This window comes from Oncorhynchus nerka, linkage group LG22, assembly GCF_034236695.1.
Source record: "Oncorhynchus nerka isolate Pitt River linkage group LG22, Oner_Uvic_2.0, whole genome shotgun sequence".
Classification (NCBI taxonomy): domain Eukaryota; kingdom Metazoa; phylum Chordata; class Actinopteri; order Salmoniformes; family Salmonidae; genus Oncorhynchus; species Oncorhynchus nerka.
In genome coordinates this window covers 69,248,221-69,364,162 of record NC_088417.1, presented here as the reverse complement: position 1 = coordinate 69,364,162, position 115,942 = coordinate 69,248,221, and the positions used below count along the sequence as shown (strand labels likewise).

At 43.0% G+C, this 115,942-nt stretch overlaps 6 protein-coding genes across 10 annotated transcripts; 4 read left to right on the top strand and 2 right to left on the bottom strand.

The window, feature by feature from the left end:
• Positions 1-8,650: 8,650 nt before the first annotated feature.
• LOC115105561 (uromodulin-like 1) lies at positions 8,651-18,865 on the bottom strand. 4 transcript variants are annotated; one of them, XM_029627737.2, is made up of 17 exons: positions 18,726-18,865; positions 18,076-18,318; positions 17,361-17,525; positions 16,913-17,022; positions 16,613-16,799; positions 16,139-16,279; positions 15,542-16,036; positions 14,998-15,252; positions 14,535-14,647; positions 14,111-14,330; positions 13,711-13,848; positions 13,022-13,566; positions 12,568-12,710; positions 12,231-12,467; positions 11,879-12,038; positions 9,995-10,079; positions 8,651-9,484 (listed from the first exon to the last, which is right to left on the bottom strand). In XM_029627737.2, the coding sequence occupies exons 1-17, from the start codon at positions 18,826-18,828 to the stop codon at positions 9,297-9,299; spliced, it is 3,528 nt and encodes a 1,175-aa protein (XP_029483597.2). In that variant the 5' UTR covers positions 18,829-18,865; the 3' UTR covers positions 8,651-9,296. The 4 variants fall into 4 exon arrangements, with proteins under 4 accessions (XP_029483597.2, XP_029483598.2, XP_029483600.2 ...); XM_029627738.2 differs by lacking the exons at positions 8,651-9,484; positions 9,995-10,079 and having other exon boundaries at positions 11,953-12,038; positions 12,231-12,379; XM_029627740.2 differs by lacking the exons at positions 8,651-9,484; positions 9,995-10,079; positions 11,879-12,038 and having other exon boundaries at positions 12,175-12,379.
• A 2,323-nt stretch (positions 18,866-21,188) lies between these two features.
• On the top strand, positions 21,189-27,677 carry LOC115105560 (zinc finger and BTB domain-containing protein 21). Its single transcript, XM_029627736.2, is given in 3 exon segments — positions 21,189-21,257; positions 21,260-21,296; positions 22,542-27,677. Coding segments are annotated over 3 exon segments (3,180 nt in total). The 3' UTR covers positions 25,616-27,677.
• A 3,594-nt stretch (positions 27,678-31,271) lies between these two features.
• Positions 31,272-32,978, bottom strand: LOC115105559 (autophagy-related protein 101). Its single transcript, XM_029627735.2, has 2 exons — positions 32,375-32,978; positions 31,272-32,250 (listed from the first exon to the last, which is right to left on the bottom strand). Exons 1-2 carry the CDS (start codon positions 32,624-32,626, stop codon positions 31,849-31,851), a joined length of 654 nt encoding a protein of 217 aa, XP_029483595.1. The 5' UTR covers positions 32,627-32,978; the 3' UTR covers positions 31,272-31,848.
• Positions 32,979-33,215: 237 nt separating this feature from the next.
• Positions 33,216-56,495, top strand: LOC115105557 (C2 domain-containing protein 2-like). Its single transcript, XM_029627734.2, has 13 exons — positions 33,216-34,482; positions 35,248-35,343; positions 36,828-36,947; positions 46,861-46,962; positions 47,170-47,286; positions 47,567-47,678; positions 48,640-48,748; positions 48,956-49,020; positions 49,266-49,381; positions 49,540-49,714; positions 50,500-50,744; positions 50,868-51,171; positions 52,295-56,495. Exons 1-13 carry the CDS (start codon positions 34,165-34,167, stop codon positions 52,552-52,554), a joined length of 2,139 nt encoding a protein of 712 aa, XP_029483594.2. The 5' UTR covers positions 33,216-34,164; the 3' UTR covers positions 52,555-56,495.
• Positions 56,496-56,781: 286 nt separating this feature from the next.
• prdm15 (PR domain containing 15) lies at positions 56,782-73,950 on the top strand. 2 transcript variants are annotated; one of them, XM_029627733.2, is made up of 25 exons: positions 56,782-56,851; positions 58,114-58,150; positions 58,565-58,658; positions 58,837-58,990; positions 59,103-59,255; positions 59,473-59,575; positions 59,754-59,840; positions 60,960-61,187; positions 61,314-61,461; positions 62,861-62,982; positions 63,166-63,260; positions 63,391-63,478; positions 63,693-63,860; positions 64,373-64,470; positions 64,569-64,700; positions 64,842-64,982; positions 65,090-65,253; positions 65,887-65,966; positions 66,180-66,299; positions 66,578-66,709; positions 66,926-67,009; positions 67,117-67,292; positions 68,083-68,163; positions 68,263-68,466; positions 72,671-73,950. In XM_029627733.2, exons 2-25 carry the CDS (start codon positions 58,123-58,125, stop codon positions 73,199-73,201), a joined length of 3,411 nt encoding a protein of 1,136 aa, XP_029483593.1. In that variant the 5' UTR covers positions 56,782-56,851; positions 58,114-58,122; the 3' UTR covers positions 73,202-73,950. The 2 variants fall into 2 exon arrangements, with proteins under 2 accessions (XP_029483593.1, XP_029483592.1); XM_029627732.2 differs by having other exon boundaries at positions 61,308-61,461.
• A 3,789-nt stretch (positions 73,951-77,739) lies between these two features.
• On the top strand, positions 77,740-95,562 carry LOC115105555 (receptor-interacting serine/threonine-protein kinase 4-like). Its single transcript, XM_029627731.2, has 8 exons — positions 77,740-78,070; positions 88,409-88,700; positions 89,522-89,670; positions 89,939-89,988; positions 90,960-91,118; positions 91,331-91,437; positions 92,234-92,474; positions 92,681-95,562. The coding sequence occupies exons 1-8, from the start codon at positions 77,889-77,891 to the stop codon at positions 93,985-93,987; spliced, it is 2,487 nt and encodes an 828-aa protein (XP_029483591.1). The 5' UTR covers positions 77,740-77,888; the 3' UTR covers positions 93,988-95,562.
• Positions 95,563-115,942: the final 20,380 nt, after the last annotated feature.

The window sequence follows — 115,942 nt, the reverse complement described above, 5'->3', positions numbered from 1 at the left end:
CATATTCCTTTTTCATTTACTGTATGATTCATTCTAGTCTAGTGAATATTTGTGTGAGAGTGCTTGTATGCTCTGTTTACTCTGGATAAGCACTTGTGTGAAAGGGGTTTAAGGGCTTGGCTAAAGCAGCTATTTCTCTGTTGACCTTCATATTGCTTTTCATTACCCCTCTCCCTTTTCTTTGATTATGAAGTGAAAGATGAGAATGAATTTGTATTGGATGATAAAATGATAAGTATGCACATTCGTTATCTGATTGTACAGATGTGCTCTGCTGACTCATTCTCCTCAATGTGCCTACCCCAGAGGAGTAAACACACATACACACACACACACACCCACACACACAACACTTTTATGTGAAGCCTTCACATCTTCACGATGCCACATAGACTTGAGCTGCTCATCGGGATTGGAGGACTCGTATCTCTAAGTTTGATTCTCCTCCTATAGACTGTGTCTCATGACTACATGGAGGACTCGTATCTCTAAGGATGAGTCATGGAAGGATGATTCTCCTCCTATAGACTGTGTCTCATGACTACATGGAGGACTCGTATCTCTAAGGATGAGTCATGGAAGGATGATTCTCCTCCTATAGACTGTGTTTCATTACTACATGGAGGACTTGTATCTCTAAGGATGAGTCATGGAAGGATGAGTCTCCTCCCATAGACTGTATCTCATGACTACATGGAGGACTCGTATCTCTAAGGATGAGTCATGGAAGGATGAGTCTCCTCCTATAGGCTGTGTCTCATGACTACATGGAGAACTCGTATCTCTAAAGATGAGTCATGGAAGGATGAGTCTCCTCCTATAGGCTGTGTCTCACTCTCATCACTATTCCACATCAAGTAACTCATGCCAGCAGTAAAATTATTTTAAAAAACAGATACAAATACACCTTATGGAACAGCAGGGACTGTGAAGCAACACAAACATAGACACATGCATACAAACACACGATAACATGCGCACTATACACACATATACACATGGATTTTGTGTTGTAGATATGTGGTAGTAGAGTAGATGCCTGAGGGTACACACTTAATATTTTGTGAAATCTATTGTGAATGTATTGTAATGTTTTTGAAACGTAGAACTGCCTTAATTTTACTGGACCCCTGGAAGAGTACTGGGGATCCATAATAAATATAAATACAACACACATAAGTCTCCTCCTACTACCAGTAAACATTTCGCTATCTACAGTACTTACAATGTTCAAAAGCAATGAATAGGAAATCATAGCCTACAAACCAAACCTTACAGCTAGAATTTTTTTGTACAGTTATTGTCGGTGATAATGATTAGATGAGATTTTCAGCAATTGTCCACATAAACTGTTGTCTATGACAGGAACAGGGTAGAGGGGAGGGGCACCAATGAATCCTCCCCAGTATTGGAGAGCACAGTGTTGACCCGTATTGACCTTTGACCTAGTGACTGTATGGCAATCACCATCTTCCCTTAAGCTTACCGTATGCTTCCCAGTCGAAACAGTTCGCACATATATTATGCAGAAATGTTTTGTTTGTTTTGGTGTTCGGCAGCATTCGGCAGGGTTATTTTCAGCCGTCGGTGAATGATCCACAGTAGGAATTCTTCATTGAAGTGTTTGTTGTCATTCAACTACAGACGACTAGTTTTCTTGCACATTATTTAACTTGAGAAATACTGGACCAAATATATGTAAAAGTGCATCACTTCGGCTGGCCGAACTCGCATACTCGCATAAAAGACCTTCGCTTGAAAAACGAGAAAATAACGTCAATAGTATTGTTCACCAATTTTGAGACGCCGTAGCCAGTATAAACTTCCTCAAATAGTCAGAATTCATCTAAAATAACTCAAGAAATCTGTCATTAATTTAGAAGTTTTTGCAGAGATTTTAGTCGCACAATTTTACATCTAACTAAGATGCTTGGTGCAGTATTTCTCAAAGAAATGTTTTGCAAGAATTGAGTTGAATGGCAAAAAGACTTTATTGAATAATCCCTACTGTTGACCAATCACCGACGAAGGGGCACAGACTTCAACTACCGACTTCAGAAAAAAATGTACTGTGCCCGAACAGCCGGGGAAAAGTCCAAACAAAACGTCCAGTGGTGTAGTGGTGCCTGGAAAAGTGGGTATACTCAAATTTTGCCAAAACATTTCCAAATGGCCCGCCCGGCGAAGGAAAGGCACCCTGTGTGATTTTTTTTTTTGATGAGAAACAGGGACATTCACTCTGAATGACCTAAAATCATAAATCTCATATTGGTCTTTCACAGTCAGACCAACCCAAGCTGCACTGTGCAAGAAGGCTAATAGTAAGTCCTACTATTGAAACAAAGTAATTAGGCTGTCAACTGTTTTCGCTCTCGAAGTCACACTTTTACAACAGAAATACAACAAAATTGCATGTTCTAAGTCCATAACAATATTTGAACAACATCCGGAGGTATTGGAAAAAATCTAAGAAATGTAGTGAGTGTAGTTTCCCTTTAATTCAAATGTGCAGGCACCTAGCACTGTTGTTTGGTTAGCAGTGTTTGTTGTACATGAGATGGAGTTTGCAAAAGAAATGGCCACTGGATTAATGCAAATAATCATGAAATTCTGACAGGTATACTCAAATTACATAATTTACATATTTCTTAAATTACATTTAAATTATAATTGAGACGATTATGAGGATGCTTACTGGCTATTGTGTTAAGGGCTACTTTGAAGCTAGCTAGTTAACATTTAATAGAGAAGGTTTTGGGAAAGCCTTTCCATCTACCAGAAGACTGCAGGCCTATCATTAGCATCACTAGATGGGTCGTTCGCGAATGAGTTGGGTCTAAGAGCCGGCTCTTGTAGGTGAACGTTGGGAGCAGTCTCGCATATCAGAAGAGCCGAATCTATTTATAAAAAATATAAAACATTTAGATATGAATAATCAAAAGATTTAATTGAATAGAATAAAACTAATTCAAAGAACAAAAAATAAAATAAATAATATAGGCCTAAATGCTCAAGTGCACGCATTTGTTCTGACTGTCTGCTCAGACTAACAGCCTCACCTGTTGTTCCTGTCAATCAGACACGCAGTGTCAATCAATGAACCAAAGATGCGTGAGGGAGGGCCGAGCCAACTCACAGTCACACATTTAGCAGCGAGGAGAGAGAGGAAGGACAGCTGTGAAAACAACAGCTGGAAAATGAGTCGGAAGCACAGTAGCATTTGTATGCATTTTAATAATGTAGACAATGTTAGAGCACAGTGTAGAATTTGCCAAAACAAAATCTTATATACAGCCGGTTCTACGCACAACATATGGGAAGTGTGCACCCAACTGTGAAGCTAGCTGTAGCAGAGCTTCGAGAAACTAGCGGGCCTGCTAGTGATAGTGGTGGAGCCAGCACCTCCAGACATGGAGATGTATCCACTCGGTCAAGTAGGTCTACTCCGCGGCCCACAGCAACGCATTCTTCTATAGACCAGTTTATGCCAAAGTCTATGTCTGTAGCAAAACAAGGCCATATTGAGATTGCATTGGCTAAAATGATTGCCACCAATTTCTAGCCATTTTCGATCGTGGAGGACAGAGGTTTCAGAAATTATAGCAATAGTCTAAATCCAATGTACACAATTCCAAGCAGGAAAACCCTTTCAAAATCACTTATTCCACAACTGTACGAGAGGACACAGGCTTCAGTGCGGGAAAGAGTCCAAAAAGCTACTGCAGTTTGCCTTACCACTGACTGCTGGACATAAAGGGTAACCACTTCTTACATGTCGGTTACATGTCAATTCATTGAATTTTTTTTATGTCTAGCTGTCTTCTGGACTGCTTTGAGTTCAGCGACAGACACACCTCAGAGAACTTGGCAGAGGAACTGTTGAGAGTGGCCAGAGAATGGCAAGTAGATGGAAAAGTGGTCTGTTGTGTTCGCAACAATGCAGCTAACATAACCAACGCCATGAAAATGTAAAAATGTACCCATCATCCATGTCTTGCCCACACAATACACCTGATTGTAAGAGAGGCTCTGAAGGTGATGAAGCCCACTGGATAAAGTGAAATCAGCTGGGGAATACTTCCACAGGAGCACAGTAGTTGCTGAAAAACTAAAGTCTACACAACGCCAAATGGGGATGCCTGAGCTGAGGCCTAAACAAGACTGCACTACAAGGTGGAATTCAACATTGTATATGTTGAAGCGGTTTATTGAGTCAAAGGATGCCATCATCTCAACCTTGGCCATTGTCAATGTGTCACGAACCGGCTCAAAGCCCGTAACAAAGGGAGACAACGTGGAGATAAGGAGTAGCAAAATATCTATTTATTAACTAAAGCAACTAAGTATAATATACAATGGTGTGTGTAATCAGTAATCAGTAGTGTAAGTGAGTGTTTTGCATGCATGAATGTGATAATGCAGGGTGATGAAAGGTGCCAAAGCAAGCAAACAAAAGGCCACCAAGAACCACAACACAATCTACAAAAGTGTCTGCATGGAGAGAGTCTCTTCCATGAATGTGGAAGAGGTCTATTTATCCTGGGAGACACCTGGCCCAGGTGTTTCCCATGTAGCTGACGACCCTCTCAACTCCGCCCACCGGCATCCTAATAAGGAAACAAGAACAAAGACAGAATACGGCAGACAGAGTGGGAGGGTCGTCACACAATGCACCTGTTGATGCTCTGACCCTAGAGGAATGGGAGGTGGTGGTGGAGGTGTGCAGAGTCCTGGAACCCTTTGAGCAGGTCACTGTGGAGATCAGTGGAGAGAGGTACGGTAAGCAGTTATTACTACATCATTAGTTAATCCAGTATTATATACGTATATGAGCAGTAGATGAGAATGTAGTATCAGTAGACAAAACATGAACCTGAACTAATAAGTTACTGTTCTCTCTTTTCAGCTATGTGACAGCCTCAAAAATGATACTCCTGTGTAAGGGTCTGCAAGGGTCTGCAGCGAATCACAGAGAGAAGCAAATGTAACCACAGGACATGTGACAGAGTTGATGGACACCCTATGTTCATCAATGGACAGAAAGTTACACAGAATGGAATATAATCACGTGCTATCAGAAACTGTTGCACTTGACCCCAGGTTTAAGAAGTTAGCCTTCAGTGATGCCAGAGCGATTGATGAGGCTCTTCAAAGAATAACCTCAGCAGCAGGGAGGGACAGCCCCAGCAGTCAGCTGGCTCAGGCACCAGGAAGAAGAGGGATCAGATGGAGCAGAAGCACCAGCAGTAGCAGTAGTGCCATAAACGTCTGCTGTTTGGATGCTGTTTGACAAGAGAGCAACTGGGGATGCAGCACGAAGGAATCGCTCAGTAGATGCCATAATGGAGGTCTGACCCCCCCCCTCCCCACACACACCAAATGCGATCACAACAAGCAGGATAAAATATCAAAACAAACTCTGAAACAATGACATTAATTTGGGGACAGGTCGAAAAGCATTAAACATGTATGGCAATTTAGCTAGTTAGCTTGCACTTGCTAGCTAACGTTAATTTGTCCTATTTAGCTAGCTTGCTGTTGCTAGCTAATTTGTCCTGGGATATAAACATTGAGTTGTTATTTTACCTGAAATGCACAAGGTCCTCTACTCCGACAATTAATCCACACATAAAATGGCAAACCGAATCGTTTCCAGTCATCTCTCCTCCTTCAAGGCTTTTTCATAATTGAACTTATATGGTGATGCATCTAAACTGTCATGGCAACAAAGTTCCATCTTTCAATCACCCACGTGGGTATAACCAATGAGTGCCCAATGAGGAGATGGTACGTGTGTACCTGCTTCTATAAACCAATGAGGAGATGGAAGAGGCAGGACTTGCAGCAGAAATAGGAAGGAGTCAGAAATAGGAAGGAGTTCTGTTTTTGGCCTTGGGTACGCAGACGCTCGTTGGTGCGCGAGCAGTGTGGGTGCAATAATTGAATAACATGGATTTCTCCATTTATTTTGGGACGCTCGTGCACGCGACGTGTCCGGTCTGGTCAGCATGTAAAATAATAGTCCTTTCTATTTCTGACGCAGATCGCGCTGCAAGTCCTGTCTCTCCCATCTCCTCATTGGTTTATAGAAGCAGGTACACATGTGCCATCTCCTCATTGGTTATACCCACGTGTGTGATTGAAAGACGAACTGCTGCCGGTTGTCGTGGTAATACTATGAAAGTTTAGATGCCAATCACCATATAAGTTAAACAATGAAAAGGCCTGGAAGGAGGAGAGATGACTAGAAACAATTCGGTTGACGTTTTTTATGTGTGGATTAATTGTCGGAGTAAAGGACCTTGTGCATTTCAGGTAAGATAACAACCTAATGTTTATATCCAGGACAAATTAGCTAGCAACAGCAAGCTAGCTAAATAGGATAAATAAGCAAGCAAGTGCAAGCTAACTAGCTAAATTACCAAAAATGTTTAATGCTTTTCGAACTGTCCCCAAATTTATATCATTGGTTCAGAGTTTGTTTTGATATTTTAACCTGTGTGCCATGATCGCATTTGGTGTAGGGGGACAAAATAAATGTATGCACGATGGCGCATGCGTGTGGTGAATATCCTCACCACCAGCAGTAATTATGTAGTTGAGGTGCTTAGATTCGGCCCTGGCTGTTAATGGCAAATGAACAGACAATGGGCTGAAAGTAAGAGGAAGAGAGAACATGAATTAGTAATGGTCTGAAAGCCCAGGGAGATGACAGACAGACAGACCAGCAGTTTGGGTGATAAATGCTGTCTGTGCCTCCTGCCTGCCAAATGGACTGAGGATGGAAGAGAGGAGGAGGAGGGGAAGGATGTAGGAAAAAAGGACAGAAAGATCAATTTTCCGCCATTACATGGATGTTTGGCTCAGCTGCCTCTTAGAATACTGTTTATTGGGATGTTAAAAAGAAAGACATTAGTCTTCTGTGGCCCTGCCTAGTCCCCAGATTCGATGTAATATGTTTGGAAAAGACTCCCAGACACTCATAGTGGTATTTAACAATTGGGGTTCTTTGGAAATTCAGTGCAGTGTTTTCTTATTCACTCTGTGAATATTATGGATGATCCAACACATCTGCACACCACAGGGGTGAACAAAAACCCTGGCTAATGTTCTTAAAGCCAGATTCATTGCTAAAGGAATCCTTAATTAGGTCATTAGATCAGGGGAAAAACACCTACTTGTTCATTTTTGGAGTGAAATGAAATCAACAAAATTGCAGAAGTGGATCATTGGGAATCAAACCTATGGTGCTGAAAATCATTGGATGAATTTGATTGAAGGAGGATGTTATATCATACTGGTGGGTACTGGTATGGCAACTTCCGGTTCCATCGCCGCCTGGTATGGCAACTGCTCGGCATCCGACCGTAAGGCGATTCAGAGGGTACTGCATAAGGCCCAGTACATCACTGTGGCCAAGCTTCCTGCCATCCAGGACCTATATACTAGGCGGTGTCAGAGGCTGGCCCAAAAAATTGTCGATGACTCCAGTCACCCAAGTCATAGACTGTTCTCTCTGCTACGCATGTCAAGCGGTACCAGAGCAAGAAGTCTAGGACTAAAAGGCTCCTTAACAGCTTCTACCCCCAAGCCATAAGACTGCTGAACAATTAATCAGATGGCCACCTGGACTATTACATTGACCCCCCCCAACTTTACCCCTACCTACATGTACAAATGACCTCGACTAACCTGTACGCCCGCACATTGATTAGGTACCGGAATCCCCTGTACATATCCTCATTGTTATTTTATTGTGTTACTTTACATTTTTTACTTTAGTTTATTTGTAAATATTTTCTTAACTTAATTTCTTGAACTTCATTGTTGGTTAAGGGCTTGTAAGTAAGCATTTCACGGTAATGTCTACACCTGTTATATTCGGTGCATGTGACAAATACAATTTGATTAGATTTTGAATCTACAGTTCACTCAGCTTTACAATGTGGGTATTTTTTAAACATTTTATTTAACCTTTATTTAACTAGGCAAGTTCTTATTTACAATGATGGCCTACCCCGGCCAAACCCTAACCCGAACGACGCTGGGCCAACTGTGCGACGCTCTATAACTGTAACAATCTACTATTTTTGTTTTCTTTTGATGGAGGTTTGTTCCTTTGATACTTTGCCTCAGATCACCGTTTCACCCTCCCTTCCTCCATCCCCCCTCACATCCTCCTCCCTACTTCTACCCCCCCCCCCCATGTTTCCATAGAAATGGGTTGCCAGTAAGAAGGTGGGTTGGGGTTGTATGGGTTAATTGGGGTTAGGGTTTATCAGTCCTCGTCCACACAGATTGTACCCCCCATCCCACCACCCTCCTGGTCTCCAGGGTACGCCTCTGAAAGAAACCAGCCTCCTGCTGTTTACCATGTATCCCTCCACAGGGCTCGCCTCTCAGAGAGAGAAAGGTGTGTGTGTCACAAAGGTGTGTGTGAAGTGGTGGTGTGAAGTCATCATACACATGATGGGCCCGGCCTGCACATTTACACATGCACGCAGCACAGACATATAGACCACCAAGTCTCTGATGTATTTGGTAAATGTGCAATACCTCATGTAATGTTAATTAATGTCAATCATCCAAAATGTTTATAGTGTGACCATATCTTATTCATGATATCATAACACTGTGAAATCACAACATCTGTTGTCCGACCTATGTTTATTTTTTTATGCAATGACCCAACAGTGTCCTCTAGTGTATGGATTATTACAGTAGTTCTTAGATTGTATCACAAATTCAGCATTTCACCTCATAAATAAAGATTGGGGGAATATTCTCTCCCTCTGCTACAAATGTTCCAATATACAAATAATTCCTTTTTATTTCTAGTTGTTCGTTTATGAACATATTTCACATATTTTAGCAGGTCAATATTTCAGGATGTTTCTGCTATTGACTTTAGAAGACTTCAGGATATACTTATAAAATACATGCATTTTCCATATTTATAAATGGTAGATTTTCTCAGTTATAGAAAAATATCAGTTTAAAAGAAGATTAAGGGATTGCAGAATATATGATATTTTTTAAATAAGATTCACTATACAAATCCTAACAAGACAACATTAATTTCCAAGGCAAACAGTGCTTTGTATACAGTATTTATTTAAGTGTATCAATGTTGAAAAAATTGAAAAGACCCTGATGTCATCCAAATGAATAGTTTAATCATAATTATCTGTATTGACCTCTTCATTTCTGACTACTAGGCAACAGCTTGAAGAAATGAAATACCAACTTTACTATGTCTTTGAGTTCACTAAAACTAGCCTAAAAGTGTTCCAGCACTAAGTATTGAAAACATGATAGGTATAGTTATCTTGTTTGGCTTTGAGGCTGAAGCTGTAGGTTCCAATTCGCTTCCTGTGGCTGAAGAACAAGGAAGAGAGACTCCCGATAAAGAGGAGGAATAGTCCTATTCCCAGTAAACTGTAGCCCACCAGACGAAGAGTATCAGATCTCTCTTCGACGGACACTGCCAGAAAACACGTCAGAATATATTAACTCCACTATATGTACAGTTGATCATCCTATACATCATGTAGCCTCGTACAAACCATCCTGAGCCTTTTTCTAAAATGTGTTATTAGATTGGAGAACACATTAGGAGGGATCTTAGACCATTCCTCCATACAGAATCTTTCCAGATCCTTGATATCCTTCGTCTACCCTTATGGATTGCCCTCTTCATTTCAAACCACAGGTTTTCAATGGGGTTCAAGTTTGGATATGAGATGGCCATTGCAAAATGTTGATTTTTTGGGGGGTCAATGAACAATTTCTTGATGTGTGCTTGGGGTCATTGTCTTACTGGAAGATCCTGTATTTGCATGATTTATTTTATATATTCTTTTTGCTCATCTTTATCAAGGGTGCCAATAATTTTGGACTTGGCTGTCTATGAAATTATCAGTAGCCTAGTCATCACATTGTCACAGTATAGCTTATTTTGATGCAGTCACACTTTGAAATGTATTTACTGTACCTTTGTGTGATCTAAGCAATGGTCCACAGGATGCTTTTGCTGTTCCAATTAGATTGGAGAATCTTTCTGTCCGCCCAAAGCAATCCTGACAAAGGAAAAGATTATGGAAAGAGAACAGCATTGAACTACACTGAACAAAAATATAAACGCAACATGCAAATATTTAAAAGATTTTACAGAGTTACAGTTCAAATAAGGAAATCAGTCAATTGAAATAAATAAATGAGGTCCTAATCTATAGATTTTACATGACTGGGAATACAGATATGAATCTGTTGGTCACAGATACCTTTAAAAAATTTAGGGGCGGGGATCAGAAAACCAGTCAGTTTCTGGTGTGACCACCATTTGCCTCATGAAGCGCAACACTTCTCCATCGCATAAAGTTACTCCATATTGGCGGGAACTGGAACATGCTATTGTACATGTAGATCCAGAGCATCCCAAACCTGCTTAATGAGCAACATGTCTGGTGGGTATGCAGGCCATGGAAGAACTGGGACATTTTCAGCTTCCAGAAGTTGTGTACAGACCCTTGCGACATCATGCTGAAATATGAGGGGATGGCAGCGGATAAATGACACAGCAATGGGCCTCAGGATCTGGTCAAGGTATCTCTGTGCATTCAAATTGCCATCGAATTTTTTAAAATTGTGTTCGTTGTCCGAAGCTTATGCCTGCCATAACTCCACCATGGGGCACTGTTCACAACGTTGACATTTACCATCTGCCCCGTACTGTTGAAACCGGGATTCACACGTGAAGAGCACACTTCTCCAGCATGCCAGTAGCCATTGAAGGTGAGATTAGCCCACTGAAGTTGATTACGAAGCCGATCTGCAGTCAGGTCAAGACCCTAGTGAGGATGACGAGCACGCAGATGAGCTTCCCTGAGGTGGTTTCTGACAGTTTGTGCAGAAATTCTTCGGTTGTACAAATCCACAGTTTCATCAGCTCTCCAGGTGGCTGGTCTCAGACAATCCCGCAGGTGAAAAAGCCGGATGTGGAGGTCCAGGGCTGGCGTGGTTGCACGTGGTCTGCGGTTGTGCGCCGGTTGATGTACTGCCAAATTCTCTAAAACGACGTTGGAGACGACTTATGGTAGAGAAATGAACATTAAAATCTCTCACAACAGCTCTGGTGGACATTCCTGCAGTCAGCATGCCAATTGCACGTTCCCCCAAAACTTGAGACATCTGTGGCATTGTGTTGTGTGACACAACTGCACATTTTAGAGTGGCATTGTATTGTCCCCAGAACAAGGTGCACCTGTGTAATGATCATGCTGTTTAAGCTTCTTGATATGCCACACTTGTCAGGTGGATGGATTATTTGGGCAAAGGAGAAATGCTCACTAACAGGAATGTAAACACATTTGTGCACAACATTTGAGAGGGAAAGCTTTTTGTACGTATGGAACATTTCTGGGATCTTTCATTTCAGCTCATGAAACATGGGATCAACACTTTACATGTTTTGTTTACACTTTTGTTCAGTATAATTAAACATTCTCCAAGTAGAGCATTTTTCAAGAGCCTCTAGGTAGTCATATCAAAAGGGGTTGAACACAGTGGTTAAATTGAACTGGAGATACCCGGATCAAAGCGAGAGCCAGGCAGAGCCGGGCTCTAGCACCTTATGGGAGTAGGATAAAAAGTAGTAACCCTAACCCAAACCCTAGAATAGTAATACATTGTACTTACTGCAGTAACACTAACCCTAATTCTAACCCTAATCTTGGCATAATCCTTTTATTCAACCTGCCAGAGCTTCCCCACCTCCAAATACCCCATTTAACCCCTGGTTGGACAGTAAATCTAGACATCAAAGTAAATACTGTATATTTGAGTAGTACAGTATGAATAAATCTGGACAGATGCTCACAGGCTGGCAGGTGGCCGAGCCAGTCTCGATACAGATCTGAATCTGGCAGTGCAAGTAGATGACATTTAGGTTGATGTAGGAGAAGATGCGAAGAGACAGGCGAGACTTGCTGGAGTTGCCGTTCTCCACGACTGTGGTGTATGTGTTTGGGAGGGGACAGCTGATAAGAAAGAGAGAGAGATTACCGGCACAAAGCTTAGAAAGTTCCCAAACACATCTGAATCTTCAAGCAAATGTCCATCCTCGGTTGGACAATACATATAAATGTTATTCTATTATATGCCACGGAATGAAAACCTAGCATCTAAGCTAACTATAATAGGGCACCTTCAAAAGCATTTGTAGAACAGACCTGTTTTCCAGAAAAACATAGGTTGTTGGTTCTAAGGGGTTGCTGGTCTGGGTGGCCCAGCACTTGTTGATGACCACTTTGATCTGGGAGACCGTGGAGTCAACGCTGACCTCGACCACAACGTCCTCCTCAGGAGACAGGCTGTAGTTCTGGGGTAGGGATGACATTCCATTCAGGAGCTGAAATGTCACGTAGAACGGCCCTGAGCCCATGACAGCATCATTGATCATATCATACCTGTCAATACACCATAAGATATGATGTAAATAAATAGCTAAATATATCATGTGACCATAGTGACATAGATAAGGTAACCATGGCGCCTGGCAGAGCGTACCCTGCGGTGCTGTAACCAGAGGAGATGATGATGCTCCTCCTGAAGGTACACATGATGGGGACCTTCAGCCATACTGTGGGAACCCTTGTAGTGTCATCAGGCAAGTTGTACAGATTCACCTGAGCAGTGTAGTGAGTGCTGTTCTGAAGGTCAAAAGTTAAAATGGGAAATTAGTTATTTTATTTTCTAACAGACCATGAGGACAGTTCAATCTAGTTTGGTCATCCAATACCTGCACCTACAAGATACCATGGTCACAGGCTTCATGTTTTTAATGTATAGAATAAATGGTACATAAATAATGACATTTTAACCTGTTAAATCCAGGTCTGTTTTGTGCATTATAGAATAACCTTTTATTTAGCCAAAACACACCAGAGACTATGCTCTTTGTGACACAAGGGGGCAGTAGGTAGCACCCTCTAGCCACTGACTGACAAGTTTACCGACTCACATATAAGAGCTGTGTGTTACACTCGTCCCAAGCCACCGTCAGCTGGACGTGGCTACTGTTCCCTCCGTTCACGCCACACTCCTGTCTCCCTAGGAACAGGGAAGAGTCCCCAATGTTCCCCGACCACAGGAAGTCCCTGGCCACTGTCACCGTGATGGCACTGGCCCTGCACTCCACTGAGATGGCTTCCGTATAAGAGACCAGAGGAGCCAGAGATGTAGGAGTCTCAGGCTGCAGACTGGTTTTGATGAGACCGCTGGTCAGTTTTGTAGGAACTTCAGTGATGGTTGAGGTTGTAACTGGCGCCATGGTTGTGATTGTGACTGGAGTTTTGGTTGAAACTGTGTTGTTGATTCTAACTGTATTGTTGACAGTGGTTGTAACGGGTGCGTTCATTGTAGCTGCATCTGTATTGTTGGATGTAATTGAGGTTGTATTATAGGTGGTAGTGGTTGACACTGTATTGCTGGTTGTAACCGGAGTGTTTGTTGTGGTTGCGGACATAGGTGTGGTTGTGGACATAGGTGTGGTTGTGGTCAAAGGAGCTGTATGGAAACAAAAAAAAAGACAATTACAGTTTGAACTGTAGTGAACTGATTAGGCAGTGTGAGACGAATACTCTAGTAACCATATCCAGATCTGAATTTAGACTATCAAAAAAGTGAAAGCGATTACTCCATTTTGTCTACCTGAACAGACCCGTCCCGGCCTAGAGGGGTTAGAGTCCGTGAATCCATCCAGACAGAGACAGCTGTAGGAGCCCCAGGTGTTAGTGCACTGGGCCCATGGGGAGCAGTCCATGTCCCCTGTACTGCACTCATCAACATCTGTTGAAACAGCAACAACAATCTACCATTGAATATCAGGTTAACAGTTTATGCAGATTGGTATCACTAAATGTGCTCTCCATATAATGCTAACAGAGTTATCTTATTTCATATTCAACCTATATTTAAGCAGGAAGTCACATTAATTCAAATAATAATTTTCAAGAAAGGCCCATTGGAGAACCTGGCACATTATCTTGTACACATCCTTTTATCAAAGTCTACGTATTCTTACAACTGTACAAGGTTAAGACAGCGTTACCATCTATGCTGGTGTTGTTGCTGTCAACAGTGTATCTGGAGCTGTTCTGTAGGGCCTGCATCAGAGCAGAGGACACCTTCAGGATGTCCAAGGACTGACTGGGTGTGAAGATGATGGTGAAGTTCACTACTACACTGCCGGGGGCCAGGCCTGTGATCTGAACCCTCACATCTCCTGAGTTTACCAGGGCCAGAATATCAGGAGGGAGAGACTGGAGGATCTGTGGGACAGTTAGAGGAGACAGTGTGTTCGTGTCTGTCATTTGATAGAAACAACAACATGTAACAACTACAAAACATGTTTAAGTGTCTTTCATTCATTCCACGTTCTATAAGTGAGGACAATGACAACATTCAAACATTCAACATTTGTAAAAATTCAAAAAAACATTTGTCAAAGCAGCCGTTGTGTGGAAGTCTCCTACCTCTTCCATAATACTACGACTAAGATTCTGATACATCTGGCTAGTAGGGTCCAGCAGGGCATCAGTGAACTGCACATTGGTCAGGTGAGCTGTTGCTCCAAGTGTCTGTGCAGCTGTGAATTGGATACACACATCCAGCCAAAGCACTGTAGTCACTAGAACAGTTTCATATCTGCTATAAGAGTCAGCATAACGTGAAAGTGCTTTCGTAAGTGAAACCAAATCATATTGCTGTGTCAGTGTGTAATGAATAATAGAGGGCTTTCCTCTTGTCCTTGTTCAGATGGCTTTGGCTAGCAGCATAGGGCACACCATATCAGCCTCCTTATGCATAAAGCACATATCGCTAAAATGTACTGCATCAGTTTAAGTACGCACACATTTTAAGTGATATTGACATAACAAAACTGAAAAAGATGACAGAAAGTTTACATTTTAAACACATTCTTTACATGGAACTTACCAGTCTTAACCAGCAGGCTGGCCCCCTGACTCCCATAGGGACAGGAAATGACAGTAACGTTGTGGAGAACCCCAGGCTTCAACAATGTCACCTCCCAGACTGACAGCCCCGTCTCCCAGCGTCCCCTGACCTTTGACCCCTCCATCAGCACCACCAGAAAGCTAAACCCGCTCTGGGATTGGCCAGTCATCCAGGACACGTAGAAGGATGAGCCAGTGACTCTGGAAGCCTGCAGGTTGGTGATGGGGGCGGGGTCTGGGGGAGAAGGGAGACAGTAATCAATCTCAACTTCTATGAAATATAATTGTATCAATTATCAATGACTTTGTGAGTAAAAATTTTTTAAATTATGATTATTAAAGATGTATGTGGAGCACTTTGGAGAATATTATGCAAACAGCCTCAGGGGTTCTTAGAAACAGCAGGGGAGTCATTGGGGGAATTTCTATCAACAAAATATTAGAAGTGATATTTAAAAAAGTCCATATGCTTAAAACTGTTGCCGTTGTACAATGTATAATCGGTGTGTTATTGATTTCCATACAGCATGTGGATGGAGATGGTGGTGATACACTCAGGGACACCACCAGAGTGGGCTCCAGGCTGGTTTGTGGCATAGTGCTGATCTGCTGGTGATGTGTCTGCCATGCCGGTACAGAGGGGGCCGAGGTGGAGAGGGTTGGGGTTGGAGAGTTGGGGTTAGTGGTATGCTGGAGTGAGGTGGAACTACTCCAGGATGTGAGAGCTGTACTGATTTCAGGCCTGCTGGAGGTCAATACAGTACTCGAGGGTGTCACTGCGGTACTGGTCTCAGACCTGTTGGAGCTGGCATTAACTGGGTTATGTGTGGTAGCATCTATATGGGTCGAGCTCAGCATCATGCTCCTGTTTGTGGTTGTAGCTATGGCTGTTGGGGTATCAGTAAAGCTGGAGACCCAGGACTGATAGCTGGTACTGTTGGGTGGCAACTCTGTAGCATTGGCCCACCAGAACATATGAGTGGCATTACTGGGCACTAGTGAGGTCACAGGGTCAGCAGCTGAAAAGAGAATGAACAGTTTGAGTGTTAGCTACAAACTTTTACATCTTTCCATGAATTTCATATAACCCAGAGTAAGTACACACCACTCCCTGTCCTTACCTTGGCAGTGTACCCCTTTGTTGTTGGGGTTGAGATCAATTAATCCTGGATGGCAGGTGCAGCTGTAGGAGCCCTCTGTGTTGGTACAGTCTGCCTGACGTGAGCAGCTGCTGAGAGCGGCATGGCTACACTCATTCATGTCTGAAAGGACAGCAGCATAATGTGTAGTAGATACTGTGTACAGGATATACATTATTCAGTGTGTGTCTATTCGTTTTGTGTGTGTGTGTTCGCACTGGTGTGTGTTTTTGTGAGTGTGTGTCAACGGCCAGTTTTCCATTTCCAGAGGAAACATGTCACAGATGAGTGTAAAGAGGAAGTGGAGGCAGAGTGGGACACCGTGGTGTTACTGAGTCAGCTTTTCCTGAGCAGGGTTTTCAGTAACAAGAGAACAACTCTAACACACACATCATTATATCCACCAGAAAACCCTGTGTGTTTTACGCCCCACAGTACAGTACAGTATCCCCTTACCTTCAACTGACACTGAGGTGACTTCCTCAATGTGTATGAGAAGAAGGTGCAGCTTTGTGGTCGTGTTGGACAGGGACAGAATTTCAGGGGATCTAATCAGCAGAGAGGAGGAGGTTCTAAATGGCCATATAGGCCAGGATCTGATATAGTATACAGAGACGTCATAAGAGTCCAGCGCTCCAGTCACCTGTAAGCCAATACAGAATGGTCATGGCCTATACTGGGCACATACAGTGAGAAATATAGGGACCATTTAATGGACCATCATTGAGAAGAACATAGGGAGATACAGGAACCTACCACAGAGTGCAGCAGCCTTGTGTGGTTCAGGATTCCCCCGTCCATGGATATCAGCCACTGGTAATCTATCTTCGCTGTCACAGTGACGTGAAAGCACCAGCTTCTACTGCCTGAGTGAAATAATTAAGAATACTAGTATGTTTACAATATAATTTTCTGTGACTGTACTATACAATGAATATACATATGAGGAGCGGCACCCGAGAAAGCATTTTCCACCACCATTAAATAAACACCAAATTATGGAATTTCTCATGGAAGAATGGTGTCTCATTCATCCAATGGACTTCCAGACACTTATAGAATCCATGCCAAAGAGCATTGAAGCTGTTCTGGTTCGTGGTGGCCCAACACCCTATTAAGACATTTTATGTTGGTGTTTCCTTTATTTTGGCATTTACCTGTATATCTTTGATCACTATGAAGTTGATCTGGGATCTGTACTTACCTGCAGACTGAGGGTCAGTACAGAGAGAAAGGCCTTCTCTCTGGCAGCACTTTTTCCAGCCTGGGCAGTCTAAGTCCCATTCACACCCTCCACTCCTGGGTGCCTCCACAACACCCTCAGGACAGGACCCTGGCTTAGCAGTGAACTCTCCACTTCTGTTCATAGCTTAATCAATGAGAGAGAGAGAGAGAGAGAGAGAGAGAGAGAGAGAGAGAGAGAGAGAGAGAGAGAGAGAGAGAGAGAGAGAGAGAGAGAGAGTATCCGATTAAATGTTTACAAAGAGCACTGTAAATAGCAAACTATAACTGTGTTCTTGGTCCACAGCCCCATCTAGTGTTCTTTGTTAGCTGCTCCATATAAACAAGTCTCCATGACGACTGGTCCTGATAGTATTAGGGCAGGCCCATAGTACTGATGAACATTTCTTACACTTTTTAGATACTTCTGTGCTCTCCTAAACATATTTTCTCTTCATGTTGAACAACATGAGGAGGCGGCAGGGTAGCCTAGTGGTTAGAGCGTTGGACTAGTGACCGGAAGGTTGCAAGTTCAAAACCCTGAGCAGATAAGGTACAAATCTGTCGTTCTTCCCCTGAACAGGCGGTTATAACCCACTGTTCCTAGGCCGTCTTAACTGACTTGCCTAGTTAAATAAAGGTGAAATTATATATATATATATTTTTAATAATCCTAAAATACAAGCTAGAATACTCACGTAAAGCACAGTAGCTGCCCACTTGTTCATAGCCATCACAACACCTCAAAACGTCTTTGATGACATTCATGTACTCAGTCCGATATGCCTTTTTGTAAACTGTGACCTCACACATCTTCCAGGGTAGCCAGCCACCACATGACCTCCTGACCGTGTAAGAGATCTTATAGGACAACACTTTACTCACCACCGTGCTCTCATGTCGAGTACACAGGTGGTAGCTGGACATAGACAGGTCATATCCTGAAATACAGGAATAGTTATATTATATATCTAATGGAGACTATCCATGTTTTTATGTTTGCAGAATCTAAGACAAATGGGCAGGGTATTCCAAAAAAACAGTCACAAAAACATAATATTGGAAAATAAGTATTTGCAGATCAATGTTGCATAAATAACAGAATATATGAACTCAAACAAATAACAGGTTTTCATTTCCACAACTGCGAGCATTCATAGGAGTGCCCACAGCCAAGGAGTGCCCACAGTATCAATGCAGGTACAGTAAATGCAGGTACAGTAAATAATTTGCATAGGGCTTCTTGTACATATTTACAAAGATATATAATGGAACATGGTAATAAACAGTAGAGCATACACATTATCATATTGATTGTGTCATAATTTAATTTGGCTTATTTTCCTACCTTCAAACAAAGTGTTGTGTCCCCTACAGAGGTCCAGAAAGGCCGTGGCCAGACAGAGAAAGGACATCCAACTCATCTTGAATACATAAAATATGGCATGCATTCAAGGACCTTGCTGCACGTCCATTTTCAGAGCTGAGTTGTTGGTAACGGTTCTGAGTTTCTTTCCCCTCATCATCCACACCCCTTGATCACCTTCTCCCTTGCTCCCACAGTCCCAAGTGTAACACACTGCATGGCAATATGTAGAATCTAGATGGAGAGATTATACAACTACATGGAGAGGGTGTATTCATTCACATTTGGTTCAAGTGCCATTTCTGGAGTCAAATTGATTCCTTTGTATGTTCCTATGTTTCTGTATGTTTTGACAGAGTATTTCAGGGATTTAAAACTACTGTTAATCCCTAACTGTGGCAAATTATCACCCCAAAAAGTTATAATATATAACCATACAAGCATTTGTACACATTTGTAGTTTTGCTTTTGTGTACTGGTTGTGTTATGACCTGCCATGGTACTGTCAGTGCCAGCAAACAACATGGTGGCTGTGAGATGAGAGCAGCAGTGTCTGTCCCAGGTGACTTGGTTTCTACTCAGGTCCCCATGGCAGTGTTTACTCTCATATCCTCACTCATCTCCTCACCCACAGCCTCCGACAGGGAGGCAGGCAGGAGGGGTATTGATTTTGTCACATTTCCCTCAAAGACTGTAATAAAAAATAAAAAATGTTCCACCCCTTCAGAAAAAGATCTCTATATCCTCTGGAATTTAAAAGGTTTACTCATCACAGCACATTCCTTACTGGCTTGGGGATGTTCTACATCTTGTAATTCTAATGTGATTTGAAATTTAACCATCAGTAATAGGAATGTGGTGGCTCAACCTGAGTGGCACAATAACCATTTGAAGGTGTCGGCATCACATTATTTAGTTCCACAGATGATGGTACTGGCCATCATCTGCAGCACCACAATCACAGTGCCTCACCCTCAGTTTCAGGTTGTTCTATCCAGTGTATGCACATGCACTACATATGCAGAAATATGTGGAAACCCATTCAAATTTGTGGATTTGGCTAGTTCAGCCACACCCGTTAGTGACAGGTGTCTAAAACCCGAGCACAACCTCCATAGACAAACATTGGCAGTAGAATGGCGTTAATGAAGAGCTCAGTGACTTTCAACGTGGCACAGTCATAGGATGCAACAATTCCAACAAGTCAGTTCGTCAAATTTCTTCCCTGCTAGAGCTGCCTAAGATCACCATGTGCAATGCCAAGCGTCTGCTGGAGTGGTGTAAAGCTCGCCACCATTGGACTCTGGAGCAGTGGATACGCGTTCTCTGGTGCGATGAATCACACTTCACCATCTGTCAGTCCGGCGGGCAAATCTGGGTTTGGCAGATGCCAGGAGAACGGTACCTGCCCAAATGCATAGTTCCAACTGTAAAGTTTGGTGGAGGAGGAATAATGGCCTGGGGCTGTTTTTCATGGTTCGGACTAGGCCCATTAGTTCCAGTGAAGGGAAATCTTAATGCTACAGCATACAATGACATTCTAGACGATTATGTTCTTCCAACTTTGTGGCAACAGTTTGGGGAAGGCCCTTTCCTGTTTCAGCATGACAATGCTCCAGTGCACAAAGCAAGGTCCATACAGAAATGGTTTGTTGAGATCGGTGTGGAAGAACTTGACTGGCCTGCACAGAGCCCTGACCTCAACCCCATTGAACACGTTTGGGGTGAATTGGAACGCAGACTGCAAGCCAGGCCTAATCGCCCAACATCAGTGTTCAAGCTCACTAATGCTCTTGTGGCTGAATGGAAGCAAGACCCTGCAGCAATGTTCCAACATCTAGTGGAAAGCCTTCCCAGAAGAGTGGAGGCTGTTAAAGCAGCAAAGGGGGAACCAACTCCATATTAATACTCATGATTTTGGAATAAGGAAGTTTGACGAGCAGGTGTCCACATACTTGTGGTCAAGTAGCTTACCTTAAAGTATTCACATATACACACAGATTGTACATACATGTCAAAATGAGGCAATAGCAGTGCCACACCTTCCATGATTGTTGTCATTCATTAGATATATAAAAATAAATTAACATAACTAGTAATAAGAGCAAAATACATTATGCATTTCCATTCAGTAATTCCACATAAATCAATAGTAGGCTATCTGTCTATGGTTTTAGAGAATCACATTCTCGCCTACAGAATATTGATACTTTGCCACTGAGACAGCAATGTTGATCTGATAGGAATATGTTTTTTTTTATGTTAATTCCTATTGCTTCCCAATGAAATGTTTAAGTCTCAAAGAACGAAAATATGACCTGCCACTTTAAGAGGTTTAAATTAGCCTGTCACGTCCTACATTCCCGCCTACGGGTATAAAGCAGCCTATCAGAACGCAGCACACGTGACGAGCGCTGTATTTGATGACCTCATCCCTGGAGTGGGATGACGTCAAGTTCAAGATGGATGGAATCACGACTACCACACACTCAACAGAATTCTGATATAAATTCTTGTTCGTGTGCTCCGTGGGAACAGAACGAAGACATAGGGGTAAGTTTAGAAAACCATAAAACTACTTTGTTTAGACTATCTGGCGGTAGTGCCTTATATTGAAGTCTTCTTTGGAGAAAATGTTTTTTTCCTGACGTAACTCAGAGGGGGTTGTTTCTTATTTTTATAAGCCTCACGAGCAACTGCCCTATGTGTGCTGTAGATGCTGCGTCTGCGCTGTAAATGAGGGCGAAAATACAGTAGCGGGTGTGTGCGCGCACACACTCACTGACCACGCACTCGTTTCTCGAGGACTGGGGTTTGATTGTGTTTGATTGAAAGTCCTGAATCATTCTCAGAATGCGAATTTCGGATGCAACTTTACTCTTTCGGAAACATTGTAACACCAAGTGATCATGTGATATCACTGCCAGCAACAGTAACAAACAGACCACGCAATGCGTTATTTGTTTACATTTTCATTCACCAATGTATACCATAACGAGGAAGATACTTGCCAGAGCGATAAAACCAGTTTCATGTTTAACGTACGTGTCATCAGGAATTTAAGCCACGTCTCGCATATGATCTAATGCTTGCTCCCCTGACTTCCCATCAGACACATTCTATGGGCGCGCAGCGTTATAAACTTTTCTGATATGGAACGTGTCAGACACGTTTATTTATCATGTGAAATTGATATCCGTGTCCACAGTTATGTGTGTGTGGAACGGAATGAACGCTGCCTGCGTCCCTGCAAAATATGACCCCATGGCATGCCATGTCTTCTGATTTAAAGACATGATGTAATCGAAATAGAACCTATAAATGCGCATGCGTCATGTTATTTGCGTTTTACCACAGATGGGCCTAGATACATTAACTCCTACCAGTAGCTGATTGATCTAAACTACTCAATTACATTTAACTTACTTTTATTCAAAATTATATGTGTTTTGGTATTCTAAAATGAAGGATTTATATAACGAGAAATAATAGTATTTTCACTAATATATTCATAGCAATCAGTTGGCACAGACTGCATAGCAAAATAAATACATGCTTTCATCTGTATCTCATTCATACTTTTCTGAAACATGGTGAAATATGAATTTGCCATAATGCTATTAGATTCTTATACTTATCGCAACTTTTCTGCTGTTATATATTTCTTCAGATTCGATTTATTTGTTTGATTTTATGTATAGGCCTATACATTTTTTGGTAACTTTTTTACTGAAAACATGTGAATCAAAATGCGGGTCTTGAAATAAAAAGGATCTCCTTTTTGTTCTTGCCTTTCAGCCAGAATGGAGAGTCTGGTGCACTACAGTAATCCATCCCATGGCCTCTCTGTGCTGGGGGTGCTCAATGAGCAGCGCCTGAGGGGGCAGCTCTGTGACACAGTCTTGGTTGTGGGGGATCAGCGGTACCAGGCCCACAGGAGTGTGCTCGCCGCTAGCAGTGAGTATTTCCAATCACTGTTCACACGAAGGGAGTCTGAGCCCCACAAAGTGATACAGCTGGACTTCTGTGAGCCTGACGCCTTTGAGATAGTACTGAATTACATATACTCATCCTCCCTCTTCGTGGACAGAGGCAGCCTGGCAGCCATCCAGGAGCTGGGCTACAGTCTAGGAATCCCTTTTCTAACCAACATTATGTCAACAAGGCCGCATGTGTCCTACTGCATCTCCAGAAAAAGGCTGTCCTTCTCAGAGGACGATAACGACATCCAGCTGAGGAGTGTCATTGTGCGCCAGAGCCGAAGGGGTGATGCTCCCGGGGCCGGACGCTATGGTTCAAATGATCAAGGAGAACAGACTCAAGCTTCAGGACACAGGAAACCAAACGAATCAGCCAGGAACACTGCATCCAATCCCAGAAAATCAGCTGAAGCAACTGGTGAGGGTTCTGATAGCAAGCCCATCAGTTCATATGCCTCCATCTTAAAGGGGAAGACATCACACACAGGGTCATCAGTAAGGCCACAGCTCACCTCCTCAGTCTCCTTCAGTGAATCTCCAACAGTCATGTTACAGTCTGATCTAAGCACTAAAGAAGAGGAGGAGGAGCAGAGGCTCTACAGATCCAAACCACAATTTCAGGGCCAGGTAGGGGAGCCTAGTCAGACCATTGACAGGAGTGGCCCACTCATAAAAAGCCTGCTGCGCAGGTCCTTATCCATGGACAGTCCCATCCCAGTCTTCTCCCCCACACTGGAGCTCAATAAACTGCAAGGCCGAGAACAGTCTGTTGTTAAGATGGTGGCAAATACAGAGGAAGAGATTCAGACAGAGCACAAACAAAGTGTGAAAGTAGTTCCGTCGCTTCTTCTCAAGTCAAGGCACCACAGTAGGCATGATAAAGATGAAACTCCAGGAAAGGAGTTCCATGTGAAGACTGAGCCTAGCAGCCCACTGTCTGACCCCTCTGAGATCATTAGGATCACAGTTGGGGATTCTCTACCAGTTAACCTCAAAAACAATGAAATTAATTTTGACCAAGACCCTACTAAGCCATTTTCTAAACTCCCTGGAAAGAGAAGGGTGAGGAGAGACAATCGAAGGTACCCATTCAAAAAGTCTAAAGGGGTGAACGAACATGATTTCCCATGTGAAGATGACGATGACAATATGTCAGAATTTGTACCTCACAACTCCAACATGGATGACAATGATGATGACTGGACTGATGATCCCAGGAAGAGCAAGATGTTTAAATGCTGGATCTGTTTGAAAGTGTTCAGATCCAATGCTGGATTGCACCGTCATGTTAACATGTATCACAACCCAGATAAGCCATATGCTTGTGACATCTGCCACAAACGCTTCCACACCAACTTCAAAGTCTGGACCCACTGCCAAACCCAGCACGGAGTGGTACAAAACCCTGCATCATCCTCCAGCTCATTCGAGCTGGATGAGAAGTTTCAGAGGAAGCTGATTGATATTGTGCGGGAGAGAGAAATAAAGAAAGCCTTGCTCATAAAGCTGAGGAGGAATAAGCAGGGTTCGCAGTCTCAGGTATTTGCCAAAAAAGGTGGCCTGAGGTCCAAGTCAAATTTGATATGCCCTTACTGTGGGAAATTGTTTGTGTTTCTCTATCAATTCAAGCAGCATTTGAAGACACACCCTGCGGAGAGAGACAACCAAGAGACTGAGAGAGAGAGCGGTCTCTGCCAAAAGGACCAGCCCAGTCAGAGAGAGAACACGGACACAGAGGTTTACTCCTGCAGGCTGTGCAATGAGAAGCTGTCCTCTCTCTTTGAGCAGGGAGACCACGAGAGGGGCTGTCGACACGCAACCGTGTGCCCTTATTGTGGCCTCCGATTCTCCAGCCCAGCGGTTAAAAAAGAGCATGAAGCACACTGCAAGTACAAGAAACTGACCTGCCTGGAGTGCATGAGGACCTTCAAGTCTTCCTTCAGCATATGGAGACACCAGGTGGAGGTTCACAACCACAACATTATGACTGTTAAGGAGCAGCTGAGCCATCAAGAGGAGAACAATGGAGAGGTATCTGACCACCTCGGAAGGCCTCTCCATACCCAGGAGTCTGTGGGAGTGGGGAGCTCCAGAGAGGACATCATCGACAGTGACTCCTCAGGTCCGCCTATGTTGGACTCTGAGGATTCTTCATCATTCGTGCCCGAGGACCTGAATGCTAGCCAGTGTCACAACGAACATCACGGCGAGCTGACCGTGAAGGATGAGCCCATTGAGGAGGCTGTGAGCGAGAGGGAGGACATGACGTCCGGGGCCTCCGTCGAGCCTGAGGAGCCAGGCGTGTGGCCATGCGAAAAATGTGGCAAGCTCTTTGGTGGCCACAAAGACCTGGAGCGTCACCAGGAGCTGCTGTGCCACATCAAACCCTTCATCTGTCACATCTGCAACAAGGCCTTCAGGACCAACTTCCGCCTTTGGAGCCACTTCCAGTCCCACATGTCAACCTCCGACGAACCTGGAACGAGAGAGGTTGATGACAGGCGCCCTTTGTCTCCCTCCCCCTCACCACCACCAGCGTTCACACATGCAACTGGATGTCCTGCCCCACAAGTTTTTCCACCTAAACCAATGGAGGCAGATACAGTGGTAGCTAAAGCTGTGGTAGCAAAAGAGAAGGAGAACCCTGGAAGCTCATCGTCAATGCCCAGGACCAAGAGGCCAGAGATGGACAGATCACACAGTAGCCCCCTACCCAAGATGGATAGTGTGGATAATTCCCTCACCCCTCAGGAATCAGAAACCCTTTTTTACCATGCCCCCACTCTCTCTGCCCTCACATTTAAGAGGCAGTACATGTGTAAGCTCTGCCACAGAACATTCAAGACTGCCTTTAGTCTTTGGAGCCACGAGAAGAGCCATAGTCACATTTAAATGTGTCTCACTCAAACACCTGTACTCTGTTTTGAGCCTCTGAGATGATACTTTATGCTCACAGCATCGTAAGAGATCAACTACAACTCAGCCGGCACAAGAAAGATTTTGAATGTATCTATTGCTGTTGGTAGTTGGCTTTCCTTCATGTTATCTTTTCCAGTGGCCATGTGTCATAGAGGTGAGAAAGTGAATGTCTGCAATGAACTGCTATTTGACTCATCAGCTCCTTACAATAGTTGCTTTGTCTTTGATATTGGATTTACACAGTACTGACCTATTTCAGATAACTCCCTTTCAGTTTGCTTTACCTATATAACTATTTTTGGGGGATTCAAGAAAGTGCTTTATTTAGGAATTGCTGTACTGTACAATTCAAGAACAGTTACGTGCTTTTGCATGTTGTGAATTTGTGTTGATTGATGTGTGAAGATGACATTATGAAGATGATATTAGTGGCCTCAGGCATCATGTTTATTGATATGCACTTTGCAATTCTGTTCAATATTTACATTACATATAATGGTCAAATTACATTGATTTAATTTCAGTTATGTGAATCTTTATTTTGGATCATCTGCATTCCATTAACATTTCAGCTGTAATCTGTTTTGTACCATAAAAGTATGGTTTTCATATTGACTATTTGTGTTAATTCTTCATTCTGATTTTGTCATTGCCCCAATGATATTTCATGTAGATTATACAAGTTAACAAGACCAAAGACCAGTTAGATTAGCAGGGGGATAAGAACTGGAAACGCATGCATTATTTCAACTGACACTTTTTTTAGTTATTGTAAATCCTGAGTAAAATAAATCATTTCTTGTTCAATTTTAGCTATCACTCATTAAATTACAGATTATCATTAGTGGATTATTGTGTAAAGAATATGGAAAATATGTACTTTTGGGAAAGGAGTTTTGTTTACGTTCTGCCCACTGGGTGTGGTGTATGGTAGATTTTGTTTTTAACTATTAATTTGGTACACAACAGCACACAAGCGACTTGTAGAGTGAATTTGAATGGATAAGAGCATGCGTATTTTACTCTCTGTCGGCTCAATACTAGTATGATTAACTGTGAAATAGTTTGAGGTTGATAAATACACAAGTAATCCTATGAATTGATTGCATGGCCTTAGCATATGCATCGAGACAATTTTACAATAGATCTGTTAAAATGAAGCACAGTCAGTGTTTTTGCATATTAACTTTTTTTACATGGATATTTAGAATGGTTTTACAACCAAGAGCCAATAAATGTGTGTGTGTGTGTGTGTATATATATATATATATATATATATATATACACATACAGTACCAGTTAAAAGTTTGGACACTTACTCATTCCAGGGTTTTTATTTTTACTATTTCCATATTGTAGAATAATAGTGAAGACATCAAAACTATGAAATAACACATGGAATCATGTAGTAACCAAAAAAGTGTTCAAAAAATATATTTTACATTCTTCAAAGTAGCCACCCTTTGAATTTGTTAACACTTTTGCACACTCTAGTCACCTGGAATGTATTTCAATTAACAGGTGTGCCGTGTTCAAAGTTAATTATATATATATGTATATAATAATTAAGAACATGTGAAAGCAAGACTGTTGCCCCTTGGGGGGGGGATTTGGAAAATAATTCCCTGTCCTATAACAGAGTCAGAATTTAAAGTGTGTATTTTGGTTGTTTAAGTGTATACTTTTTGCTGTGGTGGTGATGGCTTCTTAATTACACATGGAAAAGGGATTTTGAAATTCGGTGGTTAGGTTCAAACAAAGTATATATTTATATTTGTGCTCTGGATTTTATGCAAGATCATTAAAAAAATAAATTGAGTGCAAAGAAATTAAATATAATTTTGTGTATATGGCAGCGTTTGTATAATTGTGTACCTATAATTTGTTTGTTTATGAAAATACATACTTTTAGTATTACTGTGCTATTTCTGCAATGATTAATATTTGTATGGTTGCTCTACATGAACAGCAGTTTAGTTTTTTTCTACAGTTTTTGTGCTTGAATTTTTTTCTGTAATAAAGAGTTGATAATTCAGTAGCTGCCTTGATATTGAGTGTGTATATTGTTTGTATTGTGCTTATAAGAAACAAACACCCTTTAATTAGGGCTGGGAATTGCCAGGGACCTCGCGATACGATATTATCACGATACTTAGGTGCCGATACGATATATATTGCGATTCAATACTGTGATTTTATTGCCATTAGATATATTAAACATAATGCTCACCATATGTCTGCTGCAGAGGGACAAGAGAGAGACATGAAAATCAGGCATGGAAATAAGTGCTGAAAACAAATTGGCTCCCTATTTAAAAAGATGAAGTTTTGGTGCAGGTACACCCAATTAACGCCAAAAATATATTGTTCTATTGTCCAAACTATACGATATATCGTCAAAAATAATATCCCTAAATATAACTGTAACGATTCCCCCCCATCACTACCTGGAATCATGATTGTTTTCAGGAGAAGTTGGTATGTGTTTAAATTAGTCATGTCTCTAGTTGGCTTTCGTTTCCACTATGGAACGGTTGAAACTGCTGTCATGTTTGCACTAGTTGCACCATTATTAAGGCATTACCAAAGCTGTTACAGATAACAATGCAAAATAGATTAAAATGAACTAATATGACAAAGAGAAATGGTGCCAAAGTTTTTCCTTGGACAAATGGTCACTACTGTGGGTCACAGATATGTTTTTCAAACTGTTTAGCCACTTGGACAGTGGTGACTCATTTTTTGGCTGTAACTCTGGAAGTGAATTTGCTGTCTGCTCTGTGGCCCTTGAGAATATAGAGACTGGAAATGCTTTGCTCTCCATTATTGTACAAGGTCATCCTGTGAATGAAAAATACATGATTGGAGAGGAAACCTTTGCAACTTAGATGAGGAAAAACATCCACACAGCTGCATGGCAAATACTGCTTTTGAATATAGCATCTGGCCTCTCAACCTAAAAAATGCCTTGACTGTTTAGTGACTAATTCTTTATTTGAAGATTTCCTCAACATCCTTACAACTTCACCTGTCTGAAGCTGCATGTTTGGTATACAGTATACCACAGTTTCTAAATGATGTATATTATATATATACTGGGTGTGGTGTATGGTAGCAATACTAGTATGATTAAGTCTGAAATAGTTTGTATGAGGTTGATAATTATCCCAGAGAGGCAAAATGGCGAGACTTCCCGGAATACTTGCGAAATAGACCTTACAGACCAGGTTTATATCGAAGGAGTGCCTATGAATTGAAGGCCTGCACATGTGCAGTTCGGCACGAGATTACCTTTATACCTGATGACGCATTTCTGTGCATGAACTAGCTAACATCGCCATGACATTGCCTATAAGTGTGATCTGGGATTTCTATTGTCAGTAGCGACACATCATTCAGGGCCAGAGCCCCACGTGTTTTGAACCCCACCTGTTTAGCTATGATTTTGGCTGTTTTGCATGTTGTTTTGGCATTAATATGTGTCACATATCAGTTTGCAAACAATGTAAAAAATATATAAAAAATAATAATTGAGTTAATAAAGCCGCATACAAACATGGTCTCTTTTTGGCTTTCTTGAGTTTGGCAGCTCCAAAATGCAGATGTTTCAGCCCAGCTCAATGCTTTCTGCGTAGGGGTGGTAATGTTCTCTAGTTGCGTCGTAATTGGCTCAGTGTTCTGTCACTCATAGGGATGCCACGTTATTGCAAAATCTATGGGGAGAGCTCAAAAATTCAAGCCCAAGGGGTGCTGTCATAGAGTTACATTAGAAGTGCCCATGCAAGAAGGCTCAAAGTCATTGGCAACAGATAAAATGATGTCAAATCACAGTAGCTTTGATTGGACTGATCATGTCAACATCAACTTTCAAAATCTTAGTTAGCAATCTACTTAGCAGTCATCATCATGAATCAAGTCGACAATCTACTGGCAAATCCTTTTAAATCCTTGTCATATGATGATAAATTATAGATAAAACGTATCGGTGCTCATCGACCATTGGACATTAACATTACACAACAAGTTGGAAATGGCAAATTCAACAATGAGTGGTTTGGAAAAATCAGTGGCTAACTGCAAGCATTGCAAAGCAATCACTAGCCTGCTATTCAGTGGAGTGGATGTGTGGTCCAAGTCTTTAAGAATCTCTTTTAAGGGTTTATTTTCCAAGCTTAAAAGGATAAACATTGGCCATGCTGTCAATCCAGCATGACTTCTGCCACTTTCAAAACAACTAGAAACTCAGAACTGGAAAATCTCAGACTTCAGTGAGTTCAAGACAACTGGGAATTCGGAAAAAAAACATGCTCTGACTGGGAAAATACGTTTTGAACAGTCATGCAACTCTGAATTCCAAGTCGGAAATTCGGGCCTCTTTCGAGAGCTCCGACCTGAAGATCACTAACGTCTTGATTCTACCTTGTTTTTTCCGAATTCCCAGTTTTCTTTGAAAGCACCATAAATCCAGAGAATGCCAGACTTTTATGACAAAATTTGCTCACGAAAGACCGCCGCACCACCTTCCTGTTCAAGTGAGCATAGCACAATAAGGCAAGTACAAAAATGTATTGTATGCTGCTGCATAAATTATGTAATATGCCAGGGAGATATGTATACTGTAGATAAGAAAGTAATACTAAGTGTATGTTGTGTAGTAAGCTGTTAGTAGCCCATGTGCCCCACCCTAATAATTTGGGCCATTTCCCCTCATAATTTAGCCTACTGTTCTGACTTGGTGGTGCACATGTAACCTATAGCCTGTTTTAGAGAAATGTCATCATTGAATATTGTAAGAATTTCAGTGTCTGCTTATATGCCCCCTTTATTTACCCTATGGTTCTGACTCTGTGTACAGGGAGAATACTGTAAGAACGGCCCATGTTCTGAATTTTGTCATCGTACGTTTAAAAAGTGCTGAACAACTAGTTATATTGACTATGTCCGTCTTAACTCGCCCATTGTCTTAATCGAAATTACGATTGCCATTTACCCTCTCGCCGTCCCCTTATGCCATAGTTTGTACATCTCAATTGTCAGTAGAAACCACATTTGTTTAAGCCAGTCAGCCATATGTTTTTTTAAGGCAGTAAATGAGGCTGAATGAACTGTTTCACTGCCAGACAAGGCTCCGCTGATAGCCAGGAGTAAAATTGGTAAGGTGTTGGGGCAGCAGTCCCAACACCGTGTGTAACCGTTATAGTCCAATGAATGTATTGTTTAGTGTTGTGTAGTGGCTTTAATGACATGCATCTAAAACAAAATGTGGGGAGTTTGCCCCAACATTTACATGCTAAAATCGCCACTGTCTATTGTAGAAGCAGTTTCTGCCTATCTTCATACTGTACTGTCTTTGAATATACTGCACAAATCTGAACCTGTAAAGGAGAAGACAGACTAACACGAATGTCAGTCATCTGCAGTAAATCACCTGCTTGGTGTGGAAGAAGCGCGGCAATTCAACGTGTAGTCAGGAAATGAACAGAAAATGACGACCAATGTTCTGTGGTCAGACGCAATAGGACGGCCACCCACTGCGCAAGGCCGAAGTTCGCGTTGGTCTGTCTTTTCATTAATTAACATCAGTAAGCACAGAACCAGGTGGTTTTCTAGAATAACAAAGTGAAGTCAATTAGGATTATCAATTTTATTTTCAAAAGTGAAACACCTTTCTGCACATTATTTTCTAATGACAAAAGCTAATGTCATAAACATAAATAAGATAGTTACTTTACAATTACTTAAAGCAGTTATTAAATGAAAACCTGTTTCAGACAGACATGCTACTTTTGCAGCACTTTCTTCATACAAAAACATAAAAGCTCAAATTGTACTATTGGATGTGAAAGGTCATGTTTCAGTGTTGACAAAGGCATTTTGTGAAAGAATAGGGATAGATAAGTAGAATCCTAAAATGACTGCTTACAAATGTGAATAAAGCGGATTAGACATTTGATGGTGGTACTTCTAGCGTACTACCAGTGTTTATAACTAATACTTAAGACACTCACAGGCCTGCAAATGCCGATGTCAATGAAGCAATTACATCCCATCGTCAATAAAGTACATAGCCTAGCCCCTGATCCATTTGTGTTGTCTAGATAACATCCTATGGTCACAATCATAGGAGTTGGCAAGACAGCACAAACAGATCTGGAACCAGGCTACCCACAGCCATGTTTTACGATGCAAATCATCTTGAGGCTCCCTCACAGTGCTAAGGTGTCTTTTATCAGCCTTCTCATGGTGGTGCTTACTGAGGTGCCCAGCGTATCAGTGATCTGAAAAGTGATTTTGTACAGGTAAGGCTGTACGTCTTTGAGGCTGGTGTCGAACACATTGTCCACTTCCGACTGTGTGGGCATTTTGGGTAGGTACTCGTGCTGGTTGATCACCTCCACAATGTTGATCACCTTCTCGCCCAGCTTCTCGCCCACTTTCTCCCGGCAGATCTGTCTCTCCTGCTCGTTGGCCAGGTTGACGACGTTGACCTTAATGCTCCAGACCTCCCATGGAATACACTCATCAGAGAAAGGCCAGCGAGACTTCTTTTTCTGGTAGAACTCCAGTGAGATTTGTCCCATTCCATCAGTCCCGTTGCCCATGGCATCCTGTAAAGAACAACATAGATCCAGAGGTCAATGGATGCCAGTTTAAAAAAAAAAATACAGCTAGCTACATGTTTTAATGTATAATTTCAATAGCCAAACAATCAAAATAATCACACAGGCCTACCTTGAATTCGACCACTGCTTTCCTGATGACCCTGTCAAGCTCATCTGAAGAAACACGAACAAAACTGAAATCAATATAGTCGCAGTCAATGTCCTGTGTGCCAACAGTGCCAATGGAGTAGGTGCCCTCTTTCTTGTAGTGAAATTTTCCAGTGCTGCGATGCAATAGGATAGTGTGCAACAGAGCCAGCATAGCCTCGTCGACCTGTCTTCCCTCCACCGACACCTCCAGAACCTCCGAACGGCAGTTCATGATGATCTGCTTCCCCACAGTGGCAGGTTGAATATATGGGGAAACTAGCAAGCTATTGAAACACACCCTTCAATGGTTGTTTACGTTCCATAAAACAGGGCTAAACATCAAAATGAGCTAGCTAGCGGACGTTAGATGCTACTGCTAGATAGCTTTCGTGAGTAGTTAGCTATAACGCGCAGCAAACGTTATTTCCCTCGACCAAGTTCGAAGGTTATCAAGAGAAGGCGCAACTTTCAGATTCACTTGATGAATATAGCTACATATGTTGTTGCTTGCTATCTATGTTCTTTAAATGTATTTATTCATAATAACTTGCTGACACAAAGTGTAATGTCGTCGTTCTTACTAGAGAGGAGGAGCCATTTCTGTAAACACAACACTGGAAAATCTACGGAATGTAGTTTGGTCCAATCCGAGCCTTGTATCTCTGCAAGGTAACAAAACGTGTATCGATAATAGCTATGTAATTGCAGTTATTCCCGCATCAGAAAGCTGCTTTTCTTATATAAGAAAATGTATTTGAAGATATAATTGATAGTTTCGAAAGACCCGCTAGAGGTTAAAACAGGGCGCACTTGGGGTGCTTTAAGATATCGCTATGCACTCTGGGAATAACAGTTCATGTCACATATATCGCATTGGCAAGTTTGCGATTTCGGTCATCGTTGGTATCGGAGAAGCTCTGCAAGTTTGAGATGAGGCTTTATAAGAACCTCACGAAATTATCATTTTCCCCTCCGCCGTTTAAAGCTAGCCACACATTAGTTTCACTTTGTTTTACACCATGGACGCCAGAAATGATTCATGGACATTACATTTTGGAATACGTGTTACTGGGTAGCAGCTAGCTAACTTGCTTGTTAGCTACCTACTGCAATTTACTAGAATACACGTTAGCTAGCAATCGAATGAAAGAAAGGTCTGAAGTTAGCTAACTTTTATGAAAAGCTAGTAACCATGTGTAGCTAACTTACTGTTGTTGGCTAGCTGGCCAAAGACAGACATTTGATACAATGTTGTTCAGCTAGAGCTGTGGAACTTACTTAGAAGCTTGGTAAAACTTAACGTTACTCAGAATAACACTCACGTTATTTTAGCTAGCTACTTGCAATAAAGGAAACCATGTATTTTACTTGCTTGTTTTTAGCTACCTAGCTAGCATTCTTCTGACTGCAGTTTTCAAACCAGATAACGTTAGATAGCAAGATTACATCCTTGAGAAGTCTGTCGCCAGCCAAGTTACTCGTCTTGGGTATTTTATTTTCGTTTAAAGTTGCGCCTCAGTCAGGAGCCAGGATATTATTGACAAGAGGCTAACATTAGCTTTCATACTGGTTCAGTGGTTGAACTTGTGGTGGCAAGGCTAGCTCCCATTGCTATAATAGTTGGATCTCGTCCTCTGTTAGCTAGTTGTCTTGAATGACAGGGACTTTCTTGCAAAGATCATCGGACCATGTTTTTGTACTGGTCTTACTTTTAAGGGACCATTGTTATTAGCTAAATACATAGCTAGCTAACCAGGTAAATTGCTGAGGATGCCTGGCTCAGAAATTAATCTTTCAAATGCTGATTTGGGAGAATATGACGCAGAAAGTCTCCCTACAAACTCTGGGTTGGGAGACTTGCCATGGCTTTGCATGGTTACGCTGTTTATTGCCTCCATCATTACATTGATACTGTATCTAGTACAGTATTTTTACAGCGTTCTACGGATACAGATGCCTGAGCAAAACAATGCTGGTTCGGGGGAAGCGGACGTTCTGTTGGGTTGGGCGCTTTCACTGAACAGTTGGAAAAGTCAGTGGAGAGGGGCTTGGTGCAGAGCTTTGAATGACGAATCGACGAAGTCTGGGGTAAGTCTAACTACGGTTTGTACGACATATATGTGATACGTATGTTTCCATTACTGGGCGTTACAGGTTAGCTTATACTTAACGCCACTGGAATTTTCAAATAACCTGCTCTTGGTGCTACTGTGGATTTAATATATTTCTAAGCTTTCTGTGTTTTTTGTAGAATCACCTGCAACTGTACACGAACATTTACAATATACCCTTTCCCCCGAAACGAAAACAAATACAGTATCGCTAATAGCAGGTTAGTTGAAAAATTCAAGTCCCATGTCGACCAATAGATTGTTTCACTTAACAGATTACTATTGGGAAACTACAGAGCTGACTGTAGCTACGCATATATATATATATATATATATATTTTTTTTTTAAATAGTCCCTGGTAGACATGATAAAGAATCCACTGTAGCCAAACAAACAATATATGAATACAGGATCTGTATGAACCTAACAAGACTTGAGCACACATGTGAGCAGCACAGGCTCCCCGTCACGGAATACAGTGTCAACAATCTTGATTCCCATACATTGACACTGCCTTGTTAAAACCTAATTTCTCAAGCTACTGTCAAGAGTTGAAGCTCCTGTAGCCGCAAACTGTAAGCGTGATCCAAATTGTAAAGGTGGCCCATTTCTTCCATGTTCTCAAACTCTTTGACTGAAACTGTCAAAATGAAGTGTTATGTTGAGATAATGACAGTTGTTGGGGCATAGCCTATTGCTGATCACCTCCTGACCTGACCGGTGTACTCCTAACTCACACAGTGCCCAGTGCAACTAATATTAGAAGAGGACGGCCTCGAGTCATCAGAACTGGTGGTTGGCCAAGTGTCCAGCTTCAAGAAGTCTGCTAGTCAGAAGGTAAGATAGTCTGATACACAGGGACGGGCTCTCATCCAATGGTTCTCAATAAATTGCGCACACAATGAAAAGCTCAGTACATTAATGCATTATAGCCCAGACATGGTTTTATCATTGTTTTTGAATGCTTCTTTTCCTGATAAAATCAAGATCGAGTTAAGAGAAATCTGGATCAATGTTGTCATTGTTGAACCCAGTGCAGCGTCCTCATTCTCCTATAGCCAATGAAATAATTTTTATTTTGGCAGTGTTGGCCTCTTTGACATTCATTACAGCTAGAAAAGCAAGCATTTATGCTGTTGCCATTTCCTAATCAACATGCCCTAATGTCATAACCCAGCTCTGTAGTCAATCCACTCTTCCACTGTAATTCAATGTAGAGGGGCTGATCTACTGGTGCTACAGCCATTTAACTTAATTTCAGGTCTGCAGTGGCCAATATCCTGAGTTACACAATGTCCATTAACTTCACTGGCACTTCCAGACATTTCCCCCTCCCCTTAAATTGTCTGGCTGGAGCCAATAGCAGCCTCTTTACAGTTTTCATGCTGTAAGCACACTTTTACTACCCCCTCTCCAGCTCTAAGTTTATGGGATCCTCATATAACCAGCCCTCTTCTAAAAGGAAGATGAACAACAAGTTATCAATAAGATTTTCAGCAATAGCATTGGCAGATTTTGTATGGAGAAACAAAGCAAAGCAACGATTTAAACTAGTCTGTGTTATTAAATGCCTGCTCAGTTTTTTAGGGGCTTTTCTATAATATGCAAGATCCAGATGCTGCTTCATTGTTTTCTGCTCCCAGAGACTTTGGTGAACAAAGGTGTGTCCTTGCCCTGCCTCCATTGGTATGTGTATGCAGTAAGAAGCTTATGTAGCTGTCCCCTTATAGCCAGCCCAGTACAGACCAGCACTGTAAAACAACTCAGAACTCGAGTTCTCCAACTTCCGACTCCAGTGTGTTCAGGACAACCGGGAACTCTGGAGTGGCGAAAAACTAGCTCCCACTAGGAAAAATCATTAGAACGGTCATCTAACTCAGATTTCCAAGTGGAAAACTCTGGCATCTTTCTAGCGTTCCAACCTGAAGATCAATGATGTCATGATTTTACCTAGTCCCCCCCCCCCCCCCAGAGTTACCAGTTGTCTTGAAAGCACCATAAGGAGACTAGGGAACCAATGACAAGGAGGGTCAAGCAGGGAGAACTGGGCAGTACCCTCCTTTAATGAGATGCTTCATGTTTGAGCTTTCAAGTTGATTGTTGTCACACTCTGAAATAAGCAAAACACATAGTTCCTATTAAGGAAAAACTACAGGTTAACCAATTGTAATGTGAGCCACGTATGCAGTTTGCAAGAATACCACAATCATAGTTAGGCATGTTTAGCACCAAGCACCTTTTTACCTCAAATACATTTTTGAGTGTTCCCTCGCTTATTGTATGGTACTATTGTAACTATTAGCTGTATTGTCTTCCTATAGGCTGCACGATGCAAGGTGGTCGGGGACAAGCTTCAGTTCTCCCTCAGTGCTTCACCATCAGCCATGTCTCCAGGAGATCCCTGTAGGTACAGCGTAAAGATATCTCCACTTGAACTGCAGGTAAATGAACACAACCGTTGTGCTCACTACATCTGCAGCTATAATATATCCCTTCCCATTTCAATTGGAGCTATGCTTAATACGAACAAAGGGAGAGCGAGTCAGAGGTGGCAGGGTTCCTGGTTGTCTTAATGGAGGAAGCTCTGATTTATTGAACATGACGCACTTCAGCAGAGCTTCGCTTCTGCTACGAGAATCAGATTAAATGTTGAGGACTCAGAGGTTGATAAATGCCCTCGAGACCTTGTTTAAATTACTGTCAGTGTTATGTAAAATACTGGAGGGGATGAGTTCCCAGCTCCCTCATTTTTTGGTAAAGGTGCCCCACTTTCCCTACTACCTCCACTTTTATTGTTGGAGTATAATCACAGACACAATCACATACTAATGGAATTAAGAATTTTCCACCCAAAAACAATGGTCTTGATGTTGAGTGATGGTTTTGCATGAAAGAGAGCCTAAGTAGAGATGGCTTGATTCATCTATTTTAGTAGCACGGCCCATAACTGACTGGGCACGATTTACAGTCAAGTCTCAGGTTTACCCACAATGTTTACGCAATCTAGCCTTTTTCTCTCTGCTTGAATTAAAGTTATTTCGAAATATGGTGCTTTGCTTTTTGCCTCATTGTGGGCCTGATCTGAATCTGCCATAAATACAAATCCAGTGAGAGGTTTAATAGGACACTTTTAGGATTTTGGCAATGACGCCCTGTATCTACTTTCCCAGAGTCAGATGGACTCGTGGATACCATTTTTATATCTCTGTGTCCAGCATGAAGGAAGTTACAGGTAGTTTTGCGATCCATTGCTAACTAGCGTTAGCACAATGACTGGACATCTATGGGAATCTACTAACATGCTAGCAGTTACCTATAGACTTCCAGTCATTGCGCTAATGCTAGTTAGCAATCCCTTTTAATAAACTGAAGCCTGGATTAAGTTCGGTCAGGACACCTTTGTTATTGTTTTGGATATGCTGTTGTTTTTGGGTGGTGTAGAAGGAGACTATTTGTTTTTTACAGGTCTCTTCGGTTTGGTCTGGAAAAGTCCTAGGAACAGGCCTTTCGAAATATTTTCATCCTTTTTTAAGTTGCGACGAATGACTGACTAACCAACACTAGAATGGTTCTTGTTCTTGTCATGAGGTATTGTGAACAGATATACACTGAGTGTACAAAACGTTGTGAATTCCATGACATAGACTGACCAGGAGAATCCAGATTAAATCTATGATCCCTTATTAATGTCACTTGTTAAATCAACTTCAATCAGTGTAGATGATGGGGGTGGGGGGAGATGTTAAAGAAGGATTTTTAAGCCTTGCGATATGAATTTTGTATGTGTGCCATTCAGAGGGTGAATGGGCAAGACTAAGTATTTAAGTGCCTTTGAACGGGGTATGATGGTACGTGCTTGACACAACTGTGGGAAGTATTGGAGTCAACATGGACCAGCATCCCTGTGGATCGCTTTCGACATCTTGTAGAGTCCATGCCCCAACAAATTGGTGCAACTCAATATTAGGAAGGTGTTCTTAATGTTTTTTGTACACAGTGTATTTATACAGTATATTGAGACAGTGCGTGTTTCTCTTTCTGCCTCACACACTCTGTGGTTGCGCTGCTCAGTGCACTTTGACTATGTAAACCACACAGTTCTAACATTACTGTAGTATGATTGCAGTGGAGGCATATCACGTGAGTCATAAATCAAATACAATTTTATCGGTCACGTGCGCCAAATACAACCGGTGTAGACCTCACAGTGAAATGCTTACTTACTAGCCCCAAACCGACAATGCAGTTAAGAAAAATATGGATAAGAAATAAAAGTAACAAGTAATTAAAGAGCATCAGTAAAATAACAATAGCAAGACTATATACAGGGGGGTACCGGTGCAGAGTCAATGTGCGGGGGCACCGGTTAGTTGAGGTAATATATACATGAAGGGAGAGTTATTAAAGTGACTATACATAGATGATAACAACAGAGTAGCAGCGGTGTAAAAGAGGGGGAGTGGAGGGGGGTGCAATGCAAATAGTCTGGGTAGCCATTTGATTAGGTGTTCAGGATTCTTAAGGCTTGGGGTAGAAGCTGTTTAGAAGCCTCTTGGACCTAGACTTGGTGCTCCGGTACCGCTTGCCGTGCGGTAGCAGAGAGAGCAGTCTATGACTAGGGTGGCTGGAGTCTTTGACAATTTTTAGGGCCTTCCCCTGACACCGCCTAGTACAGAGGTCCTGGATGGCAGTGATGTACTGGGCCGTTCGCACTACCCTCTGTATTGCCTTGCGGTCGGAGGCTGGGCAGTTCTCATACCAGGCAGTGATTCAACCAGTCAGAATGCTCTCTATGGTGCAGCTGTAGAACTTTTTGAGGATCTGAGGACCCATGCTAAATCTTTTCAGTCTCCTGTGGGGAAATAGGTTTTGTCCTGCCCTCTTCACAACTATCTTGGTGTGCTTGGACCATGTTAGTTTGTTGATGATGTGGACACCAAGGAACTTGAAGCTATCAACCTGCCCCACTGCAGCTCCGTCAATGAGAATAGGGGAGTGCTTGGTCCTCTTTTCTTATAGTCCACAATCATCTCCTTTGTCTTATCACGTTGAGGGAGAGGTTGTTGTCCTGGCACCACATGGCCAGGTCTCTGACCTCCTCCCTATAGGTTGTCTTGTCGATGATCAGGCCTATCACTGTTGTGTCATCTGCAAACTTTATGGTGGTGTTGGAGTTGTTCCTGGACGTGCAGTCATGAGTGAATAGGGAGTACAAGAGGGGACTGAGCACGCACCCCTGAGGGGCCCCTGTGTTGAGGATCAGCGTGGCGAATGTGTTGTTACCTACCCTTAACACCTGGAGGTGGCCCATCAGGAAGCCCAGGATCTTGTTGCATAAGGTGTTTAGTCCCAAAGTCCTTATCTTATTGATAAGCTTTGAGGGTACTATGGTGTTGAACGCTGAGCTTTAGTCAATGAAGAGCATTCTCACATAGGTGTTCACATAGGTGAAGTCCTCAATGCCATTGGAGGAATCCCGGAACATATTCCGGTCTAAGCTAGCAAAACAGTCTTGTAGCTTAGCATCTGCTTCATCTGACCACTTTATTATTGATCTAGTCACTGGTGCTTCCTGCTTTACAAGTTCTCATTTGCAACTGCGACCTGGCCAAGATAAAGCATAGCAGTGTGTACAGACAACAACACAGAGTTACACATGGAGTAAACAATAAACAAGTCAATAACATAGCAGAAAAAATAAAATCTATATACATTGTGTGCAAAAGGCATGAGGAGGTAGGCAATAAATAGGCCATAGGAGTGAATAATTACAATTTAGCAGATTAACACTGGAGTGATAAATGATCAAATGAACATGTGCAGGTAGAGATACTGGTGTGCAAAAGAGCAGAAAAGTAAATAAAGTAAAAACAGTATGGGGATGTGGTAGGTAAATTGGGTGGGCTATATACCGATGGGACTATGTACAGCTGCAGCGATCGGTTAGCTGCTCAGATAGCAGATGTTTAAAGTTGGTGATGGAGATAACTGTCTCCAAATGCTTGTGCTTCTAGTTCTGACAATGCAGTCATAACCAACGAGTAATCTAACCTAACAATTCCACAACTACTACCTTATACACACAAGCGTAAAGGGATAAAGAATATGTACATACAGATATATGAATGAGTGATGGTACAGAACGGCATAGGCAAGATGCAGTAGATGGTATAGAGTACAGTATATCCATATGAGATGAGTAATGTAGGGTATATAAACTTAAAGTGGCTAATGATACATGTATTACATAAGATGGCAAGATGCAGTAGATGATATAGAGTACAGTATATACATATACATATAAGATGAGTAATGTAGGGTATGTAAACATTATATAAAGTGGCTAGTGATATATTTTACATACATTTCCATCAATTCCCATTATTAAAGTGGTTGGAGTTGAGTCAGTGTGTTGGCAGCAGCCACTCAATGTTAGTGGTGGCTGTTTAACAGTCTGATGGCCTTGAGATAGAAGCTGTTTTTCAGTCTCTCGGTCCCAGCTTTGATGCACCTGTACTGACCTCGCCTTCTGGATGATAGCGGGGTGAACAGGCAGTGGCTCGGGTGGTTGTTGTCCTTGATGATCTTTATGGCCTTCCTGTGACATCGGGTGGTGTAGGTGTCCTGGAGGGCAGGTAGTTTGCCCCCGGTGATGCGTTTTGCAGACCTCACTACCCTCTGGAGAGCCTTACGGTTGTGGGCGGAGCAGTTGCCGTACCAGGCGGTGATACAGCCTGACAGGATGCTCTTGGTTGTGCATCTATAGAAGTTTGTGAGTGCTTTTGGTGACAAGCCGAATTTCTTCAGCCTCCTGAGGTTGAAGAGGCGCTACTGCGCCTTCTTCACAACGCTGTCTGTGTGGGTGGACCAATTCAGTTTGTCCGTGATGTGTATGCCGAGGAACTTGAAACTTACTACCCTCTACTACTGTCCTGTCGATGTGTATAGGGGGGTGCTCCCTCTGCTGTTTCCTGAAGTCTACAATCATCTCCTTTGTTTTGTTGACATTGAGTGTGAGGTTATTTTCCTGACACCACACTCCGAGGGCCCTCACCTCCTCCCTGTAGGCCGTCACATCGTTGTTGGTAATCAAGCCTACCACTGTAGTGTCGTCCGCAAACTTGATGATTGAGTTGGAGGCGTGCATGGCCACGCAGTCGTGGGTGAACAGGGAGTACAGGAGAGGGCTCAGAACACACCCTTGTGGGGCCCCAGTGTTGAGGATCAGCGGGGTGGAGATGTTGTTACCTACCCTCACCACCTGGGGGGCGGCCCGTCAGGAACTCCAGTAACCAGTTGCACAGGGCGGGGTCGGGTCTCGAGCTTGATGACGAGTTTGGAGGGTACAATGGTGTTAAATGCTGAGCTGTAGTCGATGAACAGCATTCTCACATAGGTATTCCTCTTGTCCAGGTGGGTTAGGGCAGTGTGATTGCGATTGCGTCGTCTGTGGACCTATTGGGGCGGTAAGCAAGTTGGAGTGGGTCTAGGGTGTCAGGTAGGGTGGAGGTGATATGGTCCTTGACTAGTCTCTCAGAGCACTTCATGATGACGGAAGTGAGTGCTACGGGGCGGTCGTCGTTTAGCTCAGTTACCTTCGCTTTCTTGGGAACAGGAACTAATATAGCTGTTACATTGCACAACCTTCAGTGTTATGTCATAATTACGTAAAATTCTGGCAAATTAGGCGGCCCATATACACTGACTCTGCGTGCAATGAACGCAAGAGAAGTGACACAATTTCACCTGGTTAATATTGCCTGCTAACCTGGATTTCTTTTAGCTAAATATGCAGGTTTAAAAATATATAATTCTGTGTTTTTGTTTTAAGAAAGGCATTGGTGTTTATGGTTAGGTACACATTGGAGCAACGATACTCACCGCATCGATTATATGTAACGCAGGACACGCTAGATAAACTAGTAATATCATCAACCATGTGTAGTTAACTAGTGATTATGATTGATTGATTTGTTTTTTATAAGATAAGTTTAATGCTAGCTAGCAACTTACCTTGGCTTACTGCATTCGCGTAACAGGCAAGCTCCTCCTGGAGTGCAATGAGAGGCAGGTGGTTAGAGCGTTGGACTAGTTAACTGTAAGGTTGCAAGATTGAATCCCTGAGCTGACGAGGTAAAAATCTGTCATTCTGCCCCTGAACAAGGCAGTTAACCCATCGTTCCTAGGCCGTCATTGAAAATAAGAATGCGCTCTTAATTGACTGCCTAGTTAAATAAAGGTGTAAAAAAAAGATATATATTTTTTAAATCGGCCAAAAAAAATAATAATCACACCTTTTATTTGTTATGAAAACTTGAAATCTGACCTAATTAATCGGCTATTCCGATTAATTGGTCGACCTCTAGTATTGACTGACCTTCATGTCTTAAAATAATGATGGATTGTAATTTCTCTTTGATTTTTTTACTTGGTATTTTACCAAATAGGGCATCTGTATTCTACCCCTACCTTGTCACAACACAACTGATTCACTCAAATGCATTAAGAAGGAAAGAAATTCCACAAATGAACTTTTAACCAGGCACACTTGTTAATTGAAATGCATTCCAGGTGACTACCTCATGAAGCTGGTTAAGAGAATGCCAAGCGTGTGCAAAGCTGTCAAAGCATAGAGTGTCTACTTTGAAGAATCTCAAATATAAAATATATTTTCATTTGTTAAACACTTTTTTTGGTTACTACATAATTACATATGTTATTTCATAGTTTTGATGTCTTCACTATTATTCTACAACAACAAAAAATAAAGAAAAACCCTTGAATGAGTAGGTGTGTCAACTTTTGACTGGTACTGTAAGTGTTCAGACCCTCTACTCAGTACTTTGTTGAAGCACTTTTGGCATCGATTACAGCCTCAAGTCTTCTTTGGTATGACGCTACAAGCTTGGCGAATCTGTTTTATCAGACTAGAGAATCTTGTTTCTTATGGTCAGAGTCCTTTAGGTGCCTTTAGGCAAATTCCAATCGGACTGTCATGTGCCTTTTACTGAGGAGTGGCTTCTGTCTGGTGACTCTACCGCCAAAGGCCTGATTGGTGGAGTGCTGCAGAGATGGTTGTCCTTCTGGAATGTTTTCCCATCTCCTTAGAGGAACTCTAGAGCTCTGTCAGAGTGACCATCGGGTTCCTGGTCGCCTCCCTAACCAAGGCCCTTCTCCCCCTGATTGCTCAGTTTGGCAGGGTGGCCAGCTTTAGGAAGAGTTTTTGTGTTTCCAAACTTCTTCCATTTAAGAATGATGGAGGCCACTGTGTTCTTCGGCCCTTCAATGCTGCAAAAATTGTTAGGTACCCTTCCCCAGATCTGTGCCTTGACACAAACCTCTACGGGACAATTCGTTCAACCTCATGGCTTGGTTTTTACTTTGACATGTACTGCCAACTGTGGGACCTTGATAGACAGGTGTGTGCCTTTCCAAATCACATCAAATCAATTGAATTTACCACAGGTGGACTCCAATCAAGTTGTATAAACATCTCAAGGATGATCAATGGATGCACCTGAGATCAATTTCGAGTCATAGCAAAGTGTCTGAATACTTAAGGTCTTTCTGATTTTAAAAAAATAAATAAAAATACAATTAATTAGCAATAATTTCTAAACCTTTTCGCTTTGTCGTTATAGGGTATTGTTTGTAGATTGAGGATTTTTTTTAAAAATTTAATCCATTTTAGAATAAGGCTGTCAAATAACAAAATGTGGAAAAGGTCAAGGGTTCAGAATACTTTTCCCGAATGCACTGTATGTTTGTTGTGCTCTCCATTACTTAGAGCACAGTACAAGCAAACTTAAGTAACCCTTAGGCCTACACTGTTTCCAGTCTGACCGAAATCTACTTTTACTGACCAAACTTTTTGTTTTACTTAATCCAGGAATTTTACCTGGGTATTTCAGTGCTATCAGAAAAAGCCTTTGTTTGGTAACACAGATTTGTCTGTACAGCCAGAGCAGAATCTAGGCATTTTGGGACAGGATGGCCCAGGGCTGTGGCGGTTAGGATTGCACATTTTGGGGGATATTCAGAGGTGGAAACTTTCCATGGGAATTAACGGGAATATATGCAAATGAATATTAATACCATTTAAATGGAGATGTTTTTTGTATTGAATGTTTTTACCATATCATACGGAGACAGAAACATAAACCTTTTACCTCATCATAAGTAGACATGGCAAATTATTAAATCCTTCCAATAGAAATAAAAAATAACTATTTAGGTAAGAATTGAACTTTAACTAAATGAGTTGACTCTTCACATGGGATGATTTCAATGAACAACAAAAGGGAATAATGATCCATCGCATCTGTAAAATGATAGTCTAGAAACTAAAGCTTTGGTTGTCTTCCTCTCAGGCTTCCATGTCTTCTGCCTGGACCTCTTCAATGTCCACCTCTTGAACATCAGACTCCGTGGCCTCATCTTCACTGTCACTTTCCAACCTTGTTGAGGATGGCTTGTTGACAGGCTCAAAAAGCCTCAAATTTGCCCGGATGGCCACCAATTTTTCAACCCTTGTATTGGTCAGCCTGTTGCGTGCTTTGGTGTGTGTGTTCCCAAACAAGGACCAGTTGCGCTCTGAGGCGGCTAATGTTGGTGGGATTTGGAGGATGATGGAGGCAACAGGGGAAAGAGCCTCAGATCCACAAAGTCCCTTCCACCAGGTGGCTGATGGAATATGTTGACCAAATGCCATATTGCAACTCCATCCCAAAGCCTTTTCTTGGAAGTGTACTTCGCCAGACTGCCAAGAACCTTGCCCTCATCCAGGCCAAGGTGGCGAGACACAGTTGTAAAGATCTCTGCACCAGACAGGATGCTCTTGCCAGCATAGTTGGGGTCCAACATGTACGCTGAGGCAGAAGTCTGATGTATTTCAGAACTGCAGTTTCCTCTGCTTGGAGCAAAAGTGAAGTGGGCAGGGCAGTAAAGATTAGAAAAGAATGAGTAAAAAAAACATACAATTCCATGTACAGAACTTTTTTGATTAATCTAAGCCAAATTCTCCAATTCCAGTGAAACATAGTATGGGACAGTTGTGTGATGCGATAGATCCCAAATTAATACAACCACTCGCAACAATTTTTCTTTTTAAAGCACTGAGTCTGATGCAACAGATCAGAATGTTTAGCTTAAAATGTTGGTAAACTATTAGGCTGTTTCTTTAGATTATAAGTGCAGCACACGGCAGTAGGTGCGAATGTTCCAAAATGCAATCAATTTGCGGGATAACACACAAGTGACTGCAAATCTGATTTATGCATGTAATTTTTAATATAAAGGTGCATTTTTATGGTTTAAATCATCTTCGCCGAACTTGAAGCTCAAGCGCCGACTATGTAATGCGGATTAATGTGCTTTATTTTAACAAGTTATTTGGCCACTTTAGTTGTGATACAATCCTTATCAAAACATATAGGATTATGGGCTAGGCGACATGAGGTGTGCGACTAGGATTTGAAAAAGTGCAACAACAAAAAAGGGATGCGCTGTTTCTTGCCTTACTGCACATGCTGGGTGTCATTCACAAGTGATAATACATCATTCACAAGTGATAATATTGTCACACATCAGACTTCTTAATTTAATGTTGTCTTCACATATACTAAATATATGTGTGAAATTACTTTTGATTTATGATGGACCGTTATCATGCACCGGTCTCAGAACAAAAAAATCTCTGCACTTAAATTGCGAATGGAGGATGTTTTTCCTGTGGTTAATTTTTATGCTAGCCAATTAGGCTACCGGTATACTCCTGTTGTAAAGAAAAGCAATGGGTTTAATATTAGTAAAGTGGATAAATAAATATAGTAGGCTTAACCTATAGAAAGCTGACCCTCTTTTTAGTAGAGGCCATAAAAACTCATGCAATTCTCATGCAATTACACAGCCTATAGAAATGTTGCACAACATGAGCTCATGGGCTCTCATCAAGTGTTTGATTAGATTTCCGATACATTTGCATTGATGTCAGAGTGATTAGAGGGACAATAGAGTGCTGAATACCAGGCAGTTTGCAAGTTAGGTAGTCTACTAATGACCATCAGCAGCATCAGAGCTTGGAGAAGCCTAGTTACTGGAATTTGACTGCAGTCATGACTCGTGACTGCCGGTGTGCCGGTTATACAGTCACCGTAACAGCCCTAGGATGGCCCAGTCACTAGTACAGTCCTACCTTTGACGATCACCTCCACTCTCCTCACTCACTCTCTCTCACTTACTCTCTCTGTGCTGGACTGCTCAATTACGGCTGATTGTGTTGGCTTGCACTCTGAGCTGTGTGTGTGTGAAATGGTGTTGTTGCTTATGGTGGTTCTGTTGCCCTCTGTTCCCCAGTTGGACTTGCAGATGAGGGAGGCTGAAGGGCAGGTCCAGGTGGTCTGGGGGGTGTGCCATCTCGAGACTTGGGACCTGCAGCTCAGCCCCAGCTTCACACAGGTACAGCCCACCGTCTCAGTTGTAGTGTTAAAGGCAATACACATTTGAGCGCTTCAATACTTCTTGAGTGTAAACTGCAAACCTGAACATGTTCCTTTAGGATGTATCCCAACACCATCAGTCCAGACAAGTCAAAGTGTAATGGCGATGATTGCTAGTGATATGATGGGATAGTTGATCGGTTTGTTTGTTGTACGTCTCTGTCAGGACCATGCCACAGGCCCCAGTGTGGCTGCAGTAAAGGACAGGCTGAGACAGCTGCTGTGTGCGGTGCGTCCCTCCATTATGCTGAGTTGCAGGCCTGCTCAGGCCACAGAGGTCAAGGTGAGAGGAAGACATACGACAACAAAAACACAGCGTCAGCACATCGTGCTCCTGTCACCCCGTGGCCATCTCTATACCTCTCCATTGATTGATGTGCTGAAGCGCTTACATAGCAACATTGATAGGTTGCTTAGTCTCTACACCCCACGTTCTTGAGTCAGATGTGTTAGTGCTGAGCTGGAACAATAGCCTGCACACCCTCTAGCTCTACATTTCTACTCTGCACTACATGGCATATGGAAGTGCCTAGTATCGCCATGTTCTCTGTCACCTTTTCTAGGAGGCCCGTAACAAGGTGACATCACCGCCCAAGCCCCCCCGTGCTCACGACTGGAAGCTGCTGGTCAAGAATATCCGGGTAACGTGTAAGGAGCAGGAGGACGGTGCTGCAGGTGAGGGACACCACTGGCTCACAATCTGGTTCGACTATGGAAACATGATCAAAACACTGAAGTTTTGTTACAGCTCCAAATGTGCCTCATCTTAAGGTGGCTGCCAGAAGAGATCACTGCATCATGGAACCCAAGGAGCCACTGAGACTTGTTATTTTCTGACCTCTGTTGAACCCTAATCATTGTGGCTCTAAACTCTCCTACAGTAGCAGGGCTGGCATAGCTGCAGCTCATCACCCCACAGCAGGGGCAGAGCGTATCTCCCTGAATAGATTACCATTGATAAATTAATTTGTGGCGGTCACCACTTCTCACCCCCATGGCTTCTTTTTCATTAAAGCAAAGTGGACAATTATGCTGCTAGGATTTTTGAAATTGGCTGCAACCCAAAGCTAAGGAGGCAGCAGCTTTTTGGTGTGTGCTGTCTGAAAGGCTCTACATAACTGCAGATATTTAATGAATTAAAGCAATCCAGGTCCATTTCATTGAGTTTCAGCCTGGCTTGCCAATCACTAGTGAAGTTTCCTGTTATCTTGTAATGGCTCCATTCCCCTTAGCTTAGCCTCAGTCCGGCCTGAAGCTGAGTGTTTAGTTGGCCAATGGCCAGGGCAACTTGTGTCTCTACTAGTTGATGCATTATTTATTCTGTTACAAGCCTGATAGCCAGCGCTGCTTTATCTCAGTCATTGACATGTAAAGATACTGGTCACAAAATCACTCAAAGTTATTAGCATGCTATTAAACTAAAGTGTTCAGACCATAGAAGTAGAATGAATTCATTCTAGTTCTGTGGTTCAGACATCTAAAGTCAATTTGATCTAATGTTCAAAAATCATAATGCTCATAAATTGAGTTGTCAGTATACTGTATTGACTGGTGTTTCATTATCCCCAACCCTAATTGATTTGTATGTGAACATGCATTTCTGTTAAACTCATCTTCTGTTGTTTGCACTTTGCAGGCAGTCTGAATCCCCTGTGTGTGCTGCAGCTAGATGACCCTCCACAGAAACTCTCCACTTCAGTCTTACAGAACACAGCCAGTCCAGCCTGGGACCAGCCCTTCATCTTGTGAGTCCAGCTCCAATGCTGCCAGAAACCGTCTTTACAGACCCCGGTCTATAGGGAAAGCAAAAATTAATTTGTAGCCTGTGAGCTCAATCGCTTAGTAAACACTTGCCACCGGTTGCGTAATATCCAACCCACAGTTCTCCTCTCTCCCTCATTGTCTTTGTTACTCATTTTCAGTTTAGTGAATGTTTCTCTTTCTCTCATCAGTGAGCTGAATGGACGATCAAAAGAGCTGAAAATTCAGCTGCTGGATGATGGGAAACCGCAGGAGAGTAAGTGTATCTTTGTTTTGAATCACTGTCTTTAGGTACAGGGAGAGGGAATGATGCTAATAATCTGTCCCATACGCACCCAAAATAGTTTTACTTTGAAATAGTTTATAATAACAATGAAAGCGTTGTCTGACAGTTAAAATGTCCTCTGTATCATGTTGTCTGCCATTTTACTCATTTATTTGTCCTGTAGGTAAGAAGTCTTGTAATCGCAAACTGATTGGGATGTGTTGTCTTCCTGACAGACTCCTTACTGGGTCAAGTGTCTTTGCCTTTTGATCTGGTGAAGAAGCAGCCCAAAGGACAGCAAACATTTACACTCATGACCGAAGATCAAGTGACAGGGTCACTTACTGCTGAGGTAAGAACTAGCTTTTTAACTACTTAATGCATATCATATTCAAGTCTATCCAACACATTGTTTCACACAATGTTTTTGAGGTTTTATTGAAATTCCAATCAGTTATACTTGAACACGTGTGATAATCATGTCTTTACCTTCTTTCTTTTGTATCACAGTTGACCTACCTGAAACCCAGTGAGGTGCGGTCATGGCAGTCCCCTACTCCAGCCCCCACTAAGAGAGTGGAGATGGACCGCACGGTCATGCCCTGCGGTACTGTGGTCACCACAATCACTGCAGTGAAGAGTAAACCAGGTCGACCACTACTGCCTGGACTAAATATAACCCAGCGTACGTATTGAAGTAACATTTTAATCTGGAACACTAAAAATATGTCAATAAGAGACTCATTTGAAGGTCCTTATCCACATACTGCAGACAACCATTCTCTGGAGCTTTGAGGTTCAGGCATTTTTTTATTTGTTTTAATTTATTTGTTTTTTATACATTTTTATCCCCTTTTCTCCCCAATTTCGTGGTATCCAATTGTTAGTAATTACTAACTTGTCTCATCGCTACAACTCCCGTACGGGCTCGGGAGAGACAAAGGTCGAAAGCCATGCGTCCTCCGAAACACAACCCAATCAAGCCGCACTACTTCTTAACACAGCGCGCCTCCAACCCTGAAGCCAGCCGCACCAATGTGTCGGAGGAAACACCGTGAACCTGGCTACCTTGGTTAGCGGGCACTGCGCCCGGCCCGCCACAGGAGTCGCTGGTGCGTGATGAGACAAGGATATCCCTACCGGCCAAACCCTCCCTAGCCCAGACGACGCTAGGCCAATTGTGCGTCGCCCCACGGACCTCCCGGTCTCGGCCGGCTGCGACAGAGCCTGGGCACGAACTCAGAGTCTCTGATGGCACAGCTAGTGCTGCGATGCAGTGCCCTAGACCAGATGTTTGGGCATTTTGACACAAATTACTGTCACTAGTCTAGGCTAAGCCTTACTATGAGATGTTGCTTACAGAAGATGGGCTCAGATTATTTTAAATCAAATGTATCAAAATATATATATATATTTGTATAAGTTATTAGTTGATAAGCCACTTATCCAAGTGACCTTGTATGTTTTCAGAGACCCCCTCCAATCCTCCCAGCGGCACCAAGTCCAAGGTGTCAGGACGAAGGGTGTCGGCGCAGCTGTCCGTGCTGGGGATCATGGGGAGCAAGGCCTTGTCCTCCTCCGACACAGAGCTACTCATGCTCAACGGGACCGACCCTGTGGCCGAGGCCGCCATCCGCCAACTCCACGAGTCCGCCAAGCAGAAGCTCAAGTCCCCGGTCAAGAAGAGCACCATCATCATCTCAGGAGTGACCAAGGTACCATAATACATAGGATTTATATAGGGCTTTTCTGAAAGCCAAATATGTACCTTACAGAGCAGGTAGGCAGTACACTCTACCTCTAATAGTGGGTTTTCTGTTCTGTACTCCATTTCCCAGACTCCTCTGTCTCAGGATGATGAGATGGCTCTGATGGCGGGCTATGCTGCTGCGATGGACGCCTCTATGTCGGAGGGGGGATCTCAGGAAATCGCTGTGGCAACTGCATCAGTAGTAAAAGCCAGTAGCAAACCCCTGGAGGTGTCGTCAGACCCCCAGGAGGGCCCCAGTGGAGTTGTCCAGGCTCAAGCCCAGCAGGCCCCGGAGGACTTGGAGTGCCAAGCAGGACAGGGCACAGACCAAGATCCAGACAAAACCTCCATGTCACTATGCATCGCAGAGTCTGGATCCAAAAAGAGCAGAGGTGAGATTTGATGGAATGTGCCCTGTGCAGACAGATCTCATTGCTGGGTTTATTTTTGGCCTTATTATTTCCTACAATATTCTACTGGGCATATATCTCTTTCTCTCTCTTTCCATGTCATGTATCTAATTTCTCATCGTTCCTTCCTCCTGACACAATGTATCATGTCTTCCCTTGTCACTTTCTTCTTTGCCTTCTTAGAGGAAACTAATCACAAATGATTTCCAGAAGAGTAAGTCACCTCCCGAACAGCTGTTGGTAGCTTGACTAGATTAGAATGCTCTCCATCTGTGAAATGTGACATTCACATTTGCTTTCAGATGGTATAACATCCATTCAATTGTAGGCTGGAGCAGTGCCTAGTTTGGTTGTAAGGAGCAGTTATAGGCGCATTCTGTCATGGTTGGTTCTATTTTTCAAGTCCAGATTTATTAGTTAATCCACTTTCTCTTTTTGACCTTGTCTTTGTCCGTGTTTGATTGTCCTTGTTTTCAGCTTGTCTTTGTCCTTGTTCAATGGTGTTTGTGTGTGTTTGTTGTTTACCCACTTACCCTAATTTACTCCCATTCATCAATATGTGGTTTGCATAAAGGTGTGGTTCACCTTTCTTCTCCTCCCAAGATAAAATGATAGGTATCTAGATGTATCTGGCAAAGTTTTGTATTGAAGCGTGTGTCAAGTTTCCTAAACTAAGGGTGAACGTTGGCCCACATATTCACAGTATCTCTTGCATATAACTTGGCTCCAATTTATGAGGTGCATTGTGCAAACAAGAATTCATGTTTTTTCCCCTATTGTATTAGTGAAAATAGACTGGGATTATGAGGGTAGAGGACACTATCTGACAGTTACTATCAGCTAGAACAGCAGTCCCTGGCCATCTTCTGAAAACATTGTAAACAGTATCTTAAATAATACCCCCCCAAAAACAATTTACAAAAACTTCACCTGCACTTAACCCCCCCTTCTACCTTGACTGATAGAAAGTACATTTGTGATACGTGGTTGCCTTAAGATGAATGCACTAACTGTAAGTCGAGCGTCTGCTAAATTACTTAAATGTCAAATTAATTATATTAATTTAGGACAACCTCCTCTGGTTTCCCTTTCTCCCTCCCACCAGGAGGCAGCTTCATGCACAGGAGTGCCAAGCTGTTCTTCCGCCGGCGCCGCCAGTGCAAAGACCCGGGGATGAGCCAGTCGCACAACGACCTGGTGTACTTGGAGCAGCCTGTGACGGTAGACCGGGAGAAACGCACGTCCACCTTCAGCCGGATGCTGAACCGCAAGCTGCTGCCCACGAGCAAGAGCACAGCCAACGGCTCCACCACCACCCAAACAGTGACACCCGTTCCTACCCCAGGGGAGCAGCATGCAGCCTGACCCCCCCCCCCCCCCCTCCCCCCGATAGGCCTCCAGCCCCCACTCCACCACCCTCTCCTTCCCCTCTAGGCCTCCAGCCCCCCTCTACTTCCCCTACGATGGTCCTCTACCTCCACTCCACCACCCTCTCCTTTCCCTCCGATAGTCCTCCACCCCACCCACTCCACCACCCTCTCCTACCCCTCCAATAGTACTCACCACCCTTTTCTTCTCCTCCGATAGTTCTCCACTCCACCACTCTCTCCTTCCCCTCCGATAGTTCTCCACTCCACCACCCTTTTCTTCCCCTCCGATAGTTCTCCACTCCACCACCCTTTTCTTCCCCTCCGATAGTTCTCCACTCCACCACCCTTTTCTTCCCCTCCGATAGTTCTCCACTCCACCACTCTCTCCTTCCCCTCCGATAGTTCTCCACTCCACCACTCTCTCCTTCCCCTCCGATAGTTCTCCACTCCACCACCCTTTTCTTCCCCTCCGATAGTTCTCCACTCCACCACTCTCTCCTTCCCCTCCGATTGTTATCCACTCCACCACCCTTTTCTTCTCCTCCGATAGTTCTCCACTCCACCACTCTCTCCTTCCCCTCCGATAGTTCTCCACTCCACCACCCTTTTCTTCTCCTCCGATAGTTCTCCACTCCACCACCCTTTTCTTCCCCTCCGATAGTTCTCCACTCCACCACCCTTTTCTTCTCCTCCGATAGTTCTCCACTCCACCACTCTCTCCTTCCCCTCCGATAGTTCTCCACTCCACCACCCTTTTCTTCCCCTCCGATAGTTCTCCACTCCACCACCCTTTTCTTCCCCTCCGATAGTTCTCCACTCCACCACCCTTTTCTTCCCCTCCGATAGTTCTCCACTCCACCACCCTTTTCTTCCCCTCCGATAGTTCTCCACTCCACCACCCTTTTCTTCCCCTCCGATAGTACTCACCACCCTCTTCTCCCCCTCTGATAGTTCTCCACCACCCACACTACACCACCCTTTTCTTCCCCTCCGATAGTACTCACCACCCTCTTCTTCCCCTCAGATAGTCCTCCATCCCCCCATGTTGCCTCCACATCTACCACCTTGCACTGACTGATAGATTCCACTTCCTGATCTGTGAATCCTCCATTACTGGTTGGAAGGCAGTATGGAGGTAAAATATTATCTTTATCTCCCTCCCTCCGGCTCTTTCACCAACCTCACTTTTTTTGGAGCAGAAATATTTGATAGTGTTTTTGGGTAATGCTAATTTGAAATGTTTTTTTTCTTCACCTCCATGCCAGTTCATGATAATATTTTTGTATTTAAAAAAAACAACATATTCTGTATTTGTGGCCTTCTAAACCAGAAGAATAACTACTTGTGGCCAACCTGCACCCTCATCCTATTAGTGTAGTAACACAGAACAATGAGACAGATATTTCACCGGATGTATAAATGTGAAGCATCTGGTTGGTGTTTCCACTCACTACCAAATATGGTTATGAGAGAAAGCCAAGTGGTTGTCAGCGGGAGAAGATGGAGTGAGATGGATTTTGGCCAACATTCTGCTAGTTTTCCCATTGATTAAACATTTGATGTTCATACAGTTTTCTGCTTCCATAACTAGAATCGGTAACAAACCGAGTGGACTACACTTTGTAGACTTTACCCTTTGCCAAAGTTTTGAAAATGCCGTAGTTTTTGAATGCAAAGGCAAATTGTTATTGCACACTCGCACTTCATAGTAGGCGTTCCCTAACGGAAATATTAAAATAAATTCTATAAATCGCTAATAAGATCTCACTAGCTCGTGCTTGGCTCTGCCCACCTCCTTGTTTGTTCTGCTCAGTATGATTAATTTGCTCCCATTGGAAACGACAGGCTCTGGTCCATCTTGGGTTAGTTATAAAAAATATTTGGTAGTGAGGTCAACCCTGACCTTTGACCTCTTAAAGGGTCCGATTGAAATGTGGCCCAGAGGGACCAAAGAAGGAGAGAAGAGTGGTGTTGACATGATTTGCACACATTGCTAGATACATTTTCTAGGTTTTACACTCAAGGTGTGATTTTTAAAGCTTTTTAAGAGTAATTACTTGAACTGCTCTTATTTATCTGTATAAATAGCAAGCAGTTTGTGGAGGCACTTTGTGATTGAGAGAGGAGTTTGTGTTGACAAAGGGAGACAGTTTGTTCCACTGCAAGGCTGATACTAGTGGGAGATGATAAAACCTAACATTTTAATTCAAGACATCTTATCAAAAGTAAATTCACATACAAACTTCAGAGCTACTGTGAAAATCTTATGCCAGACTAAACATTTCAGACATCAACAGTTATGGCAGTTCTGTGTAAGTTATCTTTTGATGTCATTGGTTAGTTTTGTAAAGTCCAAAATTACACTTGGTAATAAAGAATTGGGAATTTCCACCATAAACACTATTTCAAAACAGTGCAGTGACATTATGGAAAACATGAAAATTGCAATTTTCTGTTTGATAACATTTTCAAATATTTCTTTGCTTTGTATTATCACTTTTATTTTAAATATTGCAGTGTTTTAAATGCAATTTCCTCTAGTCGTCCGACCTTAAGATTCCTTATACTACAACTGCCTGGGGTTGGTGAGGTAGAAAATGGAACCCCAATGACATCATGCTGAGAGAGGGAACGAACGTGACCCTACCTCAAGGCATACTTGTTGCAGTGTTCACTAAAAACACAGGGGTCATTCACTCATGCGTTTCTGCTGTTTTTTTGTTTTAAAAATGAAATGTAACATATCAGCGCTTTAAACATTGTCTAAACAGAAAGGATGATACATCTTTGGGAAATCTGAATGGTTTGACTGCTTTGGGATTTTATCTAGCTAATGATTGTACTTTTATTTAAGCAGGTAAATTAAATGAGTTGTTTTAAGATAAATTCCCTGCCAACTACTGTTTTAATTCTCATTGAATTGAGCCTACTGAGAGGACTGCTATACTCTTATGGACATGATGGCAGTACTCAACATGGACATAGTAGTCAGATGCCCTACTGTTTACAAGGCTTTTGAAGAGACTGGAGAACAGTTGTTCTACCTGTGTAGTAGTGACAAACTGTAGTGGGATTACCTCTTGGAAATGGTCAATTCTTCAGGTATGACCAGTCTTCGAATGACTTGGGAAATGCTGTCCCAGAACGGCAGTAGCTGTGCTATCTATACCTAATGATCTGGTGTTTTCAGAGGACTTGAGAATGTTGCTGAGTGGCATTAAAATGACATAAAGAGGAGCCAGTTGGATTTCCCCTCAACAACCCATATGAAAACATAATCAATGAGCTGTGTTTTTATGATATCCTTGGATGTCTGATTACACTGGGGTATCTGGTTGCTGAAAAAAAGGGTATGCCATTTGTGTTGATCTTGAACAACAGCATTAACTAAGTTCTCTGTCTGCTGTAGATACTCTATGGGTTATGTGTCCATATTATTATTATTTGTACTTTTCCTGTGAAGTATGAACGAGTGCCAAACGCCTCCGATCCTGTAACTGGTCACATATTTGAACAGTGGTGGGTCAAATATTGACGTAAGCTCCTGGAAGGGTTCCCAATGAGCTGACTGCTCCTTGTTTCAGTAAATAAGGTCCCTTTTAGAGCCATCTTGCAGCTAGAGGTGTATGCCGAAACCCAAAGTCATCTTTAAACCTTGTTAAAACTTCAGAAAAGAATGTGGGGTGTTTTAAACATGCAAACTTGATTCTAAGCCTAATCAATGGCAACTGACAAGTGCAAGATTATGCATTTCAATAAGCAGTGGGCCTGTATATTATTAAACAGCTTGCTGACATTTTATATTGTCTCTGTGAAACGTACAGAACCTGGTTGCCTGCTAATATTTAATTACAGTCAATGCCATGCAGGGATTATGACTAATTATTGACATATCAGGTTTAACATCTTGAGCAATAAATATTAACTGAATAACCACTCAAGTGTGCGGTTTTCATTGAATCTCTGTGACAAAATGCTTGTCTTTCTCTGATTAATAGTGCTATATGTATTTTATGTTTGAAGGCCACACCTGTTTTAAGCAATTACATTTTAACGTAATGTAGACCTAGTGCATTCAAATATGTGTGCTAATTGTGTAAAGAAATCGAGTCATGAATTAGATATTTTGAAAACGTAGCTGTTTATTGGCAATCCATTGATAACTCGAGCGATTGAAGAAAACTACGATTCCCAAGCTGCACTTCACTGCATTTCCGGTCCTGCGCGGTTTCTTGGAGCGGATTGCAACCCGGAGTCAGGATTCAATAAATGTGTAGTCGTTTGGAAAACAGGTAACATGTTTATTTCTAACTTCTGCAGTTTGAACAAACAATAATTGTGCCACCGTGTAGAAATATATATTTTTAGTTTTCGAGGTGCACACGGAATCTCGCGGAGAGTCCAGTATAACGCCGTTCTGACATTGAAATTAACTGGCTCCAGATGGAGTTTGCGTCTCCATTCCATCCGCCATGCCGATTGTTCTTTGTTACATTTGCATGACTGCAGAAGACGGAGTAGGCTGAGATCGGAGTTAAAACCCGGCTAGAGTTTGGAATCTGTTAAAATCCTGGATCCCGTTCTTTACTGGATCGTCTTTATTAATATGTAGCTACTCCACTGCTGTATTGTTATTAGCGTGGAATGCACAGTGTAATTTTGCATACTGGAGAAGAATGGCCTTTGCTTTATTGAGGTCCCCATACATTTACCACACCGCTGTTTTTGACCAGAATATATCTCCAGGTTGAGTTATCCGCATTAGTCAAGAAGTGTAGGCCTCACATTTGCCACTATTTTGAACTGCTTCAGAGGATTGCACACATTCTTCAGTATTCATTTATTTGACGAACCCATTTGGCATTTCTTAATGTATTTATGTTACAACCACCAGTGGCAACATAAATACATCGTCTATGATCATGAAGTAATAATGTAGCTTGTAAATAAAGCGGCAACTCCATCTCTATTCGTAAAAATCTGAGGGATGGGCCTGGAGAAATGCAACCACTGAATTTCATTGAGCTATTAATGCAAAGCCTGACCATCCAATATATCAAAATAACAGTATTACGCATATATTGAGGCTATACAGTGTTGTTTATGCCCAACATTTACAATGTTTACAAACATTGGGAGTAAAATACACTTATATTTGGGGTACTGATGGAAAGTTACGCTAAATCAGGGAAGTCGAACTCATTCCATGGAGGCCCTACTGTCTGGGGTTCAGGTTTTTCCTTTCAATTAAGACCAAGGCAACCAGGTGAAGGGAGTTCCTTTCTAATCCGTGACATTAATTCATCAATCAAGTCCAAGGAAGGATCAAACTCCGCAGACACTCGGCCCTCCGTGGAATGAGTTTGACACGTGCACTGAACTAAAGTTATAGCCTTCAAGAATCAATTCGTATACATTATTAATTTAAAAGTCCAGAAATGGATGTATCAACTGCTGATATCCCCTTTAAACGTTATGATTTAGACAAAGCAAATCATACACAATTACACACGTTACGAAGATTAGTAACAACATCCCTTTCTTGAATGTGCAGATTGTCACGATGACAGAGCAACCAGATGAGTTTATCTGTGAGTATACTGAAAACTTCAATACCCTTGAAACGGCAGCAGATTTGATTTGTCACACGCTTTGTAAACAACAGGTGTAGACTTGTCCAACAATGCAATATAAAGATTTAAACATGCAATATTGAAATAGTGACCGAGTAATAAGTGAACCATGAATAACAGGAAGAGTAAAAAATATCATGGCTATGGTGCCAGTACCAGCCCAATATGTAGGGGTACAAGGTAATTGAGGTAGCTATGTACATATAGACAGTGCACATTGATTTACTATTGTATCTCTCTCACTATGTGTGCGTGTGGTGTGTATCTAGCACTACATGCGCATGTGTGTGTATTTCACGTTGCATGCCTGTGCCTATTTAGACATCAGAGGATGTGGTATCTGATATGTGACTTTTTGATGGTACCTGTCAGGGTGTGAGGACTGTGGGCAGTATCATGACTCTGAGTGTCCAGAGCTGGGTCCAGTGGTGACTGTACAGGACTCATTCGTTCTCAGCAGAGCACGGTGAGTAACAGTCCACCATGCAAGCTACCCAGTGAGAGGGTGTTGAGTGGATTTCCAGTTTAGCTGGTCATCTTACAAATTGTGTATTTAAAGCAGCAAATCCTGAACCTGATATTGGAGTAACAGAAGTGTAGGAGGCTATGTATTGATAGATGTTGTATTGTTTGTCGTGGGTCAGGTCCTCTCTGCCGGAGAGTCTGGAGATCAGACAGGTGCCAGATGGGAAGGAGGGAGTGTTTGTCCTCCAACGTCTGGTCAAGAGGACCAGGTTTGGTCCCTTCGAGGCTAGGAGAATATCCCACCTGGACAAAGAAGGCCTGTTCCCTCTGAAGGTTTGTTCTCAATTTAGACTGTTGTTATTATGGAGAAAGATGTTTGTGTTCTTTGCGGTGGTGTTAATATCCCACTCTCTGTATTCTTTGGTTTGGTTTGTGACCTGGACAGATCTTCCAGAGAGATGGCCTGGTAGTCTGTTTTGACTCAGCCAATGAGGATGACTGTAATTGGATGATGCTGGTTCGGCCCGCCACTGACTATCAGCACCAGAACCTGACTGCTTACCAGCAGGACGATGAGGTCTACTTCAACACCTCCCAGGTATCATATACCAACTTCCCCCAAACAAAGCAACTGAGGACAGTTTTGGTCATTCTTTATTGGATATGTCCCGATATCCACACTAGCATACTATTAAGTGTCCATGGCCAATACATCACTACATACTAGGTGGTGAACAAATGGGAGAGAGATCTCTTCCAGGAGACACTGATGGTTCCCTTCTCTTTCATAAGGTAACCCTCTGTCTTTTCCCCAGGATGTGCTGCCAGGGTCTGAGCTGAGGGTTTGGTATGGGGCCTTCTATGCCAAGAAGATGGAGAGGCCCATGCTGAAGGCCCCAGTCCATCCACCACCAGCAGGTATGGAGCCCCTCTGGCAGACCAGATTCAGCATTATTGTCCTCTGAGATGCAAACGGGTGTACTGTAGCGTGAACCCTTCTGTTAACGCAGATCAACTAAGGGTTTGATTGCTAGGCGCGTAATCAATATGAAATATATGACTGTTGTCCTGTTTTTGTTCCTCCCTTATCTCTCAGTTATGGATACCACCTCTACCACGCCAGAGGGGGCTTTGAATAAAGCTGGAGTGTCACAGGCCCTAGTGGTTGGAGAGAATGATGCAGGTGAGCTCACTCCCAGAGATGCCACATACTTTCTGGGCGTACATCATCAACACCTTCTCATGAAACCACTGTTAGAGGAAATACCTCTGCTGTCAACAAGTGAATAATGATCCCTTTCTGTTACAGTAACAGTTCAGCCACATATTATTCAGCCCATTAACATTTGAGGAATAACTACCCATATCATTCATATGAATGATATGATCAGAATACATTTCAGAAATGAACAATGGCCACAGGGTTTCGTTCAGCTGTAGTGGACAGTAAGTATGTTTTAGAGAAACCACCACACGCCCGATCTTGCTGGGTTGACCCGACCCATGCCTTGTGTCCAGTAGGCAAGGGCTGTGTTTATGGAGCCAGAGCTCCTGACTGGTGAGTGACCTCCACACCACCAAGACTAGCCATAGAAAGTCAGGGAAGGAGATGGTTTCATACTGTTATAATCAATCAACTTTATTTATAAAGCCCTTCTTACATTAGCTGATATCTCAAAGTGCTGTACAGAAACTCAGCCTAAAATCCCAAACAGCAAGCAATGCAGGTGTAGAAGCACAGTGGCTAGGAAAAACTCCCTAGAAAGGCCGGAACCTACAAAGAAACCTAGAGAGTAACCAGGCTGTGAGGGGTGGCCAGTCTTCTGGCTGTGGTGGGTGGAGATTATAACAGAACATGGCCAAGATGTTCATAGATGACCAGGAGGGTCAAATAATAATAATCACAGTGGTTGTAGAGGATGCAACAGGTCAGCACCTCGGGAGTAAATATCAGTTGGCTTTTCATAGCCGATCATTGAGTATCTCTACCGCTCCTCTGCTGTCTCTAGAGAGTTGAAAACAGCAGGTCTGGGACAGGTAGCACGTCCGGTGAACAGGTCAGGGTTCCATAGCCGCAGGCAGAACAGTTGAAACTGGAGCCAGGAAACACAGTTCCTCCTCATGAACACTAACACTTGCATTACATAGAAGGGGGCATGATTGTTGAGGGCTTCAGAGTTGGCTGAAGACGGGCAGCTGAATTGCTCGTATTAATCAGGACCGTAGTGAAGAGGACGAGGTGCTCTTCTGTTTTTACATGAAAGGCTCAATTTCCCCATCCTTCCGCCTGTCTTCTTCCCAGACCACCTACTGAGCCACCTGCAGGGAGTGAAAGATGTAGTCCCGCCCCCTGACGACCAGTCCCAGCAGCAGGAGGAAGCAGAACTGGTAACCCCTGATGACGGCCTCAGTGCTGAGCCCATCCCTGCTCCTCCTCTGCCAGCTCCCAAAAGAAGGCTGGGCAGGCCGGGGAAGAGGGCCAAAGGAGGACGGAAACCTAGCACTGCAACTATAGCAGCAAAGAAGAAAAGTGAGACAGATTCCACCTCTTATGTTGTTACATTATTGACTACCCCTTCACATGCACTGTTCCGTTTCCACCACATTCTCCCCTAAAATGTGAATTATATTCATACCTTCCTGCTTCGAGTTGCAGCCTTTTTGGAGCCAGCGGAGAAAGCCCTCAACACCGTCCCTGCAGACGGAGGAGAGGCCATGCTGGATGGCAATGACCTGGAGATCGGCCCTGACGGGGTGGCTGTCACCATGCCTAGGGTGACCCGCACCCTGCTCTCAGCTGGGATGTAAGGATCAACACCCTCTCCACTATGTCATGACTGACTGAGCCAAAATAAATTCCTCTTAGTCGAGTCATCACTTTCCATTTCTATCCTTCAACTGCAGTTCACCTTTCAATTGCATGCTTTATTTACAGTACACATATTTCCTTTTGAAGTACAGTTAACATCAATCAGTTCTTCCATAGACTTGGAAAGATACCAGGCATGCTCGCACTCTACTCTGTCCTGTCCCCCTCCTCTCTCACTCCCTCCACTCTTTCTACTCTGTCCTGTCCCCCTCCTCTCTCTCACTCCCTCCACTCTCTCTACTCTGTCCTGTCCCTCTCCTCTCTCCCTCCCTCCACTCTCTCTACTCTGTCCCTCTCCTCTCTCCCTCCCTCCACTCTCTCTACTCTGTCCTGTCCCTCTCCCACTCCCTCCACTCTCTCTACTCTGTCCTGTCCCCCTCCTCTCTCTCACTCCCTCCACTCTCTCTACTCTGTCCTGTCCCTCTCCTCTCTCACTCCCTCCACTCTCTCTACTCTGTCCTGTCCCTCTCCTCTCTCACTCCCTCCACTCTCTACTCTGTCCTGTCCCTCTCCTCTCTCCCTCCACTCTCTACTCTGTCCTGTCCCTCTCCCTCCACTCTCTCTACTCTGGCCTGTCCCCCTCCTCTCTCACTCCCTCCACTCTCTCTACTCTGTCCTGTCCCTCTCCTCTCTCCCTCCCTCCACTCTCTCTACTCTGTCCTGTCCCTCTCCCTCCCTCCACTCTCTCTACTCTGTCCTGTCCCTCTCCTCTCTCACTCCCTCCCTCCCTCCCTCCACTCTCTACTCTGTCCTGTCCCTCTCCTCTCTCTCTCCCCCTCCCTCCCTCCCTCCCTCCACTCTCTCTATTCTGTCCTGTCCCTCTCCTCTCTCACCCCCCCCCCCACTCTCTCTACTCTGTCCTGTCCCTCTCCTCTCTCACTCCCTCCCTCCACTCTCTCTACTCTGTCCTGTCCCTCTCCTCTCTCTCACTCCCTCCACTCTCTCTACTCTGTCCTGTCCCTCCCTCCCTCCATCCCTCCACTCTCTCTACTCTGTCCTGTCTCTCTCCTCTCTCACCCCCTCCACTCTCTCTACTCTGTCCTGTCCCTCTCCTCTCTCACTCCCTCCACTCTCTCTGTCCTGTCCCTCTCCTCTCTCACTCCCTCCACTCTCTCTACTCTGTCCCTCTCCTCTCTCACTCCCTCCACTCTCTCTACTCTGTCCCTCTCCTCTCTCACTCCCTCCACTCTCTCTACTCTGTCCCTCTCCTCTCTCACTCCCTCCACTCTCTCTACTCTGTCCCTCTCCTCTCTCACTCCCTCCACTCTCTCTACTCTGTCCCTCTCCTCTCTCACTCCCTCCACTCTCTCTTGTCCTTGTTCCCTCTTCCTCAGGCCTGGGTCGAGGAAGAGGTTCCTGAGGCAGGGAGGAGACCATAAGAGGCTGTACAAGTGCACCCTCTGCAACAAGGTCTTCCAGAACAGCAGCAACCTCAACAGGCACATCCGCTCCCACGGTAATGCTCTCTCCTCTCCCCCCTCTGTTCTTTGTCCCCTTTTTTTGTGGATTGTCTTACTGAACTGTTCCTAACACCGCTCTCCAGAGAAAAGAGATGGAATATGTGGAGATCTGTGTTTACTAATCATATCATACAGACACACACAAGTGCATATGTTTTATTTTTCTGTGCTCTCTTTAGGTGATAAGCTCTTTAAATGTGATGAATGTGACAAGATGTTCAGCCGCAAGGAGAGCTTGAAGCAGCACATCTCATACAAGCACAGCAAAAATGAGGTAGGCGCACCTAGATCAATGCTCAACATTTTGGCCTTTACAGCTTTTGCCCAGGATAGTCACTGTTTGTGTTGCAGTGGCTAGCTCCTTGATTCACTGTACATTGTGTGTATGTCCGTCGCTCCCTCAGCCCGATGTGGAGTACAGGTACAAATGTAACACATGCGACAAAGCCTTCCGCCTGGAGAATGCATTAGAGTTCCACAACTGTAGAACCGGTAAGTGCAGCATGAATTAAAAAACATGATTTAGTTGCAGGCCATTTTGTATGGATGTCCGCTGTCTTTATCCATCTTTGAAATACTTCTGTATGTTACTTTACTGTTGTGCTGTATGGCTTCGTTGTCCCATCGATGACTTTGACACAGTATCCATCCATGATTTATTTCATTGAATGACACGTCAGATTGTTTGTTGTTCCTGTGGTGGCAGATGACAAGACGTTCCAGTGTGAGATCTGCTCGAGGTTCTTCTCCACCAACAGTAACCTGTCTAAGCACAAGAAGAAGCACGGAGAGAAGCTGTACGCCTGTGAGATCTGCAGCAAGATGTTCTACCGCAAGGACGTTATGCAGGACCACCAGAAGAGACATACTGTGGGTGAGTACTGGCAGATGGACCAGGGGGACATGATCCATCTCTATTGATGACTATTTTGGTGATACTCCCCGCTGGGCACAGATGTCAGCTCAACGTCTAGTTTTGATTTAAATGTGGTTGTTGACAACTAACGTGAATTCAACGTGAGATAAACAAAACATTTCACCATGTCATTGGATTAAGGTTAAAAGTTAGGTGAAAAACAGATGAAATTCCCTTCTGTTGATGACTTTTTACAAATCCAATCAGTTTTCCCACATTGATTCAATGTCATCACATAGATTTTTTTTGTTGTTGAAATGTGGAAATAACATTGATTACATTTTTTTGCCCGGTGGGTCTCTAAATTTGAAGTATGTTATAGTATATGATGTACTTGATTAGTTTATTTCAACAGAGCAGAGCTTGCAACTTTTACAAGTGCATGGCTCATGATCCTGAAATGTATTCTATCCCAAAGCATCAATCAGCCTTCTCTCTGAGCTCAGCTGTACTGTTATTGTATGTCTCAGCAAACCCAAAGCACCTGAAGAGGGAAGAGCTGGAGGCCAATGGGGAGGAAGGGACCAAATACAGGAAGGAGCCTTCAGCATGTCCTATCTGTGGCAAGGTGCTGTGACGCGGATACCTGAAAATATACTTATTTTGGCATTGGATCAAATGAGTCAAAATAAAAAGAAGATATTTACCCTGACTGTGTGTGTCCAGGTGTTTTCCTGCAGGAGCAACATGAACAAGCATCTGCTGACTCACGGAGATAAGAAGTACACCTGTGAGATCTGCGGACGCAAGTTCTTCAGAGTGGACGTCCTGAGGGACCATATTCACGTGCACTTTAAGGTGAGAGAGATTGTGGATGTTGCAATCAAACGTTTAGTTCATGCTTCTTTTTTAACTCCTACATAACCACACATTTCATTCACTCAAACATGAAAGAGAAATAGAGATTGACACTAGGTCCATAATGGTGTCGTTCTCCAGGACATAGCCCTGATGGACGAGCAGGAGAGGGAGGAGTTCATCAGGAAGATTGGCATCTCAGTGGACAGCAGCGACGACACTGATGAGGAGGATGAAGACTACGGACAAGAGACCCACAAGTACAGCTGCAAGAAGTGTCAGGTCAGTCACGCACCTCTCGTGCATGCCTACATCCCGACACACATTCTGTCACGCAAACACACTCGCACTCTCCATGGCCTCTGTTCGAATCTGTCTTTGTGTTTTAGGTGACATTCTTCAAGGGCAGAGACTACCTGAAGCACATCATGGACCTGCACAAAGAGAGGGGTTATGGCTGCATCATCTGTAACCGGCGCTTCGCTCTGAAAGCCACCTACAACGCCCACCTGGTCATCCACAGAGAACAGCTCCCAGACCCTGCAGTGCAGAGGTATGAGGGACAGGGACATATGAGGGACAGGGACATATGAGGGACAGGGACATATGAGGGACAGGGACATATGAGGGACAGGGACATATGGGGGACAGGGACATATGGGGGACAGGGACATATGGGGGACAGGTGGAGAGACAAAAGGACCAGTACACAGAGATGTAGGACATAAAACAGGTGCACTGTTGTACACTCTCCTTCTTGGCTCGTTACTAGCACCCAGACAATAACCCTGTCTGTTGTACACTCTCCTTCTTGGCTCGTTACTAGCACCCAGACAATAACCCTGTCTGTTACACTCTCCTTCTTGGCTCGTTACTAGCACCCAGACAATAACCCTGTCTGTTACACTCTCCTTCTTGGCTCGTTACTAGCACCCAGACAATAACCCTGTCTGTTACACTCTCCTTCTTGGCTCGTTACTAGCACCCAGACAATAACCCTGTCTGTTACACTCTCCTTCTTGGCTCGTTACTAGCACCCAGACAATAACCCTGTCTGTTACACTCTCCTTCTTGGCTCGTTACTAGCACCCAGACAATAACCCTGTCTGTTACACTCTCCTTCTTGGCTCGTTACTAGCACCCAGACAATAACCCTGTCTGTTACACTTTTCATTTTGCTCCTAAGGTACATCCACCCCTGTGAAATGTGTGGCCGAATCTTCAACAGCATCGGCAACCTGGAGAGACACAAGGTCATTCACACAGGTATGAACCTCACCCTTCATCTCTAACACGATACTTTCTGGATACTGGACCACATTAAATTTAGTTCTTTAGCACACATGAACCACATATTTTGGCACTATGTTAGCCACCCAATATTTGTCTTGAAGGCATGATAAAGAATATCTGAATTTTATTGGCTTATTCAACTTTTTGGGGGGGATTGCTATCTCCTCTGTAATGTGGTTCTCACAGGGGTGAAGAGCCACGGATGTGACCAGTGTGGGAAGTCGTTTGCCAGGAAGGACATGCTAAAGGAACACCTGAGGGTCCATGACAACGTCAGAGACTTCCTATGTGCTGAGTGTGGGAAAGGTGAGGCTGTCACCATGACAACTGTCTTTGTCAAATAGTTAGGGGGAAAAAGACGTTTGCACAATAGACTAGAAATTGAGACCAAATTGACCTAGATTGGTGGTGGCTTTTCCAATGGCTGTTTTTGCCTTTACCCAAGCACTTACCGTGAACGGTAATAGCAAGAAATATGTGGCTCTATGAATTGTAAAAATGTTCTGATCAAAGCATGCATGTACTTGTTTTTGGTAAGAGCATCCACAGGGGGTAAGAAACTTAAGCCAATGTGTTTTCTGCAGGGATGAAGACCAAGCATGCGCTGAGGCACCATATGAAGCTGCATAAGGGCATCAAAGAGTACGAGTGTAAGGAGTGCAACCGCAAGTTTGCCCAGAAGGTCAACATGCTGAAACACTACAAGAGACACACGGGTAAGATGGTCCCAGCAACAACTAGCCAAAACAACCCAGAGGCAGTGGTGAAGAAAGGCCACTTTCATCTATAAACATGGGTTGGGCATTGTAAACTAACATGCATGGCTGAACATTGTCATATCTTACAGATGCAACCAAGCTAATGAAGCGTGTAAGGTACAAAGGGCTTATTTGGTTAAGGCTTACACTCATGTACCATTTCTACTCCTGCAGGAATAAAGGACTTCATGTGTGAGTTGTGTGGGAAGACCTTCAGTGAGAGGAACACCATGGAAACACACAAGCTCATTCACACAGGCAAGTTCCTGGATCGGCGTTTCCTATTGTATGTTTTCGTTTTGGACAACTCCACGAATACCTTCTGTTTGAGAACCGTTATTAGATTTCTCTCTCTCGCTCCCCAGTGGGGAAGACGTGGTCGTGTGCGGTGTGTGATAAGAAGTATGTGACAGAATACATGCTCCAGAAGCATGTGCAGCTCACGCATGAGAAGGTGGAGGCCCAGAGCTGTCACATGTGTGGCACCAAGGTGTCCACCCGAGCCTCCATGAACCGCCACATGAGGCGCAAACACCCCGAGGTGAGCTGGGACAGTAGGGGTTAAACCATAGACACCCCGAGGTGAGCTGGGACAGTAGGGGTTAAACCATAGACACCCCGAGGTGAGCTGGGACAGTAGGGGTTAAACCATAGACACCCCGAGGTGAGCTGGGACAGTAGGGGTTAAACCATAGACACCCCGAGGTGAGCTGGGACAGTAGGGGTTAAACCATAGACACCCCGAGGTGAGCTGGGACAGTAGGGGTTAAACCATAGACACCCCGAGGTGAGCTGGGACAGTAGGGGTTAAACCATAGACACCCCGAGGTGAGCTGGGACAGTAGGGGTTAAACCATAGACCCCCCCGAGGTGAGCTGGGACAGTAGGGGTTAAACCATAGACCCCCCTGGGACAGTAGGGGTTAAACCATAGGTGAGCTGGGACAGTAGGGGTTAAACCATAGACACCCCGAGGTGAGCTGGGACAGTAGGGGTTAAACCATAGACACCCCGAGGTGAGCTGGGACAGTAGGGGTTAAACCATAGACCCCCCCGAGGTGAGCTGGGACAGTAGGGGTTAAACCATAGACCCCCCCGAGGTGAGCTGGGACAGTAGGGGTTAAACCATAGACACCCCGAGGTGAGCTGGGACAGTATATACATGAGATCTACCACATCTTGAATGGAGTTCTTAGTGTCAGCTGAAACTGACATTTTCTATTATGTTTTCCAGGCCAGGCCCAGCTCTCTTTTCAACATAATTTCCTATCCCACCTGTCATTGATGGTGAAGTCTCAGCTTTATTTAAACGTTTGCTATTTCCTACCCCAGGTGGTCACTGTGAGAATAGATGAGTTTGACGAGCTCCAAGAAGACTCAACAATCGATGAGTCAAGCATCAGCATTGTGCAGGTAGGATTGCCATACAATGCCTATGGTGGTGAGCTAACTACACTATATGCAGAGATGGAACTATTTTTAATACTCTTGGTTCTCATGCCACCCTCACAGCCCACTCTAACCCTGGAGAAGGAGGCTCTTTCTGGGGAGAGACCCCAGCGGACCCCACGGCCGCCCAGGAAGAAGCAGAAACAGCTGGAGGAGCCGGAGCTGTCAGACTCTGACGAGTACGCTGACTTTACAGGCAAAGGAGTACAGTACACCACCACCATAGTGGGAGATGAGACCAGCTCTGCTGTGCAGAGTATACAGCAGGTGGGTGGGTCATGTATTTGTCAGATGATCTATGTTAGCAATTATATTAGGTTTGAGATTTTATTTATTGCAATTGGGTCCATCTGTCCATTATACATGTCTTGATTAATGCTGTGGATAATGGGATTTTAAAGGTCCAATGTAGCTGTTTTTATCCCAATATCAAATTATTTCTGGGTAACAATTAAGTACCTTATTGTGTTAAATGAAATGGCTTCTTAGCAAAGAGCAATTTCTAAAACAATTTTGCTAGGACTGTCTGGGAGTGGTTTGACTAGAGGGGAAAACTGAAAATGAACTGTTATTGGCAGAGAGGTTTGGAACTCTCTAATTGGTCTATTAAAACTTCTTGACTCACCCATCCCGTTAGCGGGATCATTTTCATCAACATCCGCTGAATTGCACAGTGCCAAATTAAAATTAAATTACTAAAAATATTTAATTTTCATGAAATCACAAGTGCAATATAACAAAACACAGCTTAGCTTGTTGTTAATCCACCTGGCGTGTCAGATTTCAATAAAGCTTTTCGGCGAAAGCATACCAAGCGTTTATGTAAGAACATCTCTCTCAGTAGACAAAATATTACAAACAGCTAGCAGCCAAGTAGATTGGTCACACAAGTCAGAAAAGCAATAAATTAAATTGCTTACCTTTGATCTTCAGATGTTTGCACTCAAGAGACTCCCAGTTACACAATAAATGTTCCTTTTGTTCCATAAAGATGATTTTTATATCCAACATTCCTCCATTTGTTTGGCGCGTTATGTTCAGAAATCCACAGGCTCGAGCGGTCACGACATCGCAGACGAAAATTCCAAATAGTATCCTTAAAGTGTGTAGAAAGATGTCAAATGTTTATAATCAATCCTCAGGTTGTTTTTACAATATATAATCGATAATGTCAACCGATATGTAGCTTCTGCCATAGGCAAGAGAGAGAAAATGGCCATTACCATGAAAAACTCTGCTGGCACCCAGCCATCCACTGACGCGATTGGTTCTTTCTCGCTCATTTAAAAAAATAAAAGCCTGAAACTATGTCTAAAGACTGTTCACAGATTGAGGAAGCCATAGGAAAAGGAATATAGTTGATATCCCTTTAAATGGAGGCAAGGATGGAACAGAGAGCTTTCAGGAAAATCAGTACTTCCTTGTTAGTTTTTCCTCAGGTTTTCGCCTGCAATATCAGTTCTGTTATACTCACAGACAATATTTTGACAGTTTTGGAAACTTTATAGAGTTCTATCCTAATCTGACAATTTGTCAGATTGTGAAATAGGCAGTTTCAAATGGGTACTTTTTTTGTTGCCAAAAACAAAAATACTGCCCCCTACACTCAAGAAGTTAACTAATTTACCGCATGGAAGGGCATGGTGATTTTCCCACCAAAACAGGCTGAAATTTCAGGCCGTCTTTTCAAACAGCTCTTGTGCCTCGTCCAACCTCGTGTGGAAATAAACATTTAGTGTACAAAACATTAGGATCACTTTCCTAATATTGAGTTGCACCCCCTTTTGTCCTCAACAGCCTCAATTCGTTGGGGCATGGACTACAAGGTGTCTAAAGCGATCCACAGGGATGCAAGCCTATGTTCACTCCAATGCTTCCCACAGTTGTTAAAATGGCAGGCTGTCCTTTGGGTGGGGGGCCATTGTTACACACAGAACTGTTTAGCGTGAACCCAACAGCGTTGCAGTTCTTGACAAACTCTAACCGGTTCGCAGCAAATCTCTCCCCCCTACAGAGTGGAGGGCAGACCTAAATACTCTTGCCTTATCTGTTTGTTGTTTCATCCTTCTGTGCCCGGTGCCAAAGCATTAAATCAAGGCTGAGACCTTGGGGTTGAATAGACTATACATTTGAAACCTCTTAATCGCTTAAAAACACCCATGGCTGAATTTTTCTTTATTTTTCTTAAATGGCTCAAGGGCATAGATACCATTAAGTAAGACATACTTTATGGTGACCTCTGGCATTAGAGGGGGTACCTAAAGGCCAAATTCCAATAAGGAAATTGCATTCTTAAGAACACACACCTCATACACAAGCAGACTCCTGTATTTATCTATACACTCAAACGCATGCATATGCCTATATTCACACACACACACACACACACAGCCAACGCTGCTGTCCCATGTATATACAGTGCCTTTGGAAAGTTTGACTCCTTGACTTTTTCCACATTTTGTTACGTTACAGCCTTATTCTAAAATGGATTTTAAAAAAGTAATCTACACACAATACCCAGTTATACCTTATCTAAATGTATTCAGACCCATAGCTATGCGACTCGAAATTGAGCTCCAGTGAATCCTGATCATCCTATTGATCACCTGTGGTAAATTCAATTGATTGGACATGATTTTGGAATGGCGCACACCTGTTTATATCAGGTCCCCATAATTGACAGTGCATGTCAGCGCGAAAACCAAGCCAAGTCCGCAGAGCTCTGAGACAGGATTGTGTCGAGGCACAGATCTGGGGAAGGGTACCAAAAAGATAATGCAGCATTGAAGGTTCCAGAGAACACAGTGGCCTCCATCATTCTTAAATGGAAGAAGTTTGGAACCACCAAGATCTGGCCGCCTGACCAAACTGAGCAATCTTGGGAGAAGGGCCTTGGTCAGGGAGGTGACCAAGAACCCGATGTTCACTCTAACAGAGCTCTATACACTCCTCAGTTAAAGGTACATGACAGCCCGCTTGAAGTTTGCCAAAAGGCAGTTAAAGGCCTCTGTCCATGAGAAACAAGATTCTCTGGTCTGATTCAACTCTTTGGCCTGAATCCCAAGCATCACGTCTGGAGGAAACCTTGCACCATCCCTACGCTGAAGCATCATGCTGTGGGGGTGTCTTTCAGCGGCAGGGACTGGGAGACTAGTCAGGATCGCAAAAAAGATGAACGGGAGCAAAGTACAGAGATCCTTGATGAACACCTGCTCCAGAGTGCTAAGGACCTCAGACTGGGGTGAAGGTTCACCTTCCAACAGGACAACGGCCCTAAGCACACAGCCAAGACAACGCAGGAGTGGCTTTGGGACAAGTCTCTGAATGTCCTTGAATGGCCCATCCAGAGCCCGGACTTGAACCCAATCGAACATGTCTGGAGAGACCTGAAAATGCTTCCCATCCAACCTGACAGAGCTTGAGAGGATCTGCAGAGAAGAATGGGAGAAACGCTCAAACACAGGTGTGCCAAGCTTGTAGCGTCATACCCAAGAATACTAAAGGCTGTAATCGCTGCCAAAGGTGCTTCAACAAAGTACTGGGTAAAGGGTCTGAACTTACATAAATGTGATATTTTAAATTTTGTATAAATTAGTAAATGTTTTTGCTGTGTGTGTGGATTGAAGCGTATTTTAAAAATAATAAAAAATGAGAATAAGGCTAACCTAACAAAGTGGAGAAAGTCAAGCGGTCTGAATACTTTCCGTTTCCTTTATGCAGTTTCTCCCACTGTGATTATATACTGTATTCTTCAAATTGCTCATTCTAATATCTACTACTGTTATACAGAGCGCTTATTTATAGACTGGATTCTTTACATAGCTCACTGTAATACAGTGTACAAAACATTAGGAACACCCTCCTAATTGAGTTGCACCCCTTTTTGCCTTTAGAACAGCCTCATGGACTACAAGGTGTTGAAAGTGTTTCACAGGGATGCTTCCCACAGTTGTCAAGTTGACTGGATGTCTTTTGGGTAGTAGACCATTCTTGATACACACACAGGAAACTGTTGAGCATGAAAAACCCAGGAGTGTTTCAGTTCTTTTCACACTCAAACCTGTGCGCCTGGCACCTACTACCATACCCTGTTCAAAGGCACTTAAATATTTTGTCTTAACCATTCGCCCTCTGAAGGGCACACACACAATCCATGTCTCAATTGTCTCAAGGCTTAATATTCCTTCTTTAACCTGTCTCCTCCCCTTCATCTACACTGATTTGAAGTGGATTTAACAGGTGACGTCAATAAGGGATCATATACTGACCAGGTGAAAGCTATGTCATGGGAAGAGCAGTGTTCCTTACGTTTTGTACACTCAGTGGATATAGAACACAGGAAAATCATTTTTTTGACTGCACCTGGCCTTAAGGTTTTCCATATTGTCCACAACATCGTTTGTAGATTGTGTGATTCTATCATACTGTTAGTAGTGTATGCTCTGACCCAGTGTGGATGGTGCTGTTGTAGGTGGTGGTGCTGGCCGACCCCAACGTGTCCTCCGCCTCCTCCAACAGCTCAGTGGGACTGACCAACATCACAGTGACCCCCATCACCACCCATGCCCCTGCCCAGTTCACCAGCCTGCAGCCTGTAGCCGTGGGCCACCTGACAGCCAGCGACCACCGGCCCCTCACTCTGGACAGCTCCATCCTCACTGTCACCTTCGACACGGTCAGCGGCTCCGCCATGCTCCACAACCGGCCCACCGAGCTCACGACTGAGACTGTGGGGCCTGGAGGTGCCAGTACTGGGCCACAGTCGGTCGCCCACTTTATCAACCTTACCACCTTCGTCAACCCAATGGGCCACCCCCTGGAGGCCCCCACCCTGGCCTGGAGGCCTGTCACGCAGGCTGAGGGGGTCCAGGTCACCCCTATAGCAGAGGGGGCTCCAGGTGACGCCCAGGACTCTGAGACCCAGACCCCAGAACAGGCTAGACAAGCCCAGGCAGCACAGCAACAGCAGGCCAACACAACACAGCAGATGTTCAGCTACTAGACTGAAGGGAGGAGGTGCTGGTCACCTCAGTCCTGGTGAAGGACAGTGGATAGACGAGACACATGGAAGGCCTGTGTGGACTAGAGGCCTTGAATGCTCTCACCCAAATGCCTGTTATATTCCCCAAAATACACCCCTTGAATGAGAACATTGATGGAGGATGATAGCATTTACATGAACCAAGAGCCACTTTCTCTTGAGTCAACGTGAGTTGTTTGTCAAAAACCCTGCAGAGGAAGCTGTTGAACTGTATAGTTTACAGGGATGCATGTACAGTTAAAAATAATGACATGATTTGGGTGCATTGTTAGGTGTAGTTTTGACCAATCAACAGATCAATGTAATAGTTATAATATAAACCTAAGCAAGAAATTGAATATTCTAATTTGTGAATTTAAACATGCACGTCTCGCAATATTTGCATATTTTCACTGCAGAATTATTTAGGTTATGGAGATGCAATAGTGTTTGTTTGTTTTCATTCTCATTGGGGGTTAAAATATTAAGTGATTTTGGCACATGGCTTTGAATGCCTTGTACAAGAGGTTAATAGAAGACAATGAATTATAATTTTTTAGTAGATAGTGTAAAGCAGCCAAGACACAGCATTTAACCAGTAGAGAGAACCATATTTTATTTTTAAATGTCTGAAAGCATTGAAACTTAAAACCATTGTTGAGCAATTGTCAAAAATACTGGAAGCCTTTTTTATTGCCATTGTTTTTCAATTAAATTTCACAAAAATGAAATGTTTTTAGCCCATTTTCTGTTTGTCTAAATATCAATGTTTAAATAGAGTAATACATTTTGAGAATATGGTACATGCTTGTTTTCTAGACTTTTTGGCGTTATGATTTATCCAACTGGGAAACTCGGCTGGCATTGTACTGGTGTCAGTGGTGTGTGTGTGTGTGTGTGTCAAAAGCACCATTTAGTCTTTTTACATTTAGCAGATGCTCTTATCCAGAGCGACTTACAGGAGCAATTAGCGTTAAGTTCCTTGCTCAAGGGCACAGACTGTTTCACCTAGTCTGCTCGAACCAGTGACCGATCGATTATTGACCCAACGTGCTTAACCACTAGACTATGAACTGCCCACCTGTAGCTTACCCGGAGTCAGAACCTGGACCAACCAGAAGGGGGAGCTATCTTCACATACGAGCTCCTACATAACATGAGTTACATGTGCATTAGATTATGCAGAGACATTCTGTCTAGGAAAGGTGTTTTGAAGGATAAAATCGAGCGTTGGTCTTTTGTATGTATGGTTTTTGCTATTGTCTCCTTCCACGGTCGGGCCAAGGTGTCCACCCTCAAGAAGGATGAACCTCTACACTAGATGGACCATCACCTCAAAAGACCCTCATTCTCAGGGTTGACACCTTCAACTGTTAATGTCCCTATGTGATGTGTCAAGTGTCTCTGTTCTCTATTAGCCCCAAGCATTAAACTATGTCTCTGTGGTGATGTGCATCACTATGGTGTGATGTAAGGCTGCCTCAAACTGCTAAGATCTCATTGTTTCCCACATGTCCTATTTACCTCTTGTATGTTAATACAAATCAGGATGTGTTCTGTAGTTCGAGGGGGTCTGGAAGCGCAGGTTGAGGGTTTCTAATGTAATTTACTATTAGCATTAACTTTGATTAACTTTATTTGAGTAAAAATGTACTCAAATTGTAGTTGCCTCACCTAGCTATTTTAAGATGCACTCACTGATTGCACGTCGCTCTGGATAAGAGCGTCTGACAAATGCATTGTAAGAAATGTTTTGGGGATATCCCTCTGAATATGTCAACGAAAACAATTATATTTTTGAACCCAGTCATTAAAAATTGTACTTAATTCATGGACAAGCTACTATAAACAAAATACTTTTCAGTGGTATAAAGTACATACAGTGAGGGAAAAAGTATTTGATCCCCTGCTGATTTTGTACGTTTGCCCACTGACAAAAGAAATTATCGGTCTAATTTTAATGGTAGGTTTATTTGAACAGCGAGAGACAGAATAACAAAAAAATCCAGAAAAACGCATGTCAAAAATGTTATAAATTGATTTACATTTTAATGAGGGAAATAAGTATTTGACTCCTCTGCAAAACATGAGTTAGTACATGGTAGCAAAACCCTTGTTGGCAATCAGAGGTCAGATGTTTCTTGTAGTTGTCCACCAGGTTTGCACACATCTCAGGAGGGATTTTGTCCCACTCCTCTTTGCAGATCTTCTCCAAGTCATTAAGGTTTTGAGGCTGACGTTAGGCAACTCGAACCTTCAGCTCCCTCCACAGATTTTCTATGGGATTAAGGTCTGGAGACTGGTTAGGCCACTCCAGGACCCTAATGTGCTTCTTCTTGAGCCACTCCTTTGTTGGCTTGGCCGTGTGTTTTGGGTCATTGTCATGCTGGAATACCAATCCACGACCCATTTTCAATGTCCTGGCTGAGGGAAGGAGGTTCTCACCCAAGATTTGGCGGTACATGGCCCCGTCCATCGTCCCTTTGATGCGGTGAAGTTGTCCTGTCCCCTTAGCAGAAAAACACCCCCAAAGCATAATGTTTCCACCTCTATGTTTGACGGTGGGGATGGTGTTCTTGGGGTCATAGGCAGCATTCCTCCTCCAAACACTGCAAGTTGAGTTGATGCCAAAGAGCTCAATTTTCATCTCATCTGACCACAACACCTTCACCCAGTTGTCCTCTGAATCATTCAGATGTTCATTGGCAAACTTCCGACGGCCATGTACATGTGCTTTCTTGAGCAGGGGGACCTTGCGGGCGCTGCAGGATTTCAGTCCTTCAAGGCGTAGTGTGTTACCAATTGTTTTCTTGGTGACTATGGTCCCAGCTGCCTTGAGATCATTGACAAGATCCTCCCATGTAGTTCTGGGCTGATTCCTCACCGTTCTCATGATCATTGCAACTCCACGAGGTGAAATCTTGCATGGAGCCCCAGGGTGATTGACAGTTATTTTGTGTTTCTTCCATTTGCGAATAATCGCACCAACTGTTGTCACCTTCTCACCAAGCTGCTTGGCGCTGGTCTTGTAGCCCATTCCATTCTTGTGTAGGTCTACAATCTTGTCCCTGACATCCTTGGAGAGCTCTTTGGTCTTGGCCATGGTGGAGAGTTTGGAATCTGATTGATTGATTGCTTCTGTGGACAGGTGTCTTTTATACAGGTAACAAACTGAGATTAGGAGCACTCCCTTCAACAGTGTGCTCCTAATCTCAGCTCGTTACCTACATAAAAGACACCTGGGAGACAAATCTTTCTGATTGAGTGGGGGTCAAATACTTATTTCCCTCATTAAAATGCTAAATCAATTTCTAACATTTTTGACATGCGTTTTTCTGGATGTTTTTGTTGTTATTCTGTCTCTCATTGTTCAAATAAACCTACCATTAAAATTATAGACTGATCATTTCTTTGTTAGTGGGCAAATGTACAAAATCAGCAGGGGATCAAATACTTTTTTCCCTCACTGTAAGTAAAAAGACTAAAGTACTACTTGGTTTTTTTGGGCTAACTGTACTTTACTATTCATATTTTTGACAACTTTTACTTCACTACATTCCTGAAGAAAATAATATACTTTTTACTCTAAACATTTTCCCTGACACCCAAAAGTATTTGTTACATTTTGAATGCTTCGCAGGACAGTAAAATGTTCCAATTCACGTGCTTATCAATATTATGTGCTAGTGTTGGAGTGTGGTCCTGGCTATCTGTAAATAAAAGAAAATGTTGCCTTCTAGTTTGATTAAATATAAGGAATTTGAAATTATTTGTACTTTTACTTTTTTTTTACTTTTGAAATGCACTAAGTGCATTTAAGCAATTACATTTACTTTTGATACTTAAGTATATTTAAAACCAAATACTTAGACTTTCTCAAGTAGAATTATTGTCTGACTTCCGTTTGAGTCATTTTCTATTAAGTTAGCTTTAATAAGAAAATATGGCAATTAGGTACTTTTTTGAGAAACAAGTCTTCTCTACTTAGTCATTGTTCATGTTTGCTGATATGTATGACACCTGCTGAGTCACTGGCATCTCTCACACTCAGTGTGAACGGGAAAGGAATCGGGCAGGTATATGAAAAGGCTTGTGGTTTTGGATACATTTATCCTGGTAGTATAACTCGTATGATTAGGGTAGTATACTTCCCAGATAAACACATATTCCAAACCAGAGCCATCTGGGCAATATCACGTAACCAACCATTGTTGAAGGATATTCCCAATGTTTCCTCGGCTTATTTACAGGGTCTTTGGTAGTGTTAGGGTTCTCAGGTGGACAAAGGTATTGGGTGATATCACAACATTCCACTGTTCTTGAATTCCATCTTATTTACAAATACTATTTTTTTCTGGACAGAAATATGAGAGAGTTGGAGTTCAGGGGCTTAGATTAATGATAAACCTGGTCAGTGGCGTGCTACCTGGAAAGACTTATCTGTCTGTCTGGCCAGACCCAGGAAATGATGTCACAACTATAGGCACTTCCCCTTCTTTCACCTGAAGAGGAGGGGCCAGATTGAGTTAGGCAAGAGGTGAAAAACAAGGAAGGGAGCTCTCAGTAGGTAGGCAGGTGTGTATGTTTACTTCTTCTGAATGTGTGTTGGAGAGGGAAAAAATAAGGATTTGGGGATTTTAACACCACTCGGGCCTTTCTAAAGACTGATATGGACGTTCCGGACCCTTCCCATGGGAATATGGGGCTGCTGAGAACCTTTGATTCCTCTGAGTTTGGGAGCTGGGAGAAGATCGGCTCGGGCGGCTTTGGACAAGTATACAAAGTCCGGCATGTACAGTGGAAAACATGGCTGGCTATCAAGTGCCCGCCCTGCCTTCATGTAGATGACAAGTATGTTGGACAGCTGTTTTTATTCTGAGATTGATGGTGTGTGGGGGTATGAAGAATGTTGTTTAAAGTATTTAAGCCTAGATGACATGTTATATGTTTGATAACCTCTGTGGGCGTCAGACTAAAAAGCAGGAGTTCTCTATGAGTTTGTTCATCTATCTGAGGGTGTGACGTATGCTGGTAACTTAGTCTGCCTTATGTCACAGACTCATTATCTTGTGGGTTCTGGAGGGTGGACATGTATTGGGGTACATTTCTATTATGTAAATGTTGATGTTTTTGAGGTGAGCACTTAGCAGTCATTCACATGTGGTTACAATGGAAGGCCCTTGAGCAGTACACCTGTGAATGTTTGACTAGATATTTTTACGTGATACACTCTCGTGCTCTGCTGTAGTGTGGGAAAGAGGACTCTTTCACCCCTGGTGGCATTACCACCACAATTATCGGAGCCAGCCACAAAGGCGGCTGGCTCCGATGAACAGATCAGTCTTCTTTACTTTAATGCCTGGCCCTTTGTCCAGGAGACCCTGCCAGACATTACACTATGTCTCTGGAATGTAAACCTCTTCTTCAGTTTGGTGATGTTTGTTTTGACTCATGATTATGAGAAGTAGTATGACCTTTATGCCAGGTGTTGTCCCAAGTGTGTGTGTGCGTGTAACATGGTGTGCTGGGGGGAAAAGTTCAACATTATGCTAGTACTCTCCTTCCTCTCTTACAACACTCTGTAGAATGCCATGTCACCACCCTGACCCAACTCCCTCCGAGAGCCTCAAAGAGGACTACCAAGTCTTAATTTACTTTCAATATTCCTTTCCTACTTGATTTCAAAATGTAGCGGCGTGGATGTGTAAATGATTTACAACACATTATCTCATGAATCTGTACAATATCCTTTCATTCCTTTGGCACAACAAGTGTTATTTACGTTCACCAGCAGTGAGAAATATTCGTGCATTTGACTTTTTTTTGGTGGCATATCAAGTTAATGTTTCTGAAGGTGTCAGAGAAGGAGGTTGGGAACATTGTATTCAAGAGGCCTCTGTCGTTTTGAGAGCTTTTACAGCTTTGAATACAATGATTGGATCAGGTTGCTCCTAAACTTCATTTCACTTGAGGCAATATACCCACAGACCACAGGCTGAACTTTTTGCTGTTGACAATTTGTTGAGAGATTTAGTCAGACACTTACACTGAGTGTACAAAACATTAAGAACACCTGTTCTTTCTTTGACATACTAGATGAAGGGAAGAAGACAGGTTAAAGAAGGATTTTTAAGCCTTGAGACAAGTGAGACACCAATTGTTCAGAGATTTAAGTGCCTGGGAATGGTAGTTGGTGCCAGGCGCACCGGTTTGTGTCAAGAACTGCAATGCGGCTGGGTTTTTCACGCTCAACAGTTTCCTGTGTGTGTCAAGAATGGTCCACCACCCAAAGGATATCCAGCCAACTTGACACAACTGTGGGAAGCATTGGAGTTAACATGGGCCAGCATCCCTGTGGAACGCTGTCAACACCTTGTAGAGTCCATGTCCTGATGAATTGAGGCTGTTCTGAGAGCAAAAGGGGGGGGGGGTAACTCAATATTAGGAAGGTAATTCTTAATGTTTTGTATACTCAGTGTATATTACATTTGAGTTATTTAGGGCAGCGTTATGGATGTTACATTAGCATGCAACATCCCAACTTAAATGTCTCACAGAATGGACACAATAATATAAATGAAACTTTTGATGTGTGTGTCTATAGTGCCCCTTGGATTGCATTTTCGAAGGAAAGGCTTAGCTGAACACAAAAACGCTAATTTAAAAAAATATTACTTTAAATTATTACTTCGGAAAGGAAAAACAACCGCTATAGATGTTAAACTCTCCATTATGGATGCCACAGAGTCTGAAATAGACATTCATTTCTTACAGATTTCTTGATCAAAATCTAAAATTTGTTGATAAGATTGCATTATAACTGTCACGTTCATCATAGTGAGGAGACCAACGCGCAGCATGGTAAGCGTACATTCTTCTTTAATTAAAAAAAGAACACTGAACAAACTATCAAAACAACAAAACGTGAAGCTAATATGCATAGTGCAGACAGGCAACTAAACATAGACCAAGAATCCACAAAATATGTTATCTTCTCTCAACATCTGCAAAGTACATCAACGATAAACAGCTGCCTCTGATTGGGAACCAATTCAGGCCACCATAGACCTACATAAACCTAGACTTACAAAAAACCCTAGACAATGCAAAAACAAACATACCCACCCTAGTCACACCCTGACCAGACCAAAATATTAAAGAAAACAAAGATAGCTAAGGTCAGGGCGTGACAATAACAGGTAGTCTGAATATCATACAAGACCATTTCAAAATTAACAGTTTAATTACAATTTTGTATAAAACATTTTTTTCAGAACTATTGTAACACAATATGATAATAAAACAATATACATGTTCCTATAGTGCAAATGCATATTTCTGGATACTGGATGAAGTCAGTATATTTTGGGGGGCTTTCACTTGAAAAAGACGCAGGCTCAGTTTCCCAAAAGCATCTTAAGGCTAAGTTCAGCGGTCTAAGGCACTGCATCTCAGTGCAAGAGGTGTCACTGCAGTCCCTGGTTCAAATCCAGGCTGCATCACATCCGGCTGTGATTGGGAGTCCCATAGGGCGGCGCACAATTGGCTCAGCGTCGTCAGGGTTTGGCCGGGGTAGGCCGTCATTATAAATAAGAATTTGTTCTTAACTGACTTGCCTAGTTAAATAAAGGTTATATAAAATAAAACAATTCAATCCTATGGTTCTAACGATGAACTTAACCTTAAGATGCTTTTGGGAAACATTTACATTTACATTTAAGTCATTAAGCAGACGCTCTTATCCAGAGCGACTTACAAATTGGTACATTCACCTTATGACATCCAGTGGAACAGTAGTGCATCTAAATCTTTTAAGGGGGGGTGAGAGGGATTACTTTATCCTATCCTAGGTATTCCTTAAAGAGGTGGGGTTTCAGGTGTCTCCGGAAGGTGGTGATTGACTCCGCTGTCCTGGCGTCGTGAGGGAGTTTGTTCCACCATTGGGGGGCCAGAGCAGCGAACAGTTTTGACTGGGCTGAGCGGGAACTGTACTTCCTCAGTGGTAGGGAGGCGAGCAGGCCAGAGGTGGATGAACGCAGTGCCCTTGTTTGGGTGTAGGGCCTGATCAGAGCCTGGAGGTACTGAGGTGCCGTTCCCCTCACAGCTCCGTAGGCAAGCACCATGGTCTTGTAGCGGATGCGAGCTTCAACTGGAAGCCAGTGGAGAGAGCGGAGGAGCGGGGTGACGTGAGAGAACTTGGGAAGGTTGAACACCAGACGGGCTGCGGCGTTCTGGATGAGTTGTAGGGGTTTAATGGCACAGGCAGGGAGCCCAGCCAACAGCGAGTTGCAGTAATCCAGACGGGAGATGACAAGTGCCTGGATTAGGACCTGCGCCGCTTCCTGTGTGAGGCAGGGTCGTACTCTGCGGATGTTGTAGAGCATGAACCTACAGGAACGGGCCACCGCCTTGATGTTAGTTGAGAACGACAGGGTGTTGTCCAGGATCACGCCAAGGTTCTTAGCGCTCTGGGAGGAGGACACAATGGAGTTGTCAACCGTGATGGCGAGATCATGGAACGGGCAGTCCTTCCCGGGAGGAAGAGCAGCTCCGTCTTGCCGAGGTTCAGCTTGAGGTGGTGATCCGTCATCCACACTGATATGTCTGCCAGACATGCAGAGATGCGATTCGCCACCTGGTCATCAGAAGGGGGAAAGGAGAAGATTAATTGTGTGTCGTCTGCATAGCAATGATAGGAGAGACCATGTGAGGTTATGACAGAGCCAAGTGACTTGGTGTATAGCGAGAATAGGAGAGGGCCTAGAACAGAGCCCTGGGGGACACCAGTGGTGAGAGCACGTGGTGTGGAGACGGATTCTCGCCACGCCACCTGGTAGGAGCGACCTGTCAGGTAGGACGCAATCCAAGCGTGGGCCGCGCCGGAGATGCCCAACTCGGAGAGGGTGGAGAGGAGGATCTGATGGTTCACAGTATCGAAGGCAGCCGATAGGTCTAGAAGGATGAGAGCAGAGGAGAGAGAGTTAGCTTTAGCAGTGCGGAGCGCCTCCGTGATACAGAGAAGAGCAGTCTCAGTTGAATGACTAGTCTTGAAACCTGACTGATTTGGATCAAGAAGGCCATTCTGAGAGAGATAGCGGGAGAGCTGGCCAAGGACGGCACGTTCAAGAGTTTGAGAGAAAAGAAAGAAGGGATACTGGTCTGTAGTTGTTGACATCGGAGGGATCGAGTGTAGGTTTTTTCAGAAGGGGTGCAACTCTCGCTCTCTTGAAGACGGAAGGGACGTAGCCAGCGGTCAGGGATGAGTTGATGAGCGAGGTGAGGTAAGGGAGAAGGTCTCCGGAAATGGTCTGGAGAAGAGAGGAGGGGATAGGGTCAAGCGGGCAGGTTGTTGGGCGGCCGGCCGTCACAAGACGCGAGATTTCATCTGGAGAGAGAGGGGAGAAAGAGGTCAGAGCACAGGGTAGGGCAGTGTGAGCAGAACCAGCGGTGTCGTTTGACTTAGCAAACGAGGATCGGATGTCGTCGACCTTCTTTTCAAAATGGTTGACGAAGTCATCTGCAGAGAGGGAGGAGGGGGGGAGGATTCAGGAGGGAGGAGAAGGTGGCAAAGAGCTTCCTAGGGTTAGAGGCAGATGCTTGGAATTTAGAGTGGTAGAAAGTGGCTTTAGCAGCAGAGAGAGAAGAGGAAAATGTAGAGAGGAGGGAGTGAAAGGATGCCAGGTCCGCAGGGAGGCGAGTTTTCCTCCATTTCCGCTCGGCTGCCCGGAGCCCTGTTCTGTGAGCTCGCAATGAGTCGTCGAGCCACGGAGCGGGAGGGGAGGACCGAGCCGGCCTGGAGGATAGGGGACATAGAGAGTCAAAGGATGCAGAAAGGGAGGAGAGGAGGGTTGAGGAGGCAGAATCAGGAGATAGGTTGGAGAAGGTTTGAGCAGAGGGAAGAGATGATAGGATGGAAGAGGAGAGAGTAGCGGGGAGAGAGAGCGAAGGTTGGGACGGCGCGATACCATCCGAGTAGGGGCAGTGTGGGAAGTGTTGGATGAGAGCGAGAGGGAAAAGGATACAGGGTAGTGGTCGGAGACTTGGAGGGGAGTTGCAATGAGGTTAGTGGAAGAACAGCATCTAGTAAAGATGAGGTCGGCGTATTTCCTGCCTTGTGAGTAGGGGGGAAGGTGAGAGGGTGAGGTCAAAAGAGGAGAGGAGTGGAAAGAAGGAGGCAGAGAGGAATGAGTCAAAGGTAGACGTGGGGAGGTTAAAGTCGCCCAGAACTGTGAGAGGTGAGCCGTCCTCAGGAAAGGAGCTTATCAAGGCATCAAGCTCATTGATGAACTCTCCGAGGGAACCTGGAGGGCGATAAATGATAAGGATGTTAAGCTTGAAAGGGCTGGTAACTGTGACAGCATGGAATTCAAAGGAGGCGATAGACAGATGGGTAAGGGGAGAAAGAGAGAATGACCACTTGGGAGAGATGAGGATCCCGGTGCCACCACCCCGCTGACCAGAAGCTCTCGGGGTGTGCGAGAACACGTGGGCAGACGAAGAGAGAGCAGTAGGAGTAGCAGTGTTGTCTGTGGTGATCCATGTTTCCGTCAGTGCCAAGAAGTCGAGGGACTGGAGGGAGGCATAGGCTGAGATGAACTCTGCCTTGTTGGCCGCAGATCGGCAGTTCCAGAGGCTACCGGAGACCTGGAACTCCACGTGGGTCGTGTGCGCTGTGACCACCAGATTAGGGTGGCCGCGGCCACGCGGTGTGGAGTGTTTGTATGGTCTGTGCAGAGAGGAGAGAACAGGGATAGACAGACACATAGTTGACAGGCTAGAGAAGAGGCTACGCTAATGCAAAGGAGATTGGAATGACAAGTGGACTACACGTCTCGAGTGTTCAGAAAGTTAAGCTTACGTAGCAAGAATCTTATTGACTAAAATGATTAAAATGATACAGTACTGCTGAAGTAGGCTAGCTGGCAGTGGCTGCGTTGTTGACTATGTAGGCTAGCTGGCAGTGGCTGCGTTGTTGACACTACACTAATCAAGTCGTTCCGTTGAGTGTAATAGTTTCTACTGTGCTGCTATTCGGGGCTAGCTGGCTAGCTAGCAGTGTTGATTACGTTACGCTTGCGTTAAAAGAACGACAATAGCTGGCTAGCTAACCTAGGAAATCGCTCTAGACTACACAATTATCTTTGATACAAAGACGGCTATGTAGCTAGCTATGTAGCTAGCTACGATCAAACAAATCAAGCCGTTGTACTGTAATGAAATGAAATGAAAAATGTGATACTACCTGTGGAGCGAAGCGAAATGCGACCGGGTTGTTGAGTGCGGAAGTTCTGTTCGGTAGACGTTGGCTAGCTGTTGGCTAGCTAGCAGTGTCTCCTACGTTAAGGACGACAAATAGCTGGCTAGCTAACCTCGGTAAATTAAGATAATCACTCTAAAACTACACACTCTAAACTACACAATTATCTTGGATACGAAGACAGCAAAGACAACTATGTAGCTAGCTAACACTACACTAATCAATTCGTTCAGTTGAGTGTAATAGTTGTGCTGCTAATCGGTAGACGGTGGACGTTAGCTAGCTGGCTAGCTGCTGGGCAGATAGTAGTGTAGACTGCGTTAGGACGACGAAATACGATAATTACGCAATTATCTATGATACAAAGACGGCTATGTAGCTAGCTAAGAAGAAATTGCTAAGATTAGACAAATCAAACCGTTGTACTATAATGAAATGTAATGAAATGTAATACTACCTGCGGACCGAGTGCGGATGCGACCGCTCGCTCCAACCCGGAAGTTCTTAACGTGTGTCACTGCAAACTGGGTCCAGCACTATTCACAGGTTGTTGATAAACACTCTTCTCATCTTTCTATCTGAAAAAGTACTGCCATGTATGAGAAATGCATTTCCACATATATTTTCCAAGAGAATTTTAGCTGAAACACACAATTTTCAAGATATCAATAAGTGCTTCAGTACAAGTCTGAAGAATACATCCCGAAACAAGCAGACAAAATGTGTTGAATGCACAAGCTTCTGAAGATAAGATATGATACATCAATATCCATCACATCCACAGCCGTGGAAAGTTTCAAGATGAACTGATGTAGTAGTGCATGTTTGTTTTTTAAACTTTTCCTTAAAAAGGTTATGGATATTACATTGCCTGTCCCAGTCACCTTCTATCTTTACAAGACTGTAGAACACGCAAAACAAAACTCAAGACACTTCAATTTGGGATATAATTCTTCATTAACTAAGTCGTGAAATATCATTGACTGCAAAGCCTTTTTTGAGACTTGGCCACCTACTCTGTAATGGTCAGAATTCATGCAATCACCTACTAAGCCTGAACTCCAACATATAGACCTTAAGGATAATTATGAAAGTGGTTTCATTTGGAAATTACTAACTTTATTTGTGCATTCTCAGGTTGACTTATACATGAAATCGTCCTTTAGCAGACAAACACAACAGAGTGTATTGACTCCTTTATTTGTGTTTGATTGTGTTACTTCCTATGACCATTTATCTCACTTCTCTACCCTATTGCTTTTGCAAAACATTCACAGAGAAAAATATGTCGGATACAAAGCACAAGGAGGAAGTTCTTTAGCTTTGCCAATGACAAGCATTGACATTCTTCTCCAATCAATAGTAGCTAGACTCATGGCACCCACTGAACCTGAGCTAAAGATGTTATCTTCTCTCAACATCTGCAAAGTACATCAACTGTAATTTGCCTGCCTGCTCCCTGCCTCCACACACTCCTCTGATTCAAAGCTAGCTAGTGAATTGTAACGGTCTAATGTGATGCTCCATTAGCCATTACAGGATAGGTACTGTTTGGCATAGCACAGAGAATTTTCAACCAACTTTAAAGGTGCAATGCAACTGTTTTTCTGAATATCCAATTATTTGGGGGGGTAACAATTAAGTACAATACTGTGTTTGTTTTAAATTAAAATGGTCAAAAATATTTTTATACACAAAGCTTCATAGCAAATAGCAATTTATCAAGCAATAATTTTGCTAGGACTGTGGGGAAGGGAAAACTGAAAACTAGCTGTTATTGGCAAAGAGGTTTGGAACTCTCTTTCTTATTAGTCTAACTAATTTACCGCCTGGTGATATCACCATGCAGGCCAAAACTCTATCCCACCAAAACAGGTTGAAATTTCAGGCAGTCTTTTTAAACAGCTCTTAAAATGCCATTATCATAATTTTCACAATTTCACAGTATTATTCCAACCTCAGTGTTGAAATATATATAAAACCCTTAACTTGGGGATACTACCTTTGTTCTGGATTCGGCCAAACATGTACCTTCTAAAATGTCAGTGTCCAGCTCCATGAAGTAATCCAACAATGTGTATGCCGCCATCTTGTCTTTCAAATCTTCTCTCATTGATGGAGACATGTGAGTGTCATCATGACATGCAACACTTTGGGGTGGACCCACCTGTCTCAAAAACTTGTTATATATATATATTTCCACACTATGATGTTGGAATAATACTGTGAAAATCAAGATAATGCCATTTTAGTGTAAGAGCTGATTGAAATGACCGCCTGAAATTTACTTTTTAGATTTCAGTAATTTAGCAGGCAATCTAATCCAGAGCAATTAACAATTAGTGCATTCATCTTAAAATAGCTAGGTGGGACAACCACATATCACAGTCATTGTAAGTACATTTTTCCTCAAAGCTATCAGCAAGGTCAGAGCTAGTAAGTGGGGAAAAAGTAAAGTGCGAGTGGTAGTATTAGTGTATTTTTAAATATTTTTTGTGGGGGGTCGGGGTGAGGAGTTGGTGTGAGTTAGACACTGGTGCCGTGTAGATGGAAACAGAAAAGTCTCTTGTGTAAAACACTCTCCTAAATCCACACATTTGCACAGATTTGTCATGCTTGTCAGATTTATTTAATGAAATGGCTTACACTTTTATTGAACTTGAATGATGGTAATATACCCCTTGGCAATTCCACAATATCGGAATTACTTTGAATTACTCTGTGGCTCCAATTTTTCACTTCAAAATGTATGTCAAACAAAAAACATTGATTTCAAAGTTTAACAAACCATGACACTTTGAACAATGTACACAGTAAATTATTATTTTTTTGAAACATTTACTGGAAAAACTTTACATACGCAAAAGTTTGGTAACAGATTTACGGTAAATCTCCCTCAGTTTTCTGTTACAAAACTTGTATCTGCACAGTTCTTCTTGTAAATGTGTTTTTGTAAACTTTTCAGTGGAAATGGTTAAAAGTAGTGGTTGTGCATAGAGTTGTATGTTTTAAAAAAACTTTGAAATCAATGTTTTTTGTTTGGTATATTGAGTCTCAGCGTAATTCATTCCCATGGAATTGTCCCCCTCAAAACATAAAAAATGGTTGCCTTAGTGACAGAGAGACTACACTACATTGTTTATTTAGCTTTTTACTTTTTAAGATCTTATCAGCATGCTGATTTTAATATTGAATGAATCCTTTGAAATCCCAAGTTGTTGCTCATTGCCTTTGTAGTGAAGACACTACCGTATACACACACATTATTCACGAGATTAAGCAGTTTATCCAAGTTTTTTCCCAAAGCCACCTCTCTTTAGATCTCTATACTGAGGTCAGTGGTGATGGGCTACACGGCTCTGTTTGAGTCTGCTAGCCTAGTCGGGCTAACACTGATAAAGGTCATAAATAGATCATTGTTCAAAGGTTGAGCAACGAGCACAGAGAACAAGAGGTCTGTTGTGTTCATAACTCCGAACCGAGATGGATTCTTAGGCTCTCTGAGGAATGTCGCTGGGACAGATCTGCCTGGCTGCCATACTTGGAGAATCTCTGTCCCATAAATGCGTCATGTCTGCAGGGGTTCAGTGATTTAACCTGTCAGAGAGACAGGTTAATGCATAGGAAAGCTCATGCGTCTCAGTTTGCTGTCTCCTTGTATTCCCTCGTGTAATTTGGGTCGATGGTAAAAGGTTTTTCAAGTGCTGCTATTTTAACAAGCCTTTGAAGACCTGTGTAAGTAAGATAAAATAACAAAATTTTACGAATTTGTTGTGGATCGAGGGACGGATGGGCAGAATTATGAAGACAGCTACATTTAAAATGACTGTTATGTGTATGAGTTATGTAGTTCAGTCTAAACAGACAGCGAGGGTTTTATGTCCAATTGGTGTGATGAAGTCTAAGTTAACAGACAAGCATGTCCTCTGTAGGGAGCGAGCAGAGCTGCTGGAGGAGGCTAAGAAGATGGAGGCGGCTAAGTTCCGCTACATCCTGCCAGTGTATGGGATCTGTGGCGACGCCCAGGGCCTGGTGATGGAGTACATGGAGACAGGCTCCCTGGAGACCCTGCTGGCTGCTGAGCCTCTGCCCTGGGAGCTGCGGTTCAGGATCATCCACGAGACGGCGGTGGGAATGAACTTCCTGCACTGCATGAGCCCACCCCTCCTGCACCTGGACCTTAAACCTGCCAACATCCTACTGGACGCACACTACCACGTCAAGGTGAGACACAACAGTTACTTGGTGTGTTCGTTGGAGTTCGCAAAGGGCACTGTGTGGGCAGTCCTTGTACATTTGAGACATAAATATGTCAAATCAATACACTGTCCAATAGAAAAGTCAGATTTGACCTTATAGTGTGCATTTAGCAAACTTTCACCCAAATTATATGAGTCTTTAAAACAACAGCCCAAACTCAAGAGCTTTCATGTGGTATGTCTTTTAATAGGATTTGCTCAGGTGTGAATTTCAGCTGAGATGTATAGAGGGAGGAAATCTTTTTTTCACTTTAATTTTGCTTTAAACGGCCGCCCTGCTGCACACACATGCTACGGGCAGAAAGGTGTCTCCCTCCCAGCCCACCTGCTCTCCTACCTCCCACTGGATGACTAATGGAGGTGGAGGAGAAATGGGTGGGAACCTCATCTGTTTTAATACCTTGATGTAAACAAGGAGCCTGGGCCTGTCTTAACAGGCTGAGTACAGTACTCTGCCAACACTGACTGAGTGTGTGTTCAACTGCTCGCCCACACATGTAACTCACAGTCAAACAGGGCCTCAACTCCTGACACGAGAGGTAAGTAGAGCACCCACAGGCTAGGACAGGACGTGGCTGGGAAGCACCCTCAGAATGGGACAGGACGTGGCTGCCTCTACCCTCATCAGGGCTCTGGATGCATAGAATACAATAAGGGCTCAGCCATCAGCTTGAGGGTAAAGTTAGTTATCGGTAGCCATAGCCATGACAACAAATGGGAAAGGGAGAGGTCAAGTAGGTTCTTGTCTTAATAAGATATATTCTGTATCTCCAATCTCCCCTTCAGATATCAGATTTTGGTCTGGCCCGATGGAACGGCCTATCCAGAGTTGATGAAATCAGCCGTGATGGGTTCTGTGGCACTATCGCCTATCTGCCGCCGGAGAGCATCGTCGAGAAGGACAGGGTATCAGACACTAAGCATGACGTCTACAGGTGAGCCTCTTCACCTTCACTTCTCTCTGCCCTTGTCTGTCAGAGGAGTGGAACGTTGTCTGTTTAATGCTTAGTCATGATGTTTGTTTTTTTCAATTCTCCCTTCCATTGTTTGTTTTCACAACATTGGTTTTAATCACTATGAATATGAAATGGATGTATATTAATCAGTTATAAATGATGCTTGGACAACACATAGTGAGTTCAATCATTGATCACCTTTATCAGTATTCCTTGCTACTGACCTGTTGTTCCCTTCCTGTTACAGCTTTTCCATAGTCATCTGGGGAATTCTCACACAGAAGAAACCTTACCAAGGTGAGACATGTTGAGGAAATGTATGGATGGGTTGAGGATTGGTGTGACATGTTGTGGTCGTTTAGGGCTTGTCTGATAAGATTCACTCCTAGTCTTTCTTAAACTCAAAAAGGCCTGGTTCCTGGACCGTGATTAAGCGTATAGACTCCTTGTGACATGACCACCCATGTTAGTTCGTCCTGCGTCTCACTAAGTGAAGGTAACAGACATTTAGTCACAGTGCACATATTGACCGTGCCGTTGAGTGTTTACCTGGTGAATTCCAGGGAGGCAGGCTGACAGGTGTATTCCCCAGGCATATCCTTTGAATTGAAAGCTCTTGTTCAGGGCATTGACATCCTTGGCACCGGCACCTGTGTCCGCCAATAATGAAGCCCTAGAAAAGCACTCTCCTCCTCCCATGTTCCTCATCCTTCTATTGAATGGTATTAAAGCTACAGAAGAAGCCAGGGTGATCTGAGCTTAACTCCACTGCTTCTGTTTACTTTGAATCATTGACTGGCTTTCTGGCTGATCCCAATGCCTAATAACAAAGATACCATGACCAAGAAAGTCTGAGACGTTTTTCCAGGCTTGGTGTGGGAGAGAAAGGAAAGGGGACACCTAGTCAGTTGTACAACTGAATGCCTTCAACTGAAATGTGTCTTCCGGCATTTAACTCAACCACTCTAACAAAACATCTATATGCCTTCCTTATCTGAGCATACAGAAAGATTATAATAATGAGGGGTACATACCTGAATTGGTCCTACCTAGACATTTGTTTATGTTGCTTTTCCATACTTTCACCAGCACACAATCAAGGCATAATTCATTGATATGATCCAGGCTCTAATTTGTCTTTTGAATAATGGGGCCTGGTACACCTTTTGGACTGAGTTATCATATGAACAGTAGAGAAATGAATGAAGTGTATCAATGTGTCTTATATGTTGTGTTGATTGTATCTTTATGTCCTCTATTTCCTCCAGGGGAGAACAACATCCTGCAGATCATGGTGAAGGTGGTGAGAGGGGTGCGTCCCGATCTCAATGTTGTGCCCCGGAGTCGACCCCAAGCCTGCACGGGGTTCCTGAGCCTCATGCAGCGCTGCTGGGCCTCCTTACCTGATGCCAGACCCAGCTTCCAGGGTGAGTAGACATCCAATGGGGCCTATGCCTGTAAGGGATAGGTGTTTGTGTTTATCTTGAGGCTTGAAAGCAGGAAGAACACAATTCAAGTGTAGTAATACATACACAAAGTCATGATGTACTGTACATATATTTTTCTGAAATGGTGAAATGTAAACCATGGGATGCTATTCTGTACATCAAACCTGACCTTTGCTGTCTTCTTTCTGCAGAAATCACATCAGAAGCCGAGGAGCTGTGTTCTAAACCCCAAGAGGAGTCTAAGAACCAAACTCCTATGCCTGAGAATAACCATTGCAATGGACTAACCACTGACCAGGTAGATCCACACATACCATTCACTTATATTCCCCTGCTTGTAAATGACTGTTGTAGCTCGAAATGGCTTATTTTAATGGAATATCTACATAGGTGTACAGAGGCCCATTATCAGCAACCATCACTCTTGTGTTCCAATGGCACATTGTGTTAGCTAATTCAAGTTTATCATTTTAAAAGGCTAATTGATCATTAGAAAACCCTTTTGCAATTATGTTAGCACAGCTGAAAACTGTTGTTCTGATTAAAGAAGCAATAAAACTGGCCTTCATCAGACTAGTTGAGTATCTGGAGCATCAGCATTTGTGGGTTTGATTACAGGCTCAAAATGGCCAGAAACAAAGACCTTTCTTCTGAAACTAGTCAGTCAATTCTTGTTCTGAGAAATGAAGGCTATTCCATGCGAGAAATTGCCAAGAAACTGAAGATCTCATACAACGCTGTGTACTACTCCCTTCACAGAACAGCGCAAACTGGCTCTAAACAGAATAGAAAGAGGAGTGGGAGGCCCCGGTGCACAACTGAGCAAGAGAAAAGTACATTAGTGTCTAGTTTGCGAAACAGACGACTCACAAGTACTCAACTGGCAGCTTAACGATGTCTACAGTGTATTTCTGATCAATTTGATGTTATTTTAATGGGGAAAAAAACAAGGACATTTCTAAGTGACCCCAAACTTATGGATGGTAGTGTACATAGCTACATAACTAGATGTTTTAACAACATGTCAACATAAAGGTTGTCAAAGAGCCAAGGAGTTTGTTATTGTATTTCTAACATAGCTGTGTCTCCAACAGAATAAAGAGCAGAAGCCAGTCAGGCCCAAGTCTGCCATGTTGCCAGAGAAAGACTACAGCCTATCAGAGCTGCTGAGCCAGGTAGACTCTGGGATATCTCGGAGCTTTGACCATTTGAAGGAGGACCGCTGTCCCAGCAAAGACAACACCAGCAAGAGACTGTCAGGAATCTCCTCTGTAGACTCTGCCTTTTCCTCTCAAGACTCCATTACCCTCTCCTTTGAGAAAGAGAATACCTGTGGTAAGAATGGTTGTGCCTTGGCATTGTCTATGTTTTCCTTTAACAGATGACATGAATTCTTGTTTCTCATGGTGTTATATCCTACATAAGTAGTACAGTTCTGAATGACTTCTGGAGCATGCAGATGTCTCTTTTAACTTTAGGATAATTTCTTTGTGGTTTTGTCCCTGACTCTATACTGTGTCTTCTATCTCCTTGTTGTTTAGACTCTGGGGAGGTGCAGAGGAGGAAGCTGTGTGACGCCATCCGTACCAAAGACATGTCCAAGCTGATGAAGATCCTGCAGCCTCAGGACGTGGACCTCCTATTGGAGGGCGGCTACAGTCTGCTCCACCACGCCGTCACGCAGGCCAACGAGGAGGCCGTCAAGTTCCTGCTCCTCAACCATGCCAACACCAACCTGGCCAATGCCCACGGCTCCACCCCCCTCCACCTGGCCACAGAGAAGCACCTGAAGGGCCTGGCCGAGCTGCTGCTGGGCCGCCGGAGCACCAACGCCAACGCCCGGGACGAAGACCAATACACAGCCCTGCACTGTGCTGCTCAGAACGGGGACGAGGCCATCACCCGCCTACTGCTGGACCGCGGCGCCTCCATCAATGAGACAGACGCCCAGGGACGTACACCTGCACACATCGCCTGCCAGCATGGCCAGGAGAACGTGGTCAGGGTGCTGCTAAGCCGCGGGGCAGACGTCCATGTGAAGGGCAGAGATGACTGGACGGTGCTTCACTTGGCTGCCTGGCAGGGCCACCTGGGCATCGTCAAATTGCTGGTGAAGCAGGCCGGGGCGGACGTAGATGGGCAGACCACTGATGGCCGCACCCCGCTGCACATGGCCTCCCATAGGGGGCAGTATAGGGTGGCAAGGATCCTGATAGAGCTGGGGGCAGACGTCCACGTGACCTCCACGGGCCTCCACACCCCTCTGCATGTGGCGGCTGAGACGGGCCACACCAGCACCTCTCGCCTCTTAGTCAAGCATGATGCCGATATCCAGGCCCGGACCACCCAGGGTCATACCGCCCTTCACCTCGCTGCTCAGCGTGGCCACCTGCCCACAGTGAAGATGCTGATCGAGGAAGGGGCAGACCCCTACTGCACCAACCAAAACCTGCGTACCCCCTGCCACCTGGCTGCAGAAGGGGGGCACTGTGAGGTCTTCAAAGAGCTTCTGGTCCACTGCCCTGAGGGTGCCAGTCTGTCAGACGAGCAGGGCCTCACCCCTCTTCACCTGGCTGTGAGAGGAGGCTACACAGATATCACCAGCATGCTTCTAGCCCAGGGGGTGGAGGTATCACAAGAAGTACCACAGGACTCCATACCCCTACCAGAGGAAGTACCACAGGACTCTATCCCCCATGACACACTGCAGCCAGCAGCAGAGGACTACCCAAAGCTTCTGGATTGTCAGCCAAGCTCGTTGGCCAAGTGTCTCCAGAGAAAGGTTGTAATCTTGAAACTGACGGAGCGTGAAGGAAATGACTGTCCAGAGGAGGGAGTCACGCTGTGACTGGATTGTACAGAACTGTCCTGGAATTAGAAACAGTCAGGGATCTCTTCTATTCCCTTCCCCTTGGATGTGATGGGAGAGGTGTCTCGAGCTAAAGAGACCAGCAGTTGTATTAGTTTTTTTTGTACATACTATTTTGATTGTGTCTTATTTTTATGGCAGTCTGTGATTGATCATTCATTTCCAGATGTTATGATTATTTGGTTATTTGGGCCTCTCAAAGCCCCTGTTACCGCCCTTCATTACTTTGGTATCTTGTCAGAGAAGGAAAGTTTTAATGTAAATATGTATACTGTATAGAGAACCATGAGCCCATATAAATCACTTTGTTCCTTTATGTTAAATATAGACTCCATGTCATGTTTTCCCTTAATAGTGTAGCTTTTCTACTTTGCATATGCACATTCATGGCCCCCAGTAAAAAATAATGTTGACATTATCTGTGGAATGCCATTTGTGTTTTCCTTTGCTATCGACTTACTGTAGCTGGTATGTTTAAACATGTCCATAAGCTATATTCTCTAATAAAACAACAGTGTCAATACAAGTGTGTGTGTGTGTGTGTGTGCGTGCGTGCGTGTGTGTGCGCACCCACCCACCCACGTGCCCCTGTAAATGTGTGAATGAAAGAATGATGGCCATCTTCACTGCCAGGCAGAATGGACATGTCTCTATCTGCAGCCGGCTTTATTCTTATCATTCCTGCCTCTCCCCCAGACCCTACAGAGCATTCTCAACTTGGCATCATCCATGGGAACTGCCCTCGGGGGGGATCGCAGGCCAGGCAGGTGGGTTAGTGGGAGGGGAGTGGGGTGAGGAGGGGGGAACATACCTGCCTTTCCAGGCTGTTGGCTAATTCCTCAGACCATTTAACATTTTCATCACTCCTAAACCAACGTTCCATCCTTGATGTTGATGCCTGCAGGGCTAGGCCTCTTGAGACCCGAGTCTGAAGCCCTCCTGAGCTGAGCTCCGGCGAGCCTTGTAATTGCCCTGGTTTAGTGGTGAGTTCTGTGTAATCAGAGGCTTTGGTGTGTGTGTGTGTGTGTGTGTGTGTGTGTGTGTGTGTGTGTGTGTGTGTGTGTTGTGTGTGTCAGCTGTTCCTGCGTGATCCTACAAAAGCCTCAGTGGTGTGGAACCTCCGTTACTCAATCTGGGAAAGATTGAGTAACAGCAATCTTCCGCCTCACTTATCATGGCATTCTATTATGTTCCTTCACTGTACCCTTTCTACATACTTTACACAGTAGCTTGTTATCCAAGTACACTCCCTATAATTGCACTGTGCCACCCTTGTAGTGTTTGATGAATAAGTAAGTAGAGCATTTAAATGGATTTGACTCTCTATGCCTCTCATGAGAATAACACACACTGCTATGACTCATTGCTCCCTCTTAATGGCCCTCATCTCTACATCTTCTGATTGTGACAATGTGCAGAACATTTTCACACTCAAATATATCATCTAGAGTACTTGGTAGTTCAGTAATGAAGCAGTCATGAGTCCTTAAGATTTTTCAACAATCCATTTTTAATGATAATGCTTTGGTAATAAAAAAATAAATAATGAATGAACATGAAAATAAGGCTAAAAGATGTGGTTATTTCAGTTATCCATGTTGTTGACACTGCCCTCCTCTGTGTTGCTGCTGGACACACACTGTCCAAACAACTGGAGGTCACACAGGCTGCCCAGGCTGTCTACCTCATAGAAGAACTCCATGCCAGACTCCCCTGCTGCGGTTATGCCCACAGACCCCTCTGATCCCTGCGACTTCAGCAGGCGCTGCATACAGGCCTCTAGGTCCTCCTGGTCCAGGGAGTGATCCAGGGTGGAGGGACACTGACCCCTGGCTGAATCCTCTTGGGTGGGGCTGGACAACACTCCCTGTGGCACCAGAACACTCAGCCCAACCTCAGCCTGCTGGCTGGGTTCCTCAGACTCACAGTGGAAAATCTTCATAGCCTCCTCCAGAGAGGTGACTGCAGGCAGGGAACTATCGCCTAACCCCTGCAGGGACAGGCTGGGGCCGGTGACCTGGGTCAGGGAGGCCTGGGAGACTCTTGCAGCCCTGAGGCTATAGCTCTGGAACTCGAACAGAGGGTGGTTGGAGCCTGCCTGGAAGTGACCTCCAAGCTGATGGTGAGGGGCCAGGTGAGTGCTGCTGTCTCCGGCCTGAGGGAGGAGGCCAGTGGGGGCTTGTTGGGGCTCTGTGGAGAAGATAGGGTACATCCTAGCATCCATGGGCCCTCCTGTGAGGTGTTGCCTGTAGGACCAGGGGACCCTAGCCTGGTAGGCCATCCTGTTTGACTCAGGCCTCCACTGTGTGGCACGCTGGTCTTGGTGTTGAGGCAGCCAGTAGAGCGCACTGTGCATGTACTGGGCAGACACCCGTTGGGCCTGGGTGGCAGAATGGGATAGGTAGCCCTGGGTCCTCCCTGTCCATGTCTGTGGGTAATACACCTGGGAATGACTGTGGACCCATGACCCCTTGGGCTGCTGAGGCCACATGTATGGAGCCTGCATCTGCGTGGAAGTGGTGTCCAGCATGGCTGAGGAGCTCATTTGTCTCATGTCACACACTAGACAGAGATGAATATGGAATGTCAACAACCACTGGGCAACAACTGGTTGAGTCAACGTTGTTTCGACGTCATTTCACCAAAAGGGAATTTTGTCTTTTTTTCACCAAACTTGAACCTAAATCCAATAACATGGTGACATTTTTTGTTGATTTCACAAGGAATTCTTGTTAGTTGACAACTCAACCAAATGTAAATCAAAACTAGACAATGAACTGACGTCTGAGCCCAGTGTGAAAGTTTCTCCCTGAATTTACAGCACAACATTTTGGTTACCAAGCAAGCTACGTTCACTTGAACAACTACCAATTAAGTTCAAGATATAGCTAGGTCTCACCTGGAGAGAGGCCACCAGTTATTCTGACAGGAAGAAGTTGGTCTTTTGAGGTTGGGAATTGAATCATGTCACTTTCTTTCAAGCGTAGATGGTGAATGATCATTTGGTTTTGTTGTAATTCAAGTGATTTCTGAACATTCTGTTTGGCATCATTCCTGAGGCAACGATGTTCTATGGATGAAGGCCCTTATGACATAAGAATATTCTGGTGGGAGAACTATATTGTTTTGTTGTGATTCAAATGATTTCTGAACATTCTGTCTGCTATTGTTCCTGTGGTAACCAAGTTCTACTGATCTTTTGACATTCTAAGATTCAAAATGTTTTTGACTATGGGTGTGCTTGTAAATTCACTCTGGAGTGCCAAAGTGCGCTCAGAATGCACTCTGGGCTTTTGTAAATTGGCTAGCTTGCTAGCTACTTCCAGACAGAAATGAGAGAGAACCTCACCAACCATTTTACTCGCCCTAGCAGAGCTGGTTAGGCTGTTTTCATGTTATCTAGAGCATTGGTGACTATAACATGCTGACTTCAACGGGCACGCGCCATCACACGCATGTTGATTTTGTCCATCTGGACGCAATCAGGACACGCAGGTTGAAATATCAAAACGAACACTGAACCAACTATATTAATTCTGGGACAGTTCGAAACACATGAAACATTCATGGACATTTAGCTAGCTAGCTTGCTGTTACTAGCTAATTTGTCCTAGTATATAAACATTAGGTTGATTTTTTACCTGAACTGTACAAGATCCCTGGATATTTGTAGAATATCAACCCATTTTGAGTCACACAAAATCATGTGTTCTCTACTCTGACAATTAATCAACAGATAAAAGGGGAAACCTAGTTAGTTTCTAGTAGTCTCTCCTCCTTCAGTCTTCTTCTTCTGTGGTATATTAGTGATCGTGCAATTGAAAGTGCATCTCACCACCTACTTTGCGGGATGGAAACAGGATTCCCAAAGATTTAACAAAATACAAAAAACTAAATAAACTACCAAAAAATACATTCATAAACTAAATCAAATAACATTTCTTTAAAAATACAAATAAAACCAATCGGATCCCTACACAGGCTAATGGGGAACCTAGGAGGGCTGGTCTTCCGGTGCCAGTACCCTTTGCAAGTCTTCAGATGTAAAATGTTTCAGTCCAAAAAACTTTTCAGCCGCAGCCACAATAATGTCCCGTTTTGTAGACTTCTTTGAGACTTGTGCCTTACAGTTTATAACTGTGGCAATGAACAGCACCAATCCACCTTTTTAACACAAACAGTATCTTTTGACTGGCAGCAAACATTTACTACAGGCTGGGGTGCGTCCACTTCCATATCTTCACTCTCATCTCTTGTTTTCTCAATTATTTTAATCGCCTCCGCATAGGAAATTAGATTAACCTCAATCTCCTTCACCCTTAGAGGGCACTCGGGATCATGATCCCCACCACAATTGCAACACCGTTGCCCTTCTACACACCGTTCCCTCAATATACTCTGCCTGCACACGCTTGAAACATGGCCAAATCCTTTACAATTCTTACACTGCAATAGTTTGGGGACGATAGCTCTTACAGTGTATCTTACATGACTCTTTATCAAAAAACAACCGACAGACTTCTTGTTTTTCTCCATTCACCCATCGGGTCAGACACCAGGCACCAACCACAACGGGAATTTTCTTCAGGTATTCAACCTGAACATCTGTCGTCACCCCTGAGATGACTCCTTTGCCGGGTGCTCTACTCCGAAGTTTAAAACACCTTACTTAACAAACACATCCAAACAATAAGTGAATCATTATTATTCATGCACGTATCCTCCACTCTAAGTTTTGACAATTTCCATTTTGTTCCAGTTTTCGCTACTACTGTTGTCCATTCAGAACATTCGTCTTCACCAACTTTGCTCGACACGCTGCTTGATTCAAACTCAGCATCCACTTCCGAAATCTTTTTCCTGAACCCGGAATTTCAATCAATTAAAATTAAAAGGGCTTTATTGGCATAGGAAATGTTTACATTGCAAAAGATAAACAAATAAACAAAAAAATAAAGAGTAAATATTACATTCACAAAGGTTCCAGAGGAATATAGAAAATTTAAATGTCATATTACGGCTATATACAGTGTTGTAACGTTGTGCAAATAGTACAAAAGGGAATATAAATCAACATAAATATGGGTTATATTTACAATGGTTGTTCTTTACTGTTTGTTTCATTACACTAGGTGAGACCAAAATGCAGACACAGGAGGCAGATGGTTTGAGTTTAAGATGTTTAATAAATCCAAAGGGAATAGGCAAGAGAATGGTCGTGGACAGGCAAAATGTCATAACCAGATCAGAGTCCAGGAGGTACAGAGCGGGAGCCAGGCTTGAGGTCAGGGCAGGCAGAATGGTCAGGTAGGCATGTACAGAGTCCAGAACAAACAAGGGTCAAAACCGGGAGGACTAGAAAAGGCAACACGGGAAAACCACTGATAGGCTTGGACATACAAGACGAACTGGCAAAGAGAGACAGGAAACACAGGGATAAATATACTGGGGAAAACAAGCGACACCTGGAGGGGGTGGAGACAATAACGAGGACAGGTGAAACAGATCAGGGTGTGACAGTTCGCCCTTTTCTTGTGGCAACAGGTCACAAATATTGCTGCTGTGATTGCACACTGTAGTATTTAATCCAATAGATATGGGAGTTTCTCAAAATTGGATTTGTTTTTTAAATTATTTCTGTGTCTGTGTAATCTGAGGGAAATATTTGTCTCTAATATGGTCATACATTTGGTAGGAGGTTAGGAAGTGCAGCTCAGTTTCCACCTCATTTTGTGGGCAGTGTGCACATAGCCTTTCTTTTGAGAGCCAGGTCTGGTCCAATGGCAGCCTCTCTCAATAGCAAGGCTATACTCACATAGTCAAAACGTTCCTTAGTTTTGGGTCAGCCACAGTGGTCAGGTATTCTGCCACTGTGTACTCTCTGTTTAGGGCCAAATAACATTCTAGTTTGCTCTGTTTTTTTTGTTTCTACTGAGTCAAGTAATTATCTTTTAGTTTTTTCATGATTTGTTTGTGTCTAATTGTGTTGCTGTCCTGGGGATCTGTGGGTCCTGTTTGTATATGTGAACAGAGCCCCAGGACCAGCATGCTTAGAGAACTCTTCTGTAGGTGATGGCTTTGTTAAGGAAGGTTTGGGAATCGCTTCCTTTTAGGTGGTTGTAGAATTTAACGGCTCATTTCTGTATTTGGTAATGAGCAGGTATCAGCCTAATTTTGTTCTGCATGCTTTATTTGGTGTTTTACGTTGTACACTGAGGATATTTTGCAGAATTCTGCATGCAGACTTTCAATTTGGTGTTTGTCCCAATTAGTGAATTATTGGGTGGTGAGCAGACCCCAGACCTCACCACCATAAAGGGCAATGGGTTCTATAACTGATTCATGTATTTTTTAGCCAGATCCTAATATGTTGAATTTTATGTGCCTTTTGATGGCGTAAAAGGTCCTTTTTACCTTGTCTCTCAGATCTTTCATAGCTTTGTGGAAGTTACTTGTGGCACTGATGTTTAGACTGAGGAATGTATAGTTTTTGTGTACTCTAAGGCAATGGTAATGGTGTCAACCATGGTGTCAACCTTTTTTTTTTAAAGAAAATAAACTCTGAAGATAGATGGGGGGGCAATCAATTCACATATGGTGTCCAGGGCACAGCTGGGGGCAGAGGGTGGTCTATAGCAAGCGGCAATGTGAGAGACTTGTTTCTGGATATGTGGATTTTTAAAAGTAGAAGCTTGAATTGTTTGGGTACAGACCTGGATAGTAAGACAGAACTCTGCAGGATATCTCTACAGTAGATTGCAACTCCTCCCCTTTGGCAGTTCTATCTTGTTGGAAAATGTTATAGTTAGGGATGGAAATTTCAGGGTTTTTGGTGGTCTTCCTAAGCCAGGATTCAGACACGGCTAGGACATTCAGGTTGGCAGAGTGTGCTAAAGTAGTGAATAAAACAAACTTAGGGAGGAGGCTTCTAATGTTAACATGGATTAAACCAAGGCTTTTTCGGTTACAGAAGTCAAGAGCACCCGAGGACACACAGGGCCTGGGTTAACCTCTACATCACCCGTAGGAACAGAGGAGGAGTAGAATGCCAAGAGTGTGCAAAGCTGTCATCAAGGCAAAGGGTGGCTATTTGAAGAATCTCAAATCTCAAATATATTGTGGAACCTCTTGGAACTACCCATCCCGGATCTGGGAGAATTGTCATCAACTACACTAATTAGCATAGCGCAACGGTCAAAAAAATATTACTAGAAAATATTCATATTCATGAAATCACAAGTGAAATATAGCGAAACACAGCTTAGCCTTTTGTTAATCACCCTGTCATCTCAGATTTTGAAATTATGCTTTACAGCCAAAGCAAGACAAGTGTTTGTGTAAGTTTATCGATAGCCTAGCATAGCATTATGTCCAGCTAGCAGCAGGAAGCTTGGTCACGAAAATTAGAAAAGCATTCAAAATTAATCGTTTACCTTTGATGACCTTCGGATGTTTTCACTCACGAGACTCCCAGTTAGACAGCAAATGTTCCTTTTGTTCCATAACGATTATTTTTATACCCAAAATACCTTCGTTTGTTGGTCACGTTACGTTGAGAAATCCACCGGAAATAGCGGTCACGACAACGCCAAAAAAAAATTCCAAATTATATCCATAATATCGACAGAAACGGCAAACGTTTTTTATAATCAATCCTCAAGGTGTTTTTCAAATATCTATTTGATAATATATCAACCGGGACAATTGGCTTATCAGTAGGAGCGAGAGGAAAAATGACTACCTCTGTCTTTTACGCAAGAATCACTCTGAGAGCCCTCAGCTAGCCACTTACGCAATGTAGTCGTTTACGCTCATTCTTCAACATAAAGGCGTGAAACTAGGTCTAAAGGCTGTAGATACCTTAGGGAATACGTAGAAAAAGGAATCTGGTTGATATCCCTTTCATTGGCCAATAGGGATGCATAGGAACACAACGGTTTCAAAATAAGAGGCACTTCCTGATTGGATTTTCCTCAGAGTTTCGCCTGCAATATCAGTTCTGTTATACTCACAGACAATATTTTGACAGTTTTGGAAACTTTAAAGTGTTTTCTATCCTAAGCTGTCAATTATATGCATATTCTAGCATCTGGTCCTGAGAAATAGGCCGTTTACTTTGGGAACGTTATTTTTCCAAAAATAAAAATAGTGCCCCCTAGTTTCAAAGGTTAACACTTTTTTGGTTACTACATGATTCCATATGTGTTATTTCATAGTTTTGATGTCTTCACATTCTACGATGTAGAAAATAGTAAAACTAAAGAAAAACCCTTGAATGAGTAGGTGTGGCCAAACTTTTGACTGGTACTGTATATGTTTTTGCTGTTTGTTCTTTGTTATAGAGCCAAAACGATTGGAGAAGTGGTATACCCATACATTTCCATACACACATCTTTGTGTTGTTGTTGGTTTAGTGTGTTCCCATTTTCCTAGAAGTGGTTAGATTCTATGGATTCTTCAGTACCATTGAGCTGATTTCTGATACGCTGTACCTTATATTTATTTCTGTATTGGTATTCTGGGTCTCTATGTTTTTGGTTGTATAGGTTTCTCAGTTTCTTTCTTAGATCTTTGGATTCTTCATCAAACCATTTGTCATTGTTGTTCATTTTCTTAGGTTGTCTGCTTGAAATGTTTTGATTTGATTGGGAAGCTGAGAGGTCAAATACAGTGCATTTGGAAAATAAGGTATTTCAGTTTTGTAAAAATGTCTTAAAACCTGTTTTCTGTTTATACTGTTTAAGTTTTCTACTGCCAAGTTTCCACCTTCGCTATTACAGTGAAACATTTTGTCCAGGAAGTTGTATAAAAAAGACAGAATTTGTTGTTGCCTCATTTTTTCGTAGGTTTCTACACTACTTTCCTTCCAACTATAGCATTTCTTAACATTATGCATTTCCTTTGGCTTTGATGCCTCATGATTGAATATTGCTCTGTTCAAGTAGACTGTGATTTTGCTGTGATCTGATAGGAGTGTCAGTGGGCTGACTGTGAACACTGAGAGACTCTGGGTTGAGGTCAGTGATAAAGTAATCTACAGTAGTGCTGCCAAAGGATGAGCTATAGGTGTACCTACTGTAAGTCCCCTCGAAGCCTACATTTGGCTACGTACAGACCCAGCATGTGACTGTGCTGCAGGAGTTGTGACCCGTTTTTGTTGGTTGTGTCTTGGGGGGAATATTTGGGACAGAATGCTGTCACCTCCAGGTAGGTGTTTGTCCCCCTGTTTGCTGAAAGCGTCAGGTTTTTGTCCAGTTCTGGCATTTAGGTTGCCACAGACATGTCCCTGGGCCTGGAAGTATTTGATATCTCCTTCTAGGATGGAGAAGCTGTCATCGTTAAAGTATGGGGATTCTATTGGAGGGAGAGATATGTAGCGCACACAAGGACATTTTTCTCTTATGTAAAATGTTCCTGTTTTGACTAATTTAATAGAGAGTGTTAGGTCTGCTCTATATCAAATTAGCATACCCCCAGAGTCTCTTCCCTTTTTTCACACCTGGTAGTATGGTGGATGGGACTACTAGCTCTCTGTAACCAAGAGGGCAACCGGTGGGTCTGTCTCCTCTGTACCATGTTTCTTGTAGGATGACAATGTCTGTATTTCCAATTTATGTGAGTAAAGTCTGGGTTCCTGCTGTTTAGGCCAAAGACAGGTGACCTCCAACCTTGTATATTCCAGGATGAGATAGTAAAAGCTTTGTGTTCAATCAACCATGTGGTTGTATGCTTCTAAAAACCAATGAGGAGATGGGAGCGGCGGGACTTGCAGTGCATTAAGCTTCAAAAATAGTTATATTTTAGCGTCTGGCTACACAGTCTCGTTAACATGTATGTGTACATTTATTTTGCAACGCTCAGTCATGCAATGCAGCAGTGTGTTCAGAATGTAACTGTGCTGTTAGCAACAATTACATAGTTTTTTTTGCTGACATTTACATGATGTAGGTCATATTCAACGGCTGTTATGCGTTTGCAAATTCCTCAGTTAATCTGTACTCTGGCACACAGACTAGAGTACTCTGAAATCGTAGAATTTACAAATGCACCCAATTAATAATATTGTAGCGACCTGCTTGGACAGTTATGTGCTTGAGTTCTGATGTTATTTTGTTGTGTGGTGATTAGGACACGTTTATCACTTTGCTCTGTATTTCGCAGAGAGCTTGATCCTATGTCCTGGACATTCATTTAATCATGATCTATTTAGGTCATTACAATATCATCTCTAATGGTAGCCTATTTGGTTTGTACAACAGATACATTCCTGAGGTGATTCCATCTGAAAGTGAATAACCCCCAACTGTATTTCATTGGAAACCAGACATTATTGTTTACATTCTCTGTGTGGTCATCTGACTAGCCCGTCCTTTTTCTGTTGGGGTCTGTCTCAAAAGTAAAGCGATCCCTACCCTGAAATACACTGGTACAGGTTGTGCTCACCTGGATGCTACAACAGGGACTTTTTGTGACGAATGGAGTCACCTCAATAACAGGAGACTTATGCTGCGTTCAAAACAACTGGGAAGTCGGAAAAATACGAGGTCAAATCGTGATGTCAGTGACCTTGCTGTCGGAAAATGTCGGAGCTCTAGAAAGAGGTATGAGTTCCCGAGTTAGAATTCTGAGTTGGATGATCATTCAAATTGTTTTTACCCAGTTGGAGACCATTTTTTCCCAGTTCCAAATTCCCAGTTGTTTCAAACAAGGCAACAAGGCAAGAGTCTAAAGGTTGAAATTACGCAAGCCAGTAGACTATTTGTCATCTTATCAGACACTCTAGTCAGTAGTCAGTCACACAACTGTAGCATTAGCCAAATAGACTGACCCGTTTAAAAATATATATATATACCAAATTCAAAGACAGATTAGAGAAGGGGATTATCTGAAACAGTGGTAATTTAACAGTAGCCTAACATATTACACCATAGAGCTAAAACAATTCACATGTTCACTGAAATCTGAGGACTGTTTTGCTTTCTTTTTTTGTAACCTGACAGAGCTTGTCTAACCAGATCTGAGCTGGTGTCTCTGAAGTTGTGAACAAGCAGCAACCTGTAGACAAGAGATCGCCCCGGGGTTAAGATGTTGGTGCACTGAGGCAGACATGATGATTTCATATAGATTAATGGCTGGATACGTAGACGCTAAAAGCACAGTGTTGAACTCATGGAAAGTTACTCATTGACTGAGTCGAGAGGCAGAGAGAGAAGGCGGCTGGTTAGTGGGTGTTATCACAGGCATGACCAGGATCATGTCCAGTGACTTGGAAAACAAACAGTTTAATGGATATTATTTCTGTTGTGTCTAGATAATATAGACAACTATGTTACTGTGTATCTTATTATTGATGTGCCTATTTTCAATCTGTTCATTTTGTTCAACATTATTTACAGATTAAAATAGTACATTTGCCTCTGTAGTGCATGCCTGCATAAGTCATTTGAGTTGTTCATCCTCTTCCAATCCAAGTGCTTCTTCATAGTGAATGAGATCCATTTTGGGAGCTGGTTACATGATTAAATAAATATTTGTTCCTAACTTTTCACCCCCTAAAATGCAGAGAACCAAAATGTTCACCCACACCACCTGCTGGAGGTCATAGACTTTGTTCAGGTTGTGTACCTGTAGCACTTTGTCTGGCCAGGAGGTGGCTCTGTTACCCTGTCTTTATGATATGTTGTCCATCATGTTTACACGTGTGTTAATTGTGATGTAGATTTTTAGAGGACAAAGAGAATATTAGCATAGTGGTACATTTGTTATGGTTCACAAGCTCCTCAATTACAGCCGTCTACTGAAGCTACAGCTGTTTGTTTGTTTTAGTCCCTATAATAAAGCTAAATGTGATGGTTACTGAACAATCAATGCAACATAAATCAGATTTGTCTGATTTGAAATGGGGAAGGCATGTTTCTTGTTTGATGAAGCAGAATCATTCTGACAAAAACAGCTCTTTATTTTGGTGCCAAATTGAAGGTGCTGTGTGTTGTGTCCATGATGCTGGCATGAGACGAAACACTAGAACAGGCTGGTACATGTCACATATTAACGACCATTGTTAAATTGCACTGAAATAGATACAGAAGCAGGCTGCACTGAATCAACATACGTTGTTTTAGAGGACAAAGATGTTGGATTAAGGACATTTTATACCTGAAAAACACATATCTGTGGACTATCAGCGGGGCCTAATTAGTCATTAAGCCTCTTTCAAGATATGTTGCTGCCATATAATCATTGAGCAGCAGTGGATCTCTGCATATAAAAGTCCATGTGTTTTGGTATTAGACTTGAGCAAATTTGTAAAATGAGGACTGTTTAGAAATACCCTCCTGAAGTAATTCCCTTTATATGGGCCAACTCATGGTGGTTGATGAATGACACTGCAACTGCTGTGTGGCAATGGGTAAAACACTCAATGGTCAGTTTCCAATGGGGCCATAATAACCCTGATGGGGAGTAGTAGGTGATAAATATTGTCATGGCTTCATGGTCAGGATGAGCAGAGATTACAAACGGCAGGGTGTAGTAGGGAGGCCTAACAGAGGAGGCCAGAGAGACATAATCACTCGCTGCTTGTCAAGGGATCATAAATTCACAGCACCACTCCATAATAGGACAAAGGCCTCATTTATCTACTGCTTCTCAGTCCCGGTCCTAAGCGGGATTTGTCTCACGGGAAAAAACATTTCAGTGGACCTCTTAACAGTGGAGAGACACATTTTAAGTGTTAAAGCTAATTTCCTGCAATTCTACATATTTTTGCCATGACATGCCATTTTGGTCTTAATTTAAGGTTCGGGTTAAGCATAATGTTAGCAGTGTGGTTAAGGTTAGGGTTTAAGTTAGGGTTAGGTTTCAAAATTGAATAAGATAAATAGTAGAAATGGGCAGGTTTAGCCATAATTGTGGAGAGGTTCGGTGAGATTTTGTTTACATACAAAGCTTCTCTTTCTCACCCTCACATAACCTGTAGCCTTGTCCCAGATGTGTGTGCTGTCTTGTCAACTCTTATGGACAGGTGTGACAATTTATCACATAATCAGAATTACCTTTATTCGCCAAATACATTTATACATACTCAGAATTTTACTTGGTGATATGGTGCTGGTAGTGATAGACAACGTTTAAAGACAGAACACAGACAGTATAGTTTAAACAAAGTTTACATACTGTAATACATTATATACAACTTGGCAGAGTGAGTATAGAGCTATAGAGAATGGGCAGGGGATATACAAATATACAAACAGTAGGTATACAGTTGATCTACAATGGATGTACAAATGTACTGAATCGGTATGAATATATCTAAATGCAGAGAGATGAACAGAGTGCAAATGTATAGTATAGTGCAGTTATTTTGTGTACAGTTCAGAGATGGCTTAATGTGTTGTGCAGCAGAGAGTGCATAGTCCTTTACTCTCTAGCGGCCAGATGGTGAGGGCCACAGCCCGGGGAAAAAAACTGTTCAAGTAGCGGGAGGTTTTGGTCCTGAACTGCCTGCCAGAGGAGAATTTTTAGAAGAGGGGTTGACCGGGGATGGAGGGGTCAAATAGCCTGTAGGTGTGTTTTGGGTCATTGTCTTGTAGAAAAACAAATGATAGTCCCACTAAGTGCAAACCAGATGGGATGGCGTAACGCTGCAGAATGCTGTGGTAGCCATGCTGGTTAAGTGTGCCTTGAATTCTAAATACATCACAGACAGTGTCATCAGCAAAGCACCATCACACCTCCTCCTCCATGCTTCATGGTGGGAACCACACATGCAGAGATCATCCGTTCACCTACTCTGCGTCTCACAAAGACACAGCGACACAACATACTCGGATATATATCCCGAAAGAAATACATGATCTCACTCCAATACATTTTTATAGAAAGTTAGCAAAAATAGATAAGATCTTGCTACCATGGAAAGGAAAATAGTTGTCTATTTGTGGAAATATTACCCTGATTAACTCTTTAGTCATATCGCAGTTAACATATTTGCGTTTGGTCATGCCAAACCTAGCAAACAGTTATTTAAATTATATGAAAAAAAATATTCAATTTTATTTGGAACGGAAAGACAGACAAAATTAAACAGGCCTATTTAAATAATGTGAATATGAATTCGGAGGGCAGAAATTATTAAATATTAAAGCATTAGACCTCTCACTTCAGTCATACAAAAGTTATACTTAAATCCAAACAGGTTATTTTGCTAATTAATAAGAATGTCTCACCCCATGTTCAAGAATGACCTTTTTCCCTTTATTCAGATTACAACCTCGCACTTTCAGATATTTGAAAAGGAAATAATCTCCCAAATATCGCTATTTTTAAAACAAGCCATAGAATGTTGGTTGCAATTTCAATTTAATCCACCAGAAAAAGACTTAACAAATAATACAACAAATATTGTGGTTAAACTCAAATATACTAATAGATTTTTAATTTTTTTGAAATATATATTTTTTTAAAAGGTATTATCTTTGTAAATTATATCATAAATAGGACTGGTAGAGTTATGTCACGCATGCAGCTAACATAAATATATGGAAATGTCTACCTAAAATTGCAACCAACTATTGCAGCATTACCGGAAAATGGAAGAGGGAAGTGGGAAAAAGTAGGGAACTTGGTTGTTGGCCCTGCATTAAAGACCATAATTGGTTAAAAAAAATTGTGATGAATAAAAAAGTATACCAGCTTCATTTAAGGACCAAATAATTGACAGCTGTGCCATTGACAGCTGTGCAATTGACAGCTGTGCAAAATAGTTGGGAAGAGATGTTTGACGTACCGATTCCATGGCACATGGTTTATGAACTAATAGGCAAAATGACGCCAGATTCAAAACTTAGAATTGTTCAATTTAAATTATTATACAGAATTCTTGAAACCAATAGAATGTTATATATATGGGGGATACATCCTTCCCAGCTCTGCAGATTTTGCTGTGAAGAGACAGAATCATTACATCATTTGTTTTGGTACTGTCCATATGTTTATTTTTTAATTTCACCTTTATTTAACCAGGTAGGCCAGTTGAGAACAATTTCTCATTTACAACTGTGACCTGGCCAAGATGAAGCAAAGCAGTGTGACACAAACAACACAGAGTTACACATGGAATAAACAAATGTACAGTCAATAACACAATAGAAAATTATGTGTGTGCAAATGAGGTAAGATAAGGGAAGTAAGGCAATAAATAGGCCATAGTGGTAAAATAATTAGAATTTATCAATTAAACACTGGAGTGATAGACGTGCAGAAGATGAATGTGCAAGTAGAGATACTGGGGTGCAAAGGAGCAAAAAAACAAAAAGCAATATGAGGATGAGGTAGTTGGGTGGGCTGTTTACAGATGGGCTATGTACAGGAGCAATGATCTGTAAGCTATGACAGCTGATGCTTAAAGTTAGTGAGGGAGATATGAGTCTCCAGCTTCAGTGATTTTTGCAGTTCGTTCCAGTCATTGGCAGCAGAGAACTTGAAGGAAAGGCGGCCAAAGGAGGAATTGGCTTTGGGTGGTGACCAGTGAAATATCCCTGCTGGAGCGCGTGCTACGGGTGGATGCTGCTATGGATACCAGTGAGTTGAGATAAGGCGGGGCTTTACCTAGCAAAGACTTATAGATGAATTGGAGCCAGTAAGTTTGGCGACGAATATGAAGCGAGGGCCAGCCAATGAGATCATACAGGTCGCAGTGGTGGGTAGTATATGGGGCTTTGGTGACAAACAGATGGCACTGTGATAGACTGCATCCAATTTGCTAAGTAGAGTGTTGGAGGCTATTTTGTAAATGACATGGCCAAAGTCAAGGATAGTCAGTTTTACGAGGGTATGTTTGACAGCTTGTTTTTTGGTGGCTTGTTTTTGATCACAGGTCCAGGAATGGCTGAAGATTTGCAACATTTACCTGGAGCTAACTCTGCAGATAGCACTACTGTCAATCGATCAATAATATAATAATGTTTATTTTAATTTACGATCTGTATAAATGAGAATAGAAAGGTTCAGAACTTTTGTGAAACATTCAGTATATGGCAAATAGAAATTCAATATTCAATATGGATGGTGTTAAGAGAGAGATGGGAGGGGTTGGATGGAGCTGAAGGTTAGGAATAATAATTAATAACAACAAGCTAACTAATGTACTGTGTCTGTAAAACGTATATAGATTCAAAACTTCTCTGAAAGAAATAGATGGGAGAGATTAAGGTTAGAGGAAGGACAGGACTTAAAACAAACTAAATATAACTATTGTAAAATAAACTGTGCCCGTAAAATGTATAGTGTGAATAAGCTGGAAGTAGAAGCCTACGCTTTGTTGTTCACTAGTTTACTCCAATTAGGGGAGGGGTGGTAGGGGTAGAAAGTAATAAAGGAAAAAATATATATACTGTATATATATTGAAGGGGTTGTGCAGGCTGAAATTGGGGTTAAGAGTTACCCTTTAATGACCATTTTTTGGAATGAAAAACAATTTTATCTATAGGTCAAATTTCATGGAAATCTGGAAAAACTGGAATGTTACTTTAAAAGTTGACTTTGGGCCAAAATGCAAAAAGAACAGATTTAAACTGTATAACTGATCAATGCAAGCATCATACGAGGTCATTTAATGCATAAAAACTGCTGAATAAGATCTAATCAAATTTGTCACATACACATGGTTAGCAGATGTTAATGCGAGTGTAGCGAAATGCTTGTGCTTCTAGTTCCGACCATGCTGTAATATCTAACAAGTAATCAAACCTAACAATTTCACAACAACTACCTTATACACACACACAAGTGTAAAGGAATGAATAAGAATATGTACATAAAAATATATGAATGAGTAATGGCCGAACATCAGGCAAGATGCAGTAGATGGTATAGAGTACAGTATATTACATACATATGAGATGAGTAATGTAGGGTATGTAAACATGATATAAAGTGGCATTGTTTAAAGTGGCTAGTGATACATTGTCGTGGTCGTGGAAATGACCGGACCAAGGTGCAGCATGGTGAGCGTACATTCCTTTTTATTTATAAATGTCGCAAACAAAACAAAGAATAAGGACACGACCGTGCCGCTTACTTCGGCTATACAGGCCACTAACAAAGACTACCCACAACTAAGGTGGACAAACAGGCTGCCTAAGTATGATTCCCAATCAGAGACAACGATAGACAGCTGTCCCTGATTGAGAACCATACCAGGCCAAAACATAGAAGCAGAAAACATAGAAATAAAGAAACTAGAATGCTCAACCTAGTCACACCCTGGCCTAACCAAAATATAGAATAAAAGCCTCTCTATGGCCAGGGCGTGACATACATTTATTACATCAAGATGGCAAGATGCAGTAGATGGTATAGAGTACAGTATATACATATGAGATGAGTAATGTAGGGTATGTAAACATTAGTGGCATTGTTTAAAGTGGCTAGTGATACATTTATTACATCAATTTTTCCATTATTTAAGTGGCTGGAGTTGAGTCAGTATGTTGGCAGCAGCCACTCAGTTATGGCTGTTTAACAGTCTGATGGCCTTGAGATAAAAGTTGTTTTTCAGTCTCTCGGTCCCAGCTTTGATGCACCTGTACTGACCTCGCCTTCTGGATGATAGCGGGGTGAACAGGCAGTGGCTCAGGTGGTTGTTGTCCTTGATGATCTTTTGGCCTTCCTGTGACATCGTTTGGGGTAGGTGTCCTGGAGGGCAGGTAGTTTGCCCCCGGTGATGCGTTGTGCAGACCTCACTACCCTCTGGAGAGCCTTACGGTTATGGGCGGAGCAGTTGCCGTACCAGGCGGTGATACAGCCCGACAGGATGCTCTTGATTGTGCATCTGTAAAAGATACTTGGCAACAGAAGTTACATTTCTTACCAATCTCTACAGCTTCAGTCCAAAAACAAATCCTTAGAAATTATATCAACACATACTGGACGAATTACTGGCTAGCTACAAGTGGCTATATAGCTTTGCTAATGAACTAGCTACATCGTCGAAGCGCGCATTACCACAATGACACATCGACCAAATGCACACACAAGAGGAGGAGCCAAATTCGACCATTTAAGCTAATTTCCTGCAATTCTGCACATTTTGCCATTGCTTATTATAATGAAGGTTATATAAAAATGTAAAAAAATATGACGTGTTAATTAATATGCTATCTGGGGAGCCCAGATGAATCAACCTGTTCTAAATATTGGGGAGGACTAGGACTGTTGCGGTGACTGTATTCCTGCCACACCGGCAGTTATTAGTCATGACCACAGTCAAATTCCATGTGACTGTTTAGTCATGGTAACTATGCTCCTCCAAGCTCTGATGCTGCTGATGGTCATTAGTAGCCTGCCAAACTTGCTAACTGCCTGGAACTCAGCACTCTATTGTCCCTCTAATCACTCTGACATCAATGCAAATGTATTCGAAAATCAAATCAAACACTTCATGAGAGCCCATGAGCTCATGTTGCGCAACATTTCTATAGGCTATACAATTGCGTGAGAAAACAGAGTTTTGATGGCATCTATTAAAAAGAAGAGGATCCCATCAGCTTTCTATAAGCTAGGGCTACTAAATTGATTTCTCAACTTTCCTAATATTAAGCGCATTACTTCTCTTTACAACAGGAATACAGCTTACCTGGCTGGCATGAAAATGATCCACGAGAAAAGCGTCCTCCATTCGCTATTTAAGTGCATAATTTACATATATTTTTCCCCTGCCCGTTTCGAGACAGATGCATGATAATGGTCCATTCTAAATAAGTAAAACATTCAGACATAGATTATTTAGTATATGTAAAGACAAGATTAAATCAATAATAGTCTGATGGGTGACAATATTAGCCTATCACGTGAATTATATATAACCACTTGTGAATGCTGCCCAGCTTATGTACAATAAGGCAAGAAACAGCACATGCCTTTTTTTGCGAGTTTTTCAAATCATAGTCGCACACCCAATGTAGCCTAGCAGAGGGTTTGTTTCACTAAACTAAAGTGGCCAAATAACTTCTTAACATTCAGCACATTAATCCGCTTTACAACCGGTGTAGAGACTAACTGGCATACATAGGAGGTGCGTGAGTTTCAAATTTAGGGAAGAGAATTTTCACTATAAAAATGCAGCTTTATAATAAAGCATTGCATGCATAATCACATTTGTGGTTACTTTTGAGAAAGGTGTTTTACCGCTAATTGATTGCATTTTGGAACATTCATTACTGTTGTGCTTACTGTTGTGCTTACTGTTGTGTGCGCATTGCTGCACTTATAATGTGAAGAAATAGCCTAATAGTTTATCAACATTTTAGGCTAAACGTTCTGATCTATTGCATCAGCCTCATTGCTTTAAAAAGTTGTTTTTATGCTAGTGGTTATATTAATTTGGGATCTATCGCATCCCACAACTGTCCCAAACTATGTCTGGAAAATGTATTTCTCGCACAGAAGGACAAGTAGACCAATAGAATAGGTCAACTTTTGTAATTTGGGGGATAGTAGATTGACATAGGCTAGTGCTTTCGCTGTTTGTTAGGCATAATCATCTTGTTCGCTGATGAAAAGTAAATGTGAACCTTTTTTCCAACATCTTCAATATGCCCCTCAGAATTCGATGAGAAGGACAGGCAGTTGCATCCCTGATGTGTCTGTCTTCACTTGTAGCCTACTTCGGAGCTGAATTGTGAGAAGGGCCCGATCAAATGATGGGCTTTGGCTAATAAGAATTCAGAGAGGTGCTTCGGAGCAAGCAGCCGGGAGAAGGGAATTCTAATGATTATATTCAGCCCAAGGGCACAACGGCAAAAGGCAAGGATTATTTTAGGGGCAATGCGGCCACAAAAGGGGGATGCCGGTGGGAAATTTGAGACATTATCAAATGCTTGTCAAATCGTGAATGAGAGACTGATAAAGTGTGTGCAGCCTGCGCAAAAAACATTGCCAAGTTCATGCTTTTCATGCAACTTTTCAAATCATAATTAGTCACATCATGCAGCCTTAGAATGTATTAAAAATCAAAACATTTAGCACAGCGTTTGTATTACAACTAAAGTTGCATAAATATCTCTAAATAGAGCATATAAGAGGACCTGTTTCTTTGTTAACCGCTCAACACAGAATAGCCACATGTGTACACGCTCCCTCGGAAATCGTTTGGAGAAAATATCCTTTATATTTTATTCAGCTATGTTCAATTGTATTCCTTATACTATAAAATAATATAAAATAATGCCATGGAATTCTAATCATATCTGGTCTGCTAAATTAACTAGTGTAGCCCACAGCCATATGGCATAGCCAGATAAGGGCCTAACATAAGGACAACTCTGTGTATGCTATTGTGTTCTTCAGAAATCATTTTCTTCATATCATGTTTCTTTAGACCTGTCTAAAATAAATCATAGATTTATTGTGAAGGTGTAGGCTATATTACATGGGTTTATTAGACTTTTTAAAATGTAGATGTTCCAATGGTCTGTATCAGTGGATTGTAGGCTATGCATTGAAGCCAGGAGATGCTAAATATGTTTATGTTAATTAACAGTCAATTACCACGAGACCGGCAGTAATTTGCTTGACAATCATTGGCTGACAAAATGTCATGACCACCACAGCCCTAGGGGGGACATGTCCCGCCATCCTTGTGGCAATTTCACCTAAGGTGTAAAGAGTGGAGTTGAGAGAAAGAATCCTTGAGAAGCTCTGGTGCTGAGGGATAAAGAATCTAAAAGGTGTTTTCCCAGCTTCACGTGTTGCATCTTGTTGATTAGGCTGTTAGTGATCCACTGGCAGATGGAGCTGGACACGTACAGCTGGAAAAGTTTGTCTTGTATCAGTTCTGGGATGACGTTATTGAAAGCAGAGCAAAGTCCACAAACAATATCCTTGCATCTGTCTTTGGGTTATTGGGGGGTTGACAAGACAGCACAAAAAAACAATCTGGGACCAGGATACATCATCTGCAAATGACAGAGAATTTGTAGTGTTTTCAGCCAACCAGTGAGGAGGTCAGGTCCGCTAACCGACAGCGCCAGAAAACTGTCTTTTTGTGATGCAAAGTCCTCCGGCTCTGGGTCCTGTCTCTTTCAAAATGACATTTTTTTTATTTGACCTTTATTTAACTAGACAAGTCAGTTAAGAACAAATTCTTATTTTCAATGGCAGCCTAGGAACAGTGGGTTAACTGCCTTGTTCAGGGGGCAGAAGGACAGAGTTTTACATTGTCAGCTCGGGGATTCAATCTTGCAACCTTACAGTCCAACACTCTAACCACCAGGCTACTTGCCACCCCACCTGCAAGCTTCAACAGAATATGACAGGTAGACTACATGGCTGATCTTGTTACAATTAATGAGCACAGACCAGACACACATGCGTGCACATAGGGGGAGAGTGTTTTTATTAGATTTTTATTGAAACTTTATTTAACTAGGCAAGTCAGTTAAGAACAAATTCTTATTTACAATGGCGGCCTACCCCGGCCTAACCCTAACCCAGACGACGCTGGGCCAATTGTGCACCGCCCTATGGGGCTCCCAAGTTGAGCTAAAGGGGTAAGTTGTTTTTAGGAAACCATACCAAATGAATAATGACACAAATATTTAGGAAGAGGGCATCCTTTCATGGAGTCTGTCAAGGAAGAAACCACATGGAAAAAGTAGTAAGTTAGGTTAAAAAATATATTTTCACCAAGTCAAATGAATTTGTGTTAGAGGATTCATGATGCTTGTATCTAAACCAAAGTATATAATTTTAAGATTGTTCTATAAATTAATTGGGGTTTCTGTAAGCTTCAATATGATGTCCTAAACCTAGCATGAAAGTGCATCCTTGTCGCTGTGTGGGCTAATATAGTCAAAATGTTTGCTTGGGTAAGTTGAGCCAATGGCAAGTTGAGCAAATGGAAGTGCTTTTTTCCCAGGTGTAATGCAA

What these genes read in the sequence shown, in the direction of transcription:
- LOC115105557 (XM_029627734.2), top strand. Translation starts at nt 34,165, where the DNA reads ATGCCTGGCTCAGAAATTAATCTTTCAAATGCTGATTTGGGAGAATAT. An exon ending in GCAGGAGGACGGTGCTGCAG is followed by an intron (nt 47,679 to 48,639) that starts GTGAGGGACACC and finishes TGCACTTTGCAG; the next exon opens with GCAGTCTGAATCCCCTGTGT. An exon ending in TGGGACCAGCCCTTCATCTT is followed by an intron (nt 48,749 to 48,955) that starts GTGAGTCCAGCT and finishes TTCTCTCATCAG; the next exon opens with TGAGCTGAATGGACGATCAA.
- LOC115105555 (XM_029627731.2), top strand. Translation starts at nt 77,889, where the DNA reads ATGGACGTTCCGGACCCTTCCCATGGGAATATGGGGCTGCTGAGAACC. An exon ending in ATGGACTAACCACTGACCAG is followed by an intron (nt 91,438 to 92,233) that starts GTAGATCCACAC and finishes TGTCTCCAACAG; the next exon opens with AATAAAGAGCAGAAGCCAGT. An exon ending in TGAGAAAGAGAATACCTGTG is followed by an intron (nt 92,475 to 92,680) that starts GTAAGAATGGTT and finishes CTTGTTGTTTAG; the next exon opens with ACTCTGGGGAGGTGCAGAGG.
- prdm15 (XM_029627732.2), top strand. Translation starts at nt 58,123, where the DNA reads ATGACAGAGCAACCAGATGAGTTTATCT. An exon ending in CCAGACCCTGCAGTGCAGAG is followed by an intron (nt 65,254 to 65,886) that starts GTATGAGGGACA and finishes TTTGCTCCTAAG; the next exon opens with GTACATCCACCCCTGTGAAA. An exon ending in ACACAAGGTCATTCACACAG is followed by an intron (nt 65,967 to 66,179) that starts GTATGAACCTCA and finishes TGGTTCTCACAG; the next exon opens with GGGTGAAGAGCCACGGATGT.
- LOC115105561 (XM_029627737.2), bottom strand. Translation starts at nt 18,828, where the DNA reads ATGCATGCCATATTTTATGTATTCAAGATGAGTTGGATGTCCTTTCTC. An exon ending in CAGCCTGCTGGTTAAGACTG is followed by an intron (nt 14,648 to 14,997) that starts GTAAGTTCCATG and finishes TCCAATTCACAG; the next exon opens with CTGCACAGACACTTGGAGCA. An exon ending in GCTCGGCCACCTGCCAGCCT is followed by an intron (nt 10,080 to 11,878) that starts GTGAGCATCTGT and finishes TTCCTTTGTCAG; the next exon opens with GATTGCTTTGGGCGGACAGA.
- LOC115105559 (XM_029627735.2), bottom strand. Translation starts at nt 32,626, where the DNA reads ATGAACTGCCGTTCGGAGGTTCTGGAGGTGTCGGTGGAGGGAAGACAG. An exon ending in AAGCAGTGGTCGAATTCAAG is followed by an intron (nt 32,251 to 32,374) that starts GTAGGCCTGTGT and finishes TGTTCTTTACAG; the next exon opens with GATGCCATGGGCAACGGGAC.